Here is a 144,179-nt window from a genome sequence, read left to right as displayed (position 1 = left end):
CATGGGAACTATAAATGTTCAGTCCTCTTAAAAGTATTGGAACAGACGGTTGTATTTTCCATCCAATGCGAATGATCAAATTTCTGTCTTTTTCAGCAATAAAACTGTTATGTTTACTTCTTATTTATTTATTTTTTACAGTCTATGCACCTTGTTTCGTTGTTAATGACATTCCGTTGTTTTGTATACTGTGTATAAGGAAGAATAAAGAAGAATGACAATAAAACCAGATTTTTCTGCCATATACGGCTCTCTGGTCTTTGTCAGGAATCAGGAAAGGAGAAAAACCCAGGACTCCAAACAGGGATAAATATTCAGACATATTAATCATATAAAGTGACTGGGCAACAAGAAACACCTGTCAGTTACATGTTCTGATATTTCTGATCACTTCTGAAAAAAATCTGTGAAATCTTTTTAGATGCCAATATAACAAGGAAATTGTAATTATTATTTTTTTTATCCAAAACTGAAACCCAAACACCTTCTGTGAAAAAAACCACACACACACACATGCAAAGAAAGGAGCTATATATGAGCTCTCAAAACTGTTACTTCAGCATATAATGACATTTTAGGGACATTACGATTTCCCTTCACTGGATAAAAAGGCTGATTGGGGCGTGTCAGCACACAATGTCCGCGCATGCTTGGTCAGGTGTCTGACTTTTGGCTACGCATTTTGCATTTGTGTGTCTTTACATAGTCAAGTACGCTTTTATCGTCATTCCAAACGTATACAGAGCAGCACACACATGAAAAAAATTTACTTTAGGACCATACATAAGTCAACATAAATGTACAAAAAGTCACACAAAACTAACTGGGAGACGTCATAAAGATGCACGTGTGTGACATTTAGTGCAATAAAAATAAATGACAGGAAACAAAAGATAAAGTGTGAAAGTGTTAGTGCAAACTATTATCTATATAATAATAAAAAATACTGTAAATATAAACACTGAATGTTTTAGCAGCGATTCGTGCAGAACGGCAATTTTGTGCAGAGTTTGTTCATTTGTGCGGGTATGTGTTGGCGAGTGTGTGTGTCTTAGTCCAGTAACTTTGTATTATGTAGTCAAATGGTACGGAAAGAAATGTTACGCATCATTACACGGGTTTCGTCTTCATTCAGAGTAAATATTGTTTTAAATATAATTTTTACTATTGATCCTATAGATATTTTGGGGAAAAGTGAAGAAATTGTAGCTCAGTAATTAAGGCTCTGGGTTACTGATCGAAAGCCCCAGTATCATCAAGCTGCCACTCCTGAGCTCAGGCGCAATGCTCTTAACCCTCTGTGCTGTAGGGGGCGCTGTGTCATGAATTTTCTGCACTTTGAGAAAGAATTTCACTGTGCAGTCATTTACAGCAACAAGAGGAAGCCTTGTCCTCTCAGGAAAATCCCAGGCCTGTAAATTGCCTCACAGTACAACACTGCATTGTGTTTTCTGATTATTTGCTTCAATTATCGAAATGAATACATTTTTCTCTACTAATCAGAATCATATTTATTGCCAAGCATCATGGGTTGCATGGACAAGGAATTTGTCAATGGTGTGCTGTGCTATAAAAATATGGAAAAAAAGGAAAATAAAAGAATAATAAAATAAAGATTAAGATATTAACTATAAAGTGTGTGTGGTGTGTAAAGTGAGGAGGAAGTGCAATAATAATTTTTTTCAGAATAAGTCCAGGGTGCAGGGTTGCAATATAGTGGTCCTTGTTGATTATGTTAATGTAAAATATATGAAATCAATATGAAGTAAATGTAATTCTTTACAGTACTCATGTTTGTAATCTAGCATACCAGTGTAGACTTATTCAATAAGAGACTCAAAGCAGCTTTTGTACGTCGCTCTGGATAAGGTCGTTTGCTAAATGCTGTAAATGTAAATAGCTTTCTAAGTACCTGAACTGAAGCATTTTAATTTAAAACTACATTTTATTATTTATATTCACAACATCTGGCAGACGTACTTATCCAGAGCGACTTACATATATCTCATTTATACAACTGAGCAGCTCTGGGGTTAAGGGCCTTGCTCAAGGGCCCAGGAGTTGCAGCAGCTTGATATGGCGGGGATTTGAACTCACAACCTTCAGATCCAAAGGCCAACTCCTTAACCATTTTTTTTTTTTGTACGAGTGGATTCAAAACTGGTCAAACACACAGCAATCCACCAATAGAGTGAGAGTGAGAGTGAGCACTCTGTTTTGAACTGGTTTTGATTGGCGCTTGGTGTATCTACTGATCACCAACATACAATTCAGCATCAGTTCAACAGCAAGCAGAACATTTTGAGAAGAATAAATAAAGGAAGAATCTCCTGACTCGAAATCGACACAACACCAGTGGCCTTGTTTGCACGTTTTTTGAAGTAGTAATAAGGTTTTGGGCTCGTGATCATTTTAATTGATATCAAATCAGTGTTTGGCTCATTCATATCATTAATCGAATGATATGAATGAAAAAAAAATCATGCAAACAAGGTGCACACACTGATGATCGGTGTGTTAAGAGGAACAGGATTTTCACATAAACTGAGTTGATTAGGTGAAGGGTCTTGCGACAAAATGATATTAGGAACATTAGCGCCATAATAAATCAGTACTTTAGATACTTACGTTCATTTAAAGGCAAATACTTTTGTACTTCAAGTGGAAGTTTCAAGGGAGCACTTTTACCGCAGTCATATTTTATTTAACGTAGCTATACTTTACATGGTTTGCGTACTTCGTCCCCCACTGTATAAAGTAAAGTGTGAGGTTTACATTACTGTAATAATAAAGCATATGTTATTAATAGTAATTGCCCCTTGACCCCTGATCGATGCCTCGCTCAGGTCAGATATCGATCATAACAATCGATTAATAGTTTAATAATTGATTAATAATTAACTTACCAGATTTTAAGCCAGAGATTTTAAAAATGACACTTGGCTTTTCGTTGGTGATGAACCCCAGCAGCTGCCACACCTGGCCCACACTGAGGTCGGGGAAGGAGAAGTAAACAGCACCTCCCATGCCAGCAGGGAAAGGCACAGTGCCCAGCATGAACACCACCACGTGGTTGACGTTCTCATAATCCGGCAGGTTGAACACAAACTTATCTTCAGCGACCTGCTGGGCGTCGGTCTGGACCTTCAGTGGCCAAGTGACGTCATAATCATGATTTGAGGTCACAATGAGGATACATTGCACAACACTACACTACACTGCACTGTATAGAGATCTACTGCACTGTTTACTTTATTTTATCCATGTAAACACTTTGTACTGATGACGCTAACAGATCAACACCGATACTCACCAACCTGCCTGCGACTAAACACCCAAACATGATCAGATGTCAGTCTGAGCCACAGGGTTGTGTTGCTTTATTCAGTGGTTTTTCTTCCAAACCCAAAACAAATGCACAAAAATCCTCCTAAACTGAGAGCTCGTCTGCCCACGCAGAGATAAACATCATAACCAGTCTGATGAGTCCACAAGCAGAAGATCGCATCAGACTTCAGATGATTTTACTGCTGCTAGAAACTTCGAAAAGTGGGCAGTCCTCCACCTGGAGCTGGAAGCTGGAACAACTGCTGTAACCTCTGACCCCGGAAATAAAATACGGAAAAGGCGTGACTGGTGGTCACATGTAGATGCGCGCGCACACACAAACACAGTCGTTTTAGTTTTCAGTCAAAACTAAATTGTTCGCTGAGACCGATTTATTTTTATCCCACCAGAAGAATAAAAAATATTAAATAATAATAATATTTATGATAATAATTCATAAATAATTGATAACAATTGCAACAGCAATCGTTTTAACTATATATATAGTTATTTACCTGCTATATATAAATCAATTATATTCATAATAAACATATAGAAAATTAATAATTTGACTATAAATGCAAAGGCCATGCATTTCACCCCTTTGACCTTCAGTGGTGTTTTACCCGAATCAATCTTCTTCTTCTTCTTCTTTCGGCTGCTCCCATTAGGGGTCGCCACAGCGGATCATCCGTCTCCACACCACCCTGTCCTCTACATCTGCCTCTTTTACACCAACTACCTGCATGTCTTCCCTCACCACATCCATGAACCTCCTTTTTGGCCTTCCTCTTTTCCTCCTACCTGGTGGCTCCATCCTCAGCATTCTTCTACCAATATAATTTATGTCCCTCCTCTGCACATGTCCAAACCATCTCAATCTCACCTCCCTCACCTTGTCACCAAAACATCCTACATGCGCTGTCCCTCTAATAAACTCATTTCTAATCTTATCCATCCTCGTCACTCCCAACGAAAACCTCAACATCTTTAGCTCTGCTACCTCCAGCTCCACCTCCTGTCTTTTACTCAATGCCACTGTCTCTAAACCATACAACATCGCAGGTCTCACCACAGTCCTATAAACTTTCCCTTTCAATTTTGCAGATACCCTACTATCACAAATCACTCCTGTCACTCTTCTCCACCCACTCCACCCTGCCTGCACTCTTTTCTTCACTTCTCTAACACACTCTCCATTACTTTGCACTGTTGAACCCAGGTACCTGAATTCCTCCACCTTCTGAAGCTCTTCTCCTGCAACCGCACCACTCCACTGCCCTCCCTCTCATTCACACACATGTACTCTGTCTTACTCCTACTGAGTTTCATTCCCCTTCTCTCCAGTGCATATCTCCACCTCTCCAGGCTCTTCTCAACCTGCTCCCTACTCTCACAACAAATCACAATATCATCCGCAAACATCATAGTCCAGGAGACTCCTGTCTGACCTCGTCCGTCAACCTGTCCATCACCACTGCAAACAGGAAAGGGCTCAGGGCCGATCCTTGATGCAGTCCAACCTTCACTCTAAACCAGTCTGTCGTACCTACTGCACACTTCACTGCCGTCACACTGTCCTCATACATGTCCTGCACCACCCTTACATACTTCTCCGACACACCTGACTTCCTCATACAGTACCACAACTCCTCTCTTGGCACCCTGTCGTCGCCTTCTCTAAATCCACAAATACACAATGCAATTCCTTCTGTCCTTCTCTATACTTCTCCATCAACATTCTCAAAGCAAATATGGCATCTGTGGTGCTCTTCCTCGGCATGAAACCATACTGTTGCTCACAGATGGTCACCTCTTCTCTCAGCCTGGCTTCCACTACTCTTTCCCATAACTTCATGGTGTGACTGATCAACTTAATACCCCTGTAGTTACTGCAGGTCTGCACATCTCCTTTATGCTTAAAGATCGGTACCAGCACACTCTTTCTCCATTCCTCAGGCATCTTCTCACCTTCCAAAATCCTGTTAAACAATCTGGTCAAAACCCCACTGCCATCTCTCCTAAACATCTCCACGCTTCCACCGGTATGTCATCTGGTCCAACCGACTTTCCACTCTTCATCCTCTTAATCGCTGCTCTCACTTCCTCCTTACTAATCTTATCTACATCCTGCTTCACCATCTCCACATCATCCAACCTTCTCTCTCTCTGATTTTCCTCATTCATCAGCTGCTCAAAATACTCCCTCCACCTTCTCAACACACTCTCCTCACTAGTCAACACATTTCCTCTCCATCCTTTACTGCTCTAACTTGCAGTACATCCTTTCCAGCTCGGTCCCTCTGCCTGGCCAATCGGTACAAATCCTTTTCTCCTTCCTTAGTGTCCAACCTCTCATACAGCTCCTCATATGCCTTTTCCTTGGCTTTCGCCACATCCCTCTTAACCTGCTGCCGCATCTCCTTGTACTCCTGCCTACTTTTCTCATCACTCTGTCTATCCCACTTCTGTTTTGCCAACCTCTTTCTCCTTATGCTCTCCTGCACTTCCTCATTCCACCACCACGTCTCCTTGTCTTCCTTTCTATTTCCAGATGTCACACCAAGTACTTTTCTAGCTGCCTCCCTCATCACTCCTGCAGTAGTTGCCCAATCATCCAACACCTCCTTAACACCACTGAGCCTCTCTCTGACCTCTTCCCTGAACCTCACACTACACTCTTCCTCCTTCAGTTTCCACCATCTTATTCTTCTTTCAGTCCTCACTCTCCTCCTCTTCATCCTCGCCTCCAAAACCATCCTACAGACCACCATCCTATGCTGTCTAGCTACACTGTCCCCTGCCAACACCTTACAGTCGCCAATCTCCTTCAGGTTGCATCTCCTGCATAGCACATAGTCCACCTGTGTGCACCTTCCTCCACTCTTATACGTCACCCTATGATCCTCCTTCTTTTTAAAATAAGTGTTCACCACTGCCATTTCCATCCTTTTAGCAAAATCTACCACCATCTGCCCTTCCACATTCCTCTCCTTAAAACCATACCTACCCATCACCTCCTCATCACCTCTGTTCCCTTCACCCACATGCCCATTAAAGTCCGCCCCAATCACTAACCGTTCTTTCCTAGGTACACCATCTACCACTTCATCTAATTCACTCCAGAATCTTTCCTTCTCCTCCATCTCACAGCCAACTTGTGGAGCATAGGCACTGATGACATTTATCATCATCCCTTCAACTTCCACCTTCACGATCATCACCCTATCAGAAACTCTCTTCACCTCCACTACACTCTTACTGTACTCTTCCTTCAGAATCACCCCTACACCATTTCTCTTTCCATCCACACCATGATAAAACAGTTTAAACCCACCTCCAATGTTCCTGGCCTTACTCCCTTTCCACTTGGTCTCCTGAACACACAACATATCTACCTTTCTCCTCTCCATCATATCAGCTACCTCTCTCCCTTTACCCGTCATAGTACCAACATTTAAAGTACCAACCCGAACCTCCACTCTCCTACACTGCTCCTTTCCCTGCCGTCTCTGTAGACGTCTTCCTCCTCTCCTTCTCCTCCTTCGGCCAACAGTAGCCCAATTTCCACCGGTACCCTGTCGGCTAACGATACCTGTGGCGGTCGTTGTTAACCCGGGCCTCGACCGATCCGGTATGAAATTCTCATTTGTGATCCGCATATTTGATTTGGCACGTGTTTTACGCTGGATGCCCTTCCTAACGCAACCCTCCCCATTTACCCGGGCTTGGGACCGGCACTAAGAATGCACTGGCTTGTGCCTCCCTAATGGCTGGGTTTTTACCCGAGTCAATCCACCTCTTAATACTATCATGACACCCCAGCTATAGAAACCATTCATATTATAGAGAAAAACAAAGAGCTGTACCACAGATGGGTGTCTCTTATAGTGTAAATGGATGCCATTACTAAAGCAAGAGAACCGATAAACACAATTCAACAAGTTTCCTTTCACTGCAGCCAACAGATGCACCACCCGCATACATCATCCCTAGCAGAAACATCGATATTAACCTTGTAAAATGACCCCGCATTTTTTCAGTGCATTGCGGTTTTTCATGGGGATTTGAAATAAAGGCAAATTGTGTGTTTTAGTGCAAATTCTGCAAAAAAAGAAAACTAAAATCTTTTCTTTGCATAACTTTTTAGGAAGCTGGGGTCAGAGCACAGGGTCAGCTATGATACAGCACCCCTGGAGCACAGAGGGTTAAGGTGTTGCAAAAGAATCCCAAGCATGGCAGTTTGGCAATGCCAGGGTGAACCCTGACCTTCTAATCAATAACTTTCCACTGTGCTACCACCTCCAACACATGATGGCCGAAATATGTTTAGATAGAAACTTTAACATAAACATACACTACTGGAGCAGCACAACCGTAAGAATAATATATGATGAAAATAGGCTATTATTATTAATTGAATGACTTTTCATGGAAGAAATATTAAAAACGTAAGTTAGTAAGTCTGTTTGGGCCAGCAGAGAAGGCCTTGCTGGCTCTGACAAGCTGTCTCACTAACTTACTATTGCATACTATTACAGACATATTTTATGAGTTGCTCAGTAGCTCCTAGTTTTATAACCACAAATGACTGTATAAGACTGTAGAACGAACATAACAGGAACATAACTTATAATTACACTCCAGTGCTCATTTTAGTTCTCACTCTCCAGTATTCTGTATTGTTTTAAAGAATATTATCACACTCTTGATGTCACCCAAATGAGGATGGGTTCCCCTTTTGAGTCTGGTTTCTCTCAAGGTTTCTTTCTCATAACATCTAAGGGAGTTTTTCCTTGTCACAGTCGTCATGGCTGCTCATCAGTGATAAATACACACCATTCACCTTAACTCAAATTCTGTAAAGCTGCTTTGAGACAATGTCTGTTGTGAAAAGCGCTATAGAAATAAACTTGACTTGACATAATAACAATGATTATAATTATTATTGTTGTTGAGATGTTACTACCTATACACACAAATTATTTTCTGAATTGTGAATGTAAACAACTGGACAACCTTTTTTTTAATGTTTTATAAACATTTCTTTAATTTTCTTAATACTGTAAATTCTAATAATGCAAATAAGCACCTATAAGTGGATTAAGTCTTTAGAGTTTATGTTAAACTGTTAGTGGTGATTTCTTTGTGACTGAGGGTCAATTCAGAACCATTAACAAAAACAATATAAGTACACTTTATAACCTATATACAGTATTTCAGGATACTATTCTTGAAAAGACAGAACTGGTTTTAACATGTACTTATTTTAATAGTCAGTATTTACTGCTTAATAATCAAAACAATTAATTTAATATCCACTATTTCATGCATGCCAAAAATATGTTCAAGCGATATTCAGCTTGTGGTTTTCAAATCAGAGCATTTACACACCAGGACATTGTTTTCCTTTCATTATATTGGAACAGTTTAATACAAAATCATCAAAAGTAATACCCAATATTATACTCTATATTCATCAGACATGGCAACAAAGAAATTGGAATGGAGATTTAGATTCTTAGTATGTAAATCAAATGCCTAGAATTTGTCAAGATGCAGAATGAGGAAAATTCCCTGTAAGGAACTGATCATTCTTTTCATTTTGGACTCAAGAGCTATATCCAAGCCCCAATCACCAAACATCACACCTCAAAAATGATGAATGTGTAATAACTGTACATTCGGTGCCACCTAGATGGATTTCCATTTTCTGTCTGGTTTCTCTCCGTTTCTTCCTCATACTCATCTCAGGAAGTTATTCCTTGCCACTTGTTCGCTCACTCGGGATAAACTTAAAATTATAAGGAACAAACGTATAAGCACTGCACTTATACATTCTTTTATACAACTTTATTTAAACATTCTGAGGTGAGTAGCTCAATGGTTAAGGCTCTGGGTTCATGATCAGACAGTTCAAGCCCCAGTATCACCAAGCTGCCAATAGAGCAAGGGCCCTTAACCCTCTCTGCTTCACGGGCTCTGTATCCTGGATGACCCTGCTCTCTGACATCATCTTAAAAAGCTGGGATATGCAATAAAAGAATTTCACTGTGATGTTAAATATGTGACAATAAAAAAAAAAAAAAAAAGTTCAGTGGTTAAGTCAGACCAAGGCACCTCCAAGCTGTCTCTGTTGGGCCCATGAGCAAAGCCCTTAACCCTCAACTGCCCAGTTGTATGTCGCTCGGGATAAGGGTGTCTGCTGAACGCCGTCAATTTAAATATGCTGTATTAGAATCGCTCTGACAGATCGGTCCTAAAATAAATCGAGGTAAACAAGTAAAAATAGGTTTTATTAAAGACAGAAAAGGTAACAAAAAAAGAACAAAAAAGCAGACATCTGAGGTAAGCAACTTCCAAAGCTTAAGCTAATAAGCATCCATAGTCCAGGTTGCTCAGGCATGCGGAACGCAGCCTGTGCTGAGCGCTCGTTTCTAGCGGTCCGGGGAAAGAAAGCATGAGGGTATGGATGACCATCAACGTAGCCTGTCCCAGCGCCAGATAGACGCATCGTCGCACACCGCTATGAGAATACTGCTGTCTCTGCTGAAGCTCGTCTGCCTGATGGCTGAAGTGCATTTAGGTAGCGTGAGAGTGGTGCACCTGTAGAGTAAACAAAGTGACCATCAGTGCTACAGTCATAGTATAGTCAGCACTATGAGTAGAAGAGTAGTGGCTTGTGTAAATATGAACAGTTCTAGCATGTGAGGTAGGCGTAGATCGGTCTTACTTTGCTTTATGAGGATCTTCGACCTCCAGGTCCCACACATACAGTTTCCCAACCTGATTTCCCAAAGCCAGCATCTACAGCAATAGAAAATACACCAACATAAATAAATAGAAAATAACACTGCTTCACTAACTTTACTTTTCCCCCCTTTATTATAAGGGGCTCTGACACTGGAAGTTTAGTCTGAAACTGAGCATAGTTTGCATTAAAACGGCTGATACGCAGACTGGAAAAAGCCCCATTGTACAGATCATAGATTACATGTAGGAGGTGGTTTGAGTTTGGTTGCACTTGAATTTGTCATCATTTTGTGAATTGTGTCATTATTTTTGTAAACGTAAACGGCTATGCACATGTTCAAAACATGTAAAACCCTGTTGTATGAGCAACCTATAGTACAAGCAAACGGACATACGAGCGACCTTGCTTGCAAAATTTTACACTATTTCAAAGGCACGAGCAAACCCACGCTGCTGGTTCCCCGTTTTCGGCGGAGGGTCGCATCAGTCGCTTAGTTGATGACGCATCACTCGGTCGCTCTCGTTGTTCAGTGCAGCAAAAACAACTTTTTTAGTGTTATATTTTTATTTCACTAGAAATCTTGAAAAATGTCTCGCAAGAAAATCAGTGATGGTGCTGTAAAAACGAAAGTAAATAGAATTACCATGGAAACCGAGGAGGTTACAAGCGTGGTGTGCGTCTCACACATGCAATCGACCACTACCACATGGGTCAGTGTTAAATTATGTTTACATTACGGTAATTTGCGGTGTATTTGTTGGTTAAAATAGGCTACAAATATTTTTTAAGTGCAGAAATAAGCGATCGAATGAGATCTCGGAACGGATTAAATCCCTTTTACATTCATTCTTATGGGAAAAATCCGTTCGAACGTACGAGCAATTTTCAAGAACGAATTATGCTCGTCCAACGGGGTTTTACTGTATCACAATTCTTTACAATCCCCTCAAAACAAAGCACAGCTAATGAATTTTACTATGCAACTCATACACAGGTGTCATTCATGAAAATAATAAACATTTACTTTAAAATATGGGAAACACAAACGGGGTGCATAAGAATTTAGTGCACTAACTATCACACTTTAATTAAAACTGCAGCAAACATGCCCAGAATAAAACCCGCCTAAAACCAGCTGTTAGAAATCTCTCTGGTACTCCTGTAACAAAAAAACGGAACACTTTCTAAAGGTTAAACACACCCAATTCCAAAATACTGTGAAAAATGTAAAATAAATACAAAATGCAACGTTTTATGAATCTAATTTCTCACTCCTGTGTTCTATTCTCAACAGAACGTACACAGAAAAAACACAGCAGACGTTCAAACTGAGTAAATGTACAATTTTAAGAAAAAAAACAGGACTTTTTTTGCCCCTAACACAGCTCAAAAATTTGGACAAGACCATGTTTAGCAGTGAGTATAGTCTGTATACCCCTGGGAACTGAGGAGGACCAGTTGCTAGAGTTTTGCTTGAGTCAGTTTATTGGAGTTTAGTTAAAACAGTCCTGGGTCTTCTTTGTTCTATTTTTTGTTTCATGATGCAGCAAATGTATTAAAACGGTGAAAGGTCTGGACTGCAGCAGGTAGATTAAGCACCTGGACTCTTCAACTACAAAGCCATGCTGTTGTAATAGTCGCAGTATGCGGTTTATCACTGTCTTGTTAAAATATGCAAAGACTTTTACTTTTGATGGCTTTCCAGATGTGCAAGTTCCACAGGCACTAACACACACCATACAATCAGAGCTGCATGTTAGCTAGATAGCAAGCCAGATGGACCCCCTACACTTTGGTTTGTTGCAGATAATATTCTATGAAATATTATATACCTGAATAAATCTAGACAAAAACTTTTACATACAATTAGAATTTTCCTCACAAAATATTACAGTGGCTCACATCATTCCCAATTGATCAGAAACAGAAATATTTGAGGTAGCCATTTTGAGGTTCTCTCTGTAAAACCAGGTGACAAATTACCTTCTATCGATATCTCCCTATAGAATTACTCATGTCAGTGTAAACCCAGTGTACTACACGTTAGTGCTGTATTTTATTCTGAGATTTGTGTTTGTATTTCGGTATTTTGTGGTCAGTGTTTGATTGGGAATTTGGTAATGCGGAAAGTGTTTATGAATTCAGTCTCTGTTACTCCTGCCTCAAATAGCACTCTATACTGTAAGTCCACATAGTAAAGAGTAAATAAATGTACACTGGTGAATTGGCTGTGGATTTTGTGAGCACCTTTTGCCAAAAGTCCATGGAGAAGCGCATGTACCAGATGTCACACTGACTGTAGTCAAAGCGGCCCAGAATGGTCACGTTAGACTCGCTGGGCTTGATGTGGTCAACATCATCCTCCATCTTCCCAGGTTTCCAGCACACGATGGCATTTTCACAGGACTAAGACACAGAAAGTGATCGAGTACAGACAATTTATTGAATAATTCAACTTCCTGAATTAAATAAAAAAATAACTCTTGTTTAGTCCCAAACAAGTCCTTTGCTGTGACTAGGGCAAAGGGGTGGAGAATTTCCAGTAAATTTGGAAAGTAAAAAAAAATATTTTTGGAAAAAAATATTCCAAGTTGGAAACTTTAGGAATTTATGGGATTTATTTAGAAATTTGGGGAAAATAAATTAAACTGCATCATATACAAACATTTTGTTCGGTCTGAAGCTGACATGCATGCAAACTAATACAGATGAAAAAATAAATGTCTTTGCCTTTGCTTTAACTGTAAGTAGACTTTGTTACATAATAGGTTACATACATATACATATATTACGGGGGAACCCTAGCTGTGACCCCTCAATGCAGTTTACCTTTGAAAGAATTAAATCCCCGAGCCAGCGCACACAATCTACGTAGTTTCTGTGGATGTCCCGTGTGGAGAAATCTGGAAAGTGAATCTTTTGAGACACAAAAGGCCTGAAGAGGGGAAAACAAATAATATAAAAGTTTGGCATTTTATAAACAAAAGTTTGTGGACACCTGACCATTACATTCATATGTGCTTTCTAAAAATCCCACCTCACATTAGCTCCCTATTTGCTGGTATAATAACCTCCACTCTTCTGGGAAGAAGTTCCAGTAGATTTTGGAGTTCGCTTGTGCAGATTTGTGCTCATTCAGTCACAAGGGTGTTAATAAAGTCCAGCAATGATGTAGGTGAGATGAGGAGGCCTGGGGTGCAGTCAGTGTTCACATTCATCCTAGAGGTGTTTAACAGGGTTGCGGTCAAAGCTCTTTAAGAGGCCACTCAAGATCTTTTAGTCCAAACCAGAGTTGGCTTTGAGCACAGTGTCTTTGTTATCCTGGAACAGGTTTTGGTCTCCTAGTTCGTTTAATAGTACCACATCCAAAGACATTCTATGCGATTACGTGCCTCCAACTTTGGGCTAACAGTTTGGAAAAGGACCACAGATGGCTGGAAAAGGTCAGGTGTCCCAATACTTCAGTGTAGATTTCAAAATTTCATAGTCCATAACGTAACAAAATGTCAATTAATTTACAAAACATGCTCAACATTTCTTTGTAGACCAATCCAGAGGTCAGCTACACTGACTTCAGGTCTTGTTTCCTGTTCAAATCTACAGTATCATGATCCGGCCATGATGACGATTTCAACACAATGTGTCAATGGCATGTTTAAAGTCTATCTAAAAAAATGAAGATAAAAGGTAAGCATCTTTCCTTTTTTGATTTTTTTATTATTTGCTAAAAGTGCTCATTTCCACGGTGTATGTAAACCTTTCAGCAAAATGTGTGGTGGCCCCATACAATATTTTTCACAATACTTTGCCCTACAAAGTCTAACTGGCTTTACCTGTTGGTCTTGCTGGGGTTGTACTCATAAGATCCTCGTATTGCTTTTTGCATCCTCTCTGAATTTATTCTCCACAGCTTCAGAGAGTGGTCCATTCCACAAGACATGATCTTCTCACCAAGTAGGTCAAAGTCCTATAATCCACAGGATCGTATCATAAGGCTGCATTCCAATGGGAATATTTATCTTTAGACAACGTAGACACGCCTTACTGGTTCATTTGTAATATATAATAGACTTATTGCACAATTTCAATTTAGACAGTATCGTTACAGATTTTAAACTTACCGCACTCAAGACCTCGTCCCGATGGCCTTCCACACCTCCGAAAATGGCTACGAGCGTATCCGTCTGGATGTTCCACAGGCGTAACGCGTGGTCTGAACAGCGACAGTTGAAATGTTAATTATGTATTTGAGTAATGGTTCATACAAGAGTATTTAATATGTTCTTCACCTTTGCTCACTGACAGGAGGAGGTTGGGATCTCTCGGGTGAAACTTTAGCTCGTTGATTGCGTTTCCGTGTCCAACGTAATGCTGCAAGTAGGGAAATAATCGAGTTATTTGTATGGACCTTCCGGGACGTACAGGTCGTAATTCGGATGATTCCGTGTAGTACGTATTTGCAGTCATGCATTTTACTGAAATGTACATTGCCCTCATTTTATATTGGTCACAATGATTACAGTTCATACATCATACAGAAGAGGATAAAAGAAAAAAAAAAAAAAAAAAAACTCATGCGTTATCATATAATAACCCCATAGTGCACATGGAGTGAAAATAATTACATACGAAAAAAATTACTTACTTTAACACATTGCATAGTAATGTGGTTGATGATGCGGATGATGCCACGGGATCCAGCCACTGCCAATAGAGGGTGACTGGTGATGGTGTCAAACGTCCAAGCGCAGGTGTAGAAGTTCTCATCTGCCTGTGCAGTCGTTAAGAAGCAATTAAATGCACTCAAATACTTTACAAATAACCAAGGAACGAGCTAAAAGGTCCCCCACAATGCCAGCTATTGTACCAGAGATGTGAAGAGAAGGCTGTTAAAAGTTGTAGAACCTTAAATATTAAATGATATTGGCTATCATTTGTTTGGATTCTGCTTCACAATTCAATTTAACTGCTAGAATATTTCGAACATGAACGTAAACGAAGGGAAAGCTTAAATCAAAAGTTGAGGTAAATTATTGAAAACAACAATGTACTAAAGGTTCACTATCTTTAAAATCTCTAGATTTGGCCAAAATTTGTTGAGATTGTCAATGTCTGGGGAAAATCATCTATTACATATGAGAAACTTCATAACAGCTCCAGGAAGCACGGGTTAAATTGTAATGACATTATCTTGAAAAATTGACAGCTAGAATGCCAAAGGTCTGCAAAAGGTGGTTTGAAGAAAATATCGTTTCCTTGGCCTTGTGTTTGGAATCATTGTCTTGCTGAAATGTCCACCCTCTTTTCATTTTCAGCTTTCTGGTAGATGGCAGCAGATTTTTATCCAGAATGTCCTGGTACATTTCTCCATTCATCCTGCCTTCAATAATATAAAGTCTGCCAGTACCCCTTGCTGAAAAGCAGCCCCAAACCATGATGCTTCCACCCCCAAACTTAACTGTTGGTATGGTGTTCTTGGGGTGGTGGGCAGTGCCATTTCTTCTCCAAACATGGTGTGTAGGAAAGTTCAATTTTGCTTTCATTTGACCATACTATAGTCTCCCAATAATCCACAGGCTTCTCCAAATGTTTTTTTGCAAACTTTAACCGAGCCTAAACATGCTTTTTGTTCAGTAATAGAGTCTTGCGTGGTGAGCGTGCATGGATGCCATGGCGGTTCAGTGCATTGCTTATAGTTTTCTTTGAAACAACAGTACCTGCTGATGCAAGGTCTTCCTGAAGTTCTGCCCAAGTGGTTCTTGGCGAACTCTCCTGATTATTCTTTGGACTCCTCGGACAGGGATCTTACATGAAGCACTTGATTGTGGCCGGTTTATAGTGAACAGATGCTCTTTCCATTTCCGGATAATGGCCCCCACAGTGCTCACAGGAACATTTAGCATTCTGAAAATGCGTCTATAAACATTCCCATCAAAATGCTTTTCAACGATAAGAATACAAAGATCTTGAGAGTTCTTTGCTTTTACCCATCACAAAGTCTTTCCTGTGTGCCTCTTGGGTAATGAGAAGCCTTTATATGCCATTAATTAGGACTAAAGCAGCTGATATGAATTAGTACTGATAGGGGGCAGGGTTTCTCTCTCAATACTGACAGATTTAAGGTGATCTCCTGGCTTTCTATGCCATTTTGCACTTTGTTATCTTCACGTGTTCAATACTTATTCCCTGTGTCATTTCACTTTATTTATTATGACTCAACTTTTATACTTAAATGTTCTGATTTCTTTGTATGAATTCAATATTTGGCTTGATGGCTACATCTGGTGGGAATGTTGTGTCAATCACCCACTTAGAAATCCCCTTACTGATAAAAATGCTGACGTGTCAAATACTTATTTTCCCTGCTGTATATAGAAGATCTAAGTGGTTGTTGAGGAGCTCCTTTGATTATTGCGTTGTGAGAACACTTAAATGATGTATGGTGTAGCCTCGTATTAGTTTTGACTCCTAGGGATTTGAACTATCGATAAAAAAAAATTGATAGACAAAAAAAGAAAAAATAGAAAAAGTGAGACAAGGATACATCTGCATCCACATAAGACTGCAGTAGTCGGATTTCTCCATGGGAATGACATTCATATAAGGTGACCTAAGAGAAAATAACAGTACAATTAATTATTCATTCATTCACGGGTTTCTGCAGGTTTCATTAAATCAAATTTAAGACTTTATAATACCAATAAGAATGAAACTTAAAACTGATATCACGTCATCAAAAACACACAAATACGCTGTTAACAACTCTACTTAACCAAGCCTTGAATTCATTTATTTTCAAGTCAAGTATCTCAAACATTGGACTTCCCCATAGCTTAAAAAAAAAAACCCCTACATTTTCTCAAAAGAGATTTGCGACAATAACAGGAAGCTGATTGGCTGTTGCATGTCGATCTCATTTGTAGTTGTAATACAGAGAATTATATTTGGACTGGCCAAAGAAAGAACTACAAAACCATGGAAACAAACAAACCAAAAACATGATGAAGGAGCATTTTAACAAACCTTTTATTAAGACTTTAAGGCTTAAAATTTTGATGTCTAAATTTGTCTACTTTTTTTTTTTTTTACTTTTTAAAACCCTGCAGAAACCCTGATTAATAAGTTCATGGTTTCAGGATGTTCCTACTAACTGAATTCTAAGCTTAAATATAGTACAGGTCTTACAATCTGCTCGGTCATAGTATTTAATTAGGCGTTAAGCCATTATATTTATGGGGGTGCACTGCATTTCCCCAGAAACCCTTTTCCAACATAAAGAGGCTAACGTGCCTCAAAACAGAAATATAAACCATTTTTCTTGGCCTTTTTTTTAGCAATCGATTATTCTAGCGATTAGTCCATCAATTAAGTGCCTTTTCTTTATTAAAGCCTCTTAAGATAAACTAGTAATTTGTTTCCTTTTTAGAAATAAATTACACTTTTATTGCTGAAACTGCCTACAAGTATATCTGTCAAAAATAAACCCATTTGGTGCATTTAATTGCCATATCACATCAAAAAACAATATATATATAAAATCATTAAAAAGATCAATCAATTTCAAAATCACTTTAAAAACGGTAACCGCACTGTACGGGGTTTTCTTCATGTTTTCATTTGATCCCAAACTTTGGAAACTTTCTGTTGTGTTCTTTGGCCTGAATCATCTCCTCGTCTTGCGTTTTTATCTGTCCAGGGACACGCAAGACGCTGCACTTTCCACGCAAAAGATGTGATTTGTAAACAAAAACAAACTTGACTGGAGAAATCTGGATCCACTCACTCTGTTGCTTCCCACTGTGGCGAAGACAAGGGGGTCTCCCTCCTTACTGTGCCAATTGAACTGGACACCAAATAAAGGCTGGCCATGGTCTTCCTAGAGGGAATAAAAACAACTTACAATTAAGAGAGGTTTCATCATGCCACCTAATCTCTCTAAGAGAAAACATTTTCATCGTCTTAAATGTCTAGTTTTAGAGAAAAAGAAAGTAGTGAAAGATTACACAAAGCCCAGTGTCACTGAAAAAGACATGCTGCTACTTTCTTACCCTCAGGCTGTTAACACACTTGAAGGTGTATTTGCATTTCTTTGACTTCCATTTGCCCTTGCCCCAGCTCTTCCTGCCGGGGGCGCTGGCCGTGTTGGTAGGGGTGTCTGGGCGCTCCGCGTTCGTTCCGCTCTCAACGCTAACAGCGTCGTCCTATAACATAGCGACATGTTCATGATTGATGTATAATCAAAAATGACTTGATGCACTGATTACATTCTGCAGTAAATCCAGCATCTATCCAGTAATAAACACAAACACTAATTCTAGGCTTTTTTTTTAAAGCTTGGAGAGATTGTGTAGCTCAGAACATGGAAATATTTGGATCAGTACCATGTATGATACACTATTCAAAACTCAAATGTCAACAATGGCATGGTTGGACCCCAAAACAAGATTTGGGGTCATCAAACAGTTGAGGCTCTGGATTTCCATTTGGGAGGTCGGTGGTTTAAGCCCCAACACCGCCATGGTGGTAATATGTGAAGAATAAATTTCAACATGCTGTAATGTACATGTGACAAAGGCTCTTCTCTTCTCAACTGTAGACACAGCCAAGTATTTACAGCAACCAAGCACTTGAAATAGACTTCAGCTAAACTAACCAGTGTGTAAAAAAGAAATAATTCATGGTATATGTTTTTAAAAAATCTAGTCTAGCATGGCTTTTGGAACAGATCCTGTTGTTATGCCCTGTTTTGTCTTCCAATAACTAAAATCACAGACGTTCGCTGAACAGTTGTGAGGTGAGGACATGGTTAAAGATGCATTTAGTTTCAAAACATTTTTTTTTTTTATTAACAATAGTGCCATTTCTCTCCGTAGTGCATCACTATATCTATCTTGGCACCAGAACACTTTCGCTGTGGTTAGAAAGGCACAACAGCGTCGATACTTCTTGAGGAGATTTCAGCCAGCTGATACAGCTGCATCCTAACAACTCCATCACAGTGTTGTTTTCATCTACCATCTCCCTACTAAATTCTACACTGCACCACTAGGACACCGATGACTCACTGATTTCACTGCCAGGATTTCATCATGCAGTTCTGCTTCAACATGTACATCGTCTAATCATTTCTATATAATAATAATTGAATTTACTTGTAAATTAACCACATATGCAAGAATAACGTATAGAAATATATCCATGTATCATTTACATACATATATACACACTCAACTCCCCGTCCAAAAAAAAAAAAAAGGTCACACACTTTAATATTTCCTTTTTACCACCTTTAGCTTTGATTACAGCACACAGTCGCCATGGCATCATTTCGATAAGCTTCTGCAATATCGCAGCATATATTCCCGTCCAGAGTTGCAGTAATTTTTCACCAAGATCGTCGGACAGCTGCGTAAAGTCTTCTCCAGCACATCCTAAAGATTCTCAAATGGGGTTAAGGTCTGGATTCTGATGAATCCTGGCATTGTCAACCTGGAATATGCCCATGCCATTAGAGAAGAGAAAATGTATTGATTGAATAACCTGGTCATTCAGTATATTCAGGTAGTCAGCTGACCTCATTCTTTGGGCACATAACGTTGCTGAACCTCACCAACTGCAGCAATCTCAGATCATAGCACCGCCCCCACAGGCTTGTACGGTAGGCACTAAGCTTAATGGGTGCATCAGTTCATCCGCCTCTCTTTTTACCCTGATGCACGAATCACTCTGGAACAGGGTAAATCTGGACTCATCGGACCACATAACTTTCTTCCATTGCTCCAGAGTCCAATCATTATGCTCCCTAGCAAATTAAAGCCTTTTTCCCCCCAAATTAGCCACACTGATAAGTGGTTTTGTGAAGGCTACACAGCTATTCAGTCCCAATCCTTGAGGTCCCTTCCTATTGTGCAAGTGGAAATGTTTTACTTTCACTATTAAACACAGCCACGATTTCTACTGTTTTGTTACTGATTTCATTAAACGTTTAAGTGATCACAATCATTCAAGATTTTTTCTGACCACATTTCTTCCTCTAAGATGTTGGTTTCCCCACTATCCTTCCAGTTTTGAATAATGCATTGGACAGTTTTTAACCTAATTCTGGAAGTTTCAGCGATCTCCTTAGAGGTTTTTTCTGCTTGATGCATGCTGATAAATGAACCCTTCTGAAACAGATTAAAATCTTTTCCACGGCCACAGAATGTGTTTAAGAAATGAGAAGCGGCTCACTGCATCAGTTTGGGTTAAATAACAATTATCATGTTCATGTTTTTGTCTCCTTGACAAAACTATACAAATTTGGTGTGTTGAGTACGATTCTCTCATACTGACCACTGGATCTTCAACATGGAACCTCATGGCAAAGACTCTGAGGATTTAAGAATTAGAATGGTTGCTCTTCACAAAGATGTCCGAGTTACAGTACTGAGTTACAGTACAGTGGTCAGTCATACAGAGGTTTTCCAAGACTGGTTCCACTCGGTAAAGACCTCACAAGGGTCCATCAAAGATGTTGAGTCTTTGTGCTGTGCGTCAGGTGCAGAAGCTACACTTTGGTTCTGCACAAAACAGACGTATGAGTGTGGCAGCGTCGCTTTAGAGGTTGCAGAAGCAGAAGGTTTGCTTGTCAGTACTCAGAACACACGCCGTACACTGCAACAAGTCGGTTTGCATCTCCATCATCCCAGAAGGAGCCTCTTCTGAAGTTGGCTTACAAGAAAACATACAAACAGTTTGCTGAAGATGACCTGTCCAAGAGCATGAATTACTGGAACCATGTCCTGTGGTTAACTTGTTTGGATCAGATGGTGTCCAGCATGTGTGGCGAGGAGAACCAAGAAAATTGTGTCTTGCCTACAGTCAAGCATGGTGGTGGTAGCATCATGGTCTGGGGCTGCATGAGTGCTGATGGTAGTTCATTAAGGGGAAACTTTGATTCCAACACATATTGTGACATTCTGAAGGAGAACATGATGCCCTCAATTTAGAAATTGAGCCGAATGGCAGTTTTACAACGTAATAACGACCCCAAACACACCGCCAAGATGACAAGTGCATTGCTAAGGAAGCTGAAAGTAAATGTGATGGAGTGGCCAAGTATTTCTCCAGACCTGAACCCTATTAAGAACCTTCTGCATCCTCAAGCAGAAGGTGGAGAACCGCCATGTGTGTAACATTCAGCAGCTCTGTGATGTCATTATGGAGGAGTGGAAGAGGATCCCAGCAACAACCTGTGCAGCTCTGGTGAATTTCATACCCAAGAGAATTAAGGCAGTGATGGATAACAATAATGTTCACACAAAATATTGACACCTTGAAAGTCATTTTGGTTGCCAGGTATTTAGAAAATAATGGACAGTAAATCTGTACTGATATACAAGCTGCACACTGACTCGTCTAAAATATAAGTTTCATTTCTATAATATCGTCCCTTGAGAAGATCTAATAAAATGGTTGCACTCGTCAATATTTACACGGTGTATGACTTTTATACCATTCTACCTAAAATGTAGGTTTTTCAAACTGTAAATGTATATATATATTCCAGATTTCTCTACATATGGGGGACATGGTAGCTTAGGTTCTTGGTTACTGACCAGAAGATCATGGGTTCAAGCCCCAGTATTGCCAAGCTGTCACCCTTGGACTCTTCAGAAAAGGCCCTTAACCGATGGCTGACCTTGCGTTCTGACCCCAGCTTCTTAACATCCCTAGGACAAGGATTTCATGGTGTCGTAATGTTTCTTTTATAGATCATATTTATGGTTATTTGTTTTACTTTCTCAACATCTGCAGCACAGAGCCTTTATATTCATTTGTTGTACCTATATTTTCATATTTATGTGCAATTGTCAGTTTGCTATCTATCAGTCCACCTATTAGAGGAGTGATCAGTAAGATCAGCACATCTGCCTATAAACACACACACACACACACACACACACACACACACGATATTGCATGCAGTGCAACCACAAAGCACATGGGGTGAAATCAATGCGTCTCGGTTTTGTAACCATATTGAGTCAGTAATGGAAGAAATGACCTGAAATACCATCAGGAGGCATCAAAACAAACAAACAAACAAACAAACAAACAAACGCAGACCATTGTCCACCACGCAGCTCAGCTAGCAAGCTAGTATCTCCTCACAGTCAATAAAGCACTCTGGACTCTCAGGAGACCAAAACCGTACGAAGAATCAAAACGGAATGAAGAAAAAAAAACCCCATGTGACATTCAGGATAAAGACACGGCCATGCTGCAGGTCCTCGTTCTTCTAAAACGCGCCATGTAAACTTTCCTACACACCACAATGGAGCTCGGAAAACCCAGCATTAGAACCAGCCCGGGCATTAAAACTGTCTAAAAAAATACACACTTCGCTTACATTTTCATCCCCTGAGAGGTCAGGGTTGCTGTTTTCATCGCTGCTTAGTTTCTGCTTTTTCGCCGGCATGATGTCGTTTCCCGCCTCGGCATGAGCCTCGGACATCTTCCCCCTCATCCTCCGCGGCCTCGCTGCAGGAAAGCAGGCGCGCACTGTCGCAAAAATGAGTTGCCGGGTAACTCCCAAACACACACGCACTCCGTGTGTTAGTGCACTACGCAAGGCACAGGAATCATGCTTCCTTTGCTGGAGGTAGTGCCCTACTCGTGTAAAAAAGCACGATTTAGGACTAACCCTTTTAGGTAACCTAGTACACTAGATGGAGCTCTTTGCTCGTGAAACCGCGCGTTTCTTGCAAAAGAATTCTCGCTTCTGATTGGTCCAAATTCTTTGATCTGTTAACAGCAGCCATGAAAATAGTTCCTGCTGCAGGGCTTATTCTTTAATTTTATTATTTTCTAATTATACTTCGTGCGCCTACAGGGGATAAATACAGATGAATAGAGGGTAATATGCAGAAAAAATTTAATACATGAACAAACAAACAAACAAACAAACAAACAAATAAACAAACAAACAAATAAATAAATAAACTTATTACTGTTATTATCCCATCTGCAATATTGAAATAAATTCTCCCTTTTACTTATATAATGATGATGATGATGATGAGGAGGATTATTATTATTATTTTATTATTATTATTATTATTATTATTATTATTATTATTGTAAGCGGTGGTTAAATACTATTTAAGTATTTTTTACTTTAAACTTCTTTTTAAATAATATTAATATTATTATTGTTATTTTCATGATTATTGAATTATTACTTTTTAAAAGTATTAAATAAATCATTAAAAATGTCATTAAATAAAATATTTTATTTTAAAATATTTTAATATTTTTTTTACTTTAACATATTTTTATTAAATAATATTTATATTATTATTGTTATTATAATTATTAATTTATTACTTTTACAAATATAAAAAACTTTTAAAAAAATCAATAAATAATAATTTAAATCTTTCATTAAATTACTTTTCCTTTTTAAATATTTTATTAAAGGTATATTACTTTTTCAAGTATTTTATTATTATTATAATTATAATAATAATAATTACTATTATTTTTATTTTAATGTCTTGAATGTTTAAGAAAAAGGAATATTCCCATTATCCAGCAGACATTTGTTTGCAGATCCACTTGTATTTAGGATACAAGATAAAGTTTATGTAATCATCAGGTCAAAAACACATGAGTGACAAATACCACAAGATGTACTTGCTAAATTTGGTAGGATCTGATAATAATATCAACTTAAATCTGTCATCTTACCACAAAAATACATATTTCAGTGTGGCCGTGTTATGTTCTATATTCCTTATTTTCAGTAAAATTGTAGCTAAAACAAAGTTACAAGGTTTCTTTAGTTCCAGCCTCAGGTAGACCCTTAAAACTTCAATGTAAAACCCATCAACTGATGTTTATTCTGAAACAAATAAAAAAAACCTACAATTTTAGAAATAAACCGAAATGATCACAAGCCATGTAAAGTTAATCAAGTAAAGTTTATAAGGAACTTTATCAAATACAAAAAAAAACAAACAAAAAAAAACATGCTTGTGGTTTGTACTAGTTGTGATATTTAGTGCAACAGTACGCAGGTTTGAACTTTGAGAACTTCGACTTCTCCTTGCACTTCCCATTGCCATATTTGAGCATAAGGAAGTGACCTAGTTACCTTCATGGGAAGAAAAGTTAAAAAGTCCTGTGGGCAAAAAGTGATTATGCACAACATGGGCTAAAATAATTGTGGGTTTTCTTATTAAAACCTAATGAATGGCCCTTATATCCATTATCAACCCTCATTGAGGGCTGCATTGTACCTCACAGAGATGTAATTTTACACTGGTATATTATATTTCATGAGCTGGGAAATGAACTAGAGCAATGCAAGAGCATTTCAGTCTTGAACAGTGTTGAAACCGTTGCGTGATTGTGGGACATGCAATCATATGGAATGAAGCAAAGCTTTCTCATGCAGGTCTCAACAGCTCAGAGTGTCCAAGTTCATCCTACTGATATCTAGGATGAAAACAAAAGCAGATTTTATATTGACTCAACTTCTTGGAAAGTATGCAGGAATTCCCATAAGTCAGTGTGTGTTTGTGTTAGTGTGTTAGTGTGTGTGTGTGTGTGTGTGTGTGTGTGTGTGTGTGTGTGTGTGTGTGTGTGTGTGTGTGAGTGTGTGCCATTGCCTGGGCATGAAATTCAACCTAAATTTTCGAATGATTGCATGTGACTATTTTATAATCCCTTTGTTTACCAGGGTATTGTAGAGAAAATGATTGCATAATAAGGAAGCGCTAGGGTTTGTTGAAATAATCCTTATCTAATAAGGCAAATAAAAGAACAAATATATTTATGTGTCATCTATTTGAGTAGTTTGTGACTATTAGGACAATAAACACGTTCATTTGTACATTCATTCATTCGTCCTTGTTTTCTGTGTTCTATTAACATTATTTTAATTCCAGAGTGTTGATTACATAATTGTTGAACTGAGTTTCATGAAGTGGTGGACGATAAATGTCCATAAAGACAATAAAGCCTTTTACTGTACTGAAGTAGAATCATTTGGGGAAACTTTACCTTCACTACATTTTGCAAAATCAGCCGTTACTTTTTAATTATGAGTGGATAAAAACTTAACCAGTCAAACACGCAGCAAGTCACCAATCAGGGTAGAGTTTTGATCCACCAATCAGGGTAGAGTTATGATTGGCACTTGGTGGTATCTACTTAGCACGAACGTACAGCTCAGCGTCAGTAAAACAGCAAGCAGAAAATTTTTAAAGGTATAAATGATGGAAGAAACTCCTGACTCGAACCTGCCACAGCACCCGTGGTTTTATTCGCACGATATTTTTGATGCAGTCGAAAAGAACGTTTTGTCCTCATGATCATTTTAATACATCTCAATCAGTGTTTGACTCATTAATATCATTCTGTTAATAGATCGGTGTGTTAAGAGTAACATTAGAGTCTTTTCACATAAATAAATAAAAGAGTTGATTAAGCAAAGAGACTTGTTGAATAAATTGTTATAGGAACATTATAGCCATAATAAATCAGGGACAAACTTCTGAGGAACGTATTAATTTTTATCTGTGTCAAGCTGCTTTGAGACAATGTTCGCTTTGTTAAAAGCGCAATACAAATACAAATGAATTGAATTGAATTAAATCGTAGTACTTTTGATACTTAAGTACAATTGAAAAACACACTTTTGCTTTTACTGGAGGAACATTTGATCTTGTACATTGTGGTAGTTCATGGAAAGGAGAGATGAACACATTCACTTTGAAAGCCACAGGCAACTCCCTCCAACTTTCACAACATTTGATGTTCCCTTGTGAAATGCTCTCTGTCATGGGTTTTCCAAGCCTGATCCAATGAACACAATGTACGCTATCTCTTTCTTAGGCACCACACAGAAATGTAAAACAAATGGGTTTGAATTGAGACTGGGTTCAATCCTTATAATGAACTTTTGTGCATTGGCAGTTGAAAAACCCAATGAGCTCAGGACTATGCAAACCTGAGCTACGACAAACACTATCTCTACAAACCATCTGGTGTTGTTTGTTCCCTCTTTTTCAAACAAGAATCAAACCGAAGTGTCGACGCGGCTAAAAACAATCATATGCCGTGTCATCGAAATTGCCTGAATATTCAAATGTGTAGGCTAAAAAAAGGTCCACAGGCTGCCTTCCCATGTCCCTACTTCCTCCTGGGGTCTTTGCATGGGAAAGTCAGAAATATTAGGGCACGTTTCTATTTTTTAGAAGGAATATAAGGAATGAAAAGAAGAACAAGACTTGAGGGAGAGATGAGGAAGTTGGTAAAGACCCTAAGGGTGTAAGTGAAAGATGATATGAGTCAGTTTTTAAAAGAGGATATTTTTACACACGGGGGTTAAAAAAGAGAGTGGAGGAGATATATCGCAAAACACATTGAAGTGTGTACAGTACATGTGTCAGATCAGCACATTCTTTGAGTGAGACTGCAATTTCTGGGTAATGTCAATTCATAGTGTCCTATCATTTTGTATTTTTAATAGGCTTTAAAAAAAAAAGTGGACACCACATCATTGCTAGGAAGCTCCACAGGGCCAGGAAGTGCTGTTGCAAGAAGAAGTGGGAGTTCCCACACAATGTAACGTTGACGCTGACTTGAGTCAACCACAGAGACTATGCGGCAGTCACTCTCGGCCATAACCCTGCTCATGTTGAAAGTTACTCTTTGATTGCTGATCCTCAGGCCTGGTTAATGTTTGGCAGGACGATTATGCAACACTCGGTAGAAACTGGCCCCAGATCAGTTCTGCATTCTACATATAATAGGGGAAATACACATCTATCTATGCAATGTACACATATATCACATTGTGCTTTATTTTATTATTGCTGCAATAAACATCAGTCTGGGAGAGAGAGCAGTGTTTCTGCTTTTATGTCTTTTCTTCGGCCTGTTTCACCGTGACGACGTTATACAGCCTGTGAAATTATTCACACAAAAACTAGAATCCCATGCCTTTTTATTCTAGTTCAGAAGTTCCCATTCCCATTTTCAGTCTTCGTAATGAAATGAAATATAATGAAAGATTCGTGTTAGTAAACATGACTGTTCCCAGCTTAAAGATTTTGTGCATACTGAGTGTAATATGATAAAACAGCGTTTCCCATAATACCAAAAAAATCAGAGCAAATGATCTAATCGTATGAACCACGTCACGGATTTAACATTTTGGAAGGATATATATATATATAAAAAAAAAAAAAAAAAACTGAGACATGCCTTAATCACAGTTTCTGGTATTCATAGATTTGCTGGTAATAACCATCATCTGGTCATTACAAATATGACTTCGCAGTTCACTATGATTCACAGATCGTAAGAAAGGTCCCCTGGGAGACAAACTTCTCAGCGATATGTCATGTTTTTGTTCCGTCATAATCATTGCGATAAAATCACCTGCCTGTTAAAAAAAAAAAAAAGATATTATATAAAAGATATTATTTTTAAACGGTTGCAAATGTTACTTCTTTTTCTAGCAGCGGACGTGTCTGTTGCTTCATGGACGTACAAATGATTTTGTTAAATGAGAACGCGCCTATACTATTTTCGAGTAGTTTCAGTGCAAATGTCACCCTCTTCATATTTCTTTCTGTTTCAGTTCAACTATTAGAGCTTCCTCTTAATGCGCCTGTGTGATATAAAAGATGAGAAAAAAAAAAAACAAACAAACCTGTTGCATTATGAAATGGAAACTTTTCATTGACTCACCAGGTTGTGTGTTTTGTTTTCTATGCAAAAGCTATGGTTAGAGTATCTTGTTGAGTTTAAGGGAAACGTGCAACAAAAAAAAGACCCTTTTAGTTCAGCTTGTGCAATTTACATGCTGCAGTGCAAGCAAATTATATACAGTATGTGTGTGTGTGTGTGTGTGTGTGTGTGTGTGAGTGTGAGTGTGTGTGTGTGTGTGTGTGTGTGTGTGTGTGTGTGTATATATGTTTATGTAAGAACACTTACTGTTTTCATAATTGGAAATTTGACAAGGCTTGAACCATAACGCGGACTGTCACGCCGTCATTTGAATATTTAGACCTGTGTCCTGAAGGATACAATAAACAGGAAAGCATGAAAAAATAGCCGCTTGGGTGTAGATAAAAAAACAAACTTTGTCACGAAAAGGCAAAAGAGCGAAGCATTTCAAAACGAACGAACCTTCTAATGCACTGATCCAAACAAATGCAATTACGAACACCATTGACCTTGAATGCTTATCTGGTACAAGGTATTTACAGTATTTCTAAAACGGGTCCTGTATTTTTACTGAGCTACAGCTTCACTCAGTAAACTTTCATACAATGTGTACATTCCAGCAAGTCACATGTAACAGTGGAAGACCACCAGGGAGGTTTCCTCTGGAACTTGTCATTTGGACTTTCCATGTGAATGTTTCCATGCTTGATAATAAAGTGGACGTTGCATGAAGGGTAAAAGATCCCCCCTTTTCCCTATATAATGTAAATCCTCTGGCCTTTTTTCTCAACTCGAGTTAACAAGGTATCCGGCACCGTGATCGCAGAGCTAATCCGCAGTTCTGCTTCCTCACTTTCCATTTCATGCAGAACTTGTGGAAAACACACACATCATTATTCATTAGCATTTGTAACATGCCAATTTATGTATAAATATTTAGGTATAAATTTATCGGTAGTCATTTTGCACCCACTTAAATAACTTTTGTTGAAATATAATACACTGTTTTTTACCATAAGATGTAAACTAGCTGTCAAACCTCCTCCGTTTCTTTAACACCATATGCAAAAGTATTGGAACGCCTGACTTTTCCAGGCATATGTTGTTCTTTCCCATACTGTTTCCAAGGCATTACTGTATGCAGGATGTCTTTGGATGCTGTAACATTACAGTGTCTAGGAGACCCAAACCTGTTCCAACATGACAGTGCCCCTGTAAACAAATCCAACTCCATGAAGATATGCTTTATATTGTCTGGAGTGGAAGATCTTAAGCGGCCTGCTATAAAGCTCTGATCTCAACACTGCTGAACATTCCTTTGGAATGAATTGGAATGCTAACTGCACCCCAGGCCTCCTCACCTCACCCACATCAGATGGGATGTTCAGAAAGCACATACAGATTTTATTGGTCAGGTGTCCACAAACATATGTCCATATTGTGTATTGTATTGTACATGTTGCTTAGTGTGTAGGTTTGGACATGTTAAAACTTGAACCTGGAATTTTTTGTTGGTACCAACAGTGACATAGTTTCCATGCATACTAAAGTATACTAGGGCCAATTTCGGTTTCTACAAGTCATGCACGTAACATCGCTAGGATCTTTTCTTTTATATAAACAAACAAATATTAAGCTGCTTCATCCTTTCTGATGCCCTTCTTTTAGAATTCTCATGAACTAAAAACCACTCCCTGCTGCCAAGGTTAGCTCCACATGATCAGCCTAAAGTTACATGAGATTACTGTGGATGGTTCCACTTTAAAACCATGAAGATGGATTTGGACTGTAATAATTCTAAACATTTTGCTCCAGTGGCTTGGGGCTACAACTGCCACTTTTGTTTTTAAGTGTCAATCAGTGAACAGTTTGTAACCTCAGCTGTGATAAAGCCATAATTAGGGAAAAAAAATTGTAATCTATGTTTCTGTAAAGAAATAAAAATGTTTATTATTTTTAAAATATTATAGAAATAAACTAAATTGAAATACATTAAAAGGCCAAGTGTGTTTAACTACCTGACCATGTGTTTAATAAACGATCATAATAAATGTAGTTCTTTTGCTGTTATGACGTCCAATGTTCTGGGAAGGATTTCTGACAAATTTTGGTGTGTGGCTTTGGGAATTTGTGCTCAGCCTTAAGGTGAGATTAGTGAGATCATGCACTGATGTTGATTGGGTCTGGGAGGTCCGAGAAGCAGTCTGTCTTCCAGTTCATCCCATAGATTCTCAATGATGCCATGGTTAGGGTCAGGGTTTGTGCAGCGTAGACTTCAACTTTGGCAACCCTTAACAGCATGGTCATGTTTGTGCCTCTTAGTTCCAGTGAGGGGAAACTGTAACACTAGAACATACAAAGATATCCTATACAGTAGTGTAGTTCCAAATTTTTGACAACAGTTTGGGGAAGAAACACGGTGGAAGTGCTACACCTACATACTGTTTGGACGTGATATCTACAAAATTTTAGCTATAAAGCGTTTGCCGTTACATAATGCACAAAACCTTTCACGATTCAACCTGATGCTTCTGCTTAGAGTATCAGCATTTGTGACTCACATTGTAAAAAAAAGATTTGTTTATTTCCCTGAGTGAAATTGTCACCTAAATATATCAGAGTTGCTGCATTATCACAGAAATAATCAGAATGTGAACATAGTCAATACACAGCTCTAGGGAAAGGCGGTTGAACAGATGTTCACTATGTTGCAAAGTCTTTTGGTTCCTTAAATCTGGGTCCTCAGGTCATCAGGGAGTTTTTCTCAGGCCTCACATTACCATTAAAATATCAGTAAGGTGTTAATCTGATTCCAAAGCATAATCCTTCAGCTTTTCAAAGTAAGTCAGACTTACTGCTCACTGCCTCTGTTTCCTTGTGTTTAAAGAAGGAAAACAAATTTCACAGATAGAAATTAAACATCATTATCATCATCAGCTGCAGGAAGGAACATAAGCATTCAATGTCTTATTTTTATTTTTTTATTTTGTATGCTATAGAGCAGGAGTCTTCAACTGAAAATTCTTGAGGTCCAGTAAATTAATCCTCCTCGCCAGCTGAGGTCCAGACAATTATATACCTAAAAACATGGATTGATGATGTTTGCCAGACTAAAGAAATTAGTGTAGACAACATTTTAATTGGACACAATATAAATTAATACATAAAAGGAAAAGCTAAAGTGCTTTTGTTTCTGCTGAACCGAGATTACAGATCATAAGTAATGAACGCATACCTCACTGGTTAAAAACAACAGAAAACGGAAATCTCATCACAGTTTAACTTCACACGTATTGTCTTTACCTAACTAAATGTATCTAATGTTTAACATTGTTTTCTTCGATACTTCATGTTGCATTGATAAAATATCAACAGCAATATCATTCAGAAACACAAACACCATCTTTCCTTATTTTTGAGAATGCCATTGTTTTTCACTCACTGAAAGTTTCATCTTTTGCACATTTCTCTCTGCTGTCTTCACTGCATGCTCAACTGCACGTCTGATCATAGAAACAGTGAGCATAGTAACTCTAGTAGTGACCCGTGGCGCCGTAGGAACCAAACAGCTCTACTGAGCCCACCTTGATGTGCCTGATACAAATTTGGATTTATTAGAAAATAGCGTTTGGCATATATTTATTTGATTATGTGAAAAGGCTTTGCGGTCCGGCTGGGCTCATTTTGCGATCCGGATTTGGACCGGAGTCCGCCAGTTGGTGACCCCTGCTATAGAGTAATGCTAGGTGAAATATATCTTATTAGTAGGGTTGTAAATCTCAAATCCACTTTTAGGACATTTCCTCCAACCTGTCTCTGACTTATTGGCTTTTGTACCAGGAAGTCTCTTGTATTGGCTGCATTAGACATGTTCTTGGTTTTGACCAAGAGTTTGTAAAGAAGAGTTTGTGCTCTGTTTTTCTATGCATAATTGTATAAAAGCAGCCAAAAAGCTGAAGTAAAGGTTTGGAAATTATACTTATTGTACTTAATGTACTTGTAACATTGTATTTATGTTTTTTTTTTATAGATCAAGCCAGTTCAAGCTCGGGGGAAACACCAGAGGTGGAAAGTAACGAAGTACAAATACTTCGTTACTGTACTTAAGTAGATTTTCAAGAGATGTCCATGCCCATGTTGATTAGAAAATTAAAAACATGAAAAGTATTTATTTAGGGTACATTTCGAACAGATAAAAATTTGCAAATAAGATGCGATTACTAATGACTAATGACTGTCAGAGAACCACCAGCCACGCCGTTCGCTGTCCCCTTTGCTCCCTACCTCGTTGGTTCCCTGTGCTCCCTACCTCGCTGGTTCTCTGTGCTTCCTACCTCGCTGGTTCTCTGTCCTCCTACCTCGCTGGTTCCCCGTGCTTCCTAGCTCGCTGGTTCCCTGTGCTTCCTAGCTCGCTGGTTCCCTGTACTTTCATGCTCCCTGTGCTTCCATGCTCCCTGGCTATGCTTCTAAGAAAGCATTCAGTTAAGTGTGCCTATTTACTACAGTCTCTTCTCAAGCTCACCTGTGTTTGTATGTTGAGGACAAATAGGCATTCTGTATTCCCCCGGTTTCTGATGCCTGGTCTATCTGTGATCATGACAATCATGCAATTAATCGTATTAAATATTTTAAGCGATTGACAGCCCTAATATTAATATAAAGTGAGGTCCAGTTACCAGCGTGACACTAAAACAGGTCGTAGTAATGGCTTCTTTTTACTTAAGTACATGTCAGAGCCCAAACTTCTTTACTTTAACTTGAGTAAAAAAGTGTAGTCAGTATTTCAACTTTTACCAGAGTATTTTAAAACATATACTTAAATGAAGGATGTGCACTTTTACCACCTTTGGGAAACGCACATCTTTGTGCCTCTATGTGTCTCTATGTTAAGGCCTAAAAACTTAATTTAGTTTTGGCAGATAATAAAAATATGTTTAATGCCCTGAGAGTCTTTTAGATCCTTTTGCCATTTTGGCAAACCTCAAATGAGCAGTCATGTGCTTATTATTGAGGAGTTGATTCAGTGTAGCTGCTCTACCATAAAGAAGAAAAATTATTATAATTTTTTTTTTAATGGCTGCCTTTTGGGAATGTTTAGTTTAAAAAGTGATCTTTCATTTGTTGTCACTTCCCTGACTAAATCCCTCTGTTTCTTTTCAAATCCTTTCTGACAGTATGATCTTTAATCAGCCAGAATACGCATCTCATAGATGATTAAAAGGACACTAGGTATACCTAAGCATGAAATGTATTTTTAACGTGTACATAAAGCCTACTTTTGCTTCCATAATGAAGGTTTAAACATAGCAAAATGGAGAATAGTTGACTAGTTTTTTCAAAGCATTATATAGGGGTTTACAGGAAATTTTAAGTTTAAAGACCTATTGTGGATCTTCTCAACAGTAACAATCAGTAGTCAATAAACAGCAATGCTTGGAGAACCGTGGCTCTATTTGAATATGGTTAAAAAATACGAAGAAAACAAAACACCGTACCTTTAAAACCATTGTATGAGGCATATGTGTTCCCATGGTGGCTTAAATGTAACTTTATAGCCAACACCTGTGCTGTGGGGTCTGGTTACAGTCTACATAACCTTCCCTACCTGTTAATAAGTTAATCATCAACCATAGCTTGAGCATGGAACTATTAAACTTCTTCTAATGGTCAAATTATTAAATGCGCTTATGTATTAAATTGAAAGCTGGCGATTTGCTAAACCAGTTATTGTGCTTTGTGGATGAATGAATAACTCTGCGTAATTCTTAAGAAAAACAGCGAAAAAGAAATGGAAATATTTTACATTAGGGTACTTTCCAAACTTGCTTTGGTTGTCGTCCTATAAAGCATTTGGAGACAGTATAGTTATAACTGTGTGAGCCTGTCTAGAGATGTCAAAAACCTTGCTAGTTACAGAAAGTAACCCTAACCCTAACCCTAACCCATTTCTTATTATGTGAGTAAGTTAGTGAATAGTTCCATGTTATATAGAGATACAGATAAGTCTGTGATCAGATACTGGCTGTAAAAATTTGTGCTGTGCTCACTGATGACAGCAGATTTTAAAATGCAGGACATTAATAAGTAGAAAGATTGTCTAGTAATGGGCGCCTGACTTTTCCCGCCATAGGTGGTTCAACAGTTCCACAAACTGTTACTAGAAAGTTGGAGGAACACAACTGTGTAGCATGTCTTTGTATGCGGTGGCATTATATTTTTCCTTCACTTAAACTACGAGACCCAAACGTGTTCCAGCATGACAGTGCTGCTGGGCACAAAACTAGGCTCCATAAAGATATAGTTTACATGGTTTAGAGTGGAAGATCTTAATTAGCCTGCTATCGATGCCTGACCTCAACCCTACTAAATGCCTTTGGGATGAATTGAAACAACACGCTAGGCCTCCTCACTCTACATCACTGCCTGTTTTTTTCTAACGCCCTTGTGGGTGAATGAGAACAAATCTCCACAATCACACTCCAAAATCTAGTAAAACATCTGAAAAGTGAAGCTTATTATAACAGTAAATGGGGACTAAATGTGGAATTGGATGTTCAAAAAGCACATACCCATCTCACGATCAGGTCTTCACAAACCTTTAGTATATTATCCCAATAATATAATCATGACGAGATGTCCGATAACAACTGAAGAATCAATGATGAAGGACTTTTACCTCAGCCAATGAGATATAATCGTGCTAATCATTGAAATAAGATCTTGTTTACAGTTGTAAGTTGTCTTTTTTTATTTTTTATTTTTTTACAATGCTGTACAACATGGATTAAATTACAAATGTAGACATACACAATGTGTCTTTTGGTGGAAATAGATAGAAATGCAAATTTCCCCATTTCCACCAGATCTCTATCAATAAATACTGGCTCATTATGACCATCAGTCTAAAAACTCTGTTGACAGGGAATATAATTAGAAATGCAAGTGGGAGATCCATGAAAAAAGAAACATTCCCGCTGTAGTTTTGAGAACTGCATTTAATCTGAAATTTGTCCAGGTAAAGCAGTTTCCTAGACTAGCCTAAATATTGTCAGGGAGGTAAAACTGAGTTTACATTTACAGAAAAATTCCAATGACAGATTTCTTCTTTTTGTTTCCATACACCTAAAATAACTTTGCATTTCTTGCATTTTATTTTCTATTTGTGCCAGCATGAAACTACACCCATGCAAACGACAATAGCATTTTTTCTACCACCCTGTCCTGACTTACTAGTCATTTATCAACTTTCGCTTGAGTCCCAGCCAACAAAAATACCTGCTGAAGGATCACGAGGGCATTTGATGCACCTGTAACTCTGTGAAATGTCAATATGTTTTTTGTTTTTTTATGGTCTCGTCTTAAATTTTCCCAAAGTACTGAAAAGCAAATTAACTTCCCTTATAAAAACATTGTCAGTCTTTTATTTACACCTTTAATTATGGACACTTTTATTATTATTCGGTGTGCATTTTCCTCCTGTATAAAAAGGGAAGTGTTGGTTTTACAGTAAGCTGAAACTTGTTATATAAAACAATTTTAGACTGTCTAGGTAAGTAAATTCCTAAACGTTTTATTCAGGTGTTTTTAGATGATTATTTAAGCAATACATTTTTGGCTTATTCACATATGATGGTTAAATAGATCTCTTATATACTACATGTATGAATCCTGATGTTCCTGGAGCACCTCCTCCCCTGTCCTGTACATTTCAGTGTTAACACACCTAATTCTGCTAATCAGTTTATTATTAGCCATTGCTAAGCTGAAATGTACATGTTATAGCAGAGAACATATATATACACACTTTGGTAGAGCAACTTACAACTCAGAAGTTGAGGGTCTTGTCCAAGGGCCCAGCAATGGCAGCATGGTGGTGCTAGAATTTGAACTCATGACTCTCCAAACCAAACGCGTTAACCACTGAGCTACCACCTTCACGCATGTATAGTTAATCTCTCCTTTACTTTCTCTGAAAAATGTTCATTGTGGTGTACACAATGATACCAACCAGATAGTGACTGCATGTATTCATTTTAATTAGATGAATGACTAATCACAAGATTGAAGAAGACGTGTAGTACTAATTAACACGTAACTAAAAAAGTATTAACTAAAAAACTAAACTAACTAAAAAAGTATTTACCCATGTAAAGCATATCCTCATGGAGTTGGGCTCTGTGCACTGGGCCATTGTCATGCTGGAAGAGGTTTGGGGCTCCAAGTTTAAGTAAAGGGAAAGTTTAATATAACCACATACAAAGATCCTATACAACTGTGTACCTCCAACTTTGGGTAACAGGTTGGGGAAAAACCACATTTGGATGTCAGGTGTACCTATGTTTTTGTTCATATAGTGTATTTCTTTTTTAGGGATACTAACAAATTTCTCCATGCCATTTTCATTTTTGTTATGTCATATATTCTGTTGAATCAAAACTTGAGAGCAAAGTCAGATTTTTATAAATGGGGAATCAATAAATTAAAGTTGATTCAAGAGAAAGATTCTGAAAGAAATGTTAAAATAAAGAGTAACTACCCAATTAAAAAAACATGATTTGCAGAACATTGCATTGCATACTCCAAGAATGGGGTTGAGCAGGACAGTGTTGGTGTTTATTTTATGCTTTCTGCTTTCTGCACATGGTAACCGTCCACCGACTTGCGATCTTAACATCATGAGACATCATGTCTGCGACCGGGAGATGCAGTCAGAAATAAAAGTTTGCAGGCGAACTGTGGCACGTTCATCACAAACAACTTGCACAAGGGTATAACAAAGAGAAATGATTCAATGGTTAAAAAAAAAAAAAACAGTGTACCATTGGATAGCATATTATTATTATATTTTTTTTATTTACAGATTTTGTTTCTAAATTTGTATAAGATTTCTTATAATCATTTTTAAATCTACTTGTAGTTGTAAATACAATATATAATAAAATATACCTGTGAATATGAAACACAGTATACTGAATGGTAAAAAAATCAGATGAAAACAATTCCCTTTACTTCAAATGAGCAAAAACAAGGCCTCCAGACATATTTAACTTTATTCAACATATCCTAGTATCCCTTTTTTTTTTACAATAGTTGTTTTGTATTAAAACTTATATATAATATTATATCCAGGTTCACAATTTCCAGTTCAACACAGTTCATCTCAGGCCCTAATACCCTGTGGTATCTGTTAAGATCACAAAAACATTTTTAAAAACAGGAGGAAGTTGGCACGGAGCTGAATTCTGATGACAAGCACAATAGAGTTGGGCAAAGGTCAGGTGTGATCACTGATTATCTGATAAGCATGCACTGTTTTTTTACTTGTTTTTTTAAAGCTAGAGTTTTAGAGTTTATCTGCATATTTCCTCTAAAGCTTTATATAAATGTATGTAAACTGTATGTAGAAATTGTTTGAGGGAAATAAAAGGATTAAACACATGCTAAATTAAAATAAGTAATGCATGGATTCAGGTTGGAATCATTACAGGTGTTTTTGTTGTTCTTTCGGGGTAATGATTAAAGCAGTGGGAGTCCAGAGATTCTCAGGAAACCAGGAAGAATAGCTAAGTGTCTGTTTTTGTTATGCTGTTATTGCCAAATACACTGTACGGACAAAAGTTTTGGGACAACCTGGGTTTTCCAGCAATGTGCGGTTCCTCTCCAAACTTTTACCACAAAGTTGGAGGCACACAATTTTTCAGGATCTTTGGGTGTGGTAGCATAATATTTTTCCATCCCTTGAACTTGGAGACCCAAATCATGTTCCAGCATCACAATACTTCCATGTGAACTCCATGAAGATATAGTTTACATGGTGTAGAATGGAATACCTTCAATAGACTTTAATGGAGAACTTTGACCTCAGCCCTACTGAACAATTTTGGGTGAATTAGAACACTGACTGCACTCCAGGCCTCCTCCTCCAGTACCTGATTTTACTAACATCTCCACAAGCATACTCCAAAATCTGGAGCATCTTCCCAGAAGAGTGAAAGTTATTATAGCAGCAAATGAAGAATAAATGTAGAATGAACTTTTCTTGACTCTTGTCATGCTGCAACTGTCAAATCTTTATGATGGATGAAGAGCAGTAAAAGAACAGGATGACCTTCAACAATGTTTTTGTTCATCACATACTGATATTTAACTCAATGGTCTCATAGTCATGTATATATATGCATTAACCATGTCATTAAACTTTGGATATATTTCATATACTTCCTGGTGTCTGTGTGAATGATATTTCGGGGCATGTATTGGAGACACTGAACAAGAATTTGTAGGAAGAGACTCGTGGAGTCATGGCTAACTCAGATGAAACCTAACAAAGGTATTATTATAGTCTGTAGATTACTTTATTGGCCACTTGGATTCAATATATTTAATACAAAACTCATTAAAAAAACTATATCTTGTATAATTTGTAAATCATGTGAGGTTTGTGTGATTTTCTATAGGCCTTTACACTAAAAATAGCATTATACTCATTCGAAAAATAAACCAAACATCTGAATCGGGTTATGTACATAAAATAATCTGTACTTCAAATTGAATCTGAATTCAATTCACAGTTAACGGGACCTCTTGCAGGTTTCTTCTTTCAAGATGATCTTGTAGTAAAAAACTTAACCAGTAAAATATGACTAATGACACATGAGGATTAAATAATTAAATTCTTTATTTCAGATTCCTTACACCATACATGGCCAAAAAACTATTAGACATATTTAAAATCCCATCACCAGTGTAATCAATATGTTTAGGTTATTGATACAAATCAACATATATATACTTGTGTGTGTGTGTGTGTGTGTGTATATATTACACACACACCAATGTAAGAGAGATACACTTCTTCAAACTTGAGACATATTCAAAGTCTTGGCATACCAGAGATGAGATCATATAAGAAGTGCAACTAAAAATACAGCATAGATAAGATGATAAAAGGCCTTGAGTGTGAGCGAACATTATTAATGCGCAATTAAAAAAAAAACCCAACCACCTGCAAATTCTAATACATTTCAAGCGTCTTATAGTTTCAGAGTCAACATGCTGAAATTAATTTTTGTTTGTTTTTAGCTTATGCCTTTCGTCCTTTAGCTCTTTTATGCTCAAGAGAACATCGGTACAAATAAGGAAGCAGGCACAGAGCACAGAGCACTGGTTCATCATTTAGATTAATATGCACTTTGTATTCCACCGACATATTCTTGGAAAAAAATTGATTACATAAAACAAAAAAATACCCGATAAAACCCAGTTATACATGCTAAATAATATATTTAAAGAACAATATAATGAAAAACAACCCTTTACTCTCCAGAGCCCAGAGGTGTCACAGATGCAAATTTGATTTGGAACGCTCGTAAAAGCTGTGATACACTTATTTAAATTTAATATCTGCTTAGTTCCTAATTAAATCCTGTACTATGCACTCTGGGCTCGACCTCCCTTTTCTCTTCTACTACACAGTAGTGAACAATGTTAACTTTGTTTCATAGAAACAACTGACATCTGCCTTTTACCGGCAAATGAGACTGTACACTGATCGGACTGCCTGACTGACAGTGTTTCTGACGGACGGAGTTCGGGCGAGATCGATCTTACTCGAGCATGCAGGAGCGAACCTGCGGGCCACGGCCTTTCAGGATCCTTCTCACCTGAAGGAAATAAAAATAAACAAAATGTCTTTATAATCACGGCGAGTGCTCTTGGCAAAATGATTATTTTTTTTACAATTATTATCCAAAAACATCAGTGTATTTTGACGTGTTTTTTTTTCCTCAATGCGGGAGTGTACTACGTCATTTGTATAGGATGCTCACCTGTTCCCCGACAGATCCCTCAGGCACTAGCTGAACGGGCTGCTCGTTCTCAAGGTTCTTGGCGCTTGGATCAGCTCCTCTTCTCATCAGAAGCTGGACGGCGTGCGCCTGTGCTTGACGGCCGTTTTGCGCGGCGGCCATGTGCAGCGCTGTGTTGCCGTTGTACGCCTGAGAGGGAGATGTTTTGCGTTTAATTCACAGATTTTCCACAACAGGCACTAATATCTTGTATATCTTGTTACGTGATTCTTTTTAATCAGTGTGAAGTATAAGGAAGCTCATGTTTATATTTTTTATGTTACTTCTGTGGGTTTCCTCCAGGTTCTCTGGTCTTTTTCCTACCATTCCAAAAACGAGTGTAATTATGATAGTGTGTGTGTGACGGACTGGCGTCTCATGACTGAAGGTTAACGGTATTCAGGTTACTGATAACGAATGATGATAATGATGTCTTACCTTGGCATTGATCACGGAAAGAGAGTCGGGCTGATCCAGGAAAAGGCGCAGAAGCTCGACGTTGGCCTCCTCGGCAGCCATGTGCAGGGTGGTGCGTCCACTTTTGCGATCCTGGAAGAACCAGCATCATTCAGATCCGGTGCAAAACAGGTTTTTTTGTATAATAGAAATACTAGAATGTTGAATTATATTGACAACACGTACTTTTGTCCCATACGAGGCACCCATAAGCAGGAGAGTGCTGATGCATTCGCCGAGCTGCTTCCTCTTCTGCATCAGAGCTGCGGTTTGAGGAGACTGAGGTTCGGACACGTGGCTCAGATCCTGCACCACTGCATTGTGGGTCAGCACAGCCATGTGTAGAGCGGTAAGACCTAAGGACGGAGAAGGGGAAAGGAAATGAAGACTTACGTTGAGGCAAGAGATCTTCGCTTGTAGAATTAAAACAAAGTAGATTTAAGACTTAAAGTAGTATATTTGATCACACTTAATTGTGTCAATCATATTGTTATCATATCTGCTTTTTAATTTAAATATGCTAATAATTTATGCACAGTCAAAAAAGGAGAAGAAGTGACACTCACCATCATAGTTGACAGCCTCGACATTCACCTTCAGACCATTATTCTGCACAGCTTTATGAATGGCCTGCACAGACACAATCACAAGATAGATTTATTTATTTTTATATACTTACCTATGAAATGTAACACCATTGGTATTAAAAGCAGATTAACAGGGCAGCTTTGTGTTTCCCCTCTGCACCATGCAAACTAAAACTTTCTCTGTCGTGTTAATTATTTATTTCTTTTAGGCAAACAAATAGAGCATTAAGGATCATGTCCATGTTTGCGTGCCAAGTCTGGTAAATGGTTGGCAGCACTGGGAATATGGTTGTCAGTATGTGACAACTGGAACCTGTTTTGCAGGATGAGGGGAATTTTAGACTGCGTTGCCTCCTGCTAGTTTGAGGAAATGAACAGAAGTTAAAGGAAGTCGTTTGGTAACAATCGGATCCCTCCACACATACACCCAGACACACACACAAAAAAAGAAGTGCATTTTGACAAGTTGAGAAGGAGCAAAAAAAAAAAAAGGGAAGGGCAAGTCTTATTTAAACAAGCTGAAAGTTTAAAGATGAATTTGCTCATGGTTTAATTCAATCAAGATCAACTTGCGCCGGTCACAAAGAGTTTGTTTGTTTAAGGGAAATGGAGCTCAGTGGTTAAGATGTTGGATGTGTGAGCAGAATGTTGTGAGGTTAAATCCCAGCTCCATAATGCTGCCAATGCTGAGCACTTGGTACTTAACCCTTAACACCCAACCACTAGGCATTGAACCGGTATCAGGCCACACAGTTACATTTTTATTATAGACGCAATAATTAAATTAATGAATGAATCGTGCAATAAATATATTAGTAATAAAAATGCATGTTATTGTGTATAACCAGTATAGGGAGCAAAAAATATTGGGGACTGCTGGTAAAAATTATAATAATAAATCGTAAGTGCTGCAAGTGTAAATTTCGATGTTGAAGCCGCACTAAGTTTAGACTTTTATTGCGTTTTGGTTTCAGAAACCTTCAGAAAGGTTTATGACTAAAGAATAATAATCACTGTGACTTAATTAAATGCTAATGAATTCAAATTATCCAATCTTTTTTTTTTTTTGATTCAATCATTTATGGTATTATGTTAGAACCAAATGTAAATATCTAAAGAATTCAATCCCACAACGCTTTTCCGATAACAGCGAATCTCAAATGTTTTTGTTTTTTTTCTTTTCTCATCAAATATCACATTTTCTAATCTGGTAATAAATGTCACGAAACATCTGTGAAACTTCCTGTTATCACCTAAATTATAGGGGCTATAAACAAAAACCTGTTCCCCTCAAAGGCTTCTCTTTTTTATGTGTTTTGTTAAGTAAATAAAACACAAAATGCTGCTCGTCATGTTATAGAGGAAGGAAAAAAAAAGCGGAATGCAAGTGTTTTGGTATACACCAATTAAAAAAAAAAAAAAAAAAAAAAAAAAAAATATATATATATATATATATATATATATATATATATATATATATATATATATATATATATATATATATATATATATAAACCCCACCCGATCCGTTCATTAATTAATATATAATTAGACATGGGTTAGGTGGCATGTCTATAACTCTTGTCTATTTTTTTTTTTTACACTGATCATGTTGTTGTATCCACTTGTTGTACGCAAGGTTGTATATTTGTTCGGTCTTGTGTGCTTAACTGTATTGTTTGACAAGGTGAGTTTATTTAAGGCTTATTGGGCGAAAGAAAGAAATGAAACTTACACGTGCGTTAGAGTGTTAGGGGTGTAAACTGTGGGTGTTCACTCTTAAGGGAAGGTGAGACGATGGTGCAAACAGTCGTTAAATAATGACTCATTTCTCGTAATGCACAAATGGTGAATGTGTGATTTTTCACAAAGAGTCTCCACTTCGAAAGTGTAGCACGTTTTACCTGTAGAATCAGTGCGTGTCCCTTCTCGGCACACACGTGAAGCGGGGAGCGGCCCCAGCAGTCTGTAGTGTTTACCGTGGCTCCAATTGAAAGTAGGTCTTGCGCAATGAGATGCTGGTTGGCCGCCACACTTACTTGGAATGCACTCTGAAGAGGAAAGAAACATTTAAACAAACATCAGTATCAGGTCAGACCAAGCCCTTTTTCCATTCCGCCTGCTTTGACGTCACCACATTAAGGCGTGTATAGGATTGGTGGCATTCTGATGATGTATTTACTGTCAAAGCAAACAGCTGCTTACAGTTTATAGACACTAGGAGTGTTTTATGGAATGGAGTGAACCTTAAGCCCTACCTGGTTGTTATGCTCTTTGACATCAAGCATGCCAATGTCATACATTTTTCGCGCAAGCACATAGGCCAGGGCTCGTCTTCCCTGTGCCACTGCAATGTGGAGGAACCTGAGGGACAAACAGGACGTCGAATCAATGTCAAATAACAGCAAAATTTCACTGATTTAAAAAATTTGGGTTGTTGGATTTGTTCTTGGTGTTGTTTGGACAAACATGGATAACATGTTTGATTCTCTGCAGTATTTTTCTTAAATCTTTAAAAGCTTTACTTACGTATCTCCATCTCCATCCCTGGAGATGAGATCCAGAGGGCTCAATCCAGCTAATTTCTTTTCCTCTTGCTGGATCTGCCACTGGAAAAAGGAAATTTGAGGCACTGTGTTCCCACTGGGCCCGAATCCTTGCTGTGGACTCAGGCACTGGAATGGGGATGTGTATGGGCTCTCTGTCATCTGAGGAGCCTGGCAGCTGTTATACAGTGGGCTCGATGTAGTCGAGTACAGAGTAGGTAGTGCTTCTTGTGTGTCTTGAGTTGGTTGGCAGATTGAAATCTCACTGCCCTGCACCGTCACCGATTCAATGGACAGCCCAATGTTGCTAAACATGTCCCCGAGTCCCTCGCAGACGTTCGGCTCTTTCGGCATGCTCTCATTCAAGAGATACGGAGACTGGAAAAACACAAAAACAGTTCGTGCATAACAGGTAATAAAATGATATACGATCGGCGGTAGTTTTGAAGTTAAAGTTGTTGAGCTATAAGGATGTGGAGAGTTTAATGGTATCAGGTAAAAGATGATTACCAGGACATTGTTGTGTTCTGTCGCAGGTCTTTTAGTTATGCAGTTAGGCGAAGCATTCTCAGCTGATCGTTTTCCGTTCTGAAGTAAAGTAGTTATGGCTAAAATACACCAAAAATATATCATTTACCATGAGGGGGGCTTTACCAATTTCTTCGGCTCTTTATAAATAACAGCTCGTATAGTTTTCTCCTCATAATAATTACCTGGGAAATCATTTTCATTCTTATTCGGCTGGACCTGTAAAGAAGCAAAATTTCAGAAAACGGACATCTTTTTGCCAGAGGCATATATATATATATATATATATATATATATATATATATATATATATATATATATCAAATTTAAGAGTGAATTTTACACCCTAGAATCAACCTGTACCTCACTGTAGCGTCTCTGCAGGATGAGCTCTTTCACCGTGTTTTTCACACGTACGCCCTGGTAACGTGCATTCGCCTGCCGAGAACCGTCCTGAGCTTCCACTTTATAAGAAACAAACATGAATCATAAGAAGCTGATCGGAAATACTATCCGATCCCTTACTCAGACCTCTGCCTACAAATGCTGGAAATAATATTTTAGTGTGATTTTCTTTTTATTATAATGAGTTTTATTAAAATAAAAATCCTTGTGAATATTATACATATATAATTGTCTGTATTATATATTTAATGATGGATTGTTATTATTACTATTACTACTACAGCAAACACCAATGATAATAATAATGATAATAATAATAATAATAATATCATATAGTCATGTTTATTTACTTATTATTATTTTTAGTACTGCAGCAAACACTAATAATAATAATAATAATAATAATAATAATAATAATAATAACAATAATAATATCATATAGTCATGTTTATTTACTTATTATTATTTTTAGTACTGCAGCAAACTAATAATAATAATAATAATAATAATAAAATAATAATAATAATAATAACAATAATAATAAAAACATCATATATTCATGTTTATTTATTATTATTATTATTATTATTATTAAGTGTCCTATATAATGTGTTAATGTCATTGTATAATAATAGCTTATGTATTAAATAATAAATAAATAAATAAATAAATAAATAAATAAATAAATAAATAAATAAATAAATAATAAACATGTTGAGACTTTTCTCTCTTATTTCCGGTCGTACCGTAGACCCCTGTGAAGCTGCTGTCAGGACGCTGTGGACTCCCCGCGCAACTTCCGCTGTCCTCGCCGTCTCCGCTCGCTTTCCACGGGGACAAGTGTCCCGCTTCCGTTCCAGGCGAAGAGCATCCGTAAAAGGACCACAGGTTCACCGGACTCGTCATGACGTCCGCGTCGGTGTCCACATACGCCGAATACCCCTCGCAAACTCGGTCAATAATCATGGCGCTCACTTTTCCTGTTTCCTTCTGTCCCTTTTTGTCCCCTTCTGTGCCTTTCTGTCCCTTGCTGTGTACTTCTGTCACTTGTCTCCCTGAAGCAGATCTACAGCAGGGGCGCCGAACCGCGTTGTTTTGTTCAGACTGAGTCTCCAGGCCCCGCCTTCTTCGATCTAAGAGCCAATGAAATAACATAAAGGCGGGGCTAAGACACTAAAGGTCTTGTTCTAAATAGCGTTTTGGTGTCCTCCAACATATCCATACTCCTTAGTGTGGCATTTGGGACAGTACCTAGTCTTTATTTTCTAAGAATTTGCGATACCAAGTATTTTCAATACCAGAATCATAGATATCGATACCTTTTTTTTTGGACCATCATTAATCATAGTACATTAGTTAAAATTGACTGAACTTCTCTTTTCCCTTTATAGTTTTTTTTTTTGTTAGGGAGCGATCGTTTGATGTTTTCTCTTTCTTCGACCAGATCATCTCTTCTGCTTCAGAGAAAATGTTCTCAGAAGGTACAGCAGACTCAGAGATCCCAAGATATTACCAGAATGATGACTTGGAATAAAGGGATTGGGGTGAAGAAACAGTTCCTATTCACGTTAAATAAGTATTACACTAACCGGTTAAAAAAATCATAGGTAGGATAAAAATTTCATTGCGAGAATTGCTCAAAAGTAATGATACCCCTACTCCTACTCCCTACTTGGGTCATACTTGGTTTGGATCAGTCTTGGATAATGATACAAAACAAGCAAGCAAATGTTCCATTTTGTAAATCCCACCGAAAAAGCAACTCTATGAGGTCACAATAACGTATTATGAAGAAATCATCTGGTCTCCACATTAAACAAAAGGACTCAACAATATTTTAATTGAAGTAATAAAGGCATCCTTTGGACCCTGTTGCTGCATTTGCAGTTGGGGAAATAATATCATTGCATCCTACTATAAATAAATCAATACATTGTCAAATCTGTATTATTTCACTTCATATACAGTGAATATATTTGGACTTACACATAAAAAAAAAAAAAGATATATATTTTTGTATTAGGTAGGCGACTGACTTTGTAAGCATTAGATGTGGTTTCACTTTCCCACTAAACCCTGACATGAGCAAGTGAAAACGAGAATGAAAAGAGCAGGCCTACCTGAAAATTTATAAGTTTCATCTCTGTACAATGTTCGTTTTGACTGCAACGTATTTAAATGAAGTGAGCAGAAAGTACATCACGACACTTGCCCTGAAGCAGATATGTGATTCAGCAAAGGAAATTCCCTGCGTAATGCTTAAAAACTCGATCCTACAGCATGGAAACATATTTCCCAATGAATTCATTGGTATTATCTCCAGGACCTGCTTCTATACTCTCTATGTCTATTTTTACACGAGTTTCGGACATTCTGCAGTTTCTTTGCGCAAAATCTCCTTTGCCAAACATTTGTGTTATATCAAAGTATTGCTATAGAAAATTATATCTATATAGATATTTATTTTACCGTAATTTCCGGACTATAAGCCGCACCCACTGAATTTTACAAATATTTTTATCTTGAACATAAATAAGCCGCACCTGTCTATAAGCCTCAAGTGTCTTCACTAATGTACTTTACACAGGCTTTAACGAAAGACACATTACACACGGTGTAACGGGTGAAATATGTTGCGCTTCCTTCAGGAGCATAGCGGTATTTTGGAAAAAGACCGGCACAGCATTTTTCCGCTATTACTGCGTGTGTGCAAGACCGAGGAATATGTCCTTATTATTTTCTGATGCTCATTTCTAAGTTTCTTTGACTAACCCATAACGCTGTTGCCAAGAATAATAAAAAAGCACGAGTTTTGGAAACCTGTCTGTGCTTATATGATTTCTGTTGTAACTGGAGTTAGTGAGCTCTCCCTTCACCCAGACTCAACACGCTACAACGACTTGTATCTAAACAGTAGCCGACCAAGAAAGTCATTGTTCACTGTCTTCCTCCTTCCTTTCACAACTATTTCTCTTTGGAGTTTATCTTTTGGCATCGTCGTGCGTTTAAAAAAACATTTCTCCCGATGCTGTGCAGCTCAGAACACAGGTGAGGTGCGTTTTCTCGTTTCCGTTTGGAAATTTCATTGGTCTAATGTTATGGGGTTCAGTTTTTTTGGCTTAAAGCTTGTGAAACCGGGAAAAACCCAGGAAAATTCATAAATTAGCCGCTTCCTTGTTTAAGCCGCGGGGTTCAAAACGTGGGAAAAAGTTGCGGCTTATAGTCTGAAAAATACGGTAAATGTGCATATTAATTAAACTTTACCTAAGGTCAACACTACTACACAACTTGTTTTTGTATTTTGAAAGTCAATGTCACTGTACACGAATTCAAAGCGCCATGCATAAGTGATTTTAAACTCAGAATCAACTGGCTGCAAATAAGAATAAGGATCTGTTTAAGAACACATTATAATAAAAAATACAGCTATGTGTGAAAGCTCACATAGCTGCATCGCGAGCTGCACCTTCTTTGTGTGCCCGTTTAGGTTTTCGCTTAGCAACCCGTGAGGAATGCATTCATTCCGGTTCTACAGGTTGGTATGCAGAAAAGTTGGATTTTGTACATCACTTAAGGTGAGTGATGTTTGTTTTATATCCAATGAACAAGTCTTAAATTGTCCGTCTTGATTGGTGAACTAGTGTATAGGTTTGTTGCGGTAATGGAGGCCCCGCCTCCAATCCTGAGGCCCTCAGCAATTGCCTGCTGACCAAGGACCTATTTTCGCTGTGATTGTCCACGACAGTGAAAATGCCATACAAACTGAATGACCTATAATGCATGAGAATAAAGGTAATATTTTTAGCTGGAATGTTTCGTTTTAAAATTCCCACAGTAGACCTACAGTCTATCTGCTGGTAGATAATCTCACAGATTAGATACTGCATTTGATTGTCCTAATGCTAATGTAAAACACTTCTTTATATCCTTTTAACACACATACTGCAGTTTGCCATTTCACCTGTATAATGGAACGATTTCATAATCCCACTATCGAGTTTCACACAGAAAAGGACGGTTTCCCTTTGGAGCCTGAGACGTTGTTCCCCTTCGCCATTGCCGCCTCTGATTTCGGTAAAGCCGCTTTGTTAAGAGCGGTATAGAAATCAAATTCAGTTGAATCGTGAATAAAAAGCTCTTGCTTCAACCCACTAGGGGAAAACGTGACGATTCAGGAAAGTGTTTTCAGAGCATCTGGATAATTAAATATCCACCATTTAAACACTCACAGAGTAAACACAAAATCAGTGAAGAGATAACAAAATTTTTGATCTAATCTAATTGTTGTACTTTTTGGTTTTTTGAGGAGTCAACAGAAATAACCTCAGCTCACTTCTATTAATAGCCTGTACAAGGTTCCCTGGTGGTCTAGTGGTTAGGATGCGGCGCTCTCACTGCTGCGGCCCGGGTTCAATCCCTGGTCAGGGAACCAACCCCAGCCATTAGGGTTGCACAAGCCACGTCCCAAGCCGGTCCCAAGCCCGGATAAATGGGGAGGGTTGCATTAGGAAGGGCATCCAGCATAAAACAGGTGCTAAATTGAACATGCGGATCATGAATATGATCCGTAATGGACCCCTAATGGGAGAAGCCAAAAGAAAGTTTTACTCTATCTGGACAAATGTTTATAGCGACCTGGCTATAAGATTAGTGCTTTCTGAACATCCCATTCCACATTAAGTCCCCCATTTGCTTTTATAATTAACCTCCACTCTTGTGGGAAGATGTTCCGCTCGATATTGATATTTGCTTGTGGAGACTTTTGACTATGAAGTTTATCTTCCTGAGAAAAGCATTTTCTATGTAATGAAAAGCTTAAAATGTGGTTTCTACTATCTCTAACATACAAACAGTATAATGCGTCATTTTGGCAGAATTATTGTAGTGTACATTTTCCTCACTATCTATTCTTCGAAATGACGGCAAAAAGAACGGCTTTTCAACACGTTTTATTCGTAATAAGTGCGTTCACAAAACATGGTTAGAAAAATAAATAGTGTAAAAAGAGGACAAACTGATTTGCAAGTAACAAAAACACTCAAAAACAAGCAAAAAAAAAAGAGGAAGATATCTGATATACTGTAGTGAGCGTCATTTACACAAACAAATATTTACAGCAGAAGCATTTCAACCGCCAGTGCGTTCGTTTCTGCAAACATGCTGAAGTTTATGCTTGTTCTGTCAGGGATGAGTGCAGAATTGATCATTTCCATACAAAAAGAAAACACAAAAAACACAGAATCCTGTTAAAATCCACGCATGTAGATGTACACCTGGTTATAATGTATGCAGTAATACCACAAGCTTACATCCTATTTTTGTTGTCAACAATCAATGGAAAGCCATTCAGAATTTCAGACAGCCAAAAAGCTAAAAAAAAAAAAAAAAAAAAAAGGTGTAAAGGTGGTGGGTTTCAAAACCAGACCCGAGTTTCCATGTGATTTCTCTGGTTTATGATCCTATAATCAGCTGATCTAGCCATGCTACTCCAGCAGATAATGTAATCAGGGCTGATAAACCAGTGAATTAAAGGTCAAGAGGAAATGAGTTAGGACGTGTTGGTTTAGCTAGCTCATGATACAAGTAGGTAAATCGGATCTTATAATGAATAATATGTATAATATACCCCAGATTTAAGTGTCAGGCAAACTGTCGTGCTTTATGAAATCAAAAATACAAAAACCTAGTTATTAACGTCTACAAAAATAAAAAGATTTAACACAAAAACAGCAGATTAACTCTGTACAAAAATGAATTTCGATGCCCAATTCCAGATCTAATCTGTGTTACTCAGTAACAATGGTGTTAGTCAGTGTAAAAGTACTAAGAATATCAGGGATACTGGAAAAGATGATTTGTGATTGATCATCTCTCAGTATAAATGCTCATGTCCTCAAATCCTTTGAGAACAGAGACTCCAGAGGTAGTGCCAGAGCAGCCCTCTCATTTATAATGACTGCTCTAACGATACATTCACAACTCTGCCTCCAGGGGACTGTTCTCTTGTCTTTCATCCACTCCATTTTGATAGGAAGATGCCTCAGAACCGTGAGAAGGAGAGATGAACAAAGAGCATCCTACTCCTTCCTCTTCCTCCTCATCCTGACGCTGCACCGAGGACAGGTACTGCTCTAGCAAGCTGCCGTCCAGACTGTCCCAGTCTGGCCCTGCTGCAGGCGAGCTCGTAGGCTGCAAAGTCCGCACTGTTTCTGAGGAGCCGCCTGTAGCCATGCTGCTCATACTGTCTTCCAGCACCCCCTGCTGTTCACCAGGAGAATGGAAGCCTGATTCGGGGACGGAGACCTCACTTGGCATAGAGGGAGCTGTGACTTCAGAGCTGGCGGGAATGGGGAGAGCAGCGATGCTTTGCGACGGTGAAAAACAGCTTAGTTGCTCCTTCACTGAGCACTGCCACTCCATCATGGCCTGAAGCTGTAAATAGGAGAGAAGGAACTATTAATGCTATTTCTTCCCTTTATTTCAATTTAGGGTTGTTACAAACAAACAATTCGGATCGATGCTTCGAATTCAAATTAATGACAAGTAAATTCGAAGCAACGATGATAAAACAATTACTCTTGGTTGCCCTCTACTGGTTATTTGCCTCAGTGTTGCCCATTAAAAAGTCTTATTTATACAATAGTTAATCCCGGTCCACTAATCTGATCTGAACATGGAGTGTTCCAAGATAATAGTACAGTTCCTGATATGCATCACTCTGCTCGTCGGTTTTTACTAAATAAGTCAGTAATTACTACACTTAATATAGCGTCTCTGTGTTGTATGGTAAGATGCCAAATTCTATTTTTTATTTATTTTTATTATATTTTTATTCATTTCTCACTCAAACAAAACAACAACAGAGTCGATCAGTCAACACACACAGCATACACTCAAGCATATTAATAACAACAATATATTGGTAATATGAGAACGTGACCATTGAAAGGCAAAGGGCAAATCAAAACATGAGGGAAACAATTACAAATGAATGAACAAAACAAAACACTAAAAAAGAAGAACATTAATCAGGGCTAGGGTCTTGCCTGTCCAAGTAAATTCCACAAAGGGGCCCATATCCACAGAATACATCGGATTTATTCTGCAAGTCATACGTAAGTTTTTCCAAAGGGAGAAGATTAGCCATTTGCCATCTTTGCCAAATAAGTAATGATATTTAATAAAGACTGTGAGTCAGTAGAGAAATCCAATGATGTTTTGCAGTTTAGTAAATAAATAGTTGGAGACAAAGTAAATTTACTTTCTGAACCATATCATGTACCTCATGCCAAAAAAGTTTAATGTTCTTACAGTCCCAAAATAAATGCATCAACATTCCTATTTCAGATTTACATTTAAAACACATCTGAGATACATTTGGGTACATTTTGTGGAGGCGTACTGGGGTAAGATATATCCTGTATAAAAATGTGAAGTTTTGCTCATGCACAGAGCTTGAGATTGATTTATAAAAAACCTCCTCACATATAGAGAGCCCATATCTCTTTCCCAAACCTTTCTCAAAGGATTTAAAGTGGAAGAGGCTTCTTATAACAGAGAATACAGATAAGAAATCTGACCCTTTAGTGCCCCAGGAAGAAGACGACTATTCTCAACATCAGAAAGTTTTCCCGTCTCATTTCAGACTGAATAAAATGACGTAATTGGAGAAATTTGAAAAAAATCTGTTTTGGGAATTTGGTAATCTATCCTAAGCTTCTCAAAAGATTCAAAGACCTTTCCTGTAAATAAACCAGCCAAATTAGACACACCCTTTTCTGCCCAGGCCAGAAGGCCAATACCGGGTCAGGGAGTCAGGGTTTAAAGCTATTGGGGATTGCATGGACAAATTCTTGGGGACATTGAGATACTTCCTGACATTGTCCCAAGCCAAAAGAGTGTTTAATAGCAAAAAATTCCCAGCTACTGGGCAGGCCTCCTAAAAATTATGACTAAACGGAAGGGATGTTAGCATTCTTGGTGCACATGCAAAAGATTTCATACTGACCCACAAGAAGTCTGTTTCATTTATAGATACATTTATAGATCTTTAAAAAAGTTTTGATCCAAGTAACAGGGTATACACTGAAATAAATAGAGTAAACGAGGGAGCACATTCATTTTGATTGTATTAATTCTTCCAAAGAAAAAAATTGGTAAAGGGGCCCATCTACTCATATCTTGCTTAGGTCTTGCTATTAAGGGTGAGTAGTTCTTAGGGAATAAATCCTTTAAATCAGAGGTTACGTGTATGCCCAAATAAAGAAACCCAAAGTCAGTGATGTGAAAGGGACAATGTAAATTAACAGGTTGTGGGATATTCAAAAATATGGCCTGGGACTTAAATGTATTTTATATCCAGTAAACTGACCAAATTGATTAATTGTCTCCAACAGACTGGAAATTGATAACTCTGGCTGCTTTAAATAAAGAAGAACATCACCCGCATATAATGATAGTCAGTGTTCCATCCCACCTGCCATCACACCCCCCCCGGATGCCCCTATGCATGCGAATACTTTCTGCCAAAGGCTCGCTATATATGGCAAACAAGAGTGGCGACAGGGAACAGCCCTGATGGCAACCTCTTTGGATCGAGAATCCACTTTATAGTAAACCGTTAGTATTAACCACAGCTGACAGGCTAGAGTAATGAAGTCTCACTAGTTTGATAAAGTTATAGCAAATTTAATTTGTCCAACACTTGAAATAAAAACCTCCACTCAACCCTGTCGAACGCTTTCTCTGCATCCAGAGATATTATAGCAGCCGGGTCACCATCTACAGTCAGATGCTGTATTATGTTCAACAGACGACGAACGTTGTCTGAACCATAACGGGATTTAATAAATCCGGTCTGGTCTGGTTTAATGATTATAGGTAGAATCTTCTCCAGGCGACGAGCTAAGGCTTTAACCACAATTTTGAAGTCTACATTAAGTAAACTGATTGGGCGATATGAGGCACAGTCTAATGGGTTCTTTCCTTTTTTGAGAATCAAGCTAATAGAAGCAGTCCTCCTGGAATCTGGAGTAAGACTGTCTTCCAAAAATTTATCAACTACTGGCATGATAAAAGGGAACAGCACATGGCAAAAAAAAATTTTTAATTCCGGAGGGAAGCCATCCAACCCTGGTGCCCTCCCACCAGGCATAGACTGCAAAGATTTCACCTTTTGTCAGAGGGGTATTGAGAAAGGCCTGGTTCTCGTCTGAGATTGAGGGTAGGGGTATCCTATCCAAAAAAGTTTAAACTGGAGTTTATTTCAGCTGGATCATGTGAAACTACTCCCTCAGTGGTTTCAGTAGCCCTAATGGGCCTTTCAGCCTGTTCACATTTGAGTTGATATGCCAAGAGACGACTGGGTTTATTCCCATACTGATAAACCCATTGCCTGCTGAACATCACTAACTTTTTTACATGTTCTGAATAGTTTAAGTTTAGTTCAGATGTGGCACCAATTAGAAGGTTCCAGTTGTTTTGCGTGGGTGAAAGTTTATGAATCAATTCCAATCTTTTAACCTCTTCCTCTAATGTTTTCCTGTTTCTCAAGGTGGCCTTAGCTGCATCCCATTTGGTGGTGCTGTTCACTGGACATAAATCATTATCCTGCCAGTACTGGGATATTTTTTCTTTTAGAAACTGGCAGAAAGCATCGTCATTAAGGAGAGAACTGTTAAATTTCCAGTAAGAAGATTTTGGGGTTGAAAATCCTGTTACACTGGGCTATGGTCCAAAACAACCACTGGACCAATTTCACACGATCTTATACAATTAACAAATCTGGAAGGCAAGCATAGATAGTCTAATCTGGAATAAGAATTATTGGGAGAGGAATAAAATGTAAAATCCTTGACCCCTGGGTGTCGCTCTCTCCATATGTCCACTGAACCTGAAGCACGACACATATTTTGCAGAGTTCGTGAAAAACGGGCAGATGATCTTGTGAAAGATGATCTGTCTATCCTACCATCCATGACACAGTTAAAGTCCCCAGCCATAATCCCCAGGCCATTACACTTATGATTAAACAATGGGACCATCTTTGATATAAAGTCAGGGCTGTCCTCAATTGGGGCATACACAGTTAAAACAGTAAGAGGTTTTTCCCGAAGATGTGACCAATACAAATCAGAACAAATCTGCCTTCAGGATCTTTTTCAACCTGTTCTAAGATAAAAGGAAAATAATGTATGTATCAAAATGGCCACGCCTTGTTTATTTGATGAGAAAGAACTAAAATATACCTCTCCAACCCAGTCCCTTTTAAGCTTTAAATGTTCTGTGTTTGACAAATGTGTCTCCTGTAGGACTGCAACAGTTACCCTTTCCTTCTTCAAGAATGTTAGAACTTTCTTTCTTTTGACTACGTTACCCATGCCTTTTACATTCCATGTGACCACCCTAGTCAGATCAGACATACATCAGTGCTGTTTAACGTATTCGAATGCTGTGGACTGAGAGAAGTAAGATTAAGGACCACACGGGCCAGCTTTCGCTCCTCACGACCTTGTTGCCGGTTCACCACTGCTCCTTTCTTGGACCACTTTTGATAGACACTGACCACTGCAGACTGGGAACATCCCACAAGAGCTGCAGTTTTAGAAATGCTCTGACCCAGTCGTCTAGACATCACCATTTGGTCCTTGTTAAACTCACTCAAATATTATACTCGCCCATTTTTCCTGCTTTCAACACATCAATTTTGAGGAGAAAATGTTTATACCTAATATATCCCACAATCTAACAGGTGCCATGATGAAGAGATAATCAGTGTTAATCACTCAAAGGTCATAATGGTATGCCTAAATAGTTTTTTATAAAATTTTTGGGCATTTACACAACAGTTAGATGGATTCCATTAATTTGACTTATGTAAAGCTGTTTTGGGGGAAGTCCCCGTTGTTAAAAGTGCAAATTAAATTGAATTGAATCAATTCGATTGGCTGATTTGGTATTCCAAGAGCGCCTACATTTCTTGTAAGCACACCGAGATGTTTTACTGTGTATATCCCTTTCACAAGTAAGTGTTAAGGCAAACCTGTTTCCAGAGGAATTTCACCGCTTCTTCCTGGATCATCCTCTGCAACTTCTCCTCCTGCTGCTGCTTCTGCACTCTACACACAAGAGAGAATGTACAGAGATGCAGAACAAGTTTTCGAGCTCCGTCCTTAATAAGAACGGGAATAAAACACAACAGGGTGTGTGTTCGTTGAAAGCTAATTATGGAAGGTACGAGGTGCTCTGGAGCGAGAGTTACTGTTACCACCCCAAAGTTGAATATAACAGCATCCCCCAATGTTTTATTAAATATGACTTAGAAGAAATGTAATAATAAAATAATTAAAAACAAATTGGGCAGCAAAACCTCAAGTTAAAGGTTTTGAATTGACGAAGCAGAAATGTTTGTGAAACTCCTCCCAAAAATGTCAAATTAACACCTCCTCGAAGAAAAAAAAAACCAAAACACACCATATCAGCATTTACACCCTACAAAAATAGCTCATGCAGAGGGTCTACCATATTAGGATTTGCTCTATAAAAATATAAATGAATGGTCAAAAATGTAGGTGTGGCTGTCCAATGCACCCAATCCAAAACCATGACCACTATATTTTAAAGCTGGTGTGTATCTACATATTTTTGGCCAAAGCTATCAGAGCTGCTTCTGATCATTCAAGCGCATTTCAAATGTGAGAATCCAGCATGCTTTGGTGAAATCATCAAGCGATTGATGCTTTTTGTTTTTACCTCTCCAGCTCTGCTGTAAGGTAGACGATGTGATCCTGGAGTCGGCGTAGACGGATCTCACAGCGCACCTCTTTGGCCTGTGGGTGCCGTTGTCGAGTCCAGTATCCCCTCCACCAGGCCTGGATCTTAACAGCTGCTGCATCTGGATGCCACTCTTCCATGTTAGCACTTGGTCTCCTCAGCTCTGTGGTGTTTGCGACCTTACTGGCTTGCAAATGAACCATTCTATCAATCTGCAAGTCCTCTCCATCCTCTGCAGTGTGCTCTGTTACATTTGAATGCAAGCGATTTTGATTGGGTAAGAAATAAGAACTTGTTGCTGCTTCCACCTTCTGAGGAGGAGTTCGGGCTGGATTGGAAGCAGCCAGTGAATCTGGATCATTAAGCTCATCCTCTTCACTGTCAGGGGGCGACGGTGAGCGCAAGACTGAGCTCACAGGCAGGAAGGCGGACTCTGAGGAAAGCAGGCTGCCGTTAAGCTTCTCTTCGTCAGTCTGTATGTCTTCTAGAACCAGACTTTCCTCGCCGCGAGAAGAGGCAAGAACGGGACTTCGGATGTATGCTGAGGATGTATTGGCCATCCAAGTATTCAACTGGACCACTGGTTCAGAAGATTCTGTCGTAATCAGCAAAAAATGGAGTTTAGAGGACGGGCGTATGTGAAACAGACATGGTTATATTTCACATTTATTTCCCATGCACATGCCTTTCAACAGTCCTTAACTTAAAATGAAAGCGAACGAGCTGATCACCAATTTGGGTTTTCATTCAGTGGGAGTGCATCTGATTTAATATAAAGAATTTAATTGGTTCACCTGAACCGGTTCGGCAATTTCATTGGTTTAATGTTATGAGGCTCAGTTTTTTGACTTGAAGCTTGTGAAACCTTCTTTGAACCTGGGGTTCAAAGTAGCGGCTTATAGTCCGGAAAATATTTAATTATTAATTGTAAAATAAAGTCAAATGTTAATACAGTACAGTACTGTATACATAAAATAAAATTTCTGGGGTGGTTTTGGAATGTAACCAACGCGATTATAGGGGGGATTACTGTATTATTATTATTATTATTATTATTATTTAATTTATTATATAGCTTTTTTTAACAATCGACACTGTTAACTGAGAAAAAACCTGCTAATAAGAAAATTCTATCGGATCAAATTTGTTCGTTTTATTTCCGACACTGCCAGGACTTTGCTGTTAGCATGTCACATTATATGTTCTTGATTCATAAATGAAGATCGGTGGTTATAGATGTGTCATTTTGTCATATGTGACAGCATCATTCATTCATCAGTTCATTTATCCTACAATTATTTTCAGTGGTGTGATATTTGATGAGTTGTATTGGTATGATGAATAGAATAAATACCAAACTATGAGGTTCTCTTTATGTTGTATATTTAACACTGCTGGAATGTATTAAACCTGAGACTGTGTACCTGGCTGACTGATGCCATTAAGGACCTGGGTTGTGGTCACTTCATTTAGTCCTTGATCGGTCCAGTGTTCATCCATATCCAGAGTCTGGTCAAGAGGAATTGAGGAATCGTAATTGCTTGCCTGGAGCAGCTGTTTCTGGTGTTGCCTGTATGAGCACATGTGGAAGGGAGTGTACTGATTTAGTTAGAGTATAAAAAAACCTGGAAGAGAACAATTAGAAACTACAAAGTTTATTTAATAAAATGACAGTTCAACCAAATGTTTACACACCCCTAAAGACAATGGAAATCTTTTTTACAACTCCAGACATTTCCTATTACTATATGTTTGCTATAAATCAATAATCTACTTTACGAAAATATTGTATGTCATTTCCTTTAGAGAAAGTAACAAGGCAGCTTTATATTCGTTTTTATTAACCAGAGCGCATTGTCCGTGGGTCATAAGTTTACCTTCATAGTATTTATTGCCTTTTAAGTGTTTAACTTTAATTAAATGCTTAGAGTAGCCTTACACATTCTTGCCTATTCATCCTCCAGGTAGATCAGGTTTGTTGGCCACTTTGCTCAGACACATTTCTAGCCCACATTTCTATGGGATTTAAGTCATGCTTTTCTGGTGAAAATTCCAGCACTAACTATACTTTATATTTTAGCTTAAAGTTATCCTAAAGTCAGTCTAATACAACTTTGGATGTACGCTTAGGATCACTGTCTTGTCTTAAGATGTTGTTTCAGCTTGGATCCTGATGTCCACATGCTTCTCAGTTCTTTTGCGAACTTCAGTCTGGCTTTTATATGCTGGTCTTTGAATGCTTTATCATTGCATGTAGGCTTTCAAGCCATGGCAATTCTGGACTCTCTTAATGGTGTGTAAATATACCATGGTATCTGGTGGTTCAGCCTCCTTCAGCAGTTCCTTTATTGTTTTTGTGGAGGTCAGGTGAACCTTTTGGACCAAAGTTCCTCTTAATTTGTGCTTCTTCCCTGAAATAAGCAGGGACTGTGTGTGCCAAAGACACATCTTTGCATGAAATCGTTGGTAGAGATGTTCATGGTACATTCAGTTAGAATTGGAAAATGCTCCTATGGAGTAACTCAACATTTTTCTTAGTTCTTGGTTACATTTTCACATGTATAAAAAGTGGAAAGAATCAAACAAACAGTCTCTAAAAATAGATATACTGCTATTGAACATCTAATTATAACAATTGGCCAATCAAAAGCTTCTAAATGTAACTGTAATTCCTGTCATTTTCCAGACTGTCAATTTGGTGTCTAAAAAATTTGGACCCACTGGAATTAGGTTGAAATAAATCTGTCTCTTTGTAATGTTACCTCTGTTTGCTGAGAATCCTCTCGAGCTTGGCATCCTCAGCTGACTGCAGTGAAGATGAGGAGGTCAAGGGGCAAGTTGAGGCCAGGTACTGGATTAGCTGTATGTGTTGTCCAGGACGAAATGCACGGCCTTTTCCTTGGCTGTACAACCACTCTGCTTTGAGCCTGGAGTTATAAAGTCAAAAGAAGTCCATTCAAAAGCCACATATAGGGAAACAAAATGTTTAGAAAAACATGAGCCTAATGGTACCGTTTTGAAAATGTAATATGGTGTAATAATGTACTTTGGACTTAACCTAAAGAAGCCTGTCAAGAAACATTAAATATGTTTATACAGAGATATTTGTGGGCGATTCTAGTGATTTGTTGGTTGGTGATGCCACCTTTGGGCATTGGCAGCATTGTCACAATAACGTTTAATAGAAGACAAAATACCTCAATGGATAATAGTCTGGTTTTGCTATTTAAAGGTCTTTTTCTTAGTCAATCTTTTTTCTTTTTTTTGTAAAAAAGTTTAATACTAAACACACAGATACGTGTACAGCAAATACTGTACACACAATAAATACAAAAGGACAAGTGAGATGCTATTAGTGGTGGTATTAGTTATGAAATGTCAAAGCTCTAAAACACAATGCATTTCAGAGTGTACAGGGTGAGAGAACTGGACTTCTCAAGTATCATTCACAATATGCTCATATTGAACATCTTTTCAATGCAGTACTATTTACACTTCTACCCCTATACACTGATCTGCTGTCTCCCAGAATAAGATGTCTGCGGAGTCTGGTTCCTCTCTGGGTTCCTCCTTAATGTAGTCGCAGTGAAGTTTCTTCTAGACACTATATTGTTTGCTAGGAGAACCAAATTTACACTTTTATCTCTGAATAACTTATTATCTCTTATCCATGCACCTGTTAGTGGGTGGGATATTTTCTAGGCAGCAAGTGAACATTTTGTCCAAAGTTGATGTGTTAAAAGCAGGAAAAATGGGCAAGCCTAAGGATTCGAGTAAGTTTGACAAGGGTCAAATTGTGATGTCTAGACGACTGGGTCAGATTATTTTCAAATTGAAATGGCTTTGCAAATAGAATTGGATTGAATTAAATCGAAAAGGCTGTTGCTCTCTTTAAGTAGAGATGAAGCAAGGAATAATTGGCACTGGCATCACTACTAGCAGGCCCTTGAACATCATTGTGAATTATGCAGGAAACCATTAACCAACATGCCAAAGGAGGAAGTTTTAGCCAAAAATCTGAAGACTAATTATTAATATTAGAAAGAGAATTTTCTTTTTAACCCTATGCGATACAATACTTAGGTTTAAACAGCCTTTAGATTAAACAAACGACCAACCCTTCTTTTTGTGACACCACGTATCCATCCAACACCTTTAAACTGAGGCACCAGCTCACAACATATGGGCGATAATCGCATCCAGGCACCGAGGGTGTAGCCATCACACACGGGTTGTTCATGATGGACAGCTGCTCAAGGTTGCTGAGAGGTGCTAAGTGCGACACCTGAACGAGACATTTTTTCAGAAATGACCGCAGGTAATGCAAAAATCTGTCAAAAAACACAAAACCTACAAGTTAATAATGACGAATAGCATGAATACCTCACTAAGGTCCCGGATTTCGTTTTCAGCCAATGAGAGAACAGCGAGGTTCTGAGGAAAATGGGTGGGGCATGTACGAAGACTTGTGATGATGTTGCCATGAAGTAGAAGTGTCTAAAAAGAAAAATAGAACACTGTATTAATACACGGATTTATTCATGATATATAAATTTGGCACATCTGTTTTGTACTGTTCTTCCACACAGTTAATATTCTGACACTCACCTTTAGGGCAGAGAGCTTCGAAAGATCACCTGTGTGAGAAATGTTGTTGTCAGACAGATCCAGATGTTGCAGTGCTACACAGTTGTTCAACTGCTCGATGACCTGAAAGAATAGAGAACCCTGAAGACCTGAGACCAAACAAAAACACCTCGAATGGCTGTACTGTAGTAATATGTGTACCTTGATGTTGTTCCCTGATAAATTTAGCCACTCAAGTTGCACCAGGTCTTTCAGGCCCTCGATATAGCCGATGCTATTGTTAGGGAGGTTCAAAACCCTCAGCTGTCTAAGTTTTGACACACCCATCATACGAACGAGTCGATTACAGGCAACAGACAACTGTGCAAGGGAAGAAAGTGAAAAACACAGTTGACAGATTGACACATTTTGGGCTGGAACCCTCCCTGAACATGAGTGTTCCTGAGTGTATCAATGTTAAATATGTGCTTGGTGCAGAAATTGTCTCTTCTATACCACTTCTATGCACTGGTGCAAATGTATTTGGTCAAAATTTGATCACTGATACAGTTCAGAGGAATTGACCAGTAAATAAACAGGTTGTGTATAATGTACCTGCTGCACTGCTGCATTCTTCTCCAGATGTTCCAGCTTAATGATCTGGTTCTGGTCTAAGATGAGTGTCTGGGTGTCTGGTGAACAGAAGTCAGGCTCCAGTTTGGAAAGACCTTGCCTGGAAAGGTCAACCAGCCCAGGACCTTAGCATGAACACAAGTCAGAAGATGAAGTCTGGTAAAAAAATGTGTGTGTGTGTGTGTGTGTGTGTGTGTGTGTGTATATATATATATATATATATATATATATATATATATATATATATATATGTATATGTATATGTATATATATGTGCAGATGATGTACAGACACTACAGATAAGTAGAAAATAATCTAGAATATTCTGTGAATGTATAATTTTATGGTTATGGATGATTTAGAGGAACAGTGGATGATTTAGATGATACAGAATGTACAAAGAGGAGCTGATCTACATTATGAGCAGGTCCTTAGCTGCATTTAATAACGTTTAACTAAAATATTAAACCTCCAGGAAATTAATAATACTACAGAACAGAAGAGTTATCTCTGATTACTGTTACAACTGTTTACTCTCACTAAGGCTAGTCAGTCGGATGAGTAGCTAACGATCGAAATCATAACAATTTCCGTCGCGAAAAAATGGAACTCAAACGCTTTCACACGTCATGTTTTTTAAAACTAGATTTACAAAAAACCTGTACAGGTATTTATATTCTCGATTATTGACATGAATAACACGAGCCTACCGCCGCATTTCGCCATTTGAGCGCCAGGCTGAGGAGCGCTAACTTCCTGCGTCGCCTCCATACTTCCCGCTTTCGCCATCACCATGGCAACCGATCTCGAATTCGATTCGCTATTAAAGAAAAACAGAAAAATAATTTTATTATTTTTTTTCCGACACATTTTAAGCTTTATATTTAACGCGCAATTATATACACGTCTTTCGTTTGCAAAAATATTGCGTTTTTATGAAACGACTATCTTTATAACCCGGCTACCCACAATTCCACTTCCTCTTTCCTGTCTCACTCGCCGCCATGAAGTACGTGTTTCATGTTTTATCCCTATTCATCTAACTTCAAATCTTTAAAATATGTCCGTATTTACACTTTTGTGGTACATTAAAAGTACATTGCTTCAATCATGTCGGTTTATTTCTGACTTGCAGGGTTGAGTTGTGCAGTTTCAGTGGCTATAAAATTTATCCCGGCCACGGCCGGCGATATGCCCGAATCGACGGAAAGGTAAAGGCTGTTTTATGCAACACACTGTTTAATTTTTCTCGTTTTTACATTTAAGTAAGATTTATTTATTCTTGCAGAGTTTAGGCTGTTAAATGCTCTGGGGCAGTGCTTTATATCAAACACACGATAATCAGTTGTGACTGTTAGCATAGCAGAGGCCTGTTGGTTATTAAAGGCCTTCAGGTTCAGCAACTGCTTTCAATTCTATTCTGTTTTATACAGTCATTTTATACAGTTATTTGTTTTTCAGCCCAAAAGGAGTGGGTTTGATTAGAAATGGCTACCAGGTTATTAGACTGAAGAGTAGGTTAGCTAACTAGCCATGTTGTATGACAGTCTGGGGTTTACTAGATGACAGTCTGGAGTCGGGGGATTTGCTGGATGAGACTCTGGTGTCTGGGGGTTCACTAGATGACAATCTGGGGGTATTTGCTGGATGAGACTCTGGTGTCTGGGGGTTTACTAGATGACAGTCTGGGGTTTACTAGATGACAGTCTGGAGTCGGGGGATTTGCTGGATGAGACTGGTGTCTGGGGGTTCACTAGATGACAATCTGGGGGTATTTGCTGGAAGAGACTCTGGTGTCTGGGGGTTTACTAGATGACAGTCTGGGGTTTACTAGATGACAGTCTGGAGTCGGGGGATTTGCTGGATGAGACTCTGGTGTCTGGGGGTTCACTAGATGACAATCTGGGGGTATTTGCTAGATGGAGAGTCTTGTGTCTAGGGGTTTACTAGATGACAGTCTGGGGGTGGGGGTTGTTGGATTGGAGTCTGGGGGGGGGGTTTGTTGGATGAGAGTCTGGGGGGGGTTTGCTGTATCCCAGGTGCCTTACACAGTATTGTTCTCCTTGTTTACCTGATCCATGTTTTTATATATAATGCTCAGTGTAACATCTCTCATTTTCCACTTCAGGTGTTCCAGTTTCTGAATGCCAAGTGCGAGTCTGCGTTCCTGACCAAAAGGAACCCCAGGCAGATCAACTGGACTGTTCTGTACAGGCGCAAACACAAGAAGGGCCAGTCTGTAAGTGTGAATTGTTTTCCTTATGCTTACTAGGTGGAGCATCATGGAATTTGAGTTAACTTCCTTGAACTGGCCCTTCTACACCCTTAGCTAGTCTTGGGTCTTTAATTTTTTATTTTTTTTTACATTTAAATAAAAGCTGCTATAAGTGAAGTTTACCTTGTTGAAATTCTGGCCTGACTTTGCCGACACAAATTGCACAACTGATCTGACAACGTTTTTGGTTAAACTTGGGCATTTAGACTGGTGTTCTTGGAATGCGACATTCACTATTAGGCACTGATCACTGTTCTGACTCTCTACTTCTCATGTTTCTTTAATAATGAGTGAACACTTGAGATTGGAGGGCAGTATAGGATTATTATAGGATGTTTTGTGCATGAGGTAAATTTGTGCTAATTGATGGGTGTCAAACTTTAATTTTCTTAAATTGCAGGTTAATTAGATCATATCGTATACATTGGCACGGAGGGCCACACTGTTATTTGGAGAAATAGTATTGGGTCTGGACAGTATGACATGGTGCAATGTTTAAGATTTCACTATTGGGCTCAGTTAACATATTTTGAACTTAAATCTATCTATATAAAAGCATCCTCAGATTAAGCATGACAAGTCTAACTTCATTCGCTTCTCTTGGTGATTCCTTGCATTTTGTTTGAACAGGAAGAGGTGACCAAGAAACGCACACGTCGTGCTGTCAAGTTCCAGCGGGCAATCACTGGTGCTTCTCTCGCTGAGATCCTGGCCAAGAGGAACCAGAAGCCTGAGGTGCGAAAGGCCCAGAGAGAGCAGGCAATCAGGTTAGTGCTAATGTCACTGAAAAGCTTTTTACTTGTGTGGAGAAACACTGGACCTTTTACATAGATTCTTTTGCTCAAGGGACTTTGTGTAAAAATTATAATTTATCACTATAGTGGTGACACTGGTTGTTTTTTAGTTGGTGAAGAAAATCTATTTTTGTAGATACTGGATGAAAAAATGTATTAAAAAAAAAAAATGTATTGCCCCTTGAGGCGTTGCAGTACGGCTCTGTGTCGTTCCTGTGTCATAAGGTGGCATAGAGCAAAGGGCTCTGTTTACGCCTAGTCCCCGCCTCTGGCAATGGGTTCTCCGCGTCTTCATAGCCCTACAAATTTAAAATGAGTAGTAGCTGTTCAATTCTTATTGCTAAATGCTTGCAAAAGAGAACTTTTTTTTTTTTGTTCTTTGAGGTTTCAAGCAAAATAATGTGAAATGCTTCATCTGTTGGTAACGTGTCTGTAGTAGCTGAGAGCAACTGGACCTGAATTGAATTACAGCTGAAGGAACCATGTCTATAGGAATTCAAATATAGGGGGTCATGTAGAGATTTAACAATCTAGCTATGAGATTTTACATTTCAAGAGCTTGCATGTGACTCGTGTCTTATTAAGGCCATTAAATCCACTTGAATCTCATGTGTTCGAGCACAGAATTAATAGACTTGTTTCTTGTTCTGCCATGTTCTTTATAGTGATTTTACATGTTATAGAACGCATGTTAAAGTACAAATTGCTCTAGCTTAAATCTTACATATTCCCTTCTACTTATTAATTTCTTTCAAAACCTTGTTAAAGTTAAATCAGACTGACAAACCCTATATCATGAAAATTGCATGTGGTGAAGTGTTGGACATTATGGCGATGTGGTTGGTTAAACCCTTGGCCTAGTAAAGTGCTTGTATAACATCAATGTAAAATATTTCATGCAACAAATTAAGCAGCACAAAGAATTCAGGCTTTTTTATGTAATATCTCCTGAAAGGCTGATTGTGGTATCACATTCTTAAGCCTTGTTTGTGTACAAATGGTGAATTGGTGTTTATCAGAATCATAAAAAAAATTGTAATTCAAAAATCATTATCATGGGTTATGGTCAATTTATTATTTTTTTGTTTTGTTTTAGTTAAATCTGCTGTGTACAAGTCTATCAGACGCTCACTTGGTCGACTTCATTGTCAAACCACACTTGAAGTTTGTTTATTAACGTTTACCCTCCTCCCATTTAGGGCTGCCAAGGAGGCCAAGAAGGCAAAGCAGGCAACCAAGAAGGTACCTACCCAGAGTACCAAGGTAAAGCAAATTTTAGCCTGGTCAGGAGATTATACATGCACGTACAAGTGTAATTTGTTTTTGTGTTGAAGATGGTTAAAGTAATTGGAATTTTATTATTGCCCCTTGAGGCGTTGCAGCACGGCTCTGTGTCGTTCCTGTGTCATAAGGTGGCATAGAATATAGGGGCTATGTTTACGCCTAGTCCCCGCCTCTGGCAATGGGTTCTCAGTGTCTTTATGGCCCTACAAATCTTAAGCGTGTTATATTTACTGAATGCTTCCATGTTGGTTTCTGGCAAAACAAATCTTAATTTCTAGTGCTATTTTTCTTTTTGGCAAATGAGAAAGTTGTCAAGACATGCAATGTTTTATTTCCCACAGGGTCCTTCCAAGGCTGCACCCAAACAGAAGATCGCCAAGCCCATGAAATCCAGTGCTCCTCGTGTTGGTGGCAAACGTTAAATTTCTATGGTGTTTTGAGTACAATAAAATCAAGAAATACCATCTTTTGACTTGTTTCTGATTTCTTTTTTTATATATATATATATTTTTTTTTTACAGCACTTATGTAACCATCCCCACGTTAACCTTTTCAACGACTGCCTAAAAACTAACAGATGCAGAGTTATTTAATTTTATTATTTTTTTTGCCTTGTGATGCTCTGCCAGGATTTTACTGTAGTATACAGTAAAACACTTTATTGGGTTCAGGTGTTAGGATTTTATTCTGCTATTGCGAAAACTTTTTATTTATTTATTTTGGGGTCATTGTCCAATTTGGGAAGCACCGTTCAATGGAATTTGGTTCCATTTGAACATGTAGATCAAAACATAATTCACCCTGCGGCACTTGCTTGCAGTCTTATTAAACACTAGGGAACCGATGGCCTTCAAAATCCATACATGCCCACACCACATGGTGAGGTAATATTCTGAACATGAATCTCCCTCCTTTCCCCAAGCCTTTCTTTTCGTTCGGCACGATTTTTTTCTAACTGTTCTTTCTGTTATGGCTTACAAGTGGTTTATATTTGATAAGAAAACCTGTGACAAATCTAAATTTCTTTGTTAGATTAAACAAAACATGAATACCTCCTAGTGGGTACACCTAAATACCACAATGAAATCTTGCAAAAGTTATCGTGTGATTTTCCTTACGCTCTTGCTCCTAACTCTAGTACACCAGGAATGAGCAAGATAAAGCACTTGGAAAAATACTTAAATACTACATACTGAAAAAACTAATTACACTGCTGTATATTTTGATTAAGGTTTTTTTATGTTTAAAATATTCAAACAGTAATTATTCAGTCTATGGTGATATTTGTTGTTGGAGAATGATGTACTGATTACCTATTTATTAATTGAACAAGCAGAGTTTTGTTTTTTCTTCACTATGTTGCCATATTGCATGTGTTGTCTTCCAAGTTTGATCTCATATTACACACAAATATCAGTAAATGTAAAAAAGGTAGAAAAAAAGAAATACATTGTCAAGTTCTTTCTAGTAATGGATTTCTGTTCTGTATTTGGTTTCCTTAGTGGAAAAATATAAATATTTTTTTAATTATAAATAAACTCATCTGTTATGTATTGGTACAGATATTGGCATGTCTATTGTAAAGTAATTTATAAAAAAAAAACCCTAAAAGGCTGGTATCAATATACAGATATTTCATGTTGGAATGAAAGTTCACACATCATGACACTTTACATAATTTATTATGAAGTGTTGATATCTCTGGTTTAAAAGCTTTTCTACAAAAAATTAAATATAAAAAATGTCACTGATGGTCATTGGTGACAGTCAAGGACCAGAAACCAATAGGGATTACATTTTTTCCCTCTTTTTACACACCACATTACAAAAATCTTTAGTCCAGATGTTGCTTTAGGTGCTGAATTTGAACTATTCAGTGGCCTCCTGACTTTAAACAAAGTTGCTGAGTTTCTCTTGAGCAAGGCTAAGACGGTCCACGCGGTTCTGCATGTCAATGCGGCGTCTGCTGACATCCGTCTCTTCACGTAAGGCATCGGCCACGTTGGCACAGTCCATCAAACCCAGCATCTCGCTGCACAGCAGCTGGGCCGATTCCTTCAGCATGAAGTACCTGATCAACATGGGTACCTGGTCAGCCAAGCGCTGCACCACGATCTGTTAGGAGAGAGAAAATAGTGTTTCCTGAAATTAAAGTAAAAATGGATGTGCCTATACAACAAACATTTAGTAAATAGGTTTTCCCCCATTGAGGATTTTTCAGCATTACACTGGAGTCTACATTTTTATAGAAATACAGTAAGTAGTTGTAAGATTTTTAATTAATTGAATGTATTTGTAATGTGTTTTATTATGGTACAATCCAGTTTCAAAATATATATTAAAATATACTGTATATAATTATAAATTAAGTCAAGATCATCACTACTGAGATATACCTCATAATAAGCCTGCAGCATTTCAGGATATTTATTTCTGCTGTCAAACCCAGCAAAGTTTTCTTCTGAAGCCTTTTGGCCATTAACAGAGTGAGTCTCATTCAGGGTCTTGAAGTAGATGCCGTCTTGAGTGTAGACCAATTGCTCCATTTCAAATTGCTCCAAGATCCTCTGCTCGACCTTTGCTTCCTGCTTTGACTGGATGTTGTCTATCTTGTTCTGGGATATTAGTTTTAAGTTTGTGATTACAGAGTTTCACAATGATGAGATTGAACTTTTTCAGTAATATTCATTTGAAGAATAAAGGAATGCTTTTAAGTTTGCTTTAAAATCGAATTTACCATTGCAACACACTGGAGGAAGGGGTAGGTACAGAAGCAGACCTTGGACACATCTGAAAACTGTTTCTGAATGGTGTCTGAAACACAGAAGATTGCACAAGATTGACAATTCCAGAAAAAATACATGCACTAATGCTTTGTTTTCTTGTGGCCTTTAATTCTATTCCTTTTTTTTCTATTCACTTAAGAAACAAGTTGCCATGGGTTGTGCTACTTTTAAAGAAATTTGACCTTCATGGTAGTAACAGTACTACCATGATTATTTGCCTATAATATTATTACCATAGTTTATTTTTCATTGTTATATTCCTAATAAGACATGAGGTTTGCATAGTTTAGTTTTATAACATTATATAATATAATGTGCCACCACTGGCCTGGTAAAGGTTGTAAACCAGTAAACCAAGTGAATTTAAAATCTATTCTGTAAACCGAAATAATCTTGTGACTAAATTGAAAAGATTTTTTATTAATTTTTTTTTTAAAGGTCCCTGTTATGCCACTAATGGGTAAAATAGACCAATAAAATCTGCATATTAAATGATTTTAAAAACATTAAAAAAATCATTATTCAATCTAAATAAATTTGTAGAATGGTTTTTAACAATGGTCATTATCACAAAGCAGCTCAAGACAAATTTAGGAAGCTGAAAATGTAATCCCACTAGGCACTTTTCAATTAAATTGTAACAAGTTGCCGGTTGGGACAAAACCGGAGTTGGGAGTTTTAAGTCAGGTCGTGTGAGGATTACTATTTATAGATTTACAAGGCACTGTATGATAAAACCATATTTTTGATATTGGATAAATATCTGTTCATGTAGGTGATATTCTATGTTTCATGCACCATACGAACACAAATACATTTAAACTGATTTGTTATGGTTTTGTTCTACTAAACGGATTGAATGTTGTGAAAGCAACTTTGTTAAGTGGTGAAAACATACCCCTGATGAGCCTGAGCGTGTCAATAGCTGGTCCTGTTAGTTGGATCACAAGCTTCTGCACCACCATCTCAAACACCTTGTAGTCACTGAAACCAGGCAGCTCTCGTCCTCTGTGTTTCAGGTCATATTCAGTCACCACATCCTGGACTGTTTTGTGAACTGTATTGGGTTCAAAATTTGACCACAAATTAATGTCATCCGGTTCCCCCGAGTACTTAAGCCTAGTTTCCATTAATAGCGGTCATTTAATAAAGTTTCCACAAGGCTTATTATATTTACTCTCTATACTAGACAGTGTTTTTGGAAAATATTTAATGTATATATTTCTTCCCATTAAAACTATGTACTAAAAAAAATAATAATATATGTATATATATATATATTGGCCATTAAAAATGATTGGAATGGGTTGCCAAAGCTTATACAAATAATCTGCATACTCACATGATGCTTTTGAGTTGTCAAGTTGGTCATTCCACTTTTTGAACTCGGACCGTAGCAGTACAAACAAGTTTTCGTCGTTGACCACTTCCCCGGTTGCCAAACGGTTGATCTTATCATTAAATTTCGTCAAAGTCTGAAGAAACAAATGACCATTACACATGATTTAGGTGAGCAGGTGTAGAGTCCTGGACTAAAAATAGATGTAACAGATAAATACACACATCAATAAAAAAGGCTTTCCGCATCTGTGGGTCCAGAGGTGGACCAGCTTCACAATGACCTAGCTCTTTCCTCAAGCTCCACAGTTGTTTCTTGATCTCTTCTGAGATCAGAGGTAATGATTTCTAAAACACACAAAAAAAAAACCAAGCAAAATTAGTTTAGAAAAACAATTAAACAATTATATTCCCGCACAGCCAGATTTCCCAGAAGATTTAACAACTGATTTATATTTAAGCTCAGACTGTAAAGTCAAATTGTGTCACATGCTCATGTGTGTCAGATGATTACACCCTGCCCGAGTGCCCCCCTTCCTGCCTCGTTCCCTCATGTATCATTTGAGTTTCACTCAGGTTTTAACTTTATCCATTAACATTTATAGTTTACTTTAAAGGTTTATAGGTTTGTTTTTTTTCAACCAGGTTCACTGACACATTCATTACACATCATCAGCAAAGATTTCAAAAGTGCCTGAGAACAGTCATGGGTGTAATAAACACAAACAGGGTAAATTAGTTACTCTATTATCCTAGCTGCTTCTTTTATATGTTTTGATTACATTGTAATAAATATTAGTATAAAAATTATAAAATCAACTATACTTTGATGTGATCAACAAGGTCTTGAGTCAGTTTGGTGGCAAGACACTGGATAGTTGCTTTCTCCTCGTACAACAGGCAACTGACAATAAAACAAATGACAGGAAGTTTTAAGTAATCACACATGGGTAAATAATGTCATTAATAACGAATGAGCTCTTATATGAAGTTTACCTGAAGAATTCATGACGTCTGAAGAATTCTCTCTCCACCCGAGTAGCATCGGTCAATGAGGTCTTATCATCAATTTGCTTTTGGCCTCTGCATTTAACAATGACATATCCTTTGCTCAAGGGAATGACCTTATTTCGGACTATATCCAAGATGTTTTTCTCTGTTCCTCTGTCTATGAGGTCTGGCTTTGTAAGAATAGCTGTTAGAATAAAAAACATAGAATACACAATACATTTAGTGGTTTCAAACTTTCACTTTATTAACGGCATTCTCAAAATATTTAGAATCTCATGTGCATTCATGTATACAAAAATAAGAAGTTTCAAACTGGCAAACAGGAAGTAAATCCAGACAATGAGAAGTCTACAATGACAATTCTACAGCCACTGTAGGCTCAAAGTATAACTGTGAGTTCAACAAAAGTACTTTAAATGAAACACTGAAAATTCTCAGGTGGTGCAGTCATTAAACCTTTTTGGGAGATTAGTACAAAGCAGTGGGGGGCCGCCAGGGTCAGGAAAGCCTTCTCTGGTGGCCTAAACACTATCAGAAGCACTAACCTACATTTACAACCTAAATTCTAATATTTGTTCCATGAAATTGTATTAATTTATTCCCAACACTTCATTCTCTTCATTTCTTAGCGTTTCTCTTGGCTGCACTGCTTCTAGTACATGTATTTGGATTAGATTTTTTTTGTCCAATCAGATTTCAGCCTTCACAGTCAGTAGTGCTGGCTTTTTTACCTTAGACTATATTAGCAACGGGTCTTTTTCTTTAACCAATCAGATTTCAAATCTGCTAGCTGGCCCAGAGTAGCATCAGCATTTTTCCATCTTTTTAACTCTAACCCTAGATTGGTTGGTCAGAGGGAAACTGTTATAGCCAAGTTTGACAAATGTTGAATGAGAAGGAGGACCAAAAACCCACAGATGTTTGACAGGTAATATGAATGAATTTCAGGTGCTGTTATGCATTCAATTAACCATACTCCAGGAACTTAGAGAAACGTACAAGTAAAAATTACACTATACACTACACTATTGTCACAGTTTTTGGCCACAAGATGGGGCAGTCACAAAATCTCTTGAGTACATTCAGGGTGTATCCATGAAGATACTGATCGGGTTTCTTTTAGAGACACAATGCTGATATATACTTTCACATTCTGTTGTTTGCAGTTGTCATTGATTGTTATGTGCCAAATTAATTTTTTTTAACATATGGTTAATTGGGCTGCTATAAACACCCTATCTAGAAGAAGATGAAGGGGAAGTGGAAGAGGAAGAGGATGGAAAGAAGATGGAGAGTGATAATTACATTGTTGTTTATACATAATAAAAAAAAAAAATAAAAATAATAATAATGCTACTTTTGTTCATATTTGACACCTTACCCAAAGTCCTTTTTCCTTCCGGATCCACTTCCTGTGCCATTTTCAGAGCTTCTGTTGTTGCAATGTCAACATTACATGGGACCACGACTAAATTTATAGTCTGTTCCTTATCTATATATTTCCGTATGAGGGATTTGATCTAGGCAACAATGAGACGAGCGTTACACATGTTACCATTCAATTAAAAGGCCTTCATTTCAAAAAGTCACAGGTTACACTAACCTGATGTCCAATGTCTTCAGGCTGACCTCTTACAGGAACGCGGGCAATCCCCGGGAGATCGATCAGTGTGAGGTCACACACATCAGGAGCCATGATCTCCAGTGTGATGAGTTCATCACAGATTCCAACACCTTCTCCAGCCAACTCATTCTGGGCTGTTAGAGAATAATAAGTAATAAGTAGTATTATAAAAAAAAAACAATAAACATATCTTATTGACTCTACAGGGAATTAGAGCTGGTTTTAAAGATTATAAAGAATTGTGTATATAGTTATAATGATGATATATGATTATATATGAATGGTGATTCTGATAATGAGCTTAATAAAAAGTAAGGGAAGATAATGGCTTTGTAAAACAAAAAAACCCACTATCACTGGACCGACATCATAAAGCAGAACCTGACAGCACAGTTTCACTTTCAGAATCATAAGAATGTATTTTTTTGTTTGTCTTCATATGTTTATCTTAATAATCTTACCAACCTGCCTCAACATAACCCTCAACCAGCAATGGGTCTTCAAACTCAATGAACTCCTCTTTGTAAGATATTACAGCTTGCCATTTAATTCCACCTTTGATCTTTCTCAGCTTTAGCTCCAGTGGGCACCTTGTTACAATACCTAAAGTTGAAAAAGCACATATATCAACTTTAGTTTTTCCACTTCTCCTTAGGTCAGACGACAAAGGCACAAAAAAAAGAGAAGTGAGAAATGTTTTTCTTTAACCCTAGAAATTTCGAATAACTCAAATGTAACTAGTCATAATATATGTAATGATATAATGAAACTTGTAGTAGTCTGAAAGACAAATAGAAAAAACGACTCACCACTCCCTCTGGGCAATGCCACTCCAGATAGTGCTTCTAACACAGAGCTTTTTCCAGAGCTCTGATCTCCAATTACAGCTATAGTTGGTAAAGCTAAATCTTCGTCAATACCAATCAGCCTCAAAGAGTCAATCAAATCAATGTAAGGACGAACCCTCTCCTCTAGATGGCTATGGAAAACCCCTTCCATTGGCTTACTGTGAGCAAAATAAAGATTTAGGTTTTATACATTTATGGCATTTACACAAGTTGATAATTGCTTGATCGGATTCACTTTATGACTAACCAATTTTCCTCAGTATAAGCAACCTCTTCATAAGTAGATTGTTCATTCTCCATCATCTAGACAACAAAATCCATGTGTTGCTATGGTAACATTAACACTTTTTAAAAAGAACAAGTAACCAAGAAATAAAGGTATTTTACTTACTTAGCAGAGACAGTGGGATTCACAGAGCATGAAAATAAACTGAAAGTGATGTGGCTCTATATATACATGTGCACACACACACACACACACACACACACATACACACTCACATGCCCCACCTCTAACGATGCAGTGAATGAAGAACTGTAATAAAAGGTTACCATATTTGTGCAATGAGTTAAGAAACCAAAAGTGAAACATCTGAAGATCTGGAATTTCCATGTATCAAGTTTGGGCTTTCCAGGTTCGAAGTAGAAAGGATCAACTGCAATATTATAATTTTGTGAGGAAATTTCACAGAAATGGTTTCACTTTCACTAGCATTATAGTTTCTTTCGGCTTCTCCCGTTAGGGGTCGCCACAGCGGATCCTCCGCATGTTTGATTTGGCACAGGTTTTACGCTGGATGCCCTTCCTAACGCAACCCTCCCCAATTTATCCGGGCTTGGGACCGTTCACTTTCACTAGCATTACTTTCACAAAATTGCTCTGTTTCTTGTAAACTCGTTAGGACAATATATGTTTCAAAACATGAACTGAAAAATATATAAAGTAAGAAATAAATACAGAAATCTGGCATTCACTTATAGAAAAATATCTGATGTTGCTGTTACATTAAAAAAAAAAAAACTCACAGGATTCCCCAAATGTCTTTCTTTCATTTGGTCTACATGAATAAATTAGTTCCTGTTTTCCTATAATTTCTAACACTACGAAGTTGTTCCTGCACTGGTCTTTTGTTTACTTCTCTTGATAAGATATTAGATAATCCTGTCACTGTTTCAGAAACACATCATTAATGTTTTACCTCTGACTGACCATGTGCAGGCAAGTATAAAAAAAAAGCTACAAAAATGTTTCTATAGAAAATTTCATGACATTTTACACACATTAGTATTTTAATATTAATATGACTGCATTAATAGGAACCTGTGACATGTTTTACAACCAGAAACAACTGATTGGTGTTTTATGGGGTTTATTTGATAAATTTCAGTTTGTAAAATATTGTGCAGTTCCCGGCATTAGTGTGCATGTGTCTGTGCTGGTATGCTTGCTGCCTTATTTTGCTTGCTTGCCTCTCTCTCTCTCTCTCTCTCTCTCTCTCTCTCTCTTTCTGGCAGGATTGAGCAAATAATGTCTGTTTATTCCTTAGATATTATTTTGTTTCGTCCTTAGGGGACAGGTTCCTACGCTGGTTACCATTCAGTCTGCCACTGCTGTAGCTGTTTTACAAATTGTCGTCTGTGTAAATTGTTCTATCTCAATGGCTGAGGCCGACAACTGCCCTTAAGAGTTCTGCATTCAAGTCACTATCAAGAAGCATTTAATAACCGCAACAATCATAAATGAATTTCGGTATAACCCAATTAAGGATGTGCTCCCTTTTAAGTGTCGTTCCTTTCAAAGTCTTTACTATATTGTCTCAGGGAGTTTTTATGAATATTTTTTTTACTGTGAGGCTGCTTTGTGACTATGTCCATTATTAAAAATGCTATGCAACATAAAATAATTGTGATCAAATTATCCAACCACCAGTTTCTCAGTCTCTTCAATCGTTACAATTTCAGCTTTCCAACCCCGTCTTCCTGTATTGTTCCCTTAGGCCAGAGCCGAATATTGGCAGGTAAAATTAAACAAGTAAAAGTAACAAACGTAGCATCTATTTAGTAACCATTATACAAACAGGTTTTTAAACTGGTCATATATAGTAGTATGTTTTTACATTGCATGATCTCTATCACTTTAATGTAGCAGTGAATAAAAAATTTGACTCCCATAAAACAATGAGTTTGGAATTTTCTTTCACACTTTCAGCTCATAACAATACAAAATTGGGTAAAGTCGTTTTGTGTGTATACATAAGAACCAAAAAACTTTAGAGACTCCAGTTCCTAGTTTAATGCCAGTCATGAATTGTTATCTGTTGCAATGTCCTCCAAAGTATTTCCAGCTTGTGGGTTCCTTGATGCCAGACTTAAATTAGATCATGAATCAGATTTATCAGATTTTCCCAACAAAGAAACAACATGGAACTGGTTGTGTTTGTGCATTTTTTTAACAGACTGTAGCAAGCTTGCATACCATACTTTCTTATTTGTTTGTAAACATGTTCCACTATGACATAATAATATGCAATACGTACTTTCCCTCATCTGTATTTATATACTGTGTTGTGTATATACTTGTAATATTATAGTATGTCTTATTCGTCTATTCTTTTATATATTTGCATTTATTTTTTTATTTTTTTTCATGCTGCTGTAACAAAGAAATTTCCCCACTGTGGGACGAATAAAGGTTTATCTTATCTCATCTTATCTTAAGGTCTTACATTCTTCTTTTGGAACTGCTTCATGTGGTTAAGGCTCTTAGTTACTGTTTGGAAGGTTGGGGGTTCCCTCTTGGGGCCTGTAACCCTCTGTGCTGCAGGGGTGCTGTAACATGTCTGACCTTGTGCTTTGATCCTAACATTGCTAGGATATGCAAATAAAGAATTTCTCTCTGTTGTAAAGTACATGTGACAAGAATAAAGCACCCTTTCGTTCTTTTGCTTTCACCATGGTTAGAGTTGTGGTCTATTTACATCCTGAAAATACAAGGATATGGGTTGTCACTTAGTAAACAATAATCTGGAGGCAAACACAGCACAACGTGGTGGAATGTAATGAGTGCTTAAAATAGATACTGTGGTAAACTGTGGGTGATGGTCTACTAAAACTTCATAGTTCACCAAGTTATGTGTTTTAAACTATAAGCAGTCATAGTTTCTGTTTTACTTTGTTACAGTCAGTCACATGCATTTAAGAAAATAATCAAGATTTCACAGACATTTATTTATTCATTTTTAATTAAATTCAACCTTCTTCATCTGACCTGGCAGTGAGATGGTAACAAAATGTTAAACAATGCAAGGATTTACTTTCCACTTTTTTTCCAATAGTCAAAAGTGGTACAATTAAAACCATAACCAATGTAAGTTTAAAAATTATATTCATTTATATGCATTTTAGACATTTCTGAGGTTAATGTTAATTATTTCATGGGCCAACCATAGTCCTTCCATGTACTGATGTGTCTTCTTTCATCCCAGAGGACGAGTCCCATTATGCAAGTCGTCATGGGAGATCAACATAGGAATTAAATTTGCCGAAAGCTAGTAAATAATCTGTTGAGAACAAAAGGATGGCACTTAGTTACAGACTTACAATAGCATTGATTCAGTACTCTGAGAATGCAACCGAAACCAAAACTGAACTAGCTAAGGGGTAAGAAAACATTGACACACAGTTTCTGGACTCTTCTTAATTAGGTTATATAAAAGTATCACAAACACATGATCATATGACTAAGGATCAAATTGTGTAGCTAAGAAACACCATGGGCTTTTTGCCATCTATATTATAGTAATTATCCATTTCTCAGGCTTAAGCTGATGGGTGTTGGTAGAGGATGTCGACCAAGCTGTTGGTAGAGGTTGCATTGGGTAGAAATGTATTTATTGAGAATTATCTCAGAAATATAATTTAATTAAATAGTCAATGTTTCCTGAACAAAGTTGATCTTTTATAAACACTCTATATACTTTTACTTTCCTACACTATATCTCATATAAGCATGATTTGGGAACCAGAGTGTACATCGAACTCACAATAATTTTACCAAATATTTGTAAGAAAAATGTTATTGACAAAGAAAGAAATTGATTACGAAATACATACAGGGGATATTTGGGAACCAGAGAGCACACTTAACTTTCAATAATTTTTCAGCAGAGCCTGGAAAACATTGGGCAATTTAGCTTAGTAATCAACCTACTCGCCTTTTTTGGGGAAGTGGGAGGATACTGAAGAACCTGTAGATAACCCTCTTATTTATTAGATTTCACTTTAAATGTTGACATTGTTTTTAAAAGTTGCATTCTCTCCTGTATCTAAACACACAGACTCCCACCCCTGCCTCTGTCTAACAAATTTAAAGTTGACCGTAAAATAAAAAGGCATAATGATTTATTACTAGATAAGGCTTTGCCCCCTCCTCTGCTATAAACCTGAAGAACTTATCTTGTCCTGATAAACCCTGATATTCTCCAGCTCATTCAGATGCCTTGAACATAGGTCCATATAAGCAGATTTGAATTTGCTCTGTCAAGGACAGCAGTGACTCCAATGAATATGGAGGAACATCTGAATTTCAGATTATTTCAATAATCTGTCTTTAGTTTTGTACCATCACTCAAAGAGTTCTCATTGATGTTGTTTTGACCTCACATTACACCATTTTTACCTGCAAAATCAGCCTCTGGTGCATTATCTATTATGTTTGCTTTGTTAAAATTGTTGTGGAAATTAATAACTAAGAGCAATGAAGGGATGAAAAACAAATGTTTCAGTTCACAAGGTTCAATTAAATGTATTTAAACTTAAGTGATTTTTAAAACACAGTATGGTACTTAATCATATTGCAGTTTGACATGAAGGTGACCACATTCATTCATACTTTTTGTGTATTTGCTTTATCATTGTCAGGGTTGCAACAGCACCTGGGAAAACCCTGGGTAATTTATCTTTTCCAATCCACCTACTCAGCTGTTTTAGAGAAGTGAGAGGAGACTGGAGAATCCGTGGAAAAGCCTGGGAAACTACTATTATGAGCTGATAATTTGTGAGTGAATTCTTTAACAGGGTTTTGACCTGCTATTGGATAATATATAAGGAGATGGATAGGCAGTAAACAATGCCATGTAAAGACATTTGTTTTGATCATAAAATGAGTACCTATGTTATGTAATCTAAAGAAGTTTCTATCAATTAAATTAATCAACTGTGAAAATCCTGTCTGAAGATTTTCCTACCACCATAAGCATCTGAATGTGATTGTGATTGTAAACACAGCACGCACATGTCGTAAAATGAAACTCCTTGCAGGATGTAACCTGAGCTCAAGATTTAATCGACCTTGGAAAACATAATATACTTTGCCAATGAGCTGCCCAGGGTAACACATATACATTTTTTTAAACAAATATTAAAAGTGATAAAGAACCCAGCTATTAGGGTTGCACAAGCCAGTGCACTCTTAGTGCCGGTCCCAAGTACGATAAATAGGCAGGGTTGCTTTATGAAGGGCATCCAGCGTAAAACGTGTGCCAAATCAAATATGCGGATCACGAAAGAGAAATTCATACCGTATTGGTCGAGGTCTGGGTTACCAACGACCGCCACAGGTATTGTTTAGTGCAAATTGGGCTACTGGAGGAGAAGGAGAGGAGGCAGATGTCAAACAGAGACAGCAGGAAAAGGAGAAGTGTAGGAGAGTGGAGTGTAGGAAAATGGAGGTTCGGGTTGGTACTTTAAATGTTGGTACTTTGACTGGTAAAGGGAGAGAGATAGCCGATATGATGGAGAGAAGAAAGATAGATATGTTGTGTGTTCAGGAGACCAAGTGGAAAGGGAGTAAGGCCAGAAACATTAGAAGAGGTTTGAACTGTTCTATCATGGTGTGGATGGAAAGAGAAATAGTGTAGGGGTGATTCTGAAGGAAGAGAACAGTAAGAGTGTAGTGGAGGTGAAGAGAGTTTCTGATAGGGTGATGAACATGAAGCTGGAAGTTGAAGGCGTGATGATAAATGTCATCAGTGTTTATGCTCCACAAGTGGATTGTGAGATGGAGGAGAAGGAAAAATTCTGGATTCAGTTAGATGAAGTGGTAGAAGGTGTACCTAGGAATGAAAGATTGGTGATTGGGGCAGATGGCCATGTTGGTGAAAGCAACAGAGATGATGAGGAGGTGATGGATAGGTATGTTAATAGGGAGAGAAATGTGGAAAGGCAGATGGTGTTAGATTTTGCTAAAAGTATGGAAATGGCAGTGTAAAATACTTATTTTAAGAAGAAGGAGGATCATAGGGTGACTGTAAGTTGTTGGCTGGGGACAGTGTAGCTAGACAGCATCGAATGGTGGTCTGTAGGATGGCTTTGAAGGTGAAAAAGAAGAGGAGGAGAGTGAGGACTGAAAAAGAATAAGATGGTGGAAACTGAAGAAGGAAGACTGTAGTGTGAGATTCAGGGAAGAGGTCAGTCAGGGGCTCAGAGGTGGTAAAAAAAAAGGTGCTGGATGATTGGGCAAATACTGCAGAAGTGATAAGGGAGACAGCTAGAAAGGTACTTGGTGTGACATCTGGAAATAGAAATTGAAGACAAAGATACGTGGTGGTGGAATGAGGAAGTGCAGTAGAGCATAAGAAGAAAGAGTTTGTCAAAACAGAATTGGGATCAACAGAGTGATGAGAAAAGTAGGCAGGAGTACAAGGAGATGCGGCAGCAGGTAAAGAGGGATGTGGCAAAAGTCAAAGAAAAGGTATATGAGGAGCTGTATAAGAAGTTGGACACTAAGAAAGGATAAAAGCATTTGTACCGATTGGCCAGGCAGAGGGACCGAGGATAAAGATGGAAATGTGGAGGGATTGAGGGAGTATTTTGAGCAGCTGATGAATGAGATAAATGAAAGCAAGAGAAGGGTGGATGATGTGAAGATGGTGAAGCAGGAAGTGGATAGGATTAGTAAGGAGGAGGTGAGAGCAGCGATTAAGAAGATGAAAAGAGGGAAGTCGGTTGGACCAGATGACATACCAGTAGAAGCATGGAGATGTTTAGGAGAGATGGCAGTGGAGTTTTTAACTAGGTTGTTCTGAGCCTGAGGAATGGAGTGTGCTGGTACCAATCTTTAAGAATAAGGGAGATGTGCAGACCTGCAGTAACTACGGGCGAATGAAGTTGATCAGTCACACCATGAAGTTATGGGAAAGAGTAGTGGAAGCCAGGCAGCCTGTTGTATGGTTTAAAGACAGTGGCCTAAAAGATAGGAGGTGGAGCTGGAGGTAGCAGAGCTGAAGATGTTGTGATTTTCATTGGGAGTGATGAGGATGGACAAGAATTAGAAACAAGTTTATTAGAAGGACATTGCATGTAGGACGTTTGGAGACAAAATGAGAGAGGAGCGATTGAGATGGTTTGGACATATGCAGAGGAGGGACATGGGGTATATCGGTAGGAGAATGCTGAGGATGGAGCCGTTGTAGAGGACAGAGTAGTATGGACATATGGCTCATTTTGTTTTCATATAACAAACAGAGACTTTCTTTAGAATGATATAACCTGTCTATTGCTTTAATTAGCTTAATTGGAGTCACATGTCTGTGAAATCTCATATTCACAATGCTGCATATTTTAATTTAGATTTTTGACACCCCGCCATACACCTAACAATTAAACTATAGAACATCTCCAAACATTTAAATCATGAATAAGTAAACTTGAGTGATTTATTTTCTTATTTTCCTCACAACTTAAGAGCAGTGTAAATAGATACCAAATCAGTAGACTGATCTTTTATCATTGCCTCTGTGTAAAAGTGACCAGGCAGAGCTCTTTCCAAAACCCAGAAACAAAACCACAAAAATAATGAAAGAGATGAAAGTGACCTCTTTTGACTCAACAGCAATTTAGAAATGTTTTATTTAACAGTTACAAGTGGATTTTGTGTTGATTTTCTCAAGTTTTTTCTCAAGTTTTTGCTTATAAACTGCTTAAATAGTAGTCATTTTGCACCAGTCCATCCCAGATTGAGCTTTAGTGATGGATAGCAAAGGAAATGTATTGTAATGTGGAACACGTAAACTACAACTCTGGATTGGTTTTGTTATCTGAATCCTCTGTGCCACAGGTTTTATTTATTCACCACCTCCAGGATCAATTTAGGAATTTGTTATGGTTGATGTTTCACAAAGAAAAATGGGTTAAAAAATTCATTAGCTTGATTGAACTTTCCTTTTGCAATGTTTGTATTTTTCAGCTTGCAACTGCTGTTCACTGAAGGGGTTTGTTCATTCTAGGTCAAGATCTCCAGACCCCAAAAAATATTTTCAATCAACTTTCCTTTCTGTTCTACTAGGCTTCCATTAATACATTTGGATTTATATTTTTGGCATTTAGCAGACGCCCTTATCCAGAGCGACATACAAAAGTGCTTTGAGTCTCTAGCAATGAATAAATCTACACTGGTACGCTAGATTACAAACTTAATATAAATATAACTCTTGAATTCTACAAAGCAAACTTGGAAAGTGCTTATTTAAGGTAATAAGCTAATTTAATAGGCATTTCCACAAGGCTCATCTATCAGAAATACAATACTTTTTAAAGCTACTTGTTCCTCTGTGCCTTTCGCATTTCCTCCATTATGCTTAAAAAATAATTTGTCATTTGAAAATGATTCAAATTCGTTTGCATGGCTTCTGGCCCGTGTCTTTCCAATTTTTTGAAAAGAACCAAAACAGCAAAAACAAGCTTTCATTTCCACTTCCTCAAAAAATAATCTTATCAGTAAATGTCTGAACTAAAAATAAATAACATGAACAAGGTTAACAGAGCTGATATAGATCTATGGAAAAAAAAAAACATCATGTTTGTCATTTGGTTCAGTAAATTTTTTAGGTGTTGCTTCTCATTTGTTTATGTTTATGTAAATTGACATGAGTGCATCAGTCATCAACTGGCAGATTTGTATTTCAGTGAGTTAAACCAAGCATTCACAAATATAGAAAAGCGTTTCTTCACCTCAATTTTCTTCTAATCACAAACCATCACATCTTCAGAAGCAGATCTTCTGATACAGTTTGTTTATCAATGGCATGTACACATTGGAATTTCATTCACCCTCTCAGCTAGTCTTGAATAAAAAATGCCTCACCTTTTCAGATTTGGTGGCTTTACTTAAAAGTGGTCATGTTTTAACTATAGAACAAAAATCTTTTTTTTTTTCTTCCTACATCTCTATAATAAGATACCATAAATCCTGACCTTAACAATATGTCAGTAATCTAACTTTAGGCCGATGTTAAAACTTCTGATAATCTTGAAAATCATTTTAGATGAGAAATTAGAAACATGTATAGCTCAGCAACCTGGAGATCATGAATGTTTGACCTCTGGTCCTGCCCCTCTTCCCTCCGTGGATCTTCCCACTTCGTCCAGGCCTGCCTCTGGATAGTGTTCTCTTTGATTGGATGCCACTCTGTACAGCTTGGGACGGTTTCTCTTTAACGAATTGGGTGGTTTCATGAAATTCCGGAGTAAGAACAGGAGCTTTGAGGATGGATTTGGACTGTAGTTAATGTCAACAGTCTGCTACACTGACTCAGGACTACATTTCGCTTTTGATCATCACTGCACCCCGCAACATCGTATACCTGCTATAAATGGACATTCGGTGCAACCCAGATGAGGATGGGTTCCCTCTTGAGTCTGGTTCCTCTCAATGTTTCTTCCTTATTCCATCTCGGGGAGTTTTTCCTCGCCACATTCGCCACCGGCTCGCTCATCAGGGACAAACTTACTTATAAAGAACATATTCACTTTTAATCACCACATTATCTGTGTAAAGCTGCTTTGAGACAATGTTCATTGTTAAAAGCGCATTACGAATAAAAATGAAATGAATTTAATTGAATGAAGGTGACATTTCAAAGGAATAAATTAAATCTTCCAGGCAACTTTTAAGGTTCTTCACAGTACTGCGACAACGCTGGTTAAAGTAGTAAATGACCTACTAGTGACCCTTTAATCAGGGCACAACTTCCTTGCTTGTGTTGCTTGATATATTTTAGTAGGATTTGTATTTTCTTTTCCAATGACTGTATAGACAATTTCTGTGAAGCTGCTTTATGAACATGTTTATTTTTAAATACAATTGAAGTGCCATTATGAGACGAGACATAACCATTTTAACCAAATTGCTGACTTATTAACAGTGGTGGAGAGTAATGGAGTAAATGTAATTTGTTACTTTTTTCACAAATCTGTACTTTACTGATGTATTTCCATTTGGGGAATTTTTTACTTTATCTTCACTACATTTAAAAATAAATATTTTACTTTTTACTCAACTACATTGAGAAATCAGTCATTTCTTTTTTTTATTAATACGTGGATAAAAAGTTAACTGGACAAGCAAGCAGCAAGCTGCCAATCAGGGTAGACCACTTGTTTTGATTGCCGCTTTTAAGAGTAACATTAGTCTTTTCACATAAACTGAGTTGATTAAGCAAAGAGACTTGTGACAAAAATGATAATAGGAACATTTTAGCCATAGTATTTTGGATACTTAAGTACATTTTGAAGACAAATACTTTTGTACTTTTACTCAAGTGAAAGTTTAAAAGAGCACTTTTACTTTTATTGAAGTAATATTTTACCTACTGGATCTCTACTTTTACTCAACTACATGGTTTGTGTACTTTGTCCACCACTGCTTTTTTATTGGAAAATATTTTTAATTGTATAAAGATGCATGCCAGATGCCAGCCGTTCACTTGGACATTGTAATTTTCTGTAAATAGATTCCAAGATTTTTGGTTAAATAACTCCAATTTGCATATTAATCTTTGGAAAAAAATTTCAAATTTCAAATTGAGGAAAATGATGCAAGATTTCAGATATTAATAGTGATCCTCTCCTGGGCCATCCGTAGTCGTTCCATGCGCTGATGTAACTCTGTTCTCCTTCGTCCTGACTCTGAGTCTTCACTGAGCAGTTTGGGAACATCAGCAACATTACGCAGATCCATGGATTCTGCCCGCAACATGACAACAGCTTCTTTCAGTATAAACAACAGGATTAACATCGGGATGAAATCTGCTAATCGCTGGTAGACAATCTGTTAAAAAAGGAAGAAGAGTTAGGTTTAGCGTACACAGTATAATAACTAAGGGAGTTTTGAAAGCTTTTGTCCTTACTGTAACACATAGTTAAATATAGCTTTGTTATATACCTCATAGTAGATTATCCATTTGTCAGGTGTTAGCTTTCTGGTGTCGAAGACAGCACAGTTGTTGGGAGAGGTTGCATTTTCTCCAGTGTCTAAACACACAGACTCCTCCTCCTGCCTCTTTTCAACAAACCGGAAATCGACCATCTTCTGGGTGAAAATGGGATCTTGGGTGAACACCAGTTTCTCCATGCTGATGTACTCCATGATTCGCTTTTCCACTTTTGCCTCCTGTTGTGACTGAATGTCATCAATCTGATTCTGAAGACATGTAGATTATTGAATTTTTAAGCCTTAACATGACAAATATAATCAGATTTATATCATATATAGGTAAACATGTCCTGATAATTTTACTTACTATTATCATATATCTCAGATGGGGATAGTTTGGGAAGCACAGCTCACACTGGGCTCTAAACTCATTTTGCACAATGGCTGTAAAAAGGAAATTGAAATACAATAAAGCTAAAAATATTATTTTCAGGGGCCAATTACCCATATGCGGTGAGCTGCAATTTCACTGATATGCTACAACTGTTGTCTAAGCAATCACTGGAAAGAAGTCATAACTTAAAAGAAATTTAAAAGCGGTTTCACTCATGATAGACTATGGAGAGTGTTGGAATTCTCTGTGGGAGAAAAGGTTTTCAATTTAAAAACATAAAAGTGTTCTGGAGTATATTAAAATGTGATACAAATTTGGTGGACACTGGGCAAAATGTGGTGGAGTAGCAAACATGGCCATTAGATATAGGCATTTTTACCAGTAGGTCATGGAATCATGGTAGCTCATGAAATTTGTTGTAGAGCCTCAGGTCATGGTCCATTAAGATACCTACAAAGTCTTGTGACAAAGCCACTGTTAAAATACAGCCTTACTTCTGGTTTGACAGCTTTGCTGTCAGATTATTAACATATTACGGGCAAACAATTTGGAGCATTAAAATTTTTGAACAATCACATTAATAGGGTGTGTTGAACTTGTCTCCACCAGGGACACTCAGATATGACTGACTTTTACATTTGGGCATTTGCATCACTTGCACCAACTTTAGTCTAGATGTTCCTTAGACTCTCTCTAATCAGGGTGGCAAGTATTACAACATTTCCCTAAATGATTCAATGGTCTGCATTAAACAACCCAGTCAGAAGTAAAAGTGGATCAAGAAGAAATATCAGAACAACAGTGGAGTCTCTGTGCACCTTCTGTGCTTGATCTCCTAATAAAAAAAAAGAACAACAGGGTTCCTACACACATTTGGTGCTTGTATGTATGTAAGACCTCACAATACCTCTAATAGTCTTCAGGGTCTCGATAGCTGGTGGTTTGAGGTTGTTCACATGCTTCTGGATCAGCGACTCATATACACAGTAGTCACTGAACGTTATTATCTCTCTCCCGCGATGTGCCTCATAGTTTTCCGTCATCTCCTGCACTTCGTTCCTGACTTCATTTAAACCAAAGACAGAACATGACTCAGACAGTAAAATTATGATTTGGTTACCATGTGGAAGTATACAATATTAATGTTTGGATAAATTTCATCTTAAAAATAAATTCATTTTATAGATATAATGTACAGGAATTAATATTAAGATGATTATAATGCATGTTGCTCACTCAACCATTTATACCTAGCTAAGAACAATAAGAAGAAATAATGTATATATGAAACTTGCAGATAGTTCATTCCTAGTTATTTTGTCTGTATAGCTTAGGTAATTATTTGGTTAGAATTTCCAATCATGTGAAATGGATTTTGTGTGTGGTTTTTCTGCGTATTGTTTGTATTCCTAATACTTAAGAAGACAGCCTGATATAATGAACATATTAAGTTATATTTCAAAATAAAAGGGATGGCCATAGAAAACAGGATTCCCATTGTAAAGTAATTTGTAATAAATTTGATCACAATTTCCATACTTTTTATTCTAATTATCCTTTTTTACTGATTCAAGCATGTTTCTTTGAAAAAGATGGATAATCTGATGTAGGATATTACTTCTAAGTTATTAAGAAGAAACTAAAATATCCTCTTTTAACAGAGCACAGTGGGAATTGAATTATAGCTAGACAGTCGTTTCAACATGTCACCAAGACCCTGTAGGGTATTGGTGTGCAACCCTCTGTCAAATCCAAATTTTCCTAATGGTTCATTAGCACACATTTCCTGTTACTCTTTTCCAGATTATTCCTTTGTACAGTCCTAACCTTGTTCTATGTAACGTTTAAGTGTTTATGAAAAAGAAAAAAGAAAAAGACAAAACTCATGATGTACATAATTCTTTGGAGCTTTTGAGAAGGGATTCCCATTGCTTGAACACAGGTCGCAGGAGAGAATAGATGTTTTTCTCTCCTGATGTCCCGGACCGACAGAGCTCGCTGATTTGATCACTGAACTCCAGGATTCTCTGCTCAGATATAATAAGAAATTAAAAATCCTCAAAACATAAGTATTTATTCCATCTATGCTAAACGCCTGAAAGACTTACCTTGCTTAGATAAGAACCCATTTTCTCTGGCTCCATTGGAGGCCCTTGGCCATAGTTCCTGAGTTCTAGCTTAACAGCAGACAAGCGTATTTGAATTTGCTCTGTGAGGGTTGGCAGTGATGCCTGTGGAAAAAAAATACAACTTTTAAGAATTCGGCCCTGTTGTCATGTGATCGTGTATAAATCTTTTGAGAAAATTTTTAAACTTGCCTTGATATGTTCAACCAGCTCTTTGGTGAGCTTAGTGGCAAGACAGCGTGTTGTGACTTTCTGTTCTTCTAAAAGATAGCTGGAGGAGAGAGAATGATATTATCAATAGTGCATTATGCTGTATTATGTTTTTTATTTTGTACGAACGAAACCAGTTACCTAAAGTGAATGTGGGACTTGAAGAATTCAGTCTCCAATTTCGTGGCCTCAGCCAAGGAGAGGTTCTCATTAATGTCGCTCTGACCCCTACATCGTACCATGATGAAGCCTTTTTTCAGAGTAACAACTTTACCCTGCATAACCTGCAAAATATCAGCTTCTGCTCCTTTATCCACCAAATCTGGCTTTGTCAGAATTGCTGTGGATATAAAGAGAGCAATGTGGAACTGCGAGTCTGGTCCTTTGCATAAATCTCAAAGTCAATTGACTCTAATAACAGGGATTTGAATTTTTATTTGAACTTTTACCTAAAGTTCTTGTTCCATTAGGATCCACCCCCTGTGCCATCCGCAGTGCCTCGGTTGTTGCTATGTCCACATTGCAGGGTACGACAACCAAATTAATGGTTTCTCGCTTTTCAATAAACTTCAGAATAAGCCGTCTAATCTGAAAAACCAAGAGGTCAACAATTAAAGAAAACAGTTCCAAAATCCTGTATGGATGCATTAAATATTCATGTAAATAGTTTATACACCTGATCTCCAATGTCTTCGGGTTGACCTTTCACAGGTACTCTAGTTATGCCAGGTAAATCAATCAGGGTGAGGTCACATACATCAGGAGACGTGATCATTAAACTGATGAGTTCATCACAAATCCCAACACCATCTCCAGCCAGAATATTTTGGGCTACACACACACACACACACACACACACACACACACACACACACACACACACACACACACACAGACAAATACATTTAATTTAATTTAATTAAACATACAAAAAAAAAGATATTGAATAAGATATATATTTCTGAGCTATTCATACCTCTTCTGACATGACCCTCAACTTGTGAAGGATCCGTGAATGTCTCTTGCACATCTCGGTAGGAAATGACAGCCGTCCAACTTGAGCCTTCATGCAGCTTCCGCAGTTTCAGCTCCAGCGGACAACGGGTGACAATTCCTAATGCAGAAGCAAAACTTTAATTCTTTAAAATAAAAATAAAAATAAAAAATAGCCTTTATTTGTCACATATACATTACAGCACAGTGAAATTTTGTTCTTTGCATATCCCAGCTTGCTTGGAAGCTGGGGTCAGAGCGCAGGGTCTGCCATGATACAGCGCCCCTGGAGCACAGAGGGTTAAGGGCCTTGCTCAAGAGCCCAAGAGTGACAGCTTGGCGATACCGGGGCTTGAACCCCCGACCTTCCGATCAGTAATCCAGCACCTTAACCACTGGAGCTACCACTCCCCCATTTATTTAGGAGCGCTGTAATATTATTGCTTATTCATAAAATTTGACTATGAAACAAATGACTTCCTATTCTAGTTTCATCTATTAACCATGGTTCCTTTTCCTATTTATTTCTTTCTTAAAATTAAATGTGGGTAACACTTTAAGGAAACAGTACATAAATAAGCATGAACTAATATGCAAACTAAATGTTACTTTATTATGAACTAATGGTGAGTTAAGGCATATACTAATCAAAAACTAAAGTTAACTACATCACAGTCACATGAATTCATGTGTGAACAACGGCTACCTTAATTACATGTTAGTACGTTTGTTAAATAATGTATTAATCAACACTTTATGCTAACCTAAATATAACCTGCTCTATGAGAAGAAATATGAATTAAAAGTACACAATTTAAAATACATTACAAACACCATTGGATGTAGCTAAATTATCCTTTGTGCGTAATTCACATTCTTTCTAAAGTGTTAATTAATACATTAATTAACAAACATGTACTAACATGTACAACAATTAAGGTAGCCATTGTTCACACATGAATTCATGTGACTCATGGTGTAGTTAAGGTTAGTTCTTAAATAGTATATGCCTTAACTCATTATTAGTTCATTATAAAGTAACATTTAGTTTGCATGTTAGTACAAGCTTATCTATGTCCTGTTACTGTAAAGTGATACCTAAATGTGACAAAAATGCACAAAGCCCTCTGTCCTTACAACTTTCCTGCCTTGCATGCAAGATAAGAAAGAAAATCTCCAACAAGAATCCTTAAAGAATTCCTCACAGAAAGCTACATCACAATAATTACACCTGTTGTTTTTTTTAATACATTTATGGGAGTATTTGCCATTTATGTTTCTGTTCAAGTTGTTACAGAAGCAACATTTGCAAATGGGTACATTTATGTAAGCGTTGCAGCCAGAACTACAGTCAGAGCTGGTGTTATGTAGAATAATGTTCATTAAAGTATATTTTAAAGTCTTATAACTACATTGGATATCCAGCATTAGTATATGTATATTTTTTACATAAATAATGACAATAAAAAATTCAATTCAAATAATTCATACTATAGCTTTCTGTGATTTGAGCAAAAACAAACAGAAATGTTTTAGGGAAGAAAGGAAAAATGTAATAAAGAAAGGAAAAACGTAATAATATTGAAATTAACAACGATAACCTGGAAGCATACATGTGTATAGTTCTTAATAATGGGGCAGTGACTGTACTCAGAATACATGTACTCATAACCAATCGCTTTAAAACACAGGTAAAAAAAAAATCATACAAATGTCATTAATGAATTGATTCTGATTAACCCACAATTAAATATCAGGTGTTTCAGTTTGATCTTGAAATCTTCTAGGGTTCATCTGTTTGCTAAAGCCATGGTCTGCCAAAGGTTTACAAAGAATGGGAAAAGATCTAATATTAGAAAAATTCTAACAGAGTGGTGTAGACCTTTTATATCCTCTGTCATCTCTCTGTTAGTAAGACAGTTAGTTGTGCTTATAAAACTTTAGCAGTAGAGTAATTTCTGAAAATGTATACTTTATGGACAAAAGTACTGGGACGTTAGACTTTTCCAGCCATATGTGGTTCTTCCCCAAACTGTTACCACAAAGTTGGAGGCACTCATTTGTTTAAAATGTCTTTGTATGAGGGTTATATATTTCTTTCACTTGAACTAGGAGACCCAAACCTGTTCCAGTATGACAGTGTGGACAAAGCCAGCTCCATGAAGGTATAACTAAAAAATGAAGTGGAAGATCTCCAGTGTTTTGACCTCAATACTATTGAACTTCTTTGGAACAAATTGGAACGCTGACTACATCCCAGGCCTCCTCACAGTACCTGACTTTAGATCCTTTGGAGTACATTCCAGAAGAGTAGATACATACACAAGCCTTCATATAGCTATATGCAATTGCTCTCAGTGATATTTCTTTTCTTTGATGTTGTGTCAAAAGTATTAATTTCTTTTTAGTAAAAACTAAGAGCTTTTTAATATGACTGAACACTCGGCATGTACTAATGAGCAGATATATCTCTTACCACTGCCTCTGGGTAAAGCCACACCAGACAATGCCTCCAAAACTGAGCTTTTTCCAGAACTTTGGTCTCCAACAACTGCAATGGATGGTAGGGCAAGATCCTTCTCGATGCCGATACGCCGTAGGTAGTCAATCATTTCAATGTAAGGACGAACCTGGGATTCCCATTGTTTGAGAAACACCCCAGACCTCTCTTCAACTATCTGATATCTGATTAAAAAAAAAAAAAGGATTGTAATGAAATATTTAAAAGTATATCAGAATTAGAGAACATGTATTTTACAGGTTGTGTACTCACGTTTTTGTGTCTTGTGATTCATTATCCAATATTTCTGGTGATAAATCCATGTTCTAATTAAAAATAATTTTTTCCCGTTACACACAACACACCTAGTGAAAGCAATTTCATTAACCATTCACAATTAAAGGGAAATTCGTGGAAATAATAAGTAATAGCTTTCAAAATGTAACAAAAATTATAATATGACAAAAACATTAAAAGTAAAACAACATTGAACATTTGGGGCCCTTATGTCTGGATAAACTTAAGGTTTGATTGCACCTACCTCTGGTATATGATTTGCAAAAAAAGAACACCACAGACCCTGCTTTGGATGTTAGCTATAATGATTTATGACCAGACTAATACAATGAGGCGAGGCTTTAAACATTTAAGAGTGCTTTTTATAGCGATCAAATGAGATTTGTGTAGCTCAGGGGATTTCCATTTGTAATAATAATAGCCTTTTAAAAGCATTAATACTTTTATGCATGCAACAAAGTATAGATAGCAACACACATGTTCTTGATTTGAATAGAAATTAAAGGAACTCAGGATTGCAGTTTTATAGTTTTTGAGAAAATGCTTGCACATAACATTTTTTTAGTTGTTTAGCATAAGCTTAAGCTTTTTTGGGGGTGAGGATGGGGTGCAAATGGAAGTATTTAATAAGCACATCTTAGATACCAGCATTTTTTGTTTGAATCTAAATCCCATTGGCGCATTATGTAATTATTTTCACTTTTGCATTTTTTTGCAATTTAAAATAATTGTACATATTATGAGGTAGTGCTGGATTGATGGAATTTATTTTACAGCAAATTTAAGATTTAAATATCCCTATATTGAGCAGCTTCTCCTGAATCCTAAACTTTTTTTTAATGGTTTGTTATTGGCAGGCACACTATTAGCCAACATTAATGTGGTATGCTATGAGATTAGTGTCAACAGGAAAAACACATAAGAAAACTATGATTGCAATAAATATAGTGGTTTTTGTGATCAAAATCAAAAGTTTAAGCAATAAAGACATTTTCCACAGCTTTCTTTGCACAAATTTACCAAGGGTGCCAATACCAATGGATCCTACTGTATATCAACTAGGAAGTAAGGGTTGAAGCTCAGGGTCAACCATGACACAGTGCACTTTTAATCTTAACCACTGTGAAATTTTACCATTACATAGTGAAACCATAAGAGTGCAAAGAACACCAATTACTTACTTATACTTTATGCCTTGGTGCAATAAAACCAAGTTTTATGGCACCTACCTCTGGTGTATGATTTCCTAAAAGAACATCACACACCCTGTTCTAGTTGCTAGCTTTAATGATTTACCGAAAAAAATACAACAATGTGAAGCTTTACATATTTCAATAGCGTATAATGTGGTTTGTGTAACTCTGGGGATTTCCACTTGTAATAACAGGTGCCCTTGATTAGCATTATAGTGTGTATTCCTGCAACACAAATATAGATAGGATCACATATGCCCTTGATTTGCATACAATTCAAGGAAGTCTAGAATTATAATTGCATGGTTTAGATAAAAATGCTTGCATGCAAAATCTGTTCAAAATTCTATTGTAAGCATTTTCAATGTGTATTGAAGTATATTAGCGTGCTGTTTAATCCTTAAAATCCCAAATATAATATATAATATATTATATATATTATATACCCTGTTCTTCAAAATGATATATTTTAAAAATATGTGTTAAACATAATTTATTAACACAATGTAAAATGTATAAAATGGAAGATTTTATTTACACAATCTTCAGTTGAGCTGGATTACAGACAATTTTCCTGAATGCGCCTTCATACCCTTCATACTGCCTTTCACCCAAAGACATTGGCACATGCTCAAATGGGACGCATGACTACTGTCAGCTGAGACTGCAATGTTGATTAAGGAAGTTTCATTTTGCTCACATATTACAGAATTGAGGTTTTAATCTTTAATGCAATCAAAAGTATTAAAACTAAGAGACAAGTCAAGAGAAGTTTATTTCTATAGCGCTTTTCACAACAGACATTGTCTCAAAGCAGCTCTACAGAAATCAACAGTTAAGGTGAATGGTGTGTATTTATCCCTGATGAGCAGCCATGGCGACTGAGACATACAGTGCAAATGAAAGGTTAAAGCTTCCCCACAAAATGAGAATGCATTCAGACAAAATTATCATGTGAGTCATAAAGATACAAACAGTAAAAAGAAACCACACTTCAAATTATGATCTTTATATTTCATAAATTATACAATAAAAATAGTATAACCTTAAAAAATACACATATACAAGAAACTATTTTGTTAACATTTTGTCAGAATTCAATAAACAAGTAATTAAAGAAACTTGTATATACAGTATCCCACAAAAGTAAGTACACCCCTCACATTTCATCAATCATTTTAGTAAATCTTCTTATGGGACAATACAATAGAAGTTAAACTTATAATTTAGTGTAGTCAGTGTGCAGTTTGTATAACAGTACAGATTTACTGTCCTCAGAAAACAACTTAATATGCAGCCATTATTGTCTAAATAGTTGGCAACAAAAGTGAGTACACCCTAAGTGAACATGTCAAAAATGTGTCCACATTTTGTGTAAAAACTATTGTTATCTAGCACTGCTTTCATCCTCCTAGGCATGGAGCAAACTTGGCCCTTCCATCACCTTCACCATCAGCTTCCTCAGCAAGGCAGTTGTCATCTTGGCGGTGTGTTTGCTTTGGCTATTATGTTGGAAAACTGCAGTTCGGCCCAGTTTCTGAAGAGAGGGCATAATGTTCTGCTTCAAAATATCATATTACATGTTGGAATCCATGTTTCCCTCAATATACCGCAGCTTCCCAGTACCAGCAGCACTCATGCAGCCTCACACCATGAAGCTACCACCACCATGCTTGACTGTGGGCAAAACACAATTTTCTCAACAGGACGTCACCACACATGCTGGACACCATCTGAGCCAAACTTAAAAGAGGCTCCCTTCTGGAGCGATGTTCATACAAAGAGACTTGTTGCAGTGTGTGGTGTATGGTCTGAGCACTGACCTTCTGCTTCTGCAACCTCTAAAGCAATGTTGGCAGCGTCTGTTTTTTTAAGACAGCACCTGATGGACTGAGGACTCAACTTCTTTGACCAACCCGTGCAAGACATTTTCTGAGTGGAAAACCTTCCTAAGGATTTTGGTCTTTAGCCACTTCATCTAATTTACTAATACAAATTTAAACTGCCCACTTCATCGATACTTACTGTGGGAGACATTTGCAGATTTGGTCCAGCTAGAATAGCTGTGAGATAAATTGTGAGAATAGAGTCAAAAAGAGTGAATGTTTAGAGATCTTTTAAAAATCTAACTTGGGAATTGGAACTGGAGCAACTGGATAAGTTTAGCATTTCTCACTTTAATGTGCATTATTACCTTGACAGCCCATCAAGCCAGTATGTATATTTTTGCTATGCTTTAGTGTGCATATGACTGCTTTGGATACCCGTGTACTGAATCACTGACACATACAGAAGTGTTTTTTTTTGGTTGCTAGATCATGGGTTATACCACAAAGACATCTCAGCAAAACTGGTGTGCAATCTTGTGACAATGTGCCAGTTGGCTCACTTGAAAATAATGAACTTACTTTGGATATAAGTTTTTTTGTGGATAAGAGTTTCATTAGGTGACTGTCTAGGCCTGTTGATACATTGACACAGCCCAAAAGATGATCTGAACTAGGACTAGCTAAGGGGAACTGTGAATAACTGTTTGGTGAAGATTGCTGAGCCAAGGACCATCATTTGTGTGTGTTTTGAAAACACTTCCCCTAAATATAATGCAAGGAAACCTAAACTGAAATAACTCCTCTAGGAGAAATGTGTTTGAGAGGTGGAAAATCTGTGCTTTAACAAGAATAAGACCACATCAGGGGTTTCACTAGGGTTCATATAGTTTGCATAAATCTCAAATGATTTTAAGTTAGCCTTAAATGTTTTTCAAGGAGTTTGTTTGAGGTTTCATTGGGTTTTTTTGTGTGTTTTTTTTTTAGGTCAGCGCTGTTGCTGTTTATAATATGGGATTCTCACTTTTAAACCCTCCCAGCCTTTTCTAGAATATTAGCAATAATAAAAATGATTAAAAAGGATAAAAAAGTAAACAAGACTAGGAAGTAGACACAGCACAATCAGCAAGGCAGACAACACTGAGAGAAGCAAGGAAAGAGTGTAGTAAAGAAAGAAAGAAAGAAAGAAAGAAAGAAAGAAAGAAAGAAAGAAAGAAAGAAAGAAAGAAAGAAAGAAAGAAAGAAAGAACGAGCATTATAATAGTACTAACATAAAGAAAGTAATAAAGTAGGGATAATAAAGGTGGTAGTAAAATGATACAAAAGGGTCTATACTGAATAGCTTTGCATCTATTTTATATGTAACTGTAAAAGATATATAATGTAACATGGAATAATTGTATTTGTGTATTTTGAGAGAGATAATTGATAAGAAATAAGATTATTTTTTTTACTCAATTTTATTACCAAGGCTTTCAGTGAAATTATGAGAATGAAAAAGTGTCAGACCATGAGGTGAAACTGTAATTGTGTTAAATTGATATAAAGATACATTATTTGTGTTACTTTGTGTTTACTAATAATCTATACTGCATAACTATCTCCTTTGGGCCCTCAGAATGAAAAAGAAGAGCTAATCAGCATAGATTGTGACTTCTGTCTAATGGCAATAAAGAGATTTATCACCAGAGAATCACTGTTGTATTTTTCTTTCTGATCAAGGTACAAACTTCAGCTCCAGGTAGCTTTTCAGCTTTAAACTGCAACCTGATTTACAGGCACACCTTACACCTTTATTTGAACTTTCTAATACTAGCACAAGACACACATCAGACCTGTAAGCTGTTTTGTTAGTTTGACAGCAATATCTAATTGGTACTAAATACATTTGGGATGTTAATGGTAATTATAAATATATACAATAACTATGTCAAGTCAATACAATACAATTCAATTCATTTTTTTTGTATTGCGCCTTTTAACAAAGAACATTGTCTCAAAACAGCTTTACACAGATAATGTGGTGATAAAAATTAGTAAAATGTTCTTTATAAGTATAAGTTTGTCCCTGATGAGCAGATCGGTGGTGACTCAATATCAATATCAGTAAATATCAACATGACACTACATACATGAATACATAATTTACTTTATGTCATAATGCTGTATAAGTGTACACCATTGGTATTCCATAATGCACTGATTTGCTCCAAATGGTGTTGTATAATGTGTGCATGGTTTTTTCTATGTTGACAGTTATCATTATTTTCTTATTGGACAAAAATTGTTTAGCATGCAAACAGATGCAAAGTCTGCTTGAGACCATTTTTTCAAATTTGTAATATGAGTAGAAAGTGCCTTATCTGGAGGATGTAAGAAATATTTAGGTCATGAATATTTTGAAAGACTTACTAAAGGTTTGCATTGGTTGAGGTAAGCTTTTGTGGTTGGTGATAAACAGGGAACTGAACATAATGCAGACTGAGCAGCTCAAAGTTAGCGATTCCCACAGTAGAGATACGAGTCTAGTTCTCCTTTGCTACTCAGATTTGTGAACTGTGAATTTGGCTTGGCCTACTTTCATGCTTTTAACCAGGCGTACATTGGATAACTCATTCTAGAGAATATTAAGTAAATGGTGGTCAAGAAGGATAGAAAGAACAATCAATACCTTGTGTGTATCACAACAGGCAAGCTCTGAGAGAAGGTTTTAGTTCAGCCTGTGGTGGGAGGCAGTGTGAGTGTTCTGAAGTCCTGGGCACATCCTGTTCTTAAGATTTCTCAGAAGGGGTTCTTCACCTTGCTTCCAAACTGTAGTCTCCCAGGGTAACAGTGAAAAGTTTGACAAACTGAGCAATATTCCCTTGTTCATAAAAGTGAGCTTTGGAATAGTAACCCCTAATACTGATTGTATTATAACTTCATTTTAATTACAGATGTCTAATAAAAAAAGCATGAAAATTAATTTCCTATTACACCCCTCTGTCAAACACAACATACGTTGTAATTCAAAATTTATTTCAATGAACATATATGTGATTTTGGCTTGACATTGATTTTAACCTGAACCTGAAGGAAATGCCAGAATAACATTGCTATGAAGGTTTATTGGTTTGCAACAATGTTTAGGTAGGTGATGTGTAAATTTAACATCCACATCAATGCTAGGATATAGGTGTTCCCAGGACAACATTGCCCTGAGGATCACGTTGCCTTTACTAGCTTGCCATTTTCCCCTATAGTGCATCCAGGTCCCATCTCTTTCCCAGGTAAGCAATGCATATGCATCCGTCCATCCATGTGAAGTGAAAAAAAAATTTAATTCATCAAACCCGGCTGCCTTTTCCACTGCTCCATTGTCCAAATCATACATATGGGAGAAAGAGCCATGGCACACCACCGAAGCCAAGTGGCTGACAAACCTTCAAACGGACCACAGCAAACTCCCAGAACAAGATCCAGTTTCCATCATGAAGGCAGATATACAAAAGCAGGTTTAAGGCATAACAAGCTGGACAACTAAGTAATCTTTTCAACATTAGATTTTTCCACATTCGATTAGTACAAATGAATGAATGAATTTATTATAATGATTCTGTGGGTCACATTTGAAACATATGCCTTAATTCATAATTCATAACTTTTTGGACTATTATCTAAGCATGCTTAGAGGAAGTTAGGCTCCTACTTAATCCTCTGTCTGCTATTACCTCTGGGCTGCCACCTAGTGTAAAAAAAGTTAATGGAATTTACATGAAAACATTGTGATCCATTTCAGAGAAGCAAATTTGTCCCACAAACCACGTTAAACTATTGTGTTCATCCAAAGGAAGGCATCCAACAACATATTTTTGTTGGACAGCACCAGGACCTGAGCCACACCTAGTGGCTGAAGAAGCACAGAATGAACATCTGAAAGTGTTTGTGCCAGAGGACCAAGTTATTTTGGTAACAAACACACACACACACACACACACACACACACACACACACACACACAAACACACACATATAGTATTTCTGTTTTTTATTTAAAAAAAGGTCAATCTTTTTAATTGTTATTGTGAATATCTTAAGAATGCTATAAGCATTTCTTGTATATTTTATATATATATATATATATATATATATATATATATATATATATATATATATATATATATATATATATATAAATATAGTCTTTACAAAGAATTTATATTGAAACTAGTGTTGCACGATATACCGGTACTAGAAAGGTATCGTGACAACCTGCTTTTAAAAACAATACTATTCCTCATGTTATTAGTAACAAAACTTTAAGAGTGACAGCTGTAGTTCTGAGAATTCGACAATAGGGGGCAGTGTGTGGGCAGCTTACTTCTTCTTCTTCTTCTTCTTTCGGCTGCTCCCATTAGGGGTCGCCACAGAGGATCATCCGTCTCCACACCACCTTGTCCTCTACATCTGCCTCTTTCACACCAACTACCTGCATGTCTTCCCTCACCACATCCATTGGCCTTCCTCTTTTCCTCCTACCTGGTGGCTCCATCCTCAGCATTCTTCTACCAATATAATTTACGTCCCTCCTCTGCACATGTCCAAACCATCTCAATCTCGCCTCCCTCACCTTGTCACCAACACATCCTACATGCGCTGTCCCTCTAATAAACTCATTTTTAATCTTGTCCATCCTCGTCACTCCCAACGAAAACCTTAACATCTTCAGCTCTGCTACCTCCAGCTCCACCTCTTGTCTTCTACTCAATGCCACTGTCTCCACTCGTCTCCACCCACTCCACCTTGCCTGCACTCTTTTCTTTACTTCTCTAACACACTCTCCATTACTTTGCACTGTTGACCCCAGGTACCTGAACTCCTCCACTTTCTCCACCTCTTCTTCCTGCAACCGCACCACTCCACTGCCCTCCCTCTCATTCACACACATATACTCTGTCTTATTCCTGCTGACTTTCATTCCCCTTTTCTCCAGCGCATATCTCCACCTCTCCAGGCTCTTCTCAACCTGCTCACTACTCTCAACATAAATCACAATATTATATATATAACAATATATACATACTGTTGCTCACAGATGGTCACCTCTTCTCTCCACTACTCTTTCCCATAACTTCATGGTGTGACTGATCAACTTAATTCCCCTGTTGTTACTGCAGGTCTCCCTTATGCTTTAAGATCGGTACCAGCACACTCCTTCTCCATTCTTCAGGCATCCTCTCACCTTCCAGAATCTTGTTAAACAATCTGGTTTAAAACTCCACTGCCATCTCTCCTAAACATCTCCACGCTTCTACCGGTATGTCATCTGGTCCAACCAAAGTTCCACTCTTCATCCTCTTAATCGCTGCTCTCACCTCCTCCTTACTAATCCTATCTACATCCTGCTTCACCAACTCCACATCGTCCAACCTTCTCTCTCTCTGATTTTCCTCATTCATCAGCTGCTCAAAATACTCCCCCCATTTTCTCAACACACTCTCCTCACTAGTCAACACATTTCCCTCTCCATCCTTTATTGCTCTAACTAGCAGTACATCCTTCCCAGCTCGGTCCCTCTCCCTGGCCAATCGGTACAAATCCTTTTCTCCTTCCTTAGTGTCCAACTTCTCATACAGCTCCTCATATGCATTTTCCTTGGCTTTCACCACATCCCTCTTTACCTGCTGCTGCATCTCCTTGTACTCCTGCCTACTTTTCTCATCACTCTGTCGATCCCACTTATGTTTTGCCAACCTCTTTCTCCTTATGCTCTCCTGCACTTCCTCATTCCACCACCACGTCTCCTTGTCTTGCTTTCTATTTCCAGCTGCCTCCCTCATCACTCCTGCAGTAGTTTCCCAATCATCCAGCATCTCTTCACCACCACCGAGCCCCTGTCTTCCCTGAACCTCACACTACAGTCTTCCTCCTTCAGTTTCCACCATCTTATTCTTCTTTAGTCTTCACTCTCCTCCTCTTCTTCGCCTCCAAAACTATCCTACAGACCACCATCCGATGCTGTCTAGCTACACTGTCCCCCGCCAACACCTTACAGTCTCCAATATCCTTCAGGTTGCATCTCCTGCATAGAACATAGTCCACCTGTGTGCACCTTCCTCCACTCTTATACATCAACCTTATGATCCTCCTTCTTCTTAAAATAATGTTCACCACTGCCATTTCCATCCTTTTAGCAAAACCTACCACCATCTGCCCTTCCACATTTCTTTACTTAAAACCATACCTACCTATCACCTCCTCATCACCTCTGTTCCCTTCGCCTACATGCCCTTTAAAGTCTGCCCCAATCACCAATTGTTCTTTCCTAGGTACACCATCTACCACTTCATCTAATTCAATCCAGAATCTTTTTTTCTCCTCCATCTCACAGCCAACTTGTGGAGCATAGGCACTGATGACATTTATCATCATCCCTTCAACTTCCAGCTTCACGTTCAACACCCTATCAGAAACTCTCTTCACCTCCACTACACTCCTGTTTCGCAGATTTTTCCGGTCTCTCGTGGAGAGCATGATACACCAAAAAACTTATAATATATATATATAGGAATAGTATTTATGGAGTTTTATGTTGAAATAATGAAAATTACTAATAGAAATATAATTATTAATTATAAAATGAAGTAAAATTTTACAGTACTATATACATAAAATAGCATTTTTGGGGTGTCGTCCGTTTATCGCAGTTTTTCGTTTTATTGCAGGCGGTTTTGGAGCGTAACCACCGTGATAAACGGGGATTACTGTACCTAATTTTTCTGTTTATTCGGCATAGTACAGGCAGCATCATCGCAACATCATGCTGTCGACCCGTGATTTATGATATAAACCACAAACTTTCACAAGGCGCTTTTTCCCCCCTTTTTTCATTATTGTCATAATTTATAATAACAAAACAGGGTTTTGTGTATGGATATTCGATTTCAATCAGATTTCAGCCTCTATGTGCTGCCATGACAATCGAATCTGCCCAGGGCCTTCACAATCAGTAGTGCTGGCCTTTTTACATTAGACTTTATTAACAATGGGTCTGTTTCTTTAATCAATGCATCCAAGGTGAGTAGTTTGTATTGTATCTGAATTTGTTATATTTTTGTCATGTTATTAGACAAATATTGATTCTGAACTTGTATAGTATTGATGGTTTTTATAATTTCTACGTGATAGTGGTAGTATTAAGAGGCGGATTAAGTCGGGTAAGGCCCAGGTTCCAAATACACGGCCCGCCACTATATATAAACGTATACAAATTTGGTCACAAATACATTTAAAGATAATGTGCGTGGATTTTATCGTTTAGAAATTCTATATCTGGCAACACAGCCACACAGGGCGGCAGCGTGTGCGCGCGCGTCTATTGGACGGGGAACTATCGTTTAAGGCCGCGTCACGTAACTCGATTGCGCGTTATAGGTCAAGGGCACACCACGTGACCGAAGTGCGCGTCAACGGTCAATGGCACACCACGTGACCTGAATGCGGACTATATCCCGCCCACATCTCTACTTCTGACGCTGATTGGCTATAACCAAATGTCAATTAATATCTTGAAGTTTAATTTATTTCATCGCGTTTGGACGCGGCACTCAGTGAAATAACTATGTTTCTGTTGTAATGCATAATATACGCATGGTGTTACTTTTTTGTATTATTGTTTATAAATTTTTAATCCTGTGTAAATACGTGAGCGTTATTATAAGGTGTTATGCAGGGGCGTAGACATCATTTCTAAAGTGGGGGGGATGAAATGTCTAGTGTTACCTGTTTTTTTTTTTTTTTTTTTCTTTCAGGTAACCCTTGTGTAATTGACAGGTTTTATTTTTAATCATAATTTTTTTTGCTTTATATGCTTTATGATTATATATGATTATAAAACAGAAAGAAAGAAAGAAATACAACTGGGACAGTGCCCTTAAAAGGACATCTTTGTATCTTATTTACCCCAAAAATGTATAGTTGTACATTAAGGTACACATTGGTACTCTAAGGTAGTAATGTGTACCTTTTTGAGTATAAAGTACAAAGATGTCCTTATAATGGTACTAAGAGTTTATTGTTTACATATTCCAAATTGTATTTTGTGTATGCACAGTACATGGCACACAGTAATGGATACTTGCACATTCAAATAATACTTCATTTAGTTCTCTTCTACAGTCCATGTTTCAGGAATAAAACAAGTCATTCAAAACAAACTATTAAAAGAAAATATGTATTTAACTCAACATGTCAAGACTATATCAATTATACAATCAGATGAAATACACATTTAGTGTCACTTATTTTAAGCTTCCTGGCTGGTTTGTTTACAAGTAGTAGCTTTTTACACAGTGTTAAAGCTAACATATATCTCAATATATAAAGCTACTTAAAACTGCCAAAACGTAAAATTAGTGCAATAATGAAAGAGCAGCCCATAAAATATTGTTCCTATCAGCATACTGTAACATTTCCCCTGTCATCTACCCTCATTCACCGGACTACATTACCCATGATCCTTTGCACCCCGTCATCCACCATGTTTGTTTCCCGTCTTCACCTGTCTGTTCACTCTGTTTATACTCATCACCACTGTCTTTACTACGTTGTATGTATGTGTGATTTACCTGCTCCTTAATTATTAAAATCACATCTTTAATGTTACTATTCGTGTCCTCGTCTCTCCGTGTACATACCGTGACACACAGAGTTAAACATGCTGTAAAATCTTACTTCAACATTATCTTTATTCTTATTTGAAGGGTTTTGATAACACACAAAAGACGTTATAAACGAGTTTGAGGAAAATACCTTTAAAACTTGCTAATTATTCAACAAGAGCAACAGGCAGAGTTACTAAACATTGTGCAACACAATTCGGATGCCATATGCCAACTTACACTGCTTGACTTTTTTGTAAAAAAAAAAAAAGGAGTGAAGCGGTTTTTGCCGTTTTGAGCTCATCACAACCGAATGTTGGATCGCGCGCGGGACCGCGGGTGCGACTCGAGCTACAGTACTAGGGCGCATGATGATGACGTGACAAGCGAGTGACTGATTGCCATGGATACGTGAACGTCATGTATCTTCTCTCTTTGAATTTTAAATCACTCTGCATTTATATACATTGCTCGATTAAAACCTCAACATCTCGCGAACACACACACTCTCCACTAAAAACGTGAGGGGGACGAATTTACTTTTTATAAAAAAGTGCGGGGGACATGTCTACGTAATCTACGCCCCTGGTGTTATGCAACGAATGCACCAACTGAGGTTGGGCAACTCGAACCGTTCTCTGTACTCTGAGCCCGAGAGCATTAGCCACCAGCGCTAACACACTGCCAGGCGACTGATTCCTGACAAACTCGTTTATACAAATCAGGCCAGGATTTAATCTGGGTCGATTACAGAGTCGGGGGATAGTTTATTTTCCTTCTCTGACCGCTTCAGACGTTGCAAAACAATGTCTTTTTCATCGGCAGCAAGATTAGTCGCGTTGAACCTTCCGAGGAGCTCCTGGATCCTTTCACGGGGGACGAAAACTTTAGCATCGCTGAACAGACTCTCTAATCCGAGCAAAGACCTCATTCGCAAAAGAGACTTAACATCCTGCAATGTTGTTCAGCCTCTCAGGTAAAATCACATTTTCACGATATCAAACGCTAAAGTTGATCATTCTTGGCTGTATCCCAAATACCCCCCATTTGCACTATTATAGTGCACTACATAGGGCATATAAGCAGGCAATGTATACCCTTTGTAGTGCTTTCGGTAAGGGCTAGTTCTCTGTTTGAGATGCGGCCTTTGACTTTGACTTCTAATCGAGTTTGTGAGACAAATCAGCATTATTATTCATGAATCTTGCTATTAAACATCTTTTAATGAACACCGTGAGCCAATCTGGCGAAAGTTCAAGGATGATTTAATAGATTTTGACTGATTATAAGGACTAAAACGTGACTGGAGACGTTTTGTTATCTTTGTATCTTAGATAACATTCCTGGAGATAAAGTTGAAGGATGGTTGAAGTTCCTGTTGGTTTAAAGAGTTGAAGATTGTTTTCTGGGGAAAGGTTTTAGTCTGAGATTAAATAGGGTTTGTGCTTTTAGTTATTTATCCTGTTCTTTATTGGATACTACACGTCCCTCTCATGTCTTTTAATGGGTTAATGTTCACTGGTGGTATCCCATTAGATTACATCAATGCAAAAGCAATGATTTGACTGATGAATAAATTGTTAACCAAAGCCATTTGCACTGAACTGGTTCTACAGTACAGTGTGTGTGTTCTGGTTACAGTGATGACAGGAAAAATGTTGTATTGTTTAAAGATTTCTGATCACACTCTTGATGTCACTCAGATGAAGATGGGTTCCCTTTTGAGTCTGGTTCCTCTCAAGGTTTATCTCTCATAACATCTAAGGGAGTTTTTCCTTTGCACAGTCACCACGGCTGCTCATCAGGGATAAACACACACCATTCACCTTAACTGTAAATTCTGTAAAGCTGCTTTGGGACAATGTCTGTTGTGAAAAGCGCTATAGAAATAAACTTGACTTGACAGGAAAAATTCATCCATGGAAAAGTGAAAGACATGAAACAGCTACGTAAACAACAATATTAAACATATACTTGTTTAACACGTTTTTGTTATTGCATAATTCCACACGTGGCTCTTTCATAGTGTGGATGTCCTCGGTATTAATGCATGCTGAAAATAAAAACAAACCACTGAAGGAGATGATGTGTTCAACCTTTGTTTATATGTGTGTGTATACACTATTTTCAAAAGTATTGGGTCACCTGGTCATAAGTTGTCATAAGTCTGGTCATCTGGATATTTGTGTCTATCAGCCACAAGAGTATTATGAAAGGCAGGTACTGATGTAGGTGAGGAGGTCTGGGGTGCAGTCAGCGTTCACATTCACCCCCAAGTGTTTCCAGAAGGAATAAGATCAGAGCTGTATAGCAGGACACTCAAGATCGTCCTCTCCAAAGCATGTTAACAAGATCTTCAAGGAGCTCACTTTGTGCACAGAGGCATTGCCGTGCTGGAATAGGTTCGGTTTCCAAGTTCAAATGCAAAACTTTATTATAGCGCATCTACAGACGTCCTGTACAATTTTGGGGGAAAAGAACCACATATAGCAGGAAAGGTCAGGTGTCCTAATACTTTTGGTAATACGGCGGTCTTCTGGAACTCGCAGGGGTTACGTTTTAAGACGTTCCACGAATTCTGGACTCAGCCCCTATGGCACTTAAGTGAATTCATCTAGACATCGTCACTTTAATACAATAATGTGTGTTAAATTTTTTTTATAAAATTTGTTAGTGAAAACATAGTTTAAAATTGTATACCTCATGTTCCTGAAAGTGTGTGTTTGTGTGTGTTTGTGTGTGTGTGTGTGTTCAGTACCAGTCAAAAGTTTGGGGACAACTTCTCCTTCAGTGGTTTATTTTTTATTTTCAGCAATGAAAAACTTGGCACACACACACTCATTCTCCCATCAGATTCATGAGAGTCACCTAGAATGGATTTCAATTAACATTTTTGTCTTGAGTTAATTTGTGACATTTCTTGCATTCTTAATGTGTTTTAGAACGATCAGTTGGTGAAAATGGTGAGTACAGATTCGTTAGCCCGATTAGTGCTACATCAACATCTGTTAAAATCCATATTATGGCAAGAAACACTCAGTCCATCATTACTTTAAGAACTGAAGATCAGTCAATTTGAAAAAGAACTTTAATGGAGGCTAATTTGATTAATCTGAAATAAATGTAATAAATATTCTGGGTTGTTTAACACTTTTTGCTTACTGCATAATTCCATACATTTTCTTTCATGGTTTGGATGCTCTGAACTTTCATCTGGTAGTGTATAAAATGTCACTCATGATTGGTACTGATAGTATGTTGCATGTTGGAGTGGCAAAGCCCCTAAATGCTGGTTCTCGAGTGTCTTCCTCTTTCTGGTTCAGCCAAAACTAGTTACAGAACACGTTCTGTGGGAAATGGCTAATAACGCTTGGAATGTTACATGCCTATTGTCAGAGCTCAAATACACTTTCCCCTTTAGTAATACCCTTAGGCTTTATCCATGTTCCTCACAGCTCCTGGGAACGAGACAGTTTGTAAGCAGTAGTCAACAAAAAATGAAAATAGTTGTCTAAACTGAGTTCAGTTTGCTGCTTTTAGTGTTTGTTCGCACCGTTTTAATTGAAAACTGATGCTCGCGAGTCACGGCACGATCCATTTGCATAACTTCAAGGTACAGTTTTCTTTGTTGCTTTTAATATAAAATGCTCACATGCCTTGGATGATTTGGGACGCAAACTTGTTCCTGCTGCCGGTTGACCCTATATTTGTTGACAACGAATTACATTATGGATTATTTTTAATTTTATCTATTAGTCTAATGCATATAAATATATGTTTGTGTGTCTCTGTGTGTGTGTGTGTGTGTGTGTGTGTGTGTGTGTATTTTTAACTTGTTAATTGGTGCTAAATTGTATTGTATGGGACATTGTCAGGTTTCACTATTACTATTCTCCTGTGAAGTTTAATCTGATTTTGATGAGAAGTCCCATATAGACGTGGTGGAGACGGTAAACATTAGAATGAAGATTTCAGAATACAGTCCAGCTATACATTGATAATGGGAAGGGGCGGGGCTTAATGTTCAGTAACATTATTGCAGAAATCTTTCGGTATATTATGCTTTCTTAGCCACAAGAGGGCAGCACGCAATCAGTGTTTGTGTGTGTGTGTGTAAAAATGAAATAATAATAATAAAGCAGAGGTGCCCAAACCTTTTCCTGTGTCTTTTTGCAGCTCAAAAATAATATAAATAATTTACTGTGTTGAAAAAGTTGTGAAGATCTGTGAGTTTTTCACTTCTAATACATGGAGCATCTCTGCATTTAAGGAACTTGACAACTTTGATACTGATGAGGTGTGCAGCATGACTGATGTTTCTCTTCTTGACGCCAGGTCTGAAAACAAAGTGACCGTCAATTTCATCAATCGTGACGGAGAAAAGATTACAGTCAAGGCTTCTCCTGGTGACACACTATTAGACGTTGTTGTTCAACAAGATCTTGACTTTGATGGTTATGGTGAGTTTAAAACATTTCTGGGCAATTTTTTTCGATCAAGCGATTTAACGTGAGCTGATGAATTTGTATTTAATACGTCTGCAAATTTCATTTGTGAAACAGATCTTAAAAAAAGGCCATTGAGTTTCACCCATAGGGAAAAGTAAGGAATTCAATAAAAGCATGTGAAAGTCAGTGAGGGCCTTGAAAAAGAGAGAGGAGCTCGAATCATATTATATTATTCCCACCAGGGGCATGTGAGGGAACTCTGGCTTGCTCCACGTGTCATCTCATCTTTGAAGAGGAAACGTATAAACAGCTTGGACCAATTAGTGACGAGGAAATGGATATGCTGGATCTTGCCTACGGTCTCACAGATACGTAAGTTCCCTTTCCCGCTTAGTTTTAGAACAAAAAGTCGGCCTTAATGGTAGTCACACATTTCTCAATTGCCATAAGATAATGATTCTTTAAGAAGAGCTTGTCAGGACGTGTATGTAGCATTTATATGACGATCTCGCAGGACCTTGCACTCATTGAGTTGGCCATGAACATCTCTGTATACCAAAGTATTCTAGAGCCAAAAAAAAAAGCTTGGCCGAAATTGGTCATGTAACAGGACAATGATCCCAAGCACACCAGCAAATCCACAGAAAAACAGAATCAAAGTGTTGCAAACTCAAAGTCCGAGTCAAAGTCCAGACCTCGGCCTGACAGAAATGCTGCGGCAGGACCTTAAGAGAGCTGTGCATAAACAAACGCTTGTGAACCTAATTGCACTGAAGCAGCATTGTGAAGAAGAGTGAGCCAAAATTCCTCCACAATGACGTCAAACACTAATAGTCACACCGAACACGATTAAGAGTTATTGCTGCTAAAGTTGGTTCTACAAGCTATTAAATCATAAAATGGATTAGGTTCTTCCACATGACTTCTCCATTCTAGCCTTATTTCCATATTTACCCAATTCTAAGACCTGATTAAGTGACCACGTGAATGTTTTTAGGTCCAGATATGTGAAACCAAAGAATTTTCAAGCGGGTGTACTTTCATTTTCACATGACTGTGTCTATGTAACTTTAGTACATTTCATAACTCCGTGTTAGCCATGCGGCATTATAATCTATATCACTACTGCTGATGAACTTTTATCTCTAATTTAAAAGTTAGATTCCTGAGTCATTTGCTGTTTCTAACTACTATAGTAACGGTTTTAAAATAGGAAGTGGCATTATACATTATACATACATATACATTAAACACTGGCAACCAGAGTGATACACGTAGTAAAATTCCCATATAGTAAAGTTATACTGATTACACTACGTGGACACCCGAACATAGTTTACATGTGCTTTTTAAACATTCAACATTTAGTCCCCCATTTTTCTGGGAAGATGTTTTACTAGATTTTGGAGTGTGCTTGTGGAGATTTGTGCTCATTTAACTACAAGGGTGTTGTAAAAACATTTATTTATGTAGGTGACGAGGCCTTGGGTTAATTCAGCATTCCAATTCATCCCAAAGGTGTTCATTAGGGTTGAGATCGGAGCGTTATAGAAGGCCACTCAAGATCTTCTACTCCAACTCATGTATAAAAAAAAAACCTACATGGAGCTGGCACGTTCTGGAACTGGTTTGGGTCTCCTAGTTCAAGTACAGGAAAAATATAATGTTACTGCATCTATAGATATAAAATATAACTGTACGACTTTGTGATAACTTTTTGGGAAAGAACCACATATGGCTGGAAAAGTCAGGTCTCGCAATGCGATTTTAAAATTGATTTTATTTTATTTTTGTTTATATGCACTCTTGGAATGCCATTCAACCATTTCAACTTAATTTATTGGAACTAACTAGCTTGATGGGACTAACTAAGTCCCATCCTCTTGCCCACTTGTGAACCAGTGTAATGATGAAGTTATAAGAGTGTGGGTCAAAGTCCTCTACATTTAAACTTTTTCTGCTTGCTGTATACGGTGTATATTTCATCCCTTACCTAAGCTGCAGGTCATGAAGGAAAAAAACAAAAATGTGCGTTAAATCTTCTTATTGTATTCATTCTTTCGTCTACAGGTCCCGCCTGGGTTGCCAGATCTGCCTCACAAACGCTCTGGATGGCATGACGGTGCGTGTTCCCGAGAGCTCGGCAGACATCAGACAGTCGGACGGCTCCGCCTAGTTTCTTTACCCACCTCGTGCCTGTCTATAGCACAGACCAGTGTAAATTGCTCAAAAGGCAAAACGTGTGTTTCGATTGAGGTCAGAAGAGTGGGATTGAAGTTCGGATTCATGGTTTTTGTCCTTTATGGTGACAGCACTGGGATGTAGTTTAATGGCTCAATTGTAGAGCTATGTGAAAGTTGTAATCAATTTATCAGCATATTTCTGACTATAAGAATGAATCATGAAAGTGTGCTATAAATTGCACCAGAATATATTTTTTAGATTATAAAGTGAGAAATCTTTGTCTGGTGAACTGTAAGTTCAAAACACATAAAACAAACCAAAACATGCCAGACTGTGGAAATGCTGCTCATTGTAAGTCATAAAGGCGTCTGCTAAGTAGCATAACGTTTCAGGTAACGTCATGCTTATGAATTTGCTATCGTCAGTTTGGGTTGTAATGTGTTTTGCACTTATACGCCATCCTCGTTTAGAGTATTGCCATGATAAATAATTAATGCCGTTAACCCGGAAAATCTGTTAAACCACTAACTGATTCAGAATCTCAGAACTAAGCTGTTTGAATTAAATATTATATATAAAAAAGTGTGTATTTTGTTTTTGTGTTACTTCAATGTAACTCAAAGTCCCCCCCCTCACCAAAACCAGATTATTAATGTTTTTGTACATTCAATTCAATTAATTTTTTATTTGTATAGCGCTTTTAACAATGAACATTGTCTCAAAGCAGCTTTACACAGATAATGTGGTGATTAAAAGTGAATATGTTCTTTAAAAGTGTAAGTTTTTCCCTGATGAGGGAGCCGGTGGCGACTGTGGCAAGGAAAAACTCCCCGAGATGGCATAAGGAAGAAACCTTGAGAGGAACCAGACTCAAGAGGGAACCCATCCTCATCTGGGTAAACATCTGGGTACATAGTGTTGGAAGTTTCTAACCTATTGTTTATGAAGTCAATGATCATTCAGTCATGAGCGTAACAGTTAGTAAAGCGGAGTCCTGGGGTGCAGTCAGTTCATCCCACAGGATATGTTCATGGAGCTGGCATGAAGCTGCAACAGGATATGACCACATCCATTGTGTACCTCCAAATTTGTGGTAACATTTCGAGGATGAACCACATATGGCGGGAAAAGTCAGGTTTTTGTCTTTGTAACTATTAGTGCCCACGTGAGCAATAAAAACATTGTGTGAGCCTTCTTACTCTGAGGACCATCCCAAAGACAGCTTTTATCAGTGTTGCGGTGGAACAGTTACTGTGTTCATCCTCTCCCACTGACTATAGGTCACTTGCCACACCCTGAAGTGTGCATGAAAGAGGAAGTGGCTCAGTGTGAGGGGAAAATGTCAGCTTTGAAGGCAAGCTTCTGGAATTTAAAACGTGAACGCTGCTGGACGTTCAGAGCAGCTTGGAACTGGAAAAAGAGATTTGCTGATAATGAAACATTTGCTTTCGTATTCAGGCCACATTTTGACCAATTATATCTTAATTAACTAGATTTAAAGTACAGGTTTAGGATTAAACATGCTAAACTTCAGTGGTATGGAAGATTACATTGCAGCTCGTTGTGTTTTGCACTTCTGCATGTGCCTTTGGGGATGTGGTAGCTCAGCGGTTTGATACAGTCAGCAGTTCTGAGTGAAAGGAGATGTTTTGAAATTCTGTTGCTAGGCATGAAGGTTTTAATGTTTGGTGCAAGAGGCTTTGACACCTGCTTGTCCTCATGGGTTAAAGTTCGTTATTTACTTCAGGTCCAAAGTCTGGTGCTTCTCATCTATGCAGATATTTTATTGACAGTTGCTAGAATATGAGAAGTTCAAGCATTGTTTATTTTACTGTGTAAAATAAGTAAACGTATTTCAAAAATGCTGATCATGAACCAGGTGAAGCCAGAAAACAAGACTGCCAGCGCTTATTAAAATCCACCCCTAACTGTTAACTCAAACAGCTCAGTCTGCAACAAGACTGCTTCCATGCTGTCAGAAGTTCAAATGGAAAATGTTTAAAGCTTGTCGAGAAAATACATCCACTAACATCACTACAAATATTTTGACAAAGCGTCACGCCGAGTGTTTGTACTCGTCTGGCCGGTTCAAAGGTTCAGCAGCAGGTTAGTTAGGTAAGATGGAATTTGGCAGCGTCTCAAGTATTTGTGAGGGTTTACTGAAGTGCCTCCTTTAAAGGACCGATATATCCATTTTAAAGGTAAAAGAAATCTTATCAAAGGTCTAGAAGTGGAGTGTTTTGAACTACGGTTCTTTGTTATAGTACTATAGCACTTTATTATTAGTTATATATTAAAATATACAAACCACAACAAAAAAGCAGTTTTGTAATAGCAAGTAGTTTAAGACAGCAGCATAACAGGCATGTACAAAAATGCATTAAGAGCCTTAAGTCACAACTGAAATCAAATACAAACATACACTCATGTCCTCGTTATTAAAAGCATCTGCACATTCAGCAGTTGTCTAATCAGCTAATCATGGTGCAGTAGTATGGTGCAAACAATTATGCAAGTACAGATCTCAAGGAAAAATGTGCTTGATCATGGCATGGGTTTTGGTACCAGTACGGTCTGGTTTGGGTATTTCAGAAACACGCAGCAGTCTCATAACAGTCTGGTGTGAAAAACTAGAAGTGAGTGACAGTTCAGTGGGTGGAAACGGGGGCTTGAGGGGACTTCAGAGAAGAATGTCCAGGTTGATTCAAGCTGCCAGAAAGGATACTGTAACATATATAATGAGGTGAAAGATCACACTGGGCTTCATTCACACAAATATTTTTTCAGTCTTCAACTGTCTTGTTTCGGTAAATCTGTCTCTATAATAGTTTCTTGTTCTCAATGTTTAATGTATGTATGCTTTAAAACGCTTTTTACCCCTGCTTACTACAAGAGTTACTATAAACTTCCTGTCAGCTCGGACCTGTCTGGTCATTGTCCTCCGATTTCTCTCATCACCAGAACCGTTGCTCACAGGATGGTTTTTGTTTTTCACACCAGTCTGTGTAAATTGTTCTGAGGTTGTTGCGTGTGAAGCTCCCAGGAGATCAGCAGTATCTGAAACACTCCAAACAGCTCATCTGGTACCAATCCCCATGCCATGCAAACATTAAAACAATGTTTGTTGTGAATATTAACTGAAGCTCTTGACCTGGATCTGCATGATTGTTTTGCTGCCACATGGTTGACCAATTGGATACCTGCAAGAATTTGCTAATGTGCCTAATAAAGTGGACAGAACATGTACACAGAAGTTATGTCTGCTCCCAAAGTTCTCTATAATCATCCTAAAAAGGCAGGACTTTCAACGTGGGCTCTCTCTAAAGCATAACTTTACAGAGAAATCACAAACCAGTGCTATTTCATTTATCAGGGAGTTTAAACAACTGGCTTGACTGGTCATGTTAAAGTATGTATATATATTGTACACATTTAAACAATTTGTTCTTTGGATTAGTGGCATTCCAGAGTACAACGAGAGAACTCCTGCCATAAGGTAATACGAGTATAAAGAACTGGCAGCAATGCCATGGGGAAAAGAAATCTGAATATATGTCTTAATAGAGAAGAAAATATACTTTAAACATTGCTCTTTAGATTTTTATAAATATACACTATGTCTACAGATGAGAAACATGGCTTCCAGATGTGCTGTTCTCACACTGCACCTTCATTTATTAGTTTTCTGAAAGAAAGCCTTCCCAGTAGCAAATTCATATAAAGAATTCAACACACCATCTTAATCTTATTAAATAAGCAAAACCTTTGACTGTCACCAAATACAATGCAATACCATTTATAACTGATTATTTACACCTACCAAAGCAGAAGCTCAGGCGTCAACATGTTTGTGGCCAGGAATAAAAACGTTTCTTACACATTATTGACAACTAATTACATAACTGCACTGTTTGTGCACAGGAATTTGTACTTTGCAGCAGCAAGCATATTACTTATATATATATTTTTTCAATACTCTCAATCATATTGAAGCAAAATTTGTAAGCCCATAGCGATGTATTCTAATAAACTGAACTAATAATTCCCTTTAAAGAACTTTACATAGTATTGGTAATGTTTTTCCACCCCATAGATTTTCTATTAACTATGTTTACACAGTTTATGTATATATTTAACTTACCACAACTTTTAAATTAAAAGTTATTTCAATGGTAATACAATACATGCTCATTCTGGTTCATTTCTTTGCCGAATATTGTAATAATCAAAAATCAACTTACATCTGTAGCTAGAAATTATAATTGCTTTTGTCCTGTTAAAACTTTAAAGTAAAGAAATACTGAGTATTTAACTTATTGTATGGAAACAGTAAGCATACACAACCTGGCCACATTTGCTATTAGATATTTCAAAACCTTAATAATACAATCAGACCAGTATTACTGGCACCCTTTAAATGAGGGTAAAAAACTAAAATTATTAAAACCCTTGCGATTTTTTTACTACATATGCATCAGATACTGTCATCCCTGAATTTTGTACTTGAACTTGTCTCCTATTGACAACTCAACAGCACTAAGTCATCTTTAAACCATAAAGTATACATAGAAATGATTCTAAAAGCACTCTTACATACAGACTCTCTCCAGATACTCCAGGATCCTAGGTACCTCAAGAGGACTCTCCACTTTATCCCACCCTACAGGTTTCCAACTGGTTTAAAAGGATTGGAATGGGCAGATCAAACTCATGATTATTTATTGAATGAGCCAGTTTTTGTGTTGATCATTGTCCTCCTGGATCCATCATGATCCACTTGTATCTTTTCGGAGAGGAAGTCAAATCTTCATTTAAAAGCTCCTGGCACTTTATGTAGTTCATGATGCTGTATCTTTACAAGCTCCTTAGGGCCTAGAGATGAAAAGCAGCCCTACATCACAGTGTTCATCAAACTTAATACTGGGGAACTTGCCTTTTAGACAAAACCCACCTATAATATTTGTTGCCAAAATGCCTTTTTTTCAGAATTTTTTATCTCTCATCTCATCCTAGTACACATGTTCCAGTTGAAGTTCCAGTAGCATCAAGAAAACTCCAGGCACTTACTTTGTGGTTAGTTGAAAGGTTTTTTTCTTTTCTGGCAAGCCTTTCAGACAGTTTGTTGGCATGGAGCTGGCTTCTAATTGTAGATTTGGAGACTTGCAAAGTAATAAATGCAGCTGTTTTCTGCAAAACTCCAACTGTGACCCATGTTACCTCTCTAAACTCCTCACTGTGCTTCAGACAAGTTCATTGGATCTAAAGTTGTTTTAATTTTCTTATATTGCACTAATATGAGTATTTCGGGTATCTATGTATTTTAATAGGCACTGCCTAATTTTACGAAGGCCAACACATTATTTTGTCAAATTTCACTCATGAATACTTTTATCTTTCTCATGACTTTCTCAAAGTATTTGATTCAGTCACTTCATGTTTATACACCAATGAAACAGAAAGTCCTGCATGAAGATTTTCTATGAATCATATTTTGGTTATTGGTTATTAATTAATCACAAAATCGTTCATAATGTTTTATACCTATCTTTACCACCATCCAGGCACCATTCATTCTGGAGCTGACTGTATTTAGGGATGTGTCTTCCTAATCTAGTCCTACATTTCTCTACACAATTAAAATCTATTGATTATTTTTTGTTCAAAACACAATTGCATTTACCACAAACATCATAGTGAATCAGATGCCTATGCATAAAGTGAATTTGGGAAATACTGCATTAGAACCTATGAACTTAAACATAAGATTCCTCAGAGAAAAGCATTTTTTCAAAGTCTTCCAGCTGCGTGTCACTACACCTCCTGTTCCACTCTCGTTTGCCATGGACAACAGCCAATGCCACTTCCTGACTCTTCTTTAGATTACTTTCAGTATCTTCACCTCCTTGCCAAAAGAAGTAGTTCCGTACAGCCTTTGTGGCAGCAGGTGACAAGCCAAAATTAGGATTACTATACTTATCATCCTGCTCCAGGTCAGACATTTTAGATCCACGAGTAGATGGGTCAGAATATGTGTCTTTTGTTTCTACAGCCTGCCTGTGGATATGCTCCAGACTTTTTGATATCTGCCGATCCAGCCCGAGAGTCTGTCCAGGTTCAGATGCTCTACGTTGAAGCAGAGGAGCTACAGTGGAATTCTCCTCAACAGGAATGAGAGAGTAGGATTTCTTTCTGTGCAAGGCCAAGCGGCGGACACTTTGGCCGTAGAACAGAGACTGTGGCAAACTGCCGGTATTATCTCCTGGTGTGCTTTTCTGAGAGTACTTCTGCACATGAGTTTGTTGACTCTGTGAATATGCCTGATTGTGAATCTCTCTCAGTTCTTTCACTGTTAGTGTTTTTTCCAAGGTGGATGAATTGACTGACCTGGAATGCTGTGTTTCAAGCATGGGTTTTTCATTGCAAAGTGGGCTGGTAGATCTTTTCCCAAGATGTGGAATACCTGGCTCCTGAACTCTCTTCTCCTTGCTAAGGCCTGTTTTGGATAAATGCTCAGAATGGAGGAGTGGATCACCAATGTCCTTGTCGTCCAGGCCTCCCTTAGACAAAGAAAGTCTGTGGTCTTTCTTAAGCCAGGTATTTGGATGTAGCCCATGACTGCTCCTTAAATGGCTCCAGTCTAATTTCTCTTTAGGTGGATATTCCTTGGGAGAAGGTATCGTTGGACCAGGAGAAGTTTCAGACACAATGCCAGGGGACCTGGGAGAAGATTTCACTGATGCCTTGATGCCACCTACTATAAGAGGGCATTGTTTATTGAAGTCAGCAGAGTGCTGAGAGGAAGCACTGTCCAGAGAGCTCACTGAAGAATGTACTGGTGAAGTCCCAGGGGAGCAGAGATTTGTACAGCTGGTATCTAAATGCAGAGGTGAAGGTTTCAGTTTCTCTTTCGGTTGATGAGGGACATTCCTCTCATTCTGACTAGGATCACACTTTTTCTCTAGCCTCAATGTGTATAAATCAACCCCAAGGTCTACATCCACATCACTTCTACCTTGGTTTGTCATTGATTCGTAACTGCCCTTTCGGTGTTCCCTGCGTTCTAGGTACCTGGTCAATGATGAAGTTGAATTCCAAATGGCAGGCTCAGAGGAACGTCTGAGCTGACGAACACCCTTAGGAAAAGACGGTTCCTTACAAGGAGAAAGCAGGTGAGAAGTGGATGGCCTTAGAGCTGGGGTTGTTTTTGCTGAGCTGGCCAGTGATGGGAGTAAAAGGTGTGGGTTTATGGTGATGCCGTGGTCAGTATCAGTTTGATCCAGGTCACAGTCGCTTAGTGTGAGCACTGAGTCATAGCTACAACTGTCTGGCTTGCCTCGTGATCTCTGCATGTGCTGGAAAAGTGATCCAGATTCATCATTCAGCTCATTCTCAAGACTATCATAAGAGGAGTCAGTCATCTGATAAGAAGACACATCTGCAAGGCAAAATGGAAAAGGTTTAGTTTGACAAAATCGTGTTGCACAAACTATGTACCATCAGAGTGAGATTTCATTACCCGATCTATGACTGCAGCTCTGAGGAAAACCATCAAATAGTGTGGTCACATCTTCTTCCATTATTGCGTTGCAATTTTCAATCATTACCCGTGTCAAGTTACAGACCTGAAACAAAGATTGATTTAATTGAATTAGTTATTTTTCCATGTTTTACATCTTCCATAACCTTTATATCCTGGTCAGGATGCCACTGGATTTTTAGCCTATTGGGAAAATGGCACATTAACCAAGAATGCAACATGAATGAGATCCAGGAACATACACATTTACACCTAGGGCAATTAAGGATAGTTAATCCACCTAGCCATTTTGCCAGTAATTCATTTCCTTTAGAATACATTCATGATAGCTACACTAGAATCTAAATAAAAAGTAACATTATAGTTCTAGAAGGAAATTACCCGATCTTATAAATCCACACTTTTCTGCTTTCTGCCCTTGATCAGTTGTCAACTCAAGATCCCGAATCATAGTGCAGCTCTCAAATAGACATGACAAAAGTGTTAATTGTCAGGTCAATCCTATGTCTCAAAATATTATTTAATGTCTCATTTAAATTATAATGCAAATCATAAAAGTAGAGTAATTTTATGTTCATTTTGATAGAACCATATTGCCTAAAAATCTAATTGATGTATAGTCCTTGCATGTCCCTCCACTATGCCAGTAAACAATAATAAGTAATAATATACTTTATTTACTGATTTAAGCTGCTTTAGGCTGTGAGACCAACCTGGACTAGGTTTCCTCCAGTTTGCTTTTTTGCTTCTACTCAATGGTTGTGTATAAATAATTTGTGATTTTAGTTTCCTACCAAAGTGGCATCATATCAGACTGTAAAAATGTCTTTTGTTAGTATGTGTAATATGTATAATATAATATAAAAATATATAATATAAAGACTATAAACTAATATAGTTACTGCATAATGGCTTAGAGCTGCAATTGCCATGAACAGTTTTGCACTCAAGTGTCCATCTGTGAACAGCTGATAACCTCAAAAATGATAAAACTATAATGAATTGACTTTCGGTGTCACCCAGATTAGGATGGGTTTCCTTTAGAGTCTGGTTCCTCTCAAGGTCTCTTGAAATCATACCAACTCAGGGAATTCTTCCTTGCTACTATTGCCACTGGCTCGCTCAATAGGGATAAAATTGTAGGGTCTAATTTCTGATGCAAAAATGTATATATGTAATCGATATAATTCTGTAAAGCTGCTTTGGGACAAGCTTCATTGTTTAAAGTGTTATACAAATACCACTGAAGTGAACTGAGATAACACTGAAATATGACATTATATTACCAGTGCTAGTGAAATAGGCCCAACCACAACATTATATAATATCTTCAGCATTTAAACACATCTAAAATAGCCTTGTATATTTCTGTAAGGAGGCAAAACAACTCATTATTATTTCATTAAAGTCTAGACAGATGTTTATCTCACAGTATGTAATTGTATGCATCAGAGTTATAGAGCCAAATAAGAACTGCAGAGTAAAATACCAAGATTCTTATTATCCCTCTAAAATAGAAAACATTACTACTACAATAAAACCTACGCAAACAAATTCTGTTTGGATTGTGATTGCGGTGGTTTACTTTGGCAGCCTTTAAGCCAATGTTGACACGATCAGTGTTATTGGGGAATGTTGAAATCTACATTTTTGGGGCCTGGATGGCAACACACAGGCTGCCACAAGCATATCCAAACAAACTGAATGACTTGGGAGCTCCATCATAGAGAGATAATGAGAAAATGACACTGACCTCAAGAATCTAAAGGAAATGCTTGAAATAGTTCCCAGTGAACACAAAAGACATCCAAAAACAAAAACAAAATGTGTGAAAGACTGTCCTTACATAAGAGATAAGAGACTATACCAATTTCATTAAATTAGCAATTTTGCTATGTGGAAGACTTCCTTATCCAGGGCAAATTACAATTGTATCATTTATATAACTAAGGAGTTGAGGGTTAGGGGCCTTGCCCAAGGGGCAACCATTGGCAAATTGGTGGTGCTTAGATTTAAACATCTGACCACTGTTTGGAATGTCTTATCCACTGAGCTACCACTTTCTAATAGTTAAAGGACCATTAAAATGCCACCTATTGTACATATATATTGTGTCTACAAGCACAATACAATAAAAAACCCAATATATAAATAATAAATTATACAAATATAAATTAATTCCACATTTTCTTGTCATTAGGATCAATTTTCTGAATGGGTGAAACCTACCTTTTTGGTACCCTCTTCTTCCATCTCAGGGGTGCTAGGACCTGGGGACCAGAGCATACTAGGAGAAATGCATATGGACAGGTTAAAGGAATTCATTTGGTTGTCGTCCGCATGGAGCTGAATGTTGTAGAGCACTGCCAACACATGCTTTAGTAGTAGGACATTCTCAGAAGGAAGTGACATCACCAAGCTGAAAGAAAAATAAAATAGGTCAAATGAGCTTACTGACATATTATATTAATGCTGGATTTCTGGCTCTGATTTTAGATTCATTGTACCTCTGAATGGCCTTTAACTGACTGTCCTCTGTTTCACCAGACAAATCCATGGTGGCCATCCACTTCTCATAGAGATCTGACAACAGCAGACTGCCTGGGATGCTGCGCAGGAAGTCCTACATTAGATACACAGAGATGGACAAATAGAAATGTTGGCAAAACTATAAAGTTAGATTGGGTTTAGGTTTGCAAAGAGTTTACAACAACTAAACTGATAAGGTGTTCTGATAAAGTTTGTCAGGGGTTCAAATAAAAGTTGGTTATCGGGGCAGGTGAGACCAATCAGTCCGTGACTGCTAGAGTCCTGTTCCAAGAGTAGTTTGACTGCAGAGAGAAATCAATTTGGCCATGAATCCACCAACTAGGAAGTAAACATGACATGATTTTTGTTTTGGTGTTTTTTTTGTGCTTTAAACATTTCAACCAACAAACTTAATAAATAAATGAATGAATAAAAAAAAAATACATAAAACCCTGAGTAATATTAAAATACACAAAATGTTGAATAGATCTTTTCAATTTTCTTTGATTACTTCTGTAATTTCTTTATATAGCATCGGCTTCATGTACACCACGCTCAGCTGCTGTTTTTGCTTTCTGGTTTGATTGGTTTAATTGTCAAAATAAGCCGAACCAAATAGTAAATGCACACAAGAATGAATTTGTCTCAGGCACATGAACTAATAAGTGGGATGATGTTCACAGAGACACTATGACCAAAATAATGTCTTGCAAAATAATGTTTTGCAACGGTTTGATATATTAAATTACAAAACATTATAGAATAATCTATATAAAGTAAAATGGGCCACCTGTCAACATAATTTAATATCATCATGTAGTATTTCTCCATTTATCAGACTCAAAACTGAAAATCTATAACATCATCACACCACTCATAATTACAGTACTAAAACATGCAGAATGAATCATTTCTATAATATATGGATGAATGTTCCTAAAAGAATGCCTGCATTTCACAATTTCATTACAAAAATCAGAGACATTATCTGTTTGCTATTACAGTATTGACTTTCTCTTTTTCTAAAATGAAATGACCTCAACATGTGGGATGCATATGATCCATTTTCATAAACAGAGTCTGATTCCTGGAAAGACATCACATGGCTACACAACAGCTAGCAACAAATCGAGAGGGAATGATTAGCAGCCATGGTGTACAACAAACTTAATCTGTTCTGATAATCTGGCAACAGCAATTCGGCAATGTATCACAGTATAACATTTACCTTCAGGACAGCAGCAATCACAAAGATGGACTGTCGACTCAGAGGAACAACCTGGATTCCTGAGTCCAGTTTATCTCTCAGCTCCCTGCAGGCTTTGGCCCCAGCAGAGCGCCGGAAAATTCCCCTAGTGAACGGCCCCTCTTGGAACAGAAACACTAGCATGTCCTGCAGAGAGAGAAAATAAAGTCTGATATACATTATGGACTATATTATTTACTGAACATTCCAGATGTGGAAAGTCTGGAATTCCTGTTAGCTGATCCTGAGAACTGTCATTGTAATAAGTGTACATGAACTGTTCAACTGAAATGCTCATCATCAGTCATCTTCATTTATTCTTGAAGGCCCCAACATTTCTATCAGTATTACTACTCAAACTATTAAGTAAGTCAATAAAAATTTGGCTTGGGAAAACTCTTAATAAATGTCCTGCCACAAGAAAAAAAACTCAAGTATGGTCCTTACCATAGCCAAACAATTTTATTACTCAATGTGGGCTATTTTTATTTTTATTATTATTATTATCATTATAATTATAATTATTATTATTATTAATAGTAGTATTAGTATAATTCTTATTATACCACTGCACTGTTGAATGTTAAACCTTTAATGTTTAATACATTATTTTTTCTATAGTAACAGTTCATATACAGGAACCTTTGTGTGCAGACACTCCACATAGTCTTGAAATAATAATGAACAGATTAACAAAGTTAAAAACAGTGCAGCCAGAAAATATTCACAGCTCTTCAATTTTTCCACATTTTGTTATGTTACAGCCTTATTCCAAAATGGATTAAATTAATTTATGGAAAAAATACTAAAATCAAATTTAGTATTAAAAATAAAAATTGAAAAGAAAAAAAAAATCACATTTCCATACAGTATGTATTCACAGCCTTTGCTCAATTCTTTGTTGAAGCACCTTTGGCACCACTTACAGCTTTTTGAGTATGAAGCAACAAGCTTGGCACATCTATTTTGGGCAGTTTCTCCCATTCATCTTTGCAGAACCTTTTAAGCATCGGTGCACAGCCATTTTCAGATCTCTCCAGAGATGTTCAGTCAGGTGTAAGTCTGGGTGCTTGCTGGGCCACTTAAGGACATTCACAGAGTTGTCCTGTAGCCACTCATTTGTTATCTTGGCTGTGTGCTTAGAGTCGTTGTCCTGTTGGCAGATGAACCATCGCCCCAGTTTGAGGGCCTGCTCTGGAGCAGGTTTTCATCATGGATGTCTCTGTACATTGCTGCATTCCTCTTTCCCTTGATCCTGACTAGTCTCACAGTTCCTCCCGCAAATAAACATCCTCACAGCATGATGCTGCTACCACCATGCTTCACTGTAGGGATGGTATTGGCCAGGTGATGAGCGGTGCCTGGTTTCCTCCAGACATGAAGCTTGCCGTTTTTGGCCAAAGAGTTCGGTATTTGTTTCTCATGGTCTGAGAGTCCTTCAGGTGGCTTTTGGCAAACTTCAGGCAGGCTGTCCTGTGCCTTTTACTAATGAGTGGTTTAAGTCTTGCCACTCTACTATACAGGCCTGATTAGTGGAGTGCTGCAGAGATGGTTGTTCTTCTGGAAGCTTTTGCTATCTCCACAGAGAAACGCTGGAGACCTCCCCGACAAAGGCCCTTCTCGCACGATCGTTTAGTTTGGCCGGGCTGTCCGCTCTAGGAAGAGTCCTGGTGGTTCTAAACTTCTTAATTTTTACAGATGACAGAGGCCACTGTGCTCATTGGGACCTTCATTGCTGCAGACATTTTTCTTTTTCTCCTTCCCCAGAACTGTGCTTTAGTACAATCATGTTTTAGAGGTCTACAGACAATTCCTTGGACTTCATGGCTTGGTCTGTGCTATTGGGTGCACTGTTAACTGTGGGACCTTATATAGACAGGTGTGTACCTTTTCAAATCATGTACAAACAGGAAGTACCTGAGCTCAATTTTAAGTGTCATGGCAAAGGCTGTGAATAATTATGTAAATTATTTTTATTTTTATTTTATTTATTTATTTGCAAAGATTTCAAACAAACTTCTTTTACATGGTCATTATGGGGTATTGTTGGTAGAATTTTAAAGGAAATAATGAATTTAATCTAATTTGTAATAAGACTGTAACATAACAAAATATGGAAAAAGTTTAGTGCTGTGAATATTTTCTGGATGCACTGCAAATAATCGCTGCTTGGCATTTATTTCTTTAACATTTATGGAAGGAGTGTCACTCGTAAGTGCTGTGTAATAATTTTTCAGCTTAGGAAAGTATTTGGGACAGGGGAATTACACTTTCCGGTTTCCCAGTAAAATAACATTTCTGTGAGTGAGAGAGAAGGAGAGAGGGAGATAAAAAGAGAGAGAGAGTGAGAGAGAGAGAGAGAGAGAGAGAGAGAGAGAGGGTGGGCTAATGAGCTAACAACTGCTTATCACAGCTATAATGTAGTCCATAACAGGAACTAACTTATCTCTGGGATGTTCCACAACATTAAATCGAACTATAAAATTTTCAAATGTGTAACGTGTCACGGTCATCATTGCAAATTTGCTGTGTTGTAGTGCATCCCAATACACTGTCTCCTGTGTGTAATTCTTCTATACGTACTCCGGCCTTTCATTCAAAAGATTTAAATAAAATCGCTAGTTCTAATATGTCATCACTCTGGTGGTAAGAAATCATTCACACAAACTATCACAGCATATGTTTCATAAAATCTAAACCTAATGATAATTTGATAAACATGTCTTCAGGACAGAGCAGTTTGCTCTCTGAGATGTCCATGTTAACATAACAAGCTTTTTCTATTGTTTGTTTTTGTAACTGTTTTATTTAAGAGATGAATAAATAAAGGATGGTCAACTGTTTATAGATGTTATAATGTATGCAATAAGAGGAAATAATTCATTTTGAGGATATCCTGAGGACATTCCACAATACGGTCCACAAAACTTCACTCTATATGCAGTATATCAAAAGTATGATGTGTAATTTGTTGGGATATTAATTCTAACATTGCAGTGTTACAATTATCACCTGACACTACCACCTTATAGAATTTATTCTTACTACAACATAAATAATCAGTTTTTATTCTAGTCTAATTAACCTACTCAGCCCTGTCAATCTTGCATTGAAAGCAACAAGGAGTTTTCACAGGATCGGTTTGTTAGTTTGTTTATGTCTATGAACGAATTCAAATGCTGTCAATAATAGCTTTAAATAGCTGCTCAAGGGAACATAATTTACTCCAACCCAACCCTATCACAACATTTAATAAAGTTTGCTATTTTTACCCATCAGCACAAAACTATTTCACATAACAAATTAAGTTAAGGTAGGAAATATAGTTTGGCAACTCTCAAGACAGCAACAGGGGCATTTAAACCTAAACAGAAACAGAATTTAAGGTTAAAAATTTAAAAAGGAAGAATTAGGAATAAATAGAGTACATTGTAAAATATATATAAGCTTGCATATAAGTGTGATGCCTCAACAGATGGAATACATTCTGAGATGTACGTACATATACGCACATAGTATAAAACCATTAGATATATATTGCACATTGTACTGTATGAAGTGACAAGCAAAGCATGGATGTTTAGGAGAGATGGTAGTGGAGTTTAGAAGAGATGGCAGTGGAGTTTTTAACCAGATTGTTTAACAAGATTTTGGAAGGTGAGAGGATGCCTGAGGATTGGAGAAGGAGTGTGCTGGAACCGAACTTTAAGAATAAGGGAGATGTGCAGACCTGCAGTAACAACAGGGGAATTCAGTTGATCAGTCACACCATGAAGTTATGGGAAAGAGTAGTGGAAGGCAGGCTGAGGGAAGAGGTGACCATCTGTGAGCAACAGTATGGTTTCATGCCAAGGAAAAGCACACAGCGAATGTATTATTTGCTTTGAGGATGTTAATGGAGAAGTATAGAGAAGGTCAGAAGGAGTTGCATTGTGTGTTTGTGGATTTAGAGAAAGTGTACCAAAGGATGCAGAGAGAGGAGTTGTGGTATTGTATGAGAAAGTCAGGTGTGGCAGAGAAGTATGTGAGGGTGGTGCAGGACATGTATGAGGACAGCAGTGAAGTGTGCAGTAGGAACGACAGACTGTTTGAAGGTGGAGGTTGGATTGCATCAAGGATCGGCTCTGAACCCTTTCCTGTTTGCAGTAGTGATGGACAGGTTGAAGGACGAGGTCAGACAGGAGTCTCTATGGACTATGATGTTTGCAGATGACATTGTTATTTGTGGTGGGAGTTGGGAGTAGGTTAAAAAGAACATGAAGAGGTGGAGATGTGTGCTGGAGAGAAGGGGAATGAAAGTGAGTAGGAGTAAGACAGAGTACATGTGTGTGAATGAAAGGAAGGCAGTGGAGTGGTACAGTTGCAGGGAGAAGAGGTGGAGAAGGTGGAGGAGTTTAAGTACCTAGGGTCAACAGTGCAAAGTAATGGAGAGTGTTAGAGAAGTGAAGTAAAGAGTGCAGGCAGGGTGGATTGGTTGAGATTTACATTGGGAGTGACTAGGATGGACAGGATTAAAAACGAGTTTATTAAAGAGACCACGCAGGTAGGACTTTAGGAGACAAGGTGAGGGAGGCTAGATTGAGATGGTTTTGACATGTGCATAGGAGGGACATGGGGTATATCAGTAGAAGAATGCTGAGGATGGATTTGTTAGGAAGGAAGAAAAGAGGAAGGCCAAGGAGGAGGTTTATGGATGTTGTTAGGGAAGACATGTAGGTAGTTGGTTTGAAAGATGCAGATGTAGAGGACAGGGGGGTATAGAGACGGATGATCCGCTGTGGCAACCCCTAATGGGAGCAGCCGAAAGAAGAAGAAGTAGTCCTGTATAAAGTGACAAGTAATAAAGGGTACTGTAGTGCATTTTGCAGCAAAGGGTAAGCTTGGTTTAAATGGTCTGGGGAATTACTGGAATAGCTGTAAAGCCCTGGGGAATTACTGGGGTGATGGCAGCCACAGCTTTGGGAAAGAAGAACTTTAGTCTGCTTGTGTGCAACTTGATGGCCCTGCATTTCTTCCCAGATGATAAGGAAACAAACACTTTGTGCCCTGGATAAATAGAAGCTTTGGCAATGCTGCTGGCCTTTGTTTACAGCCGGCTAGCATGTACAGTGTCCAGGTTTGGGAACTCAGTGTCTGTGATGTGCTGTGCTGTTTTGACTGCCAGACAAGTATAATGGAACTGTGCTCCAGTTAGTTAGAATTCACATTCACAAAATGCAATAGAACCATTAAAGCTGTCATATTATATATTCATGTCATGTCATATCATGCTGTAATGTTTTAAATGGGTTTATATGTGTATATACCACCACTCTACACTACAAAAGTGGTGGGACAAAATTTGACCCTAATAAGAAAATGTTTTTTGCTGTGCAGTAGCATTACATTTCTCTTTACTTAAACCAGAGGCCCAAATTTTTTCCAGCATGACTATGCACTATGTGCACAAATCCAGCTCCATGAAAATGCTCTACATGAGTTGGAATGGAAGATATTGCATGACGTGCTATATCATGCCATTATCCAATTAGCCAATCATGTTGTAGCAGCACAGTAAATAAAATCCTGCATATACAGGTCAAGAGCTTCAATATAGAAAAAGGGAAAATGTGATCTTAGTGACTATAGAGCTTTAACCTTATACCTATTGAACATGTTTGTGATAAATTGGATTGCTGACTGCACCCCAGGCCTCACCACCCTACAGCAAGACCTGACTTTACTAACACCCTTGTGGCTAAAGTTATAGTTTACATGGGTTGGAATGGCAGATCTTGAGAGGCCTGCTCTGATCTCAACCCCCAAAATCTATTAGAACATTCTCCCAGAAAAGTGGCAGTTATTATAACAGCAAATGGGGACTAAATGTGGAACTGGATGTTCAAGAAGCACATATAAATCTGATTGTCAGGTGTGCACAAACCTTTTTTCCCATATAGTGTATTTAGTAGAATTAAACTCGGACTTTTACTGCATGGATCACTCTGCTAATCAGTGTTTACATAACATTACGACTAGGAAGTTTTCACAGTTACTACTGTTAGAAACAACACATATAAAAATAATTTACTCAGGCATAGAAGAATTTAAGCATAATAACCCTAGAAAAATTGTCAGAAGTAATACTAGCACTAATTGTAGTAGTAGCCGTAGTAGTAGTAGAAGTAGAAATAGATTTTATAGTAAGCAGATGTTCATGCCATGTCAGCAATTGAGGCTAACTTAATGGCAAAATCCGAGTTACACAAATTTTAAAGTTGATACAGGTAGCTAATAACTTTATTTAAAGAATGTAATTTGTGCAACATTCCTGGAATCAATTTACAATACAGGATATGTGCATATGTCACTTACAATTTTAAAAGAGCTTCTAATCGCTGAAGTGTGGTTAACCCTTTACCCCGCCAAGTCAGGCCTGTCTGTTCCGGTTTCTGTTTTCAGTTTCTCAATTGAGTCAGGCCTTATTTCTATTGCCTGAGGTGCTGGGTCACAGCCCCAGTAGCTTGAAAAGTGCTGGGTCAAAAGCCAGCTTGTCCTTGTTGCTCCATCAGCTTTGGCCCACAGTACAAATCTTTTTCTATTGATAAATATAAGCTTTCCCAATTGCAATCTTACTAATAAATGATCTATAAGATTATCACTGACTCACTGCACTGGAGATCATGAGAATGACTTCCAATGACTTTCAATGTGTTTGAACATTGTGACTATGAATCCTCCACTCACCATGATGGGTTTGGGAAGACTGTCATCCTTGCATACCATGCTGAGGGGAATGCCGAAGAGCTTATCGGTTGTGGATGAAAGGGGGGATAAAGGAGGATCATCTAGTTGATTAGTTGAGCCACGCCAAAAAGCCCAGTTGATAAGTGACCGTCGTCTTTTGAATGGCTTCTGGTCTGGATCAACTGAGGTCATTAGATGGTAAAAGTGGATGTTATTCATACACAGTATTCATACATCAGTGCATTCATATATTCTCATTTTGAAAGTAAAGTGTAGCTTTTTGACCTTGCTTTCTACACCTTTTTAGAAAAAAAAATGGGGTGACATAATAGGTAAGATAAGAGGACTTACCAACAAAAGAGTGGCCCACAGAGACTCGGCTTGGCCTCAGGATGAATTGGCACTGACTGTCTGTCTGCAACTGCTCAAAGAGTAGCTCCAATTGTTTTTCAGGTGGAGTAATATCATCACTTTTTTCACCAGTTTCATCCAAAGGCTCTCTTAAATGGCTCATCTGTATACTGAAAGGAAACTCATGACCTGTACAGATGTAATGAGTAACAAAATACAATTAGTCTGGTGTAAAAGTATCTGTATCAAACCAAGACGTTAGCAACAGATTTTTTGTACTGTAAGTCCTGTAAGTTGCGAGATGGGGACCACCAAAGATTGGACTTGTTTGTCCAGCACATCCCACAGATGCTCAATCGGATTGAGATCTGGGGAAATTGGAGGCGAGTCAACACCTTAAACTCTTTATGCTGTTGTCATGTTTCTAAAATGTATTCCTGACCAATTATCAACTGAATCACTTATCAATCGGTCACTTATCAACTGGGCTAGTGGGGGAGTGGTAGCTCAGAGGTTAGGGCGCTTAGTGGGGGGTTCAAGCCCTGGTATCGCCAAGCTGCAACTCTTGGGCCCTTGAGCAAGGGCCTTAAACCTCTGTGCTCCAGGAGAGCTGTATCATGGCTGACCCTGCACTCTGACCCCAGCTTCCAAACAAGCTTGGATATGTAAAGAAAATAATTTCACTGTGCTGTAATGTAAGTGTGGTAAGGTGCATCATCTTGCTAAAAGAGATCACTTGGATAAGGAAATATGAATCAAAGTAATATCCACAAACCAGGCCCCAAGGTTTCCCAGCAGAATATTGCCCAAAGTATCACACTGAATCTGCCGGCTTGCCTTTTTCCCATGGTTCACCCTGGTGCCATCCACTTGGTGTTCTGATGCTCATGTGGCCATTGCAAATGCTTTGGCATTTGAACAGGGTCAGAATGAGCACTCAGATTATTCTGCAGCTATCCAAATTGGCCAGGTGGCCTTCCGTAAATTACTTTTGGAAGATACTAATAACTACATACTGGGCACAACAACAACCACATTTTGGAGATGCTCCAACACAGCCATCTAGACATTATAATTTAGCCCTTATCGGAGTTGCTGAAGACCTTACACTTGTTGAAGCCCATTTTTTTCTGCTTCCATCTTTAAATATTGTCACTTGCAAAGCAACTGTCAATGGCAATAAAGTTATGGCTGATTGGTGCATTTGTAAAGCCTTTTTTTTCTTTTTATAGTTGTTTTTCTTCTTAAAAACAAACAAACAAACAACTGTATCATTCTAAATGGATCATGCTAGTACGGATCAGGTAATAGTCAGTTGCAATTGGTTTTCGCAGTCATACATGCAAAAACTAATTAGTTGGCACTCTGTAATTTATAAGTATTTTACTGTCCAATTGTTTTTTTCTGATTGTAATGAAAAGTAGCGTGTATGCTGTAGGCTATTTGTTACATTGGCTTAATCCTACAAATATCCATCTAGTCAATCGACAGTGAATAAAATTATGCATCGACAGCTCAAGAGCTTTAGTCCACAAAGGAAGAAAATGTGATCTAAGTGACTTTGACTGTGACATGGTTGCTGGTGCCAGACAGGCTGGAATTTCAGAAACCTCTGGGATTTTCACACATGGCAGTGTGTACAGTTTACACAGAATAGTGCAAAAATCTCTGCTCTGTAGATAGAAATTCCTTGTGTATCAGAAAAGTCAGAGGTTAATGGTCAAACTTGAGGAAAGTTGAGGAAAGTCTACAATTACTGAAATAACCAATCTTTACAATTGTGTTGAATGGAGAAGCATCTCAGATTATACAATACACACTGCTTTTAGGTGGATTGACCACATAGGTTTTTATTCCTGTCAGCAATAAATAGGAATTTGGGGCTAGATAGAGCATAGGAAACTGGAAAGCTAAACATCGGAAAAAAACACCAATTTTATTTCTTATTTTTATTAAAATGGCTGAAAAGTGCAAAAGAAATGTCTAATTTAGCGTAATAATTTATCGCAAACTCACCAATAAGTGGGTAAGGAGCATTGTCTTTTCTGGAACTCACCCACAGTTGGAAGTCCTTCACAGAACCCTGTATACCCAAAGACAAACAAATTCACAGAAATGTTGTGCTTCAGCAATGTTTTTCACCACTAACCTATATGAAGAACCATATGAGGGCATGTCTTGTCTTTGGACATGTATTTTGGGTTCGGCTATAAATACAAAGTTAACTAAAGTGCATTGGAATTTTGTGTACTGTTAGAGGTGTCTTGATTTGATTAAGTAGATGTCTGTGCACACACTGTTGCCTAAGGAGAACATAAATAGTCTCAATGTTACTGCTCCCCTGGATAGCTTTATGCATAGCACATATGCCAGTATATTAAGACCTCTGCATCAATGCATTTACATTTATTTATATATTTACATAGAAAAATAAAAAATAGGCAAATGAAAAAGCTTAATTCTAACAACTCAACGTAAATAAAAACTTACCACAATCCCAAACTGTTGCAGTGCAAGACGAATAACCTCATTGGCACTGTCAGAATTACTCACAGCGATGGTTTTCTAAACCAAAAGAGCATCAGATTTTGATTTGCAACAAACTGGAACAGTTGAAATAAATATATCTGACTTGAGTGTAGGAGAACTTACATATGAAAAGTTCCCCATGTCCTTGGCGTGCACTTTAAGTGGGATTGTTTTTGGATTATCTTTCTCCTTCTCCTCTTTTATTCGACTGTAGAGAATAGAGAATTTAAAAGAAATATGCAATAAAAGCAAGTGAATCTGTCATGCTGAGAAAGGAACTTTTACTCAAATGTACATTCAAGAAAAATTTGTAAACATGAACTTATAAATAGAATTTGTTGCATCTGTCAATTCCATGTGACTCCATGTACCTTTTTATAAGAGAAAGCCATCTCTCTTTCTGTTCAACTGAGCTATGGAGAGAAGAACAAAACATTTTCATCAGCAAAATCTGTTTAAGATACATTATTTGAGTTGCTATCATGCTATCATGGTTATTACAATCTTAGTTTTTAAAGGGTTCCTTTGCTAGGAAACAATTAGTTGCAGGGTTTCACATAGAACCTATAAGGCTTTCCTCAAAGAAACAACCTAGAAATGCTTCAAGTATCTAATTTTTAGATTTTTTTTTAAAGAGCTACCATTGATTTCAGGATTTACCATTCACAATTATTGGAAGCAATAATACATGCACACACACTACATGGACAAACAGTTTGGGACACCTGACTTTTCGAGCCATATTGGATGGGATTAAATTTCCACTAAACTTGAACTAGGAGACCCAAACCTGTTCCAGCATGACATTGCCCCAGCACACAAAGCCAGCTCCATGAAGTTATGTTTTGTCATGCGTTGGAGTGGAATATTTTGAATGGCCTGCTAAAGATCTCTCAACCCTTTCGAACACCTTTGGAATGAATTTAAATGCTGACTTTATCCTCACTTTGCATTAGTAACTGATTTTACAACATCCTTGTGCCTGAATGAGCACAAATCTCTCAAAGCTCACACCAAAATCTAGTGGGACATAGATTTGTTAAAAGGATAGACAGACAGACAGACAGACAGACAGACAGACAGACAGACAGACAGACAGACAGACAGACAGACAGACAGACAGACAGATAGATAGATAGATAGATAGATAGATAGATAGATAGATAGATAGATAGATAGATAGATAGATTCTAAAGCTATGGCATTGAAAAAAATGTGTAGACACTGTTGTAGAGGAACAAGTAGAAGGTTATAGGCTTATGGCATTAAAAAAATGTGCAAGCTGAATAAACAAGTCCACTTAACATACACACACACACTACTTTATATATATATATATATATATATATATATATATATATATATATATATATATATATATATACTTTTATATTTTTCACTTTAGCTTATCATGTTTGAACAAAGAAATGTTTCTACTATATACCCTGCACTATGAATTTGAAGTATGGATGTGGGAGGAGCTTCTCATAAAACATTAATGGGACATTACGCATCATCAAAGAAAGATAAATAGAGTGATGTACTGGGACATACCACATGAGAATTCAATTTAATCGGCCAAGAAAATGAATGCCCTAATGTTGCTGCATTTGGATATCCCCCCACTTTTAATTTAGTTTTTTTCAGTCGTATATTAACTCAATCTCATGAATACATACATATTTTTAAGTCGAAAGCACTGGAAGTATAACCAATAATAAAAGAAATAATCTACTTTTAAGATTTTGGCAGAGTGAGCAAATCAAAAGACTATATATTGTCTAATCCTTGTATAAATACACAAAGTCATTTCTCAGAATGCTCAAACAGCTGGTTACAGGATCCACTACCTCACTCGGTTTCCCTGAAATGCTAATCACAACTGTTCTCAATAAGCACACTCTCTATAAATAAACCAGACTTTCATTGAGGCTTTACAAAGTCTTGATCCTAGCACTCCATATAGCACTCCATAGCTATGTTTATAAGCATTTTGATTGCATAAACACATTCTGGCTCTGACCTGCTCTGAATTGATGAGCTCGCTATCTATTGATTTTTTTGGCTTTGTCTGCTTTATTCAATAAAACCCTGCATTTGCATACAAACTATGTCTGTACCAGAGAGAATCTTGAGTGTATATTACTAGCATATTCTTATAAATGCAGCCTGTTTTTTAATGGGGTTGAATGTTTTTCAGAATATGTTTCTGTATATGGCCTCTGTTGATGAATAATGGGTAGTAAAAAAAAATAGAATATACCATACCTGAAGGTAGCTACACAGTTGCAAGTCGGCCAACCCATCACAAAGCTTTTGTCAAGACATGTACTCCCCTCACACACTTCTTCCATGCAGTTTGCTATCCACATCTCACAAACTCGTGTCTGTGCCTTCAGCTTAAAGTTGGTTGAAGATCTGTTCATAAAACACCACTTGTAAGTAAAGGTTGTATGTAAACTAACATGTTAGTTCAGTCATTAATTTATTTCCAGTAACTGCATTATCCTGGTCAAGGTTGCAATAGATCCAGGGCCAAAAATAAACTAGGAATACGCCATGCACATAGATTTTCACACGCTCGTCTGCACTTAGGGGAAATTTAGTGTAGCCAATCCATCTACTGTCAATGTTGATGAAATCTGTACACATGTTGTGCATGGTGTGTAAAAGAAACCATGTTAGCTGCAAGTATTAGGCAAAAGTTATCCACTGTTTTGTAATGACCAATAAAAGCTTGTGTTCTAGCAGATCACTAAGTGCATACTTGGAGTTCCCTTTTTAAATGCATACCTATTAACCAATCTTAAAGTTAATGTGATTTTTTTAAACTATTGGTAACTCTTTATGAGTTGCTCTTACAAGTTAGCAATTATGAAAATAGCATAGCAGAGAATAAGAGACAAATGAGTCAGTACACTGGTGCAAACATTTAAAATGCAATGCTTTTTGTCACAGTGGCAAACATGACTGATAATGAAACTGCACTGCTACTGTCTCCAAACCCAGGGGGGTTTTTATCTCCTTTTTTTTTACAGTCATTACTTGGTTATTGATTTTGAGCTTGCTTGAATCATTGCTATTAAATAAAAATTAATAACTAAAACCACTTTTGCTACTTTGCTATTCATAGTAGCCTGGACATTGTCCTCATTTTTCTGTTTTTCTGTTTTGTTCATTTCATTCACCCGAGAAAGTGAGTTTACATCTAGGAGAATCTTAGATATAAGGACAAGATGGTTGATTTCTGGTATTTCCTCAAAGATATAAATTTCTACATTGCATTCATAGGAGTGATGCCTAACTGAATGGTGTTTGTTATTGAATTTTGTCATGAAGCAATCTCAATTTATCAGTTTGAGAAAATCTTGCATAGCACCGCTATTATAGCTTGAACACAACTCTATTTATATATTAGTTATTGCCTTTTATCATGGTTATTAACATGTTTTCAAATCAAATCTACTGACTTTAAACGCCCCCTTTTTTTTTACACAAGTACGTGAAATGGGACTAGACATGACATATTAAATATAGGTCAGAACCACACAATAATGATAGGTCAACATAAAGAGAACGTTCAATGGATAAGCCTTGCACTGCCAACTTCACAGTGGCTGCATTGGCTTTCATGCCAAGCTCTGCTTCAGATCGAGTTAATTGGCGCTTTGGGTGGTAATTACTGAGAAGGACCCTCTGGCTATGTGAGACACTACAGGAAAAGGAAGGAGGATGTGGGCCACTTGATCCTATGAGACACAATTAAACAAGGGAGGAAAAAGGGTGGAGGAATGGCCCAATTCTTCCCACCATTAAGCACTCACTGGTAACTCCCATACATGGGCGTTTCAGCTCATACGTTTTCTTGACTGCTCTACTCAGTGAAACATGGATAAAAATAATAACAAAAGAAAAAACAGCCTTTTTCATTTTAAGTTGCCAAATTGTACAATACATATTAATGGCATTGTTTCTTTTAATCATTCTACAGTGTATGAAGAAGCTCAGTATGGGTTTAAGCTAAATAAATTGTGAAAGTTATGTAACACATTTAATTCCCCATTTTAACACTTACAAATGTTTGAAGCCTGAAGCAGAATTGAATTAAGCATTTATTGAAATATTGATATGTTCCAGGCATATAGGTCTTACTTGGCTTTGCTGATGAGTAGGATGTCAGTAAAAAGAAACATATGCCTCTCCTGGGTCTGCAGACCAGTCTTCAGCTGGGCATATACATGGCCAATAAACATCCTTGAAGGATTTAGAAATGATTGTACCAGTAGGCATGTCTCTGGGCTGACCGGAGAGAGACTGTTATCCCTGAGAAACAACAGCAAAACGGAAATCAGTAATTACGTAACCACAGTTTTAAATGTGCACTGGTTTAAATATGTAGCAAACCATGAGATTTAAGGTTATGTTGAAGACATCTTTATTTAGGTAGACATGTCCATCTCACTTTAGCGTTTGAAATGATCATGAAAAACCCCAGGATACAGAATACGGACCAGATTTCTACTTTGCTGCTGTAGCCGAACCAGCTTCCAAGTAATATTTACACATGACTCACTGTCAAAAAAGCAAACATAACAAGACACCACCTAAATAGATTCTTACTTCCGTTGAACTCTGTACTGTGAATTAGATGAATCTGGCACGTGCGCTGGGCTCAAAACATATTTTCATTTACAACATGCTAAGTATCTAAATAGGGGTTTCAGAAGACATGTGGGTGCAACTGGTAAACATGTTTACAAATCCGGATTACGGCCCTGGTCACTCTAAATTAGAAGTCACTAATCGTCCTCATGCCACCCTGAAGAATTTAGTTCCAACTCGATATTGTAATTTATAGCTGTTTGGTATTAGCATTCCCAAAATTGAAATATAAAGCAAAAGGCGTAACCAATAAAATATCCACTTATACAATTTCCCCCTATATTTAGAACTTACACAATTTTCCCCTATATATAGAATGCACCCAATTTACACAACTACACAATCTATATTTAGAGCGTAAACAATTATCCCATATATGCACAACTCAGCAAGCAACAAAATGACTTTAATAACACGTTTACCATCATTACTGTGTGCTTATGGGGTCAAATGTACAGTATGTGACAAACAGTGACCAAACATCCAGTGCTGCTTTAACAAGGTTATTCTCTTCCAGTGTATAAAGGCCTAAGGACTATATTTAGCCTTTATATCCCCTAGAATTATCTTTGTGAGGAGCTTAACTACTGTTGAAAATGCTGACCAAGTCATTCTAGGACACGAGACCATGAGAATGCTAGTTCCTTTATGGCAACTCAGTTTCAAGTTCATCTTCAAAGCAATGTTACGTCACTGTATTAAAATTTCATTTTTAATAGGAATCTCATTTGTTAGAGGAGCTGATCAATTGATTTGAATTTTTTTTTAAATAAAATATATAACGTTTTCACACAAAATATAAATGATAAAAATAAAATAAAACCAATTATTGAGCATCATGAACTCACTATGCTAAAGTATATACAGTATCTCACAAAAGTAAGTACACCCCTCACATTTCAGCAAACATTTTTAGTACATGTTCTCAAGGGACAATACTACAGAAATAAAAATTGGATATATTTTAGAGTAGTGAATGTGCAGCTTGTATAGCATTATAGATTTACTGTCCTCTGTGGCAAGGGAAAACTCCCCCAGATGGTATAAGGAAGAAACCTTGAGAGGAACCAGACTCAAGAGGGAACCCAGAGCTGCACAGGTTGTTGCTGGGATCCTCTTCCACTCCTCCATAATGACATCACAGAGCTGCTGGATGTTACACACATGGTACTTTTCCACCTTCCGCTTGAGAATGCCCAACAGTGCTCAATAGGGTTTAGACGGCAATGCAAACCGACTGGTTGCAGTGTGTGGCGTACGGTCTTAGCACTAACAAGCGAACCATCCACTTCTGCAACCTCTGAAGCAATGATGCATCACTCATGTGTCTGTTTTCTGAGGCAACTTCTGCACCTGATGTACAGCACGAGGACTCAACTTCTTTGATTGACCCTTGTGAGGTCTGTTTCAAGTGGAACCAGTCTTGGAAAACCTCTGTATGACCCTGACCACTGTACTGTAACTCAGGGTGTTACTGATCTTCTGATAGCCTGGTCATCTTTCTGGAGAGCAACAATTCTAAATCTCAAATCCTCAGAGACTCTTTACCATGAGGTTCCATGTTGAACTCAATGAGAATTGACTTCAAAGCACAATGTTTTAACTGCTTAAATACAAGATACACAAATTTGTATGGTTCTATCAAGCAGACACAAACATCAACAAGAATAATACATGTGGCTTTGCATAGTTAAATGACATACAGCTGTTATCAGTTAGGGTGTACTCACTTTGTTGCCATCTACAGTACTTGCAGAATAATGGCTGTTTGTTGAGTTATTTTTAGAGGACAGTAAATCTGTACTGCTATACAAGCTGCACATTGACTACACTAAAATATATCCAAGTTTCATTTCTAAAGTATTGTCCCTTGAGAAGATCTAACAAAATGGTTGCTGAAATGTGTACTTGTATATGCAAGCATTACTCGCTCATAATGTCAGCAATTTACATCAAAAACAACCCAAACCCAAATAGGAGACATGGAAAACAAGATTTATTTAAAAAGAAAAAGATTAATTAATCAGTATTGGTTAATGCTTTTCATATAATTTGATCTTCTGGGTCACAGTGAAACTAGTACCTAACCAGAAAACGCTAAAGAGAGAGTTACTATAATACACTCCTTCACACCCTTGATGGCAATTTATCATACCGCCACTAGCATGGAGGTGAAAGGAAACCAGAGAACCAGTACCCTGGATCTGCCAAGCGGCAACACTATGTGCATAATCATGCTGCATAAACATATTATTGCATTCTAAAATATCAAAGCTTAATATGCAAATGAAGGTCATGCAAAACTACTTTACCGGTTAATAGTTTATTATTATAATGTTGTCTCTTGACATAAACTGCCAGCAAAACAAAAAAAACAAAACAAAAACAAACACCTTGTACACTTTTAAAGATAGTGTAGACATAAAAATAATAATAATAATTTAATATAATATAACTTAATATATATATATATATATATATATATATATATATATATATATATATATATATATATATATATAAACACATCTGTTACTCACATATCGGGTTACATATGTATCTTTAATTGCATGTGTAATATCTCTAGCTTATCAAGTAGCACTGCAAACCTCAGCCAGAGCTGAGTTCTCGAAAATGACCTTATAAAAACTTCAGATCAATTCAGTGATATAGTGTGCATTCGGGAGGATGGGCTTTCATTTCTGAGCAGAGGGGTTTGTGTTATCTCTTGATGCACATAAACTTATTACATTAAACATTTACCCGTTCAAAGCATACTACATTTACATAAAACCTGCTCTGTACTCACAAACATGATTTGTGAGTACAGATCGGGCTGAGTTTCTTCTTGATATTTTGGTCAAACAATGTAATTTTCACAATATATAATATATTAAGCTTGACGGCAATACAGGAAAATCCGATGGCAAATTTTTACAGTGGGCACATTTCCTTGTGAGACTGAGATTGCTTTAATAATCAAACATGAAAAAGAATTAAAATCGTCATCGTATGCACACATAATAATAGGACATTCTGGATGAAGTGCTATTTGAATCAGATTTGTATGTGTTTCACAAAAAGGAATATTTAGACTGCTGATATTTGATGTTTATTTGAATGGGTTCTATCTTCTCATTTACATTTCACATCCTAAATATATCAATTTTATTTATTTTTTTACAGCTAGCTTTTATGTAACAAAGCTGAAAATCTCACCTTAGTCACCTCTACTGCAGAAAAATCCGCCGTCATAAAAAGCAGGGTCTTACTGGGTTTTTTTTTTTGAGTGAATGGGCTGCCCTGAAAATCAACCTGAGTGTACATGTAAAAGACTCTCCCTGCGTAAATATTGACATTACCTTTGAACTTAATTTGCCAACTCTGAATACGGCACACAGATTCCATACCTGGATATTGTTCTGGATCTGGTAAGTGCTTTGCTGATGACCAAGGAAGGAGCAGACTGCCTGCGGCAAGACAGGGCCTTCGTCCTCTAAGAAGAAAAAAGCAGAATCCTTACTTTACATGTTGAAGTCAAGACCACACCAAAACGATAATTTGTAACCGAATCAGTGGGAGGATCAACCTTCAGATTTTTACCGCACAAATACTGCACTTTTTTCTGACTTTATTCATCAGATATACAACAAAATGGATCTCACTCCATTAGAAATCCTGGAAGATTCTGAACAAACATAATCTCAAAGAATTACACGCCATAAGTGAATAAAGATGAATCCTGTCTACTCTTTAGTATGATTCCTTTTGAGAGACACCTCTTATTTTATTAAATGAAATAATAATTACACCTTCCACAAGTATCACAGCTTTTATTCAGTGTTAAGGGCATTTACTTTTTGACATTACATTTGGTTGTAATATTTGGCCTAAATAATCATTGCCAGTGCATATAATGATAATAAGAATAATGTGAGGGAAGCTATTGCATAAGTGCAGACAAAGACAGAGTTTTAAGTCTGCGATGTGCTACTTGCTCATGCTGTATTGCTTCGAAATACCGACCATGGTGTACAGTAATAAACTCTTTCTATTGAAGAAGAAACAAAAATGCACTCGACTGCACATTTGAATAATTTGTGCTTTGATTAGACAATGAGTGCTGAGTGTATCTACTCTTAGTTTCTTCCCCATAGTTTCCAAGGGCATAACTAGCTAGAAAAAGGATGATACAGTAAACAAACCACACTGCTCTTGATGACATTTTGCATGCACTTTCTTAGTCACTGCTGATGATGTATTATGGATGAGTCATTGAAGCAGCTGTAAAATACCAACCAAAATGAAGATCAAATCTTGATGTGTGTTTTGCTCTGTGCTCACATGACACTGTCTGGTTACTGTATTGTTAACAAGCTGTGAACTGTGCAATGATACGATGTACTATAGTATATCAAATAAAATTTGTATATAACCTTCAGTCTATGAACTCAATAGTGCATGCTATACTTACTGCATTCTCTATTTACAGGCAAAACTTCTTTTCACTTCACCACTTGCACAATTAGATTTGTTTTTATCTTGACAGTGATAGTAAATGGGTAAAAAACCATGATCACAAATATTTCACTAGATAATGAACTCAAACTTTATATTAAAGTAGGTTTTTCCATAAAAAAATAAAAAACTACAATATGGATAAGTGGATAAGTAAGGATCAATTCACTAACAAGTATAGGCAGGACAACAGGGTGTTCCTGATGAGGAAAAGGTCAGAAGCTCTAATCAGTTTAGAAGGTCAAGGTTTAATGGCTATTGGCTTGGCAAAAAACCAAAAATAATACTGACACACAATTATATTTTATTGAGCTTAGGCAGACGGGAATGTTATATTTGAGACAGGGAAGACAATAGGGTCTTTAAATGTAAGCAACAGGTTTGCTCTACCATATGATATATTTAGAAAAAAGGCCAAGAGATTGAGAACTGTCGCAGCCAGTTTTGAGAAATAGATTCGATTTCTTGACTAAAATATTTTGTATTTGTTCAAAATATATATAAAAAAAATCTAGTATATGGATGAACACACAATGCTCCGATTAGCTAGAGATTAGCAAGCATGCTAGTTCTGTTTCCTCATTTTGAGGTTATGTGCAGCCTTGCAACGTAATAAAAACAGTTCAATCTTCCTTTTACTCGCTGCTGTACCAACAAAGGTGAATAAGCTTACTGTTGCCGATAATCAAAAACATAAGACTGAGAGTCAGCAATGCTGTCACTTATATATTAAATCTAAGTGCGTATATTCAGGTAATCACATTTAATCCTTTGCCCAGCTATTAAGTTTTATTCAACTGGTATTTTAATACAATTCAGTATTGTTCTGTGTAAGAAAAAATACATGTTGAACATTTCTACAAGTACGCTTTAACAGCTCTGGAGTTTTATAGCAATTTATAAGCCTTTATGGGAAAATTTGAGACATTGCTTTCCATGCAAAGTACTTCACAACTCAAGTTTATATCTTAGCAACAAAACCTGTAACGCTGAATTACTCTACAGGCACTGGGCTGTGGCTGAACCTGTGGTTGAAAAAAAAAAAAATTCCACCACAGTTGCTTCAAAGAAGGGATCAAAAATTTTGACTACAGTCTTAGGAATATGTCAGGAAGTGTACCACGATGATTTTGATGCGATTTTGAAAAACAAACAATTTTCCATTCTTCACAGGAAACCTGCAGCAGGGAGAGTTTAAATGATACACTGTCCAGCATGTCCAACCCTGAACACTAATCTGCCTTCGAGTCTGTTCACTGTGTCATTTCACGACATGGCATGAGCCTGTAATGACCGCTATATTCCGAATCCTGTGATCCGTCAAAGGATAACCTGATGACCTGCGTTCTGAGGAACGGTCCTTTTAAAGGCTCACCACTCACTTTTGGTTTAATCCATCACACACGTTATCTACTGTACACTGCATTATATTGCAATACAAAGCAATGTTCGAGGGAGAGAAGGCAGAACTCAAATATAGGCGTATTAAAGATTCAAGTGTTGCTAGACTGAAAGCATGATAAACGAAAGAAAAAAACAGCACACACATACACACACAAACAAACACACACACACACACACACACACACACACCCTATAGAGCAAATGTCAGCAAAAAAAATGAGTGCTTTTGTAACTTAGAACAACACAAGCGATGGCCAAATGAATCTATAAATATTAGGTAAGTAGAGAAACTTATATCACACATCAAACATTGGCGCTTATATTAATTTAAAAAGTTTCTCTTTAACAAAACGCCTTAACACGTTGACTTGTTCGTATTATATAGACTTAGCTGTCAAACAAAAAGAGGAACAGGTACTTCCAGACAAATTAAGCCAAAGATCTCGGCCAAGCTGAAATGCAGCCGTTCTCCTCAAGCCAAGGAAAGATGACGATGAAGAAAAAGAAAGAAGGACATAAAAAACCCTCCACATTGGGTATGCTAAAGTGAGACAAATCACATAGGGAAATCCAAACACATGCAACCAGGAATGACAAACAGGATGGTCTAACCACTGGCATCCCAGGCTGGAGAGGGTTCCCTGAAATAACTCTGCATAAACATGGAATTACTGCTCAATTCAGCGCCGTTCAGACGCCAGCTCGAAGACCACGGAGCATGACTTTTCCAACTCTTTATGACTTTACAAACTATAAGAGCAAATCCTAAAGACAGGATTGAACTTGGTAGTTTGAGATTTTATAACGTCATACTGCATACCCCTGTATGCTGGCTGGTGTTTATCAAACTGCATTTGGCTTTTGGTGCATTTTAATGATGTACATACTAAAACAAATATTCCTATAAGAGATTTAAAAAAAGAAAGAAAAAAGTCGTGTCTGCCCCACAAAAAAAGGGAAGAAAAAACCTATAAGTAAAAGTCATATAAGAAGTTACTCTGTTCGCAATGACTGTAGTTAGATCTAACGTGCATGCACATAACTAAGGTAACTAACATTTGCATCATAATCTTATATTTATTAATATGTCACAGCAATTTGGTGCACTGGATGAATTGAGTGGGCAAATCGAAATAGTGTGAAGGGTGCCGAATGAACTCCCAAATGAGAACTTGCTGGAAAGCAGAAATAACTGCAAGAACACACCAGTCTTCAACATATGGTAATAAAAATATGCAGAGCAAGCTTTTCTTCTTAGTACTCTATTAAAAAGATTGACAGGGTTCACAATGATCACGACTAGATTGTGCATAGTTATGGACACATACTGTAACCTTAGTGTCTATATTTCCTAGAGATATTAATAATAATAATAATAATAATAATAATAATAATAATAGTAATAATAAAGCATTCTTAGGCACCGATCTATACTAAATCACATGCTGATGAAGTGTGCCTCTCTGTTTGCATTGAAGAATAAAAGCCTTATGCCATACCCGCTTGTTATCCAGATGTGCGCACATGTTGGTCTCGTCAGTGAGTGATGAAGAGCGGCTCTGGCTGATGTTTGCGTGCTGCTGCGGTGACATACTTTCCATTCAGACGCTTACAGGTGGTTGGACTGATCCAAGACAAGTGAACCCCTGTGCGCAAAAGTTGCCAATTTATCCCACGACGGAAATCATATTAACGCACAACCCGAAATCAGGACACACCTCGCAGTCATTTGTACAACGGCGAGAATAAATGCGTAATAACCATAGTCCTGAGCAGGTCATATCCACTGCATGGGATAAACACAAGTCCCGAGGCGCGATCTGACAACCTGAACCCAGCAACCACGTTTATTCAGCTCCGCTCAGCACTTTCAGCTGTACACTCGAGCCGCGCCCTGGGTCCTAACGCCCACTATTTGCCTTCTAAACAACAGTTTGGCTTTAGAAGGCTGGACATGCTCTACTCTACTCATCCACTCACTTACTCGCTCACTCACTTATTTAATCAACCATTCACTCACTCATGCACTCATCCATTCACTCACATATCCACTCATCCATTCACCCACTCATTCATTCATCTATTTACTCACTCATCCACTTACTCACTCATCCACTCATCATTTCAGTTACATATCCACTCATCCATTCACCCACTCATCCACCCACTCATCCATTCATCTATTTACTCACTCATCCACTCATCCTTCACTCACTCATCCATTCACTCACTCATCCACTCTTCAATTCACTTACATATCCACTCATCCATTCACCCACTTATCCACTCTTCAATTCACTTACATATCCACTCATCCATTCACCCACTTATCCACCCACTCATCCATTCATGTATTTACTCATTCATCCACTCATCCATTCACTCACTCATCCACTCATCCATTCAGTTACTCGTCCACTCATCCATTCACTTGCTCACTCACTTACTTAATCAACCACTCACTCACACATACATCCATTCACTCACTCATCCACTCATCCATTAACTCACTCATCCACTCATCCATTCATGTATTTACTCATTCATCCACTCATCCATTCACTCACTCATCCACTCATCCATTCAGTTACTCGTCCACTCATCCATTCACTTGCTCACTCACTTACTTAATCAACCACTCACTCACACATACATCCATTCACTCACTCATCCACTCATCCATTAACTCACTCATCCACTCATCCATTCACTCACTCATCCACTCATCCATTCACTCACATATCCACTCATCCAATAACTCACTCATCCACTCATCCATTAACTCACTCGTCCACTCATCCATTCACTCACATGTCCACTCATCCATTCACTCACATGTCCACTCATCCATTCACTCACTCGTCCACTATTCCACTCACTCACTCACTCACTCACTCACTCACTCACTCACTCACTCACTCAGTAACCATGATCAGATTAGTGGTGGATCCAGAGTCTAATCTTCAATGTTTGCAAGGTGAAAATAACTCTGAATGGGACACCAGTCTATTACAGGGCACCATGCACACACACATTCACACACTAGGGGGAATTTATCTTAGCCACCCCACCTTTTGGAATGTTTTGAGAGAGTTTGGAAGGAAACCCAACAGAGACGCAGTGAACATGCGCAGAAACTCCATACAAACAGTAATCCAAGCTCAAATATCTTGTAGTTCAAGGTTAAAAAGCTACTGATATGCCACCCTATTGCTCCTAATGATGATGATGACTATAATTATAATGTAATCATTATTTTATTACTTATATGCAGTAGCATTGTTCTTACAAAAATTTAGTTTTTACTTATATATGTATTATTTTAATTGCTTTTATCTTCATTGCTGTTGCTGTATTTGTATTTCTTTGATGTTTGCACATACTATAAACTATTTTTGAGCTTGAATATAAGTTTAATATTCAATTCCAGTACACCTTATTTAACACAACACCTAATTACCAAATGACGGAGGTATGTGTCAGTTCTGTACTCTAGCCATCCAAGATTTATCAGTAGTAATGAAAGTATATTTTAGCATTTAGCTTAGTTC

General features: G+C 37.6%; 9 protein-coding genes and 2 non-coding genes across 13 annotated transcripts in view; 4 read left to right on the top strand and 7 right to left on the bottom strand.

Annotated features, from left to right (window-relative positions):
• hikeshi (heat shock protein nuclear import factor hikeshi) overlaps window positions 1-3,607 on the bottom strand; it is a 6,418-nt gene extending 2,811 nt beyond the window's left edge. Inside the window, exons 1-2 of the mRNA XM_046837499.1 lie at window positions 3,314-3,607; window positions 2,907-3,144 (exon numbers count right to left, since the gene is read on the bottom strand). Of these exons, the coding sequence (XP_046693455.1) occupies window positions 2,907-3,144; window positions 3,314-3,343 (268 nt within the window). The 5' untranslated portion in view covers window positions 3,344-3,607. The remainder of the gene's footprint in view (window positions 1-2,906; window positions 3,145-3,313) is intronic.
• Window positions 3,608-9,602: 5,995 nt separating this feature from the next.
• On the bottom strand, window positions 9,603-22,636 carry eed (embryonic ectoderm development). The gene is made up of 12 exons (XM_046837488.1): window positions 22,473-22,636; window positions 18,130-18,282; window positions 17,865-17,957; window positions 16,626-16,691; window positions 14,727-14,852; window positions 14,371-14,452; window positions 14,203-14,294; window positions 13,915-14,048; window positions 12,911-13,016; window positions 12,329-12,487; window positions 10,061-10,134; window positions 9,603-9,933 (listed from the first exon to the last, which is right to left on the bottom strand). Exons 1-12 carry the CDS (start codon window positions 22,587-22,589, stop codon window positions 9,807-9,809), a joined length of 1,329 nt encoding a protein of 442 aa, XP_046693444.1. The 5' UTR covers window positions 22,590-22,636; the 3' UTR covers window positions 9,603-9,806.
• Window positions 22,637-38,465: 15,829 nt separating this feature from the next.
• Window positions 38,466-45,251, bottom strand: nfkbiz (nuclear factor of kappa light polypeptide gene enhancer in B-cells inhibitor, zeta). The gene is made up of 12 exons (XM_046837475.1): window positions 44,920-45,251; window positions 44,132-44,232; window positions 43,954-43,987; window positions 43,751-43,848; window positions 43,224-43,618; window positions 42,953-43,058; window positions 42,599-42,745; window positions 40,674-40,737; window positions 40,294-40,463; window positions 40,090-40,200; window positions 39,634-39,801; window positions 38,466-39,468 (listed from the first exon to the last, which is right to left on the bottom strand). The coding sequence occupies exons 1-12, from the start codon at window positions 45,137-45,139 to the stop codon at window positions 39,412-39,414; spliced, it is 1,671 nt and encodes a 556-aa protein (XP_046693431.1). The 5' UTR covers window positions 45,140-45,251; the 3' UTR covers window positions 38,466-39,411.
• Window positions 45,252-49,106: 3,855 nt separating this feature from the next.
• On the bottom strand, window positions 49,107-62,014 carry cep97 (centrosomal protein 97). The gene is made up of 11 exons (XM_046837465.1): window positions 61,855-62,014; window positions 61,127-61,269; window positions 60,734-60,892; window positions 60,554-60,655; window positions 60,329-60,442; window positions 60,064-60,230; window positions 58,708-58,872; window positions 57,370-57,515; window positions 55,925-56,540; window positions 55,215-55,290; window positions 49,107-50,605 (listed from the first exon to the last, which is right to left on the bottom strand). The coding sequence occupies exons 1-11, from the start codon at window positions 62,012-62,014 to the stop codon at window positions 50,147-50,149; spliced, it is 2,307 nt and encodes a 768-aa protein (XP_046693421.1). The 3' UTR covers window positions 49,107-50,146.
• On the top strand, window positions 60,374-65,961 carry rpl24 (ribosomal protein L24). Of its 2 annotated transcripts, none has more exons than XM_046837502.1 (6): window positions 60,374-60,432; window positions 62,280-62,355; window positions 63,273-63,383; window positions 64,050-64,186; window positions 65,413-65,476; window positions 65,839-65,961. In XM_046837502.1, the coding sequence occupies exons 1-6, from the start codon at window positions 60,389-60,391 to the stop codon at window positions 65,917-65,919; spliced, it is 513 nt and encodes a 170-aa protein (XP_046693458.1). In that variant the 5' UTR covers window positions 60,374-60,388; the 3' UTR covers window positions 65,920-65,961. The 2 variants fall into 2 exon arrangements, with proteins under 2 accessions (XP_046693458.1, XP_046693459.1); XM_046837503.1 differs by lacking the exon at window positions 60,374-60,432 and adding an exon at window positions 62,037-62,153.
• Window positions 64,387-64,519, top strand: LOC124378699. Its single transcript, XR_006924288.1, has one exon. It is a non-coding gene; the product is annotated as a small nucleolar RNA SNORA17 (small nucleolar RNA).
• Window positions 65,574-65,707, top strand: LOC124378698. The gene has a single exon (XR_006924287.1). It is a non-coding gene; the product is annotated as a small nucleolar RNA SNORA17 (small nucleolar RNA).
• A 1,199-nt stretch (window positions 65,962-67,160) lies between the features above and the next one.
• Window positions 67,161-73,582, bottom strand: mxg (myxovirus (influenza virus) resistance G). The gene is made up of 14 exons (XM_046837473.1): window positions 73,496-73,582; window positions 73,352-73,407; window positions 73,066-73,262; window positions 72,722-72,859; window positions 72,236-72,390; window positions 72,014-72,152; window positions 70,618-70,816; window positions 70,447-70,525; window positions 69,847-69,969; window positions 69,626-69,758; window positions 69,182-69,340; window positions 68,235-68,311; window positions 67,894-68,112; window positions 67,161-67,612 (listed from the first exon to the last, which is right to left on the bottom strand). The coding sequence occupies exons 2-14, from the start codon at window positions 73,405-73,407 to the stop codon at window positions 67,388-67,390; spliced, it is 1,899 nt and encodes a 632-aa protein (XP_046693429.1). The 5' UTR covers window positions 73,496-73,582; the 3' UTR covers window positions 67,161-67,387.
• Window positions 73,583-83,738: 10,156 nt separating this feature from the next.
• Window positions 83,739-91,163, bottom strand: mxh (myxovirus (influenza virus) resistance H). Of its 2 annotated transcripts, none has more exons than XM_046837467.1 (14): window positions 91,081-91,163; window positions 90,813-90,904; window positions 90,516-90,724; window positions 88,023-88,160; window positions 87,723-87,877; window positions 87,496-87,634; window positions 87,188-87,386; window positions 87,029-87,107; window positions 86,819-86,941; window positions 86,605-86,737; window positions 85,618-85,773; window positions 84,684-84,760; window positions 84,326-84,583; window positions 83,739-84,211 (listed from the first exon to the last, which is right to left on the bottom strand). In XM_046837467.1, the coding sequence occupies exons 2-14, from the start codon at window positions 90,860-90,862 to the stop codon at window positions 83,987-83,989; spliced, it is 1,941 nt and encodes a 646-aa protein (XP_046693423.1). In that variant the 5' UTR covers window positions 90,863-90,904; window positions 91,081-91,163; the 3' UTR covers window positions 83,739-83,986. The 2 variants fall into 2 exon arrangements, with proteins under 2 accessions (XP_046693423.1, XP_046693424.1); XM_046837468.1 differs by having other exon boundaries at window positions 90,813-90,865; window positions 91,081-91,157.
• An 11,803-nt stretch (window positions 91,164-102,966) lies between these two features.
• Window positions 102,967-109,711, top strand: fdx1 (ferredoxin 1). The gene is made up of 4 exons (XM_046837500.1): window positions 102,967-103,470; window positions 106,830-106,954; window positions 107,185-107,314; window positions 109,013-109,711. The coding sequence occupies exons 1-4, from the start codon at window positions 103,301-103,303 to the stop codon at window positions 109,116-109,118; spliced, it is 531 nt and encodes a 176-aa protein (XP_046693456.1). The 5' UTR covers window positions 102,967-103,300; the 3' UTR covers window positions 109,119-109,711.
• Window positions 109,712-111,455: 1,744 nt separating this feature from the next.
• On the bottom strand, window positions 111,456-142,478 carry arhgap20 (Rho GTPase activating protein 20). The gene is made up of 15 exons (XM_046837459.1): window positions 142,128-142,478; window positions 138,117-138,202; window positions 134,197-134,367; window positions 132,313-132,462; window positions 130,416-130,457; window positions 130,168-130,252; window positions 130,006-130,080; window positions 129,532-129,598; window positions 127,516-127,704; window positions 127,165-127,346; window positions 120,421-120,585; window positions 119,171-119,286; window positions 118,893-119,082; window positions 116,643-116,748; window positions 111,456-116,561 (listed from the first exon to the last, which is right to left on the bottom strand). Exons 1-15 carry the CDS (start codon window positions 142,227-142,229, stop codon window positions 114,880-114,882), a joined length of 3,408 nt encoding a protein of 1,135 aa, XP_046693415.1. The 5' UTR covers window positions 142,230-142,478; the 3' UTR covers window positions 111,456-114,879.
• Window positions 142,479-144,179: the final 1,701 nt, after the last annotated feature.

This window comes from Silurus meridionalis, chromosome 24, assembly GCF_014805685.1.
Source record: "Silurus meridionalis isolate SWU-2019-XX chromosome 24, ASM1480568v1, whole genome shotgun sequence".
NCBI classification, from domain to species: Eukaryota; Metazoa; Chordata; class Actinopteri; order Siluriformes; family Siluridae; genus Silurus; species Silurus meridionalis.
Note: the sequence above shows the minus strand (reverse complement) of the source record. Positions and strands in the feature narration are given on the sequence as shown.

Bases quoted from the DNA above. Each gene is read 5' to 3' on its own strand.
- eed (XM_046837488.1), bottom strand. From the start codon at position 22,589: ATGAGGGGGAAGATGTCCGAGGCTCATGCCGAGGCGGGAAACGACATC. The intron at 16,692-17,864 runs GTGAGTGGATCC...ATTTTCTCTTAG, and splicing joins CCACAGTGGGAAGCAACAGA to GTCACCTTATATGAATGTCA. The intron at 14,853-16,625 runs GTATCCTTGTCT...ACGACTGCACAG, and splicing joins AGTCTTATGTGGATGCAGAT to GCAGATGAGAACTTCTACAC.
- nfkbiz (XM_046837475.1), bottom strand. From the start codon at position 45,139: ATGATTATTGACCGAGTTTGCGAGGGGTATTCGGCGTATGTGGACACC. The intron at 43,988-44,131 runs GTACAGGTTGAT...GCTTCTTTACAG, and splicing joins TGCAGAGACGCTACAGTGAG to GTCCAGCCGAATAAGAATGA. The intron at 43,059-43,223 runs GTAAGTAAAGCT...TTTGTCCCTCAG, and splicing joins AGGGATGGAGATGGAGATAC to GTTCCTCCACATTGCAGTGG.
- rpl24 (XM_046837502.1), top strand. From the start codon at position 60,389: ATGGGTGGGGCATGTACGAAGACTTGTGATGATGTTGCCATGAA. The intron at 62,356-63,272 runs GTAAAGGCTGTT...TTTCCACTTCAG, and splicing joins ATGCCCGAATCGACGGAAAG to GTGTTCCAGTTTCTGAATGC. The intron at 65,477-65,838 runs GTAAAGCAAATT...TATTTCCCACAG, and splicing joins TACCTACCCAGAGTACCAAG to GGTCCTTCCAAGGCTGCACC.
- cep97 (XM_046837465.1), bottom strand. From the start codon at position 62,014: ATGTGTCGGAAAAAAAATAATAAAATTATTTTTCTGTTTTTCTTTAAT. The intron at 61,270-61,854 runs GTAGGCTCGTGT...GTTCATGCTAAG, and splicing joins TCAAATGGCGAAATGCGGCG to GTCCTGGGCTGGTTGACCTT. The intron at 60,231-60,328 runs GTATTCATGCTA...TGTCTCGTTCAG, and splicing joins AAATCCGGGACCTTAGTGAG to GTGTCGCACTTAGCACCTCT.
- mxg (XM_046837473.1), bottom strand. From the start codon at position 73,407: ATGATGGAGAATGAACAATCTACTTATGAAGAGGTTGCTTATACTGAG. The intron at 72,860-73,065 runs GTGAGTCGTTTT...TTTCAACTTTAG, and splicing joins GGCATTGCCCAGAGGGAGTG to GTATTGTAACAAGGTGCCCA. The intron at 72,153-72,235 runs GTTAGTGTAACC...ATTGTTGCCTAG, and splicing joins CTGAAGACATTGGACATCAG to ATCAAATCCCTCATACGGAA.
- mxh (XM_046837467.1), bottom strand. From the start codon at position 90,862: ATGGATTTATCACCAGAAATATTGGATAATGAATCACAAGACACAAAA. The intron at 88,161-90,515 runs GTAAGAGATATA...CTTCTGCATTAG, and splicing joins GGCTTTACCCAGAGGCAGTG to GAATTGTCACCCGTTGTCCG. The intron at 84,761-85,617 runs GTATTGTGAGGT...TCCTTTTTACAG, and splicing joins GACCCTGAAGACTATTAGAG to CCATTGTGCAAAATGAGTTT.
- fdx1 (XM_046837500.1), top strand. From the start codon at position 103,301: ATGTCTTTTTCATCGGCAGCAAGATTAGTCGCGTTGAACCTTCCGAGG. The intron at 103,471-106,829 runs GTAAAATCACAT...TCTTGACGCCAG, and splicing joins AATGTTGTTCAGCCTCTCAG to GTCTGAAAACAAAGTGACCG. The intron at 107,315-109,012 runs GTAAGTTCCCTT...TTTCGTCTACAG, and splicing joins GCCTACGGTCTCACAGATAC to GTCCCGCCTGGGTTGCCAGA.
- arhgap20 (XM_046837459.1), bottom strand. From the start codon at position 142,229: ATGGAAAGTATGTCACCGCAGCAGCACGCAAACATCAGCCAGAGCCGC. The intron at 138,203-142,127 runs GTATGGCATAAG...TTTTCTTCTTAG, and splicing joins CACATCTGGATAACAAGCGG to AGGACGAAGGCCCTGTCTTG. The intron at 134,368-138,116 runs GTATGGAATCTG...GTTGTTTCTCAG, and splicing joins AGATCCAGAACAATATCCAG to GGATAACAGTCTCTCTCCGG.